Consider the following 144,179-nt stretch of genomic DNA (forward strand, 5'->3'; position numbering starts at 1 on the left):
CGGCTACAGCCTCAGGGAATCTTTGTAAAGGCTTCGTAGTGAATCCCTGGCCATTCACCTCGGGAGTGAATAAGGGTCTTGCAAGCCCGGGCTAGGGAGGGAATCACGGCTTGTGGGTAAAGTGCGCAACCTCTGCAGAGTGTTATGAAACTGATATATCAGTTGTGCTCGCGGTTATGAGCGGCCAAGGGAGCTCCATTGATTAGAGATACTTGATCAGAGATGTATGGTTTACAGGTGGTGATGAGGAGGATGGTTATGATTATGACTATGGTAATGGTAAGTGGTATTCTTTCCGTTTGGAAATGGTACTTTGGGTTAATAACTTGGGTTAACGCTAAAACATGGCTTTCTACTAGTAATAATAACCTGACCAACTAAAAGCAACTGCTTGACTTAACTCCACATCAAGCTAGTTCACTACAGCCAAACGGGACATTTGCTGAGTACGTTGATGTGTACTCACCCTTGCTTTCACAAAACACCAGGTTGCCTTTCGTGCAATCTATGCTCAGGTAAAGAAGAAGGAGAACGATGTCGAGGCGGATCTCCGGGAGTTCTAGGACGTCGATGAGTTCGAGGATTAGGCTAGCGACCTCCCCCAGTCAGCTGCCTGTGGTGGGTTGTTTACGTTGGCTACGTTTCGATTCTGTGTACTTTGATTTATATTATGTAAATGGCTCTAGTCTGTAATATTACTACTTACTCTTTATTGTAATTCGAAGCATTGTGCTATGATGAGTCATTTATGTAATCGCTGTGTACGTGAATTTCTGATCCTGGCACGTACATGGTTCGCATTCGGTTTACCTTATAAAACCGGGTGTGACATAAGTGGTATCAAAGCCGTGCTGACTGTAGGACCGCTATCCTAGAGTAGCATTGGCCGTTTTAAAGACTTATTGATTATTACTCCACTTCATCCTTGATTCTGCTTCAAATTATTAGTCACCTCGACTAATTCTATGTTGTGCTCCTATATGCCCCCTTGCTAAAAGTATTTTATTCTAGTATGGTCTATACTTCTCTCAATCTATTAGATCTGATCTCACTCTTGTGCTTGCGACATCTTTGTAGATGCCCCCTGACCATAGCCTTTAGTCTTTTGGGACTCTTTCCTCTTCCATTATTAATTTGCTACCATTTGACCTCTATTCCATTTTGTTATTGACATGCTCATATCCTTACCTTTTTAATACCCTTATCCCTTGATCTAAAGTACTTACCATTGTATCTCTGTTGCCTATTTAAACAATTTAATTTATGTGTCCATGACCTTCTTGTCTTCTGAGATCCTTTCTTATTCTGTTGTTAAGTCGCTATTTTTTCGGCAAATTACTTTGCCCTTGGTCTTAGTATGCTCGTATCCTTGGAATCTTGCATATCTTATATTCTATGTATGCTTATTTTCATACATCAATGACTGTTCAAGACATTTCTGTTAACATGTCCTTGACCACCCTTGTTTCTTAACGGTCCATGAGCGATCATTTTATGTTGCCCATCCTTGGTGATCTCGTTGTTCCTTTATAACATCTCTCGATAATGAATTCTTACTTCAACCATTCGATTGCACCCTCACCTATCTTACCCTTGATTGTTTTCTCCACTTTGCCACTTCGCGAGTCTTGCCTTAACTCTATCCTTTGTCATTCCTTTTGTTATAATCACCCTCACCTTAGACACCTCTATATCTTATTTGTTGTTTGTCTCAAACCCGCCCTTTAAAATCACCTCTCTTCCGTCTCATTCTGAGAGCTATACTTTACCCATCTTTTCCCTTGGTCGTATCCTCTTCCCCATCGCTTGTGAATCTTCAACTTCATCCTTTGTTGTGCCTCTGTTTAGCATTGCCTTGACCTTTCCCATCTCTCAACCATACCTTGGTGATGACATTATTTCTGTTATCTAAAATCTCCAATCTCCTATCCCAAATTGAGAACGGTGTTTTACTTATCTTATCCTTGGCAATATTCTCTTCTTTACCGCATGTAAGCCTTGACATACCTCCATTCTTCATTGTGCTTATACCACTGGCTCTTCTATGCCTTCATCTTTTCTCCTATACTCTTGTCTGTTATCGCCTTTGGCCCTTGCGATATTTATGTCTTCTACCTAAATGCTTACCTTGAACTTATCCTTTAAAAGCCTCTCCTTTATTTTGAGAAAGTTTGAGAGTTGCGAGTTACCTACCTCTCCCTTGATTTCTTTTCACTTCTTGTCGCCTTACGAGTTTCATATTAATTCCATCTCTTGTTGTGTTTTTATTTTGCTATCACCATTACCTTGTTACCCATCGATCTTGCCTTGATACTTATCTTTATGCCCACTCTTTAAAAAAACCTCCTCTCTTCCACCTCAATTTGAGAGTGCCAATTTACCTATCTGGTCCTTGGACATATCCTCTTCCTTTCCACTTGCAGGTCTTGTCTTAACACCATCCTTTATGGTACTTCTATCCTTTGTTCTTATGCCTATTTACCTCCTCTCCTCCCTCCTTGTTTGTTGATGCCTTTAAAAAAACCTTGTAATATCTATACCCTTACCTTCATCCTTACTTTGAACTTACCCTTAAAAGTCTACTCTTTTCCATCCATGTTCGAGGATAATGCCTCATCTATGTCATCATTGACTGCTCCCCCTTCTTTGACACTTTGCAATTTTTGCCTCAAATACATCCTTTGTTGGGTGTTTGCCCGTTATCACCTTAACCCTTGTCATCCATCGACCTTTACCTTGATGCTTATCGTGTACATGTACTTTAAAGCTTCCTCTCCCATTTCAGTTCAAGAGTGTTGTCTTACCCATCCCGCTCTTGTTCGTTCCCTTTTCCTCTGTCGCGTTGCAAGTCTTAGCTTTTGCTCGATATCACCCCTACCTTCCTAATATCTAGACCTTTCCATGATGCTTATCTTATGCCTACCTTTTGAATTATCATCTTTCCCATATCGATTTGAGAATGGTGTTTTACCTATCCTGACCTTGGTTGTATTCTCTCCCTTGTCGGTTACAATCATTGCTTTAGCTCCATCCTTTATTATGCTCATGCCCCTACCCTCCATGTCTTATTATTTCCCTTGCCTTTTGTTGGCCTTAGAGTAGTTTCCCCTTTGTAAGGAAAGACCACCATCGAGTTAACATTCACGTGTAGCAACGAAATGTTTGTTGTTGTATGCTTGTGCTGTTTGTCTTTGTGTGATGACTGATTTGCTTCTTTGTGATGAGTGTTGATGTGTTGTGGCCCTTGGTCCGCAATGACATCAGTTTACTAGCTGAGTGCCATAGAGTTAGGTAGTTGGATGCTCTCCCTTTTCTCTCTTTAATCCATCTATGCTTACCTTTTCTCGTTATTCTTTCCTCTTGCACCTGTCCTTTTGGCAACCTCCAGCTTCTCCAAATCAGTCAAGATCAGAGTCGGCAACATCTTCATCAAGTGCATATCAACGCTCCTGTTAAGGGGGTTAGCCGCTAACCCCAATGAAGACAATGCGACCAACATCAACCAACAAGATCAGAGTGGCACAACGAAAGCGTGTGTGGGTCCTAACCCACAGGTCCAAGAGATCCTCAAGAATTGCATCGATCGGTCTCAAGTATCTAAAGGTCAAGGCAACCAATCCACAAGTCAAGCCAGCAGAGTCAAAGTTGGGTTAGAAGAAGCTATGAAAGATCGATGAACCAATCTCCTTATCTTGCTAGCCTCTTCTTGAATCTCGAGGGCGAGATTCTGTTAAGAGGGTTAGATTTGTAACACCCTGAATTTAGGGGTATAAAATTTCTTTTCTAATATCCACCAAATTCAGGTTGTTACTCTCTCATTTCTCTGTTTTCCTTATCTTTTCCCAAAAATGGAGAATTATTTTTGTTTTATACCGGGATAATCCTCGTAAAATAAAACCCTAAGAGGGTCCTTGATTGTTGCATAGCATGTCGAGGCATATTTTTGTGTCGAATTATTGTGTTTGGGCATCAATTCAAACTCATTAAATATTTGAATCTTTGATTCAAAAACTATATTTAGATTTGAAGAAGAATAAAAAGGAAGAGAAAGAAATAACAAAACAGGGGAAAACCTCCCTCAGCCCACCAGCAGCGCGGCCCACTCCGCCCCCCTTCGCGGCCCAGCACGCCTCCCCGCAGCCCAGCTCTCGCGTGGCCCACCTAGCCCCCCACCTGCGCTCTCCTGCGCGGCCCAGCCGCAGCCTGCTCGGCCCACTCCCACGCCGCTGCGAGCGTTTGCCCTAGCGCGCTGCTGCGCGTACACCCAGCCGCCTGCGCGCGCTTGCCCAGCCGCCGCTGTGTCGCCGAGCCCACCCGTCATCCCTCCCAAACCGCCCCTCCGCCAACCACGCGCACGTCGCGGACAAGGCATCCCCCTCCACATCTAGCCATTTTGAAGCCCCATATTCTACTCTCTTCTTCCCAGGCTCGTGGACGGTGCCCTCGCTCAACCGCCCACCGACACCGTGTTGCCATCACCTTGGGCCCCGAACCTCGCCGGAACCGCCCTTCGTCGTGACGCTGTCATTGTGAGCTTGCGTCTACCTTTCCCATTTCTTCACCCTCCTTCGTCTTGGCGTTCGTTTGATTCCTATCCGCGACCATACGCTCGAGCACGTTCCCCCAGTTGAGATGGCCAGGTCAGCGAGGGGCCGAGCCCCCCTCCCCTCGCGCCCATCTCCGCCAGAACCCCCCCCCCCCCCCAAAGCATGCTCATCTCGCCCAGCTCCGGCGTCCTGGGGTCGCGTGCCAGCCATGAATGAGGCTCGCCCCATGGTGCGACGCCTCTGCTCCCGTGTGCTCCCCTGCCGGTACAGCCAACGGCCCCCGCCCAGCGTGTGTGCGCATATGCGCGCTCCCCACTGCACTATGCGCAGAAGCCCGCCCACCGCGTCGTTTCCCTCGGCCCTCCCCGCCTCGTTCCCATCGAACTCGTCCTGCCAAAGCATCGTCAACCCCGCCGAGCTTGTTGTCGCGTTGGCCTCGCCATCGTCGAGTCGTCCCTATGCTGAGCCTCGTCGTCGCCGCCCGGAGCTCGCCATCGCCATTGGCTGAGCACTCGTCCTCGCTGTGCGATGTCCCATGGTGAGCATGGAGGCTCGTCTACCCCTCGTGCTAGTGTACCCCTAGACAATGTTGTCTACACCCCCTCCTTTGCATGCACATAGCCTCACCGTTGCGTTCTCGCGCATCGTCTTCTCGCGTTGCGCGCATCGTTTTGCTCATCGCTCGCTTCGCCGCACAACTCCAATTTGCTTCACCTAGTATCGCTCGTGTTAATTAGACCATGCATTTAACGATGATCGTTCACATAACAAAACAGTCGGAACTAAATAATTAAGATTTGTTTAGTTGTCGGTTATTAAAATAGAAATTCAATCGAATTTAATTTATAGTTCTACTTACGCGTGTGTAAGTACCAGTTATCGTGATTATGCCAACTTAAATGTTGTATTCAATTATTTGGTTAATATAAAACGGCACAATTTAGTAGCATTCGGATGTCGTGTCGTTCATCAGCCACGAGTTGTTAGTTATTCAATATATTTTGTGTCATGTACCTATTTTTTAGCTGTTTCAGTTGTCTTAACTTTATAATAATGTCGTCTACGCGTTAGAAACATATTGTGTCATGACGCATGTTTCACTAATGTATTAAAAGATTATGTTTATCTGATTGTAATTTAAATAGCAATTTAATTAGAACTAATTTATAGTGTTAGGTTGTGTTTTTATATACACATTAACATGATTAATCACATACTTAAATATTTTGAATTAATACTGGTTTAGTATAATCACGACATTTGTTAGTGATGCTCGTGTGTCGCACGCGCTGTTTACGAGTTATTCACGCGTGTTGCGCTCATCGTCATCGTGCTGTTCGCATGTGTTGCGCATGCCGTTTTCGCGTGTCGCGCATAATGCCGTGTATCATCCGCGTGCATCGCACACCGTCCGCACGTATTAATTAATCGTTTCATTATAATCGTTCACTTATAATCACTCTGATCAGTTAATTAATTATTAGTTTAATCGTCCATCATTAAAACAGTAATTTAGTCAAAACTAAATTGTAGTTGTTAATTTACATTTAATAAATGTCAATCAATATAATTATGCCGAACTAATGTTCTAACAAGACTTGTTTAGTGTAATCGCGTTATCTGTTAGCGAGTATCGCGCGTTGTCGCGCACATTATTTCGTGTATCAGTCGTGCGCCGTGTGCGCATCATTGTGCTGTTCGTGCCGTAGCGGTGTCGCGCGTGCTGTTCCACACGTGGTGGCGTGCTGATTCGCGCGTCATTCGCGTTGGTCGCGCGCGCTGTTTCGTGTGTTGTCAGCATACTGTGTCGCGCGTATCCGCGCGTCGTTTTCACGCTGTCGTGTTATTTCGTGTATCGTAAGTTCACCTCGCATAGAATCTCTCGTGTTAATTAAATTACTTATTTGACTGACATTCGCTAGCATAGCGGATTAATCGAACTAAATTATAGATATTACTTATAGTTTACAATGTCTAATTAGATATTATGATTAACACTTGTTTAACGTAAACGCGCTAACCCCTCGACCGTAGCTTCGACTATCGTGGTTCTTTTCCTCACGTAACCGTAGAGGCGCTCTCTATTTTATATTGCTCGCTTTTATAACATTTTATCTTGTATGGTGTAATGTTCTTATGCATATGCATATGTTTGTTTGCTTGTTCCTGTTTGTCTTCGCGTCGCGTTGCGATTAGATCGCGGTTCGTTTCTGAGCTTCGAGGAATCGACGGTCAAGCTTCGGCGACCAAATGACCCAGCTCTTCGAGTTCTACAAGGCTGAAGATTCTGAGCATCTGTTTGGTGAAGGCAAGTGTCCTCTGACCCATTATGTCCCATTTACTTTATAATTCACTGTCCCGCATACTATGAACAACCTAAGAAAAGACTAGCTTTCTATTTACCTTGTCCTTGATTACCTTTTGGGTTACTATGATTAGCTTCATGCTATTGCTTTACTTTAATAAATGAACATGATGTGAATACTTATGATACGATGTTGTCTCTATGATTATGATGTTGGACTGGTGATACTTTAGGGGGCTCGAGCGGTTTCTCGAGTGCCTCTCCGTAAGGACCTATTCGTTGGATGATCGCCCGGGAATACAGTGCAACCATGAGGGTAGAATGAGACGCCCTTAGCTGAATAATTAGAGGAACCGAGGTGTAGTTCGCTTCGCCGTCGTGCCGTTAATGGGGCTCGGTGTATGCGGCTCGCTCTGCCAAGGTTGGTTCGCCCCTTGGGGAGGAGTGCGGTGCATTTAGGAAACCTAACGGGCGGCTACAGCCTCAGGGAATCTTTGTAAAGGCTTCGTAGTGAATCCCTGGCCATTCACCTCGGGAGTGAATAAGGGTCTTGCAAGCCCGGGCTAGGGAGGGAATCACGGCTTGTGGGTAAAGTGCGCAACCTCTGCAGAGTGTTATGAAACTGATATATCAGTTGTGCTCGCGGTTATGAGCGGCCAAGGGAGCTCCATTGATTAGAGATACTTGATCAGAGATGTATGGTTTACAGGTGGTGATGAGGAGGATGGTTATGATTATGACTATGGTAATGGTAAGTGGTATTCTTTCCGTTTGGAAATGGTACTTTGGGTTAATAACTTGGGTTAACGCTAAAACATGGCTTTCTACTAGTAATAATAACCTGACCAACTAAAAGCAACTGCTTGACTTAACTCCACATCAAGCTAGTTCACTACAGCCAAACGGGACATTTGCTGAGTACGTTGATGTGTACTCACCCTTGCTTTCACAAAACACCAGGTTGCCTTTCGTGCAATCTATGCTCAGGTAAAGAAGAAGGAGAACGATGTCGAGGCGGATCTCCGGGAGTTCTAGGACGTCGATGAGTTCGAGGATTAGGCTAGCGACCTCCCCCAGTCAGCTGCCTGTGGTGGGTTGTTTACGTTGGCTACGTTTCGATTCTGTGTACTTTGATTTATATTATGTAAATGGCTCTAGTCTGTAATATTACTACTTACTCTTTATTGTAATTCGAAGCATTGTGCTATGATGAGTCATTTATGTAATCGCTGTGTACGTGAATTTCTGATCCTGGCACGTACATGGTTCGCATTCGGTTTACCTTCTAAAACCGGGTGTGACATAAGTGGTATCAAAGCCGTGCTGACTGTAGGACCGCTATCCTAGAGTAGCATTGGCCGTTTTAAAGACTTATTGATTATTACTCCACTTCATCCTTGATTCTGCTTCAAATTATTAGTCACCTCGACTAATTCTATGTTGTGCTCCTATATGCCCCCTTGCTAAAAGTATTTTATTCTAGTATGGTCTATACTTCTCTCAATCTATTAGATCTGATCTCACTCTTGTGCTTGCGACATCTTTGTAGATGCCCCCTGACCATAGCCTTTAGTCTTTTGGGACTCTTTCCTCTTCCATTATTAATTTGCTACCATTTGACCTCTATTCCATTTTGTTATTGACATGCTCATATCCTTACCTTTTTAATACCCTTATCCCTTGATCTAAAGTACTTACCATTGTATCTCTGTTGCCTATTTAAACAATTTAATTTATGTGTCCATGACCTTCTTGTCTTCTGAGATCCTTTCTTATTCTGTTGTTAAGTCGCTATTTTTTCGGCAAATTACTTTGCCCTTGGTCTTAGTATGCTCGTATCCTTGGAATCTTGCATATCTTATATTCTATGTATGCTTATTTTCATACATCAATGACTGTTCAAGACATTTCTGTTAACATGTCCTTGACCACCCTTGTTTCTTAACGGTCCATGAGCGATCATTTTATGTTGCCCATCCTTGGTGATCTCGTTGTTCCTTTATAACATCTCTCGATAATGAATTCTTACTTCAACCATTCGATTGCACCCTCACCTATCTTACCCTTGATTGTTTTCTCCACTTTGCCACTTCGCGAGTCTTGCCTTAACTCTATCCTTTGTCATTCCTTTTGTTATAATCACCCTCACCTTAGACACCTCTATATCTTATTTGTTGTTTGTCTCAAACCCGCCCTTTAAAATCACCTCTCTTCCGTCTCATTCTGAGAGCTATACTTTACCCATCTTTTCCCTTGGTCGTATCCTCTTCCCCATCGCTTGTGAATCTTCAACTTCATCCTTTGTTGTGCCTCTGTTTAGCATTGCCTTGACCTTTCCCATCTCTCAACCATACCTTGGTGATGACATTATTTCTGTTATCTAAAATCTCCAATCTCCTATCCCAAATTGAGAACGGTGTTTTACTTATCTTATCCTTGGCAATATTCTCTTCTTTACCGCATGTAAGCCTTGACATACCTCCATTCTTCATTGTGCTTATACCACTGGCTCTTCTATGCCTTCATCTTTTCTCCTATACTCTTGTCTGTTATCGCCTTTGGCCCTTGCGATATTTATGTCTTCTACCTAAATGCTTACCTTGAACTTATCCTTTAAAAGCCTCTCCTTTATTTTGAGAAAGTTTGAGAGTTGCGAGTTACCTACCTCTCCCTTGATTTCTTTTCACTTCTTGTCGCCTTACGAGTTTCATATTAATTCCATCTCTTGTTGTGTTTTTATTTTGCTATCACCATTACCTTGTTACCCATCGATCTTGCCTTGATACTTATCTTTATGCCCACTCTTTAAAAAAACCTCCTCTCTTCCACCTCAATTTGAGAGTGCCAATTTACCTATCTGGTCCTTGGACATATCCTCTTCCTTTCCACTTGCAGGTCTTGTCTTAACACCATCCTTTATGGTACTTCTATCCTTTGTTCTTATGCCTATTTACCTCCTCTCCTCCCTCCTTGTTTGTTGATGCCTTTAAAAAAACCTTGTAATATCTATACCCTTACCTTCATCCTTACTTTGAACTTACCCTTAAAAGTCTACTCTTTTCCATCCATGTTCGAGGATAATGCCTCATCTATGTCATCATTGACTGCTCCCCCTTCTTTGACACTTTGCAATTTTTGCCTCAAATACATCCTTTGTTGGGTGTTTGCCCGTTATCACCTTAACCCTTGTCATCCATCGACCTTTACCTTGATGCTTATCGTGTACATGTACTTTAAAGCTTCCTCTCCCATTTCAGTTCAAGAGTGTTGTCTTACCCATCCCGCTCTTGTTCGTTCCCTTTTCCTCTGTCGCGTTGCAAGTCTTAGCTTTTGCTCGATATCACCCCTACCTTCCTAATATCTAGACCTTTCCATGATGCTTATCTTATGCCTACCTTTTGAATTATCATCTTTCCCATATCGATTTGAGAATGGTGTTTTACCTATCCTGACCTTGGTTGTATTCTCTCCCTTGTCGGTTACAATCATTGCTTTAGCTCCATCCTTTATTATGCTCATGCCCCTACCCTCCATGTCTTATTATTTCCCTTGCCTTTTGTTGGCCTTAGAGTAGTTTCCCCTTTGTAAGGAAAGACCACCATCGAGTTAACATTCACGTGTAGCAACGAAATGTTTGTTGTTGTATGCTTGTGCTGTTTGTCTTTGTGTGATGACTGATTTGCTTCTTTGTGATGAGTGTTGATGTGTTGTGGCCCTTGGTCCGCAATGACATCAGTTTACTAGCTGAGTGCCATAGAGTTAGGTAGTTGGATGCTCTCCCTTTTCTCTCTTTAATCCATCTATGCTTACCTTTTCTCGTTATTCTTTCCTCTTGCACCTGTCCTTTTGGCAACCTCCAGCTTCTCCAAATCAGTCAAGATCAGAGTCGGCAACATCTTCATCAAGTGCATATCAACGCTCCTGTTAAGGGGGTTAGCCGCTAACCCCAATGAAGACAATGCGACCAACATCAACCAACAAGATCAGAGTGGCACAACGAAAGCGTGTGTGGGTCCTAACCCACAGGTCCAAGAGATCCTCAAGAATTGCATCGATCGGTCTCAAGTATCTAAAGGTCAAGGCAACCAATCCACAAGTCAAGCCAGCAGAGTCAAAGTTGGGTTAGAAGAAGCTATGAAAGATCGATGAACCAATCTCCTTATCTTGCTAGCCTCTTCTTGAATCTCGAGGGCGAGATTCTGTTAAGAGGGTTAGATTTGTAACACCCTGAATTTAGGGGTATAAAATTTCTTTTCTAATATCCACCAAATTCAGGTTGTTACTCTCTCATTTCTCTGTTTTCCTTATCTTTTCCCAAAAATGGAGAATTATTTTTGTTTTATACCGGGATAATCCTCGTAAAATAAAACCCTAAGAGGGTCCTTGATTGTTGCATAGCATGTCGAGGCATATTTTTGTGTCGAATTATTGTGTTTGGGCATCAATTCAAACTCATTAAATATTTGAATCTTTGATTCAAAAACTATATTTAGATTTGAAGAAGAATAAAAAGGAAGAGAAAGAAATAACAAAACAGGGGAAAACCTCCCTCAGCCCACCAGCAGCGCGGCCCACTCCGCCCCCCTTCGCGGCCCAGCACGCCTCCCCGCAGCCCAGCTCTCGCGTGGCCCACCTAGCCCCCCACCTGCGCTCTCCTGCGCGGCCCAGCCGCAGCCTGCTCGGCCCACTCCCGCGCCGCTGCGAGCGTTTGCCCTAGCGCGCTGCTGCGCGTACACCCAGCCGCCTGCGCGCGCTTGCCCAGCCGCCGCTGTGTCGCCGAGCCCACCCGTCATCCCTCCCAAACCGCCCCTCCGCCAACCACGCGCACGTCGCGGACAAGGCATCCCCCTCCACATCTAGCCATTTTGAAGCCCCATATTCTACTCTCTTCTTCCCAGGCTCGTGGACGGTGCCCTCGCTCAACCGCCCACCGACACCGTGTTGCCATCACCTTGGGCCCCGAACCTCGCCGGAACCGCCCTTCGTCGTGACGCTGTCATTGTGAGCTTGCGTCTACCTTTCCCATTTCTTCACCCTCCTTCGTCTTGGCGTTCGTTTGATTCCTATCCGCGACCATACGCTCGAGCACGTTCCCCCAGTTGAGATGGCCAGGTCAGCGAGGGGCCGAGCCCCCCTCCCCTCGCGCCCATCTCCGCCAGAACCCCCCCCCCCCCCCAAAGCATGCTCATCTCGCCCAGCTCCGGTGTCCTGGGGTCGCGTGCCAGCCATGAATGAGGCTCGCCCCATGGTGCGACGCCTCTGCTCCCGTGTGCTCCCCTGCCGGTACAGCCAACGGCCCCCGCCCAGCGTGTGTGCGCATATGCGCGCTCCCCACTGCACTATGCGCAGAAGCCCGCCCACCGCGTCGTTTCCCTCGGCCCTCCCCGCCTCGTTCCCATCGAACTCGTCCTGCCAAAGCATCGTCAACCCCGCCGAGCTTGTTGTCGCGTTGGCCTCGCCATCGTCGAGTCGTCCCTATGCTGAGCCTCGTCGTCGCCGCCCGGAGCTCGCCATCGCCATTGGCTGAGCACTCGTCCTCGCTGTGCGATGTCCCATGGTGAGCATGGAGGCTCGTCTACCCCTCGTGCTAGTGTACCCCTAGACAATGTTGTCTACACCCCCTCCTTTGCATGCACATAGCCTCACCGTTGCGTTCTCGCGCATCGTCTTCTCGCGTTGCGCGCATCGTTTTGCTCATCGCTCGCTTCGCCGCACAACTCCAATTTGCTTCACCTAGTATCGCTCGTGTTAATTAGACCATGCATTTAACGATGATCGTTCACATAACAAAACAGTCGGAACTAAATAATTAAGATTTGTTTAGTTGTCGGTTATTAAAATAGAAATTCAATCGAATTTAATTTATAGTTCTACTTACGCGTGTGTAAGTACCAGTTATCGTGATTATGCCAACTTAAATGTTGTATTCAATTATTTGGTTAATATAAAACGGCACAATTTAGTAGCATTCGGATGTCGTGTCGTTCATCAGCCACGAGTTGTTAGTTATTCAATATATTTTGTGTCATGTACCTATTTTTTAGCTGTTTCAGTTGTCTTAACTTTATAATAATGTCGTCTACGCGTTAGAAACATATTGTGTCATGACGCATGTTTCACTAATGTATTAAAAGATTATGTTTATCTGATTGTAATTTAAATAGCAATTTAATTAGAACTAATTTATAGTGTTAGGTTGTGTTTTTATATACACATTAACATGATTAATCACATACTTAAATATTTTGAATTAATACTGGTTTAGTATAATCACGACATTTGTTAGTGATGCTCGTGTGTCGCACGCGCTGTTTACGAGTTATTCACGCGTGTTGCGCTCGTCGTCATCGTGCTGTTCGCATGTGTTGCGCATGCCGTTTTCGCGTGTCGCGCATAATGCCGTGTATCATCCGCGTGCATCGCACACCGTCCGCACGTATTAATTAATCGTTTCATTATAATCGTTCACTTATAATCACTCTGATCAGTTAATTAATTATTAGTTTAATCGTCCATCATTAAAACAGTAATTTAGTCAAAACTAAATTGTAGTTGTTAATTTACATTTAATAAATGTCAATCAATATAATTATGCCGAACTAATGTTCTAACAAGACTTGTTTAGTGTAATCGCGTTATCTGTTAGCGAGTATCGCGCGTTGTCGCGCACATTATTTCGTGTATCAGTCGTGCGCCGTGTGCGCATCATTGTGCTGTTCGTGCCGTAGCGGTGTCGCGCGTGCTGTTCCACACGTGGTGGCGTGCTGATTCGCGCGTCATTCATGTTGGTCGCGCGCGCTGTTTCGTGTGTTGTCAGCATACTGTGTCGCGCGTATCCGCGCGTCGTTTTCACGCTGTCGTGTTATTTCGTGTATCGTAAGTTCGCCTCGCATAGAATCTCTCGTGTTAATTAAATTACTTATTTGACTGACATTCGTTAGCATAGCGGATTAATCGAACTAAATTATAGATATTACTTATAGTTGACAATGTCTAATTAGATATTATGATTAACACTTGTTTAACGTAAACGCGCTAACCCCTCGACCGTAGCTTCGACTATCGTGGTTCTTTTCCTCGCGTAACCGTAGAGGCGCTCTCTATTTTATATTGCTCGCTTTTATAACATTTTATCTTGTATGGTGTAATGTTCTTATGCATATGTATATGTTTGTTTGCTTGTGCCTGTTTGTCTTCTCGTCGCGTTGCGATTAGATCGCGGTTCGTTTCTGAGCTTCGAGGAATCGACGGTCAAGCTTTGGCGACCAAATGACCCAGCTCTTCGAGTTCTACAAGGATGAAGATTCTGAGCATCTGTTTGGTGAAGACAAGTGTCCTCTGACCCATTATGTCCCATTTACTTTATAATTCACTGTCCCGCATACTATGAACAACCTAAGAAAAGACTAGCTTTCTATTTACCTTGTCCTTGATTACCTTTTGGGTTACTATGGTTAGCTTCATGCTATTGCTTTACTTTAATAAATGAACATGATGTGAATAATTATGATACGATGGTGTCTCTATGATTATGATGTTGGACTGGTGATACTTTAGGGGGCTCGAGCGGTTTCTCGAGTGCCTCTCCGTAAGGACCTGTTCGTTGGATGACCGCCCAAGAAAACAGTGCAACCATGAGGGTAGAATGGGACGTCCTTAGCTGAATAATTAGAGGAACTAGGGTGTAGTTCGCTTCGCCGTCGTGCCGTTAATGGGGCTCGGTGTATGCGGCTCGCTCTGCCAAGGTTGGTTCGCCCCTTGGGGAGGAGTGCGGTGCATTTAGGAAACCTAACGGGCGGCTACAGCCTCAGGGAATCTTTGTAAAGGCTTCGTAGTGAATCCCTGACCATTCACCTCGGGAGTGAATAAGGGTCTTGCAAGCCCGGGCTAGAGAGGAAATCACGGCTTGTGGGTAAAGTGCGAAACCTCTGCAGAGTGTTATAAAACTGATATATCAGTCGTGCTCGCGGTTATGAGCGGCCAAGGGAGCTCCATTGATTAGAGATACTTGATCAGAGATGTATGGTTTACAGGTGGTGATGAGGAGGATGGTTATGATTATGACTATGGTAATGGTAAGTGGTATTCTTTCCGTTTGGAAAGGGTACTCTAGGTTAATAACTTGGGTTAACGCTAAAACATGGCTTTCTACTAGTAATAATAACCTGACCAACTAAAAGCAACTGCTTGACTTAACTTCACATAAAGCTAGTCCACTACAGCCAAACGGGACATTTGCTGAGTACGTTGATGTGTACTCACCCTTGCTTTCACAAAACACCAGGTTGCCTTTGGTGCAATCTATGCTCAGGTAAAGAAGAAGGAGAACGGTGTCGAGGCGGATCTCCGGGAGTTCTAGGACATCGATGAGTTCGAGGATTTGGCTAGCGACCTCCCCTAGTCAGCTGCCTGTGGTGGGTTGTTTACGTTGGCTACGTTTCAATTCTGTGTACTTTGATTTATATTATGTAAATGGCTCTAGTCTGTAATATTACTACTTACTCTTTACTGTAATTCAAAGCATTGTGCTATGATGAGTCATTTATGTAATCGCTGTGTACGTGAATTTCTGATCCTGGCACGTACATGGTTCGCATTCGGTTTACCTTCTAAAACCGGGTGTGACACCCAGTGCCGAAGAAGGATGAAGTTGTGGTTTTCAAGAGCTTCTTCAGAGCGGGGCTGCGATTTCCTCTGAATGAGATGATAGGGGAAGTCCTAAAGAACTTCGAAATGTATCTTCATCAGCTGACTCCTAACGCTATTGTTAGGCTCAGCGTCTTTATCTGGGCTCTTCGAACCCAAGGGATGAGCCCAGATGCCGAAGCTTTCTGCCACGTGCATGAGTTGCACTATAAGACGAAGGTCAGGGCAGATGGTCTTCACGAAAATTTTGGTTGTTATAATTTTGTGTATCAAAAGGATATGAAGGCACCAGTCCTCAGCTACTGCACAAAGTGGCCAACCGGCTGGAAAAATGAATGGTTTTATATGAAGGTTGATGAGAAAAACAGGGAGAAGCTGATGACCATGGTCATGAGTCCTCTGAGCTTGAGCTTCGGAATGACCTGACCCTTATGCAACATGCAACTGGGGTCACCCTGTCAGCTGGCCGAAATGGAATTTAGAGTGGTAGCTTAGCAGACCAGTACGGCTAACAGAACATATCCTACATCAAGTGGCTGGGGAATGCCGAAGAAGAAGGAAGCGGGGAAGAAGCATGAACTCGTTCGACTTGCTTACCGCTTCAAATTTGAAAAACAAATCAAAAAACCGTGCAAAGAATGGTTGGACATGATCGAGACAATGTGCAATGAAATACTTGGAAATTATACCAAAAAGGAAGACCAACTGATGACCACAGCCTTCGACACCCGGTCAAAATGAAGGTTGAACCGGGTGATGGATGCCTTAAAATTTGAATATCATGATTATGAAAGGCTTGATAAAGGTGCCGAAGGTGTAAAAAGAAAAAGAATTGTCAGTATTTTGAGTAGACAAGCTGCCAGAATGGTAAAGGAGGATGAGAAGGCTTCAAAGAAGAGAAAATCCACTCCTGAGCCGAAGGTGGCTGTTTCGAAGAAGAGGAAAGATGAAACTTCGGAGCCGAAGATATCTGAGGCAATAGAGGAGACTCCTTTGACACCTTCCGCTGCTGAAATAGCAGAGATTATAAAGGTAATGACTGAATCTTTACCCATCAAGCTGCTAAGTCCTCTCAGACCGGAACTGACACGACTTTTACAGAAGAAGGATCGACCCTCAGCTGTAAAGGAGAAGACTGAGGGTCATAAAAATGAAGAATTGTTAATGTCATGCAAGCCATCGAGCGAACACCGCCGCTGGCCTCGGAATTTAAAATAACACCTATTGCAAGCGTCGAGGCCATTGTCAAAGCTGATACATCTGCCGAAGCTACAACTGCTGTCGAAGCTGCCAACCTTGAGAGTACACTGTCAAGGATTGATAAAATTGTTTTGGTTATGGCTGCGTAAGAGACAGCTGTGGCTGTAGAGAAGGTCGAGGCCACAGTACCTGACAAAGGGAAAAAGATTGCTGATACCGCTTCAGAAGAAAGGGACTTTGACCTTTGGAACCTGGTAGGTCAAGAATTATCTGAGGCCGAAAAGAAGGAGCTACAGGAATATGGTATATCCTATGGCTACCAACCAGGAGCTATGCTCTTTGGTGGAATTGACGAAGGAGCCTTAGGATGCATTCGTGACCGCACCGGGGCAAAGATAATCGGCACTCTATCAAAGAGTGTTGGTTTCTCGAAGCTTGAAGCTGATATTAGTGGCTACCAACGACAACACATCGTCGGTAGTCTGTTCTATTCTAATTTCAAGGTAAAAATCCTTTTGCTAGGTTTCTTTTATTTTTGTGATGAAGTAAAATTTTCTGATGTCGACTTATTTCTACAGAGTATGCTGCTAAGTAAGGCACTGAGAATGCAACAAGACCTCGAAGACAAGAAAAATGAAATCATAATCGAGGGCTTGGAAAACAAGATAAAAGATTATGAAGCTTCTCTGGAGAAGAAAGACTTCCTACTTCAAGCAACAGAGGGCTCGCTTGCGGAATTCCAAGCTAAAAATGCTAGATTAACCAAGGAGCTTCTCCAAAGTCAAGCAGCCTTGAAAGAAAAATCAAAGGACTTCGAACAAGAGAGGAAAGATTTGCAAGCTAGATATGAAGCCGAAGCTGACAAAAATACAAAGCTGCAGAAATCTTTGAAAGACCTTCGGGATACGTGCTTGAATTTTGGCAGCCGCTGCGTGCAACGATTGAAAGAGGTATTCAGCTCGGTTGGGGCCAACTCTGAAGATATTACCCCTTCGACTAAAGACATACCAAATACCTTCGAACATATTGAAAATGAAGTTGATGCTCTTGATGAAGTGATAGCCGAGCACGGTGACTTCTGTGCCTTGCTAGCTTCTCGTGGCACAGCTGCAGCATTTTTGAAGGCTGGTTGCACGCACGCGAAGACGATAAATAGACCAACCTTCAGTCTGTCTCCAACAGATTTGGTTGATATTCCTAGTGAAGCCCGAAGCATCGAAAACAGATTCATAACTCAGATTTGGGCTAAGGGTGGACGAGAGTTGGCTGGTGATGAAGCCCGAAACTTGCTTAAACCGGTATGGAACTTATACCTGTTGCTTGCCTTGTCTCTTGTAATTACTTTTTACCTTATATCATTTGTTTGTCTGCAGGATGGTGGTGCCGAAGGTTGATAATCTGAAGTACATTCCGAAGGCTGCTAAAGCTTCTCTTTAGGCCTGCCTGTATAGAGCTTAGGAACATTTGTATTATCTTTGTAAAAAACTGTAATCGAGGATTAAACAATACTATGTATATCTGTCCATACCTTGTAATATATTTTTACCTTTTCATCCATGTACAAATTTCTTTGCTGTGGACGAAACTTGTATCTTTTGAGCCGAAGGCGAAAAACACCTTCCCTTCTTTTCGTACACAACGAAGCATGTCGTTGCATAAAATGTATACGTTTGAAACGAAGCTTCTTCGTGTTCATCAAAGCACTGTCGTTGAAGATGGAGTATTTCTGTTCATGCTTCATGTTATGATGATGATGATCCTACGAATGTCTAAATGAATGTTTGTATGAATGCAATGAATGATGTAATGTAATGTGCAAATGAATGTCCCAAACACACACAAAGCCACACCCAGACTCTGCATCCCCTTAGGAACGACTTTGGAGTCTTTAAGCTCTGCATCCCCTTAGGAACGACTTTGGAGCTTCTTCACCTTCTATTTCGGTGGTATTTAAGCTCTACATCCCCTTAGGAACGACTTTGGAGCTTCTTCACCTTCTATTACGGTGGTATTTAAGCTCTGCATCCCCTTAGGAACGACTTTGGAGCTTCTTCACCTTATATGTCGGTGGTATTTGGCTCTGCATTCACTTAGGAACGACTTCTGAGCTTCGGAACTTACGCTGCGCTCCCTTAGGAACGACTTTTTGCAGCTTCGAAACTTACACTGCGCTCCCTTAGGAACGACTTTTTGCAGCTTCGTCATGCTCTGCATCCCCTTAGGGACATCTTTTGACCTTCTCCCTGTTTTCTTTTTGCACTCTATGGTGCAGGCTCTGATTTTACATATTACATTTTTTGGGGGATTATGGCCCTTGTATTGCGTAGGGCTAAATAAGAATGAAAATTACAAGCTATGGCCCCATTAAAAACTTTTCTCCCCTCCTGAAAGGAAAAGGGTGCCATAGAAAAAATGAAAAGGATTACATCAATTACACATAGTACCGTCGAAGCTCATCTGCATTCCAGGATCTAGGTATGTTGTCGTCCATATCCTTTAATCTGTAAGAACTGGGTCTTGACAAAGATACTACAAGAAAAGGACCTTCCCACTTCAATTGTAACTTGCCCACTGTATCTGGGTTGGCCACTCTCCGAAGCACCAAATGTCCTGGCTTGATGTTTTTCAATTGAACTTTCCTATCACGACATCTTATTGTTTCGGCCTGATACTTATTGATGTGTTCGGTGGCCTGAAGTCTGGTCTCTTCTATAGTGTCTTATGTTGTTTGATAATCAGCTTCGCCCTCCGCTGAAGATGTTGTTCTTATTGATCCTGTCTTTGCTTCTTCTGGTGTTATTGCTTCGTCACTGAATAGGAGCTTGAAAGGTGTAAAACATGTTGACCTTGACATAGTTGTGTTGTGGCTCCACACCACTTTAATCAACTCATCTGGCCACTTTCCTCTGGGTTGGTTGAAGATTAACTTCATTATTCCTGTCATTATAATTCCATTTGCTCTTTCTACTAACCCATTTGATTCTGGATGCCTTACTGATGCAAAATGAATTTTTGTACCAATTCGGTCACATAAATCTTTAACGTTTCAGCATCAAATTGAGTTCCATTGTCCACAGTTATTGCCTTCGGCACGCCGAAGCGACAAACAATGTTTTGCCAAAAGAATTTCTGTACTGTGGCCGAAGTTACTGTGGCTAAACGATTTGCTTCGATCCACTTGGAAAAATATTTCACTGCTACAACGATATATTTCGAATTTCCTTGTGCTGGTGGAAGTGGGCCTAACAAATCCAGACCCCACCTTTGCAATGGCCAAGTTGGTTGTATTAACTGGGTTAGAGACGAAGGTTGTTTCTGGTCTTTTGCACATCTTTGACAATTTTCACATTTTTGAACCAGATCTGCTGCATCCGAAGTTTCCTTAGGCCAATAAAATTCTTGTCTGAAAACTGTGACGGAACCTCCCAAGTAATTAGGCCCACCTATAGTTGTCCTTGTCTAACAGACATCATACACCTTGTAGATGTTCCTAAGTCACTTGACAAGTTCGGTATCTTTCCTTACCTTTCCAGGAACGTTTCACCCGTCTTGCAGACATTACAGAACATCGGAGATAAAGAAATGCGGAAGCGATTACATAAACTTACATTTATTAAAAAGTAAGCTCAAGTTGTTTATTACAGACCAGAAACATAAACGAGTGCAGAGTAGTATTATTACATAACTAAATGAGGTAAAAACTCCTCCTGGTAAGTTTTTCACAAAAGTTCTATATGGAGGACCAAGTCCCCCCGTACTTCAGTCTTGTTTCTCCTCCTTAGGAACCACCTTGGTACAGAAGCAACAGAAATCTGCTACTTCCTCACCTAAAAACAACGAAGGGATAAACCCTGAGTATGGAATTACTCAGCAAGTCTTACCCGACTAAAGAAAAGACTCTCAAGGGTATGCTGGTTATAAGGGAGTCAAGGTAAGGCTTTTCAAAATCAAAGACTCTGTTTTGCAGAAATGCTTACTAAAGTGGATCCTTAAAAATCCAATTTTATTTGTCAAGTTAAGTACACTTACCTGCAACTAGAGTTCTTTCTACCCTAGTTCAATCACTGGTCCTGCACTAGACAATTTCTTAACAAAAACCCATCATCTTTAGTGGAATGCTACGTGTAAGTCAGTGGCCAAGTCTCCATAACCGCGGAGGTACGGCGAGCCAAATCGATTATACTCAGCTGAGGATCTCCGATCACACGACATATGTAGCACTTAACCCTTGCATATGTCAACCCGCCACCGGGGTTCTTAAGACCAGATCAGGTTCACGCAAACCGAGAGCACAGATACACCACCGTCCAGCCTCTTGCCACGGAGGGTACACGCTACTCTCGCCACCGCTCCACGCCCATTTCGTGTTATCTTATTCTGGCCTTAGTCTGCCCGAGGCAAGGCTTACCCATGACGAGGCATGTGACCAGTTAAAGGGTCCTCGGTCAGCAGGCCTACATCGAGACGGTCCTTAATCGACTCAGACGGAGACACTACACCGAGACTCTCTTCTCGTGCAAGTCACCCGCCCGGTCTCAGCTTAATCATTTCAACCCAAAAACTTGGTACCTGGCAGAGGTACATCTTTTCCGATGTTGAATCCATCACGGCCGTGATGGATTCACCATCAAGTTTTATTTTTGAAAACAACCCTCCCACTTTGCCAAACATCTTTTGTAAAACAAATCCTTTTGTTTTTCTAGAGCAATACTAAGCATAGTAAAACCTTTTTGTAAAAATAGGGTTCAAGGAAGGTAATCGAGTTCAAGGAAGGTAATGCAAGAATTGTTTTATCAAGCAACTCCTATCACCTAATGCAGCAAGCAAGTGAGAAAGATTTTAAAAACATCAAGGGAGGTGGCAAATGCACCGGGGCTTGCCTTTGTTCATAGGTGAGTCTGGCTCGGATCCACAAATATCAAAGTAGAAGCAGTTTCCTGCCTGAGAATCCGAGGGTGGTGGTGTCCTTTCTTCAGTGACTTCAACTTCTTCTTCGCGTTCTAACATAACCATATATATATACATATATAAGAATGAATGCCATGTAATGCTCATGAGAGTGCGAAGATAATAAAGATTTATTATCTAAGTCTTGAATATAACTTTCCTTCACGGAACTCTGAGAACTTATGGTTTCCGGAGTCTGTAAAGGAGTTCAAAGGGCAGGGGGTTTGGGTTCTAGTTATCAAACATGGTCCAAATCAATTCAAACTCTACCCAAGGCTTCTAAATAATGTTGGGAATCCATATAAAAATTTTGGACATTTTAGGCATTACTATTAATTCTCTAAAATTCCAGAACTATTTCTTTAAGCTATTTTAAATGCCCTAAAATTCGTTATTTAACCTAAAAATCATGAAACTATTTTTATTAAATTCTAGGGAAAATAATAAGCTTAGGAAAATTGGTTTCACAATTTTATGAATTTTCTATAGTTTTCTACATATTTCTAAAGTTTCTCGGAAAAAGAAAATGAAAAAGTTTGAATAGTACTGGGCCAGAAGCAGCCCATACGGCCCAGCCATTCAGAGAAACGGGGCGCGCCCGCGCTCGCGCGCTGGCTACTTTGCACAGGGGCCCTCGCGTTTCTGTCTAACTGCGAACGGGTTCATTCACTATTCTGATGTGTCGCTGACGGTTTACAGAAAGCCCCTTCGGTTTCTATTTCTTCGCACGGGCAAGTCCCCGATGGCGCACGGCTTGGCAGAGCTCCGGTGAGCACCTGCACCGGCCGATTGGGGCAACGACAAGGTTCTCCGAGCGACTGACACGAAATTGGACCTAGCCCGAGCTTTTCCCCTAATCTAATTTCATCAACGACTAATTAATAAGCTCTGGCCACGGCGACCGTGAACCACACGGCAAGACAGTCGTGTTCCCGGCGATGGGTGGTGGCCTAATTCAATTAGGGGGGTCGAAGAGCTTAAGGAGGATCTAAGAATGCTAGAACAAGCAGCAGAGGGACTTGAGCTCACCTAAACCGAGCTGGCCATGGTGAGGTCTTCTTTGCGGTGGCAGAAAGCTGATTTGGGGGAAAACGGCGATTCTCCGGCTAGGGGGGCTAATCGAGGGGGAGAGTGGGTGCTATGGCTTCGGTATGACCTAGCGCAGCTGCCCGAGGGCTCAATTTATAGGAGGCTTCGACGGCGACGCTTAATTTGGTCCAGCAACGCGGCGGCCGGAGATAAGAGAGAACCGTGGCGCAGTGAATTCGTGGCTAACGCCGTGGCAACCTCACCGGCATTGATAAGACAGTGGTAGGGAGTCACGGTGACGCGGTGTAAAGATAGAGCCACGCGGCGCACGGCCGGGAGGCGGCGGTCACCGGCGAGCCTATCGGGTTCCACCACGACGAGCTAGTACGGTGGTCGGATTTGTTTTACCGGCCGGACTTATCCACGGCGACGTGGCACGAGCGTGACCAGTTCAACTCGGGCACAAATCACGGCGACGACGACACGAATCACGGCGGAGGAAGTCATCGACGGCGAGGACAGTCGCGCTGGCGACCTGATCCGTTTGGTTACTGTACCATGGGGAAATGGTATTCAGTCCGTCTGACAGACAAAGTTTGGGCCTCATTTTCTCTCAAATTCACATGATAACTAATCTGAGGCTCTGCAGCAAATTTGTAGAGCTATAAACCAGCAACACTTCGACTATAGGGGTTGAACTCACTTGAGCACTGGATCAAGGTTGAATTCATACTCAAAGTTGACCCTGTTACACTGAAAAGCTGAATTTCAGAATGAAACCGGCCTGACAGTCAAGCTTTGAGCATAATTATCTCCAATATTTTATCAACAACTATGCTCACACTCTTAAGCAAAGTTGTTCTCCTTAGTTTGGTCTACAATTTTGATGTGGTGACCTAGGGCAAACTCTTAATAATTTGGAAGATGTAGAGCTCCAAAGTTGAGCCAATATTACTGAAAATCAGACTTAATCATTTGAGAAAAAGTGTGGCTTTTTGCATATAAGCCCAAAACTTAGGGTTTAGATTGCAAATTCACATATGAGTGACCCAAATGACTTAAGACACTTATTTAACTTGGTTTTTGCACTTAAGTCCAAATGTGCATCAATTTTGCACATAAGCCCCTAGGGTTTGGTTTTAGGGTTTTCCAGGGTTCCAATTAGGGTTTCTGGTATCCCAGGGGTATAAATGTGATTCAACTTTATTTTTGGGGATATTTTATAACTATTTCCCTAAAGCCTTTAGGTTTTCCTCAATTTGGGTTAGGTCTTACCCCTTTAATCTCTATTTAGGGTTAAGTTCCCTATCCAGGGTTCTATTTGCAAAACACTAAAACAATACAACTTGTTTGAAATTTTTGCCTAGTGAATGCACTCTAGGTGTATCAAACATATGCAATGCCAATGCTTATGATGCCATGCTCAAGTTTTAGTTACAGTAACACCAGGGGTGTTACATCCTTCCCCCCATAAAAGAATCTCGTTTTGAGATTAAAAGTCCTAAGGTAAGTAATGGAAAAGGAAACGCAGCATACTTTTATTTCCTTATTTTTGGTACAAGGCAGGGGTGACTTGGGAATTTACTCCTTTATTACAGAGTTATACAGGCTTTACAATTTACAAGAGGCTAAAAAGCCTGGGAAATTCTTATCTAAAAAGTCTTGAGTTTCCCATGTAGCCTCATCCTCAGAATGCTGGTTCCACTGTATCTTATAAAACTTGAGGGTTTTTCTCCGGGTAACCCTGTCCTTTTGATCCAAGACTCGAATAGGGTGCTCAGAGTATGTCAAGTCCGGTTCAAGGACAACATCTGTTACTTCAACGGTTTGATTGGGAACCCGAAGACACTTCTTCAATTGGGACACGTGGAACACACTATGTACAGCAGACAATGTTTCGGGTAACTGGAGTCGGTATGCCACTGGCCCATATCTTTCAAGTATAGGAAATGGACCAATGTACCTGGGTGCAAGCTTTCCTTTTATCCCGAAATGCGATACTCCCTTCATTGGTGAAACCTTCAAGTAGACGTAGTCCCCTTCAAGAAAATACAAGGGCCTTCGCTGTTTGTCTGCATAGCTCTTCTGCCGAGCTTGGGCTTTCTTCAGATTATGAATAATTTTCTGAACCTTTTCCTCGGCCTCCTTCACTATATCAGGCCTAAAGAAATGCCTTTCTCTAGGTTCAGACCAATTTAGCGGAGTACGACATCTTCGTCCATATAAAGCTTCAAAAGGTGCCATCTTGATACTTTCTTGATAGCTATTATTATATGAAAACTCCGCCAAGGGCAAACATTCATCCCATTTTTGTGAGAAGTCCAGAACACATGCTCGCAACATATCTTCGAGTACTTGATTAATCCTCTCAGTCTGTCCACTGGTTTGTGGATGATATGCCAAACTATGGAGCAACTTAGTACCCAAGGATTTGTGAAGTGCTTCCCAAAACTTGGCTACAAATTGAGGTCCACGATCCGACACTATGGTCTTCGGAACACCATGCAGACTAAGAATACGAGCAATGTATAATTGGGCGTAGACAGTAACCGGGGAATCTGTCTTGACCGGCAGAAAATGAGCAATCTTTGTAAGTCGATCAACAATCACCTAGATAGAGTCATACCCTTATGCGGTCCTGGGCAATCCCACAATAAAGTCCATACTTATGTCTTCCCATTTCCATGTTGGGATCGACAGAGATTGTAATGGACCGGCAGCTTTCAAATGTATGGCCTTGACACGTCTGCAGGTGTCACATCTAGCCACATAGCGTGCAATTTCGATCTTCATCTTTGTCCACCAGTAATGTTGCTTCAAGTCTTGGTACATCTTAGTGCTTCCGGGATGAATAGAGTAACGGCTAAGATGTGCTTCATCAAGAATTTGCTGGCGGAGCTCTTCATTCTTTGGCACCACTATGCGGTTATTAAACCATACAATGCCTTGATCATCTTCTTTGAAACATTTGGCTTTTCCAGCCCTTAACTTCTCACGAATGTGTTTCATACCCTCATTTTCCTTTTGGGCATCAATTATCCTTTGCAAGAGGACTGACTCAAGCTTTAGCTGATTCAAAGTTCCTTATTGGACCATTCCCAGGTTTAGCTTCTCCATCTCTTGACATAAAGTGTTGTCAGAGGTCTTCATCGTTAAACAATGGCAAGAAACCTTGCGGCTTAGTGCATCTGCCACAACATTGGCTTTGCCTGGGTGATAATGAATTTCCAGTTCATAGTCCTTAATAAGCTCAAGCCATCGTCTCTGCCTCATATTCAATTCTGACTGGGTGAAGATGTACTTCAAGCTTTTATGATCTGTATAGATATGACAGACATTTCCCAGCAGATAGTGACGCCAAATTTTTAGAGCATGAACCACAACAGCTAGCTCCAGATCATGAGTTGGGTAATGCTCCTCATTTCGGCGCAACTGCCTTGAAGCATATGCAATTGCTCGGCCCTCTTGCATTAATACACAGCCGAGTCCACTGCCAGATGCATCACAATATACATCAAAAGGCTTGGTGATGTCCGGTTGAGCCAATACCGGAGCAGTGGTTAATAATGTCTTCAATTGTTCAAAGGCTTCATCACACTTTGAAGACCAATTGAACTTAACATCATTCTTCAATAAACTTGTGATTGGCTTCACAAGCTTAGAAAAGTCTGGTATGAATCTGCGGTAATATCTAGCCAGTCCAAGGAAACTTCGGACTTGATGAACAGTGGTTGGGGGTTTCCACTCCAAAATGTCCTTGACTTTGTTGGGGTCTACCGCAATCCCTCTGGCAGACAGAACATGTCCCAGAAATTGAATTTCCTCTAGCCAAAACGCGCATTTACTGAACTTGGCATACAACTGATGTTCCCTCAGGCGCGTTAACATGATCCGTAAATGTTGGGTGTGCTCCTCTTCATTCTTGGAATATATCAAAATGTCATCAATGAAGACCACCACAAACTTGTCTAGCTCGGGCATGAACACCGAGTTCATCAAATATGTGAAGTGAGCCGGAGCATTTGTTAACCCGAAAGACATTACCAGATATTCAAACAACCCATACCGCGTAGTGAAGGCGGTCTTTGGTATATCTTCGGGCCGAATACGGATCTGGTGATAGCCCGATCGGAGATCAATCTTTGAAAATACCCTAGCTCCAGTCAATTGATCAAATAGAATGTCAATCCTTGGAAGAGGGTACTTGTTTTTGATGGTGACCTCATTCAGGGGCCGATAATCCACGCACATTCGTAAGGTTTGATCCTTCTTTTTGACGAATATGGCTGGACAACCCCACGGCGATGAGCTTGGCCGGATAAATCCTTTCTCCAAGAGATCTTGTAATTGAATCTTCAATTCTGCCAACTCATTAGGAGGCATCTGGTACGATCTTCTAGATACTGGAGCCGTACCGGGCTTCAACTCTATTACAAACTCTTCCTCCTGCTCAGGTGGCAATCCCGGCAAATCCTCGGGAAAGACATCAGGGAACTCGCATACTACCGGGATATCCTTGATTTCCGGTACCATAACTTCGTAAACTCTGTCAGTAATTTTGTTTGGAATAGGGATGGGCAAAAGAATTTCTTCTTGATTATGACTCAACCTGATGGTTCTTTGATCAGTATTGAGTGTTGCTTTATGCTTGGCCAACCAATTCATACCCAAAATAACATCTATGTCTTGACCTTTCAGGACAATCATACTGGTAGGAAAGTCCCGTCCGGCCAATGATACGGGCACTTGATAGGCCACTTCTCTAGTAAAGATTTGTCCCCCGGGTGAGTGTATTTTAAATCCCTCTTTTGATTCATGGCATGCAATGTGATGTTGCTCCACAAATTTCTTGCTAATGAACGTATGCGAAGCACCAGAATCAAAAAGAATGACTGCAGGATGATTGGCCACGAGGAACATACCCATCATTACCGGCTCTCCGTCCGGTGTAGTGGCCACTTGTGTATAGTATACGCGTTCCGTCTTCTTGAAATTTTTGCCCTTAACATTTCCCTTGCTTTGAGATGAATTCCCTGATCCTTGCTGATTATTTGCCTGATTCTGCTTGGGATAGGGGCAATCTTTGATGAAATGCCCAGACTTGCCACAATTGAAACATCCGGTTGAAGAGCTGGGCAAAGCAGGGAATCGAGTGCCCGGGGCACCCGGCTGACTTGGGGCAGTGGGGGCTTTATTGGGACGAATAATTATCGGCTGCTTGAAAGGGAAGGTTGGTGCACGTGGAGGAGTCTGGTTAGAAGGCCGGAGAATAAACCGTTGCCTTTTTGCCTGGCCCTGATTAGACTTCTCACCACCAAATCCCTTGTTCTTTCCGGAACCTGCATATTTTGCTTCAACAGATAGGGCTGTGCTGACAGCCTTTCCATACGTGAGATCTATGCAGGTGGCCATTTTTCTCTGCAATCGATCATTTAATCCTCTCAGAAAGCAATTTTTCTTTTTCAGATCAGTGTTCACCTGATCAATTGCATATTGTGATAGATGGTTGAACTTATTGAGATACTGGTTAATAGTATCCCTGCCTTGTTTTAGCTTCATGAACTCTTCTTGCTTCATATGCAGAACACCTTCGGGTATATAATGCTCGCGGAAGGCTACTTTGAATTCTTCCCAGGTTACTTGATGATTGGTCGGCTGAACGGCCACAAAATTACCCCACCAAGTGCTGGCAGGTCCGCGTAGTTGTTGCGCTGCGAATAAAGGCTTCTGTGTCTCTGAACAGCGCAGAAGACCAAATTTTTGCTCAATAACCCGTATCCATTCATCTGCTTCCAACGGGTCCTCAGCTTTCACAAATAGTGGTGGACGGGTTTCCGAGAAGTCCAGATAAGAAGTTTCGCGGGGGCCCTGTTGATAGCCCCGCCCACCCGGCTGCTGGAACTGTTGGCCCGCCATTTCTTTCAGAAAGCGGGTATTGTCAGCAGTTGCGTTCACTAAGGCGGCAATCGCCTCAGCCAGTGTGGGAGGAACAGGAGGTGGATTGGGTGTAGATTCCCTCCCCCGGGAGGTAACAGCTCCGTCCTGAGCTCGAGTCTTGGAAGGCATCTGTGGCAACAACATTTGAAAACAATATGATATGCCAAAGAAAAGAGCCATCCCTTTTACATTACCAAAAGTAATGTTACAGACTCAAGACTCTTACGACAGGATACAATACCTAGTATACAATAGCACTACCCATTATACACTAGTACAACCTACAATACACTACTCTACTTCTACTTCTATTACACCATTAGTCCTGCTTCCCGTTGCTTTTGGCGGCCTCGTCATCGGGTGTGGGAGACCATACGTCGACCAGCCTCATGGAAGGAGGGGGCTTAAAAAGGTCTAACTCCCCACCAAGCGCGTGTCCCGCAACATGGGAGGGTCCGGCTTCCGCCTCAACAGGGTGCGCAGGTGCACTAGGGTGTAATTGCGAATACAGTACATGGACTTCCTCATGTAACGTATTGCAATAGACCTGCAGGTCATCGACAGCTGAGCTAAGTTCCTTGATTCGGGCTTGAGCCCTTGCTTCCTTAGCACATGCCAGCAAACGGGACTGGACTGCCCAGTCGAGCACCAAGTCCCGATCAGCAAGCTGATCCCGCAGGTGGCGGATGTCTCTTCTTAGTTCATTTATTCTATCTCCGTCTGCAACCCAAACGTTGGTCCTGTGTTGCAACTCCGCTTGAAGTCGATTTACTCGTGCTTCAAGATCTCCTATTGGATCATTACTCCCGCTGCTACTGTCCTCATGTCGAGGGGCCAGTTGATGTCGGGGCACACCGATTGGTCCAGTTGACTTGCGCGCTGTTTTCCTTGTGCGCGGCGGCATCTTTCTAAGGGGGAAAATTTTATTAGTATAATTCTTAGCATGATGCATGTGTAAGTACAGAATCAACCTTAGTTGATTCAACCTTCTATACATTGCACTCCTCCTATCTGGTCTTTAAGCTAAACTCTTCAGAATACTTAGGTAAGAAGAGAAGAGAGTTTCTAGGTAAGACTTTTTAGAAAATCCTTTTGAAGATGCCTCATAATATCTGCAAAGAAGGGCTATGCTCCAATACCAGCTGTGACAGAACCTCCCAAGTAATTAGGCCCACCTACAGTTGTCCTTGTCTAACAGACATCAGACACCCTGTAGATGTTCCTAAGTCACTTGACAAGTTCGGTATCTTTCCTTACCTTTCCAGGAACGTTTCACCCGTCTTGCAGACATTACAGAACATCGGAGATAAAGAAATGCAGAAACGATTACATAAACTTACATTTATTAAAAAGTAAGCTCAAGTTGTTTATTACAGACCAGAAACATAAACGAGTGCAGAGTAGTATTATTACATAACTAAGGGAGGTAAAAACTCCTCCCGGTAAGTTTTTCACAAAAGTTCTATATGGAGGACCAAGTCCTCCCGTACTTCAGTCTTGTTTCTCCTCCTTAGGAACCACCTTGGTACAGAAGCAACAGAAATCTGCTACTTCCTCACCTAAAAACAACGAAGGGATAAACCTTGAGTATGGAATTACTCAGCAAGTCTTACCCGACTAAAGAAAAGACTCTCAAGGGTATGCTGGTTATAAGGGAGTCAAGGTAAGGCTTTTCAAAATCAAAGACTCTGTTTTGCAGAAATGCTTACTAAAGTGGATCCTTAAAAATCTAATTTTATTTGTCAAGTTAAGTACACTTACCTGCAACTAGAGTTCTTTCTACCCTAGTTCAATCACTGGTCCTGCACTAGCCAATTTCTTAACAAAAACCCATCATCTTTAGTGGAATGCTACGTGTAAGTCAGTGGCCAAGTCTCCATAACCGCGGAGGTACGACGATCCAAATCGATTATACCCAGCTGAGGATCTCCGATCACACGACATATGTAGCACTTAACCCTTGCATATGTCAACCTGCCACTGGGGTTCTTAAGACCAGATCAGGTTCACGCAAACCGAGAGCACAGATACACCACCGTCTAGCATCTTGCCACGGAGGGTACACGCTACTCTCGCCACCGCTCCACGCCCATTTCGTGTTATCTTATTCTGGCCTTAGTCTGCCCGAGGCAAGGCTTACCCATGACGAGGCATGTGACCAGTTAAAGGGTCCTCGGTCAACAGGCCTACATCGAGACGGTCCTTAATCGACTCAGATGGAGACACTACACCGAGACTCTCTTCTCGTGCAAGTCACCCGCCCGGTCTCAGCTTAATCATTTCAACCCAAAAACTTGGTACCTGGCAGAGGTACATCTTTTCCGATGTTGAATCCATCACGGCCGTGATGGATTCACCATCAAGTTTTATTTTTGAAAACAACCCTCCCACTTTGCCAAACATCTTTTGTAAAACAAATCCTTTTGTTTTTCTAGAGCAATACTAAGCATAGTAAAACCTTTTTGTAAAAACAGGGTTCAAGGAAGGTAATTGAGTTCAAGGAAGGTAATGCAAGAATTGTTTTATCAAGCAACTCCTATCACCTAATGCAGCAAGCAAGTGAGAAAGATTTTAAAAACATCAAGGGAGGTGGCAAATGCACCGGGGCTTGCCTTCGTTCACAGGTGAGTCTGGCTCGAATCCACAAATATCAAAGTAGAAGCAGTTTCCTGCCTGAGAATCCGAGGGTGGTGGTGTCCTTTCTTCAGTGACTTCCACTTCTTCGCGTTCTAACATAACCATATATATATACATATATAAGAATGAATGCCATGTAATGCTCATGAGAGTGCGAAGATAATAAAGATTTATTATCTAAGTCTTGAATATAACTTTCCTTCACGGAACTCCGAGAACTTACGGTTTCCGGAGTCTGTAAAGGAGTTCAAAGGGCAGGGGGGTTTGGGTTCTAGTTATCAAACATCGTCCAAATCAATTCAAACTCTACCCAAGGCTTCTAAATAATGTTGGGAATCCATATAAAAATTTTGGACATTTTAGGCATTACTATTAATTCTCTAAAATTCCAGAACTATTTCTTTAAGCTATTTTAAATGCCCTAAAATTCGTAATTTAACCTAAAAATCATGAAACTATTTTTATTAAATTCTAGGGAAAATAATAAGCCTAGGAAAATTGGTTTCACAATTTTATGAATTTTCTGTAGTTTTCTACATATTTCTAAAGTTTCTCTGAAAAAGAAAATGAAAAAGTTTGAATAGTACTGGGCCAGAAGCAGCCCATACGGCCCAGCCATTCAGAGAAACGGGGCGCGCCCGCGCGCTGGCTACTTTGCACAGGGGACCTCGCGTTTCTGTCTAACTGCGAACGGGTTCATTCACTATTCTGATGTGTCGCTGACGGTTTACAGAAAGCCCCTTCGGTTTCTATTTCTTCGCACGGGCAAGTCCCCGATGGCGCACGGCTTGGCAGAGCTCCGGTGAGCACCTGCACCGGCCGATTGGGGCAACGACAAGGTTCTCCGAGCAACTGACACGAAATTGGACCTAGCCCGAGCATTTCCCCTAATCTAATTTCATCAACGACTAATTAATAAGCTCTGACCACGACGACCGTGAACCACACGGCAAGACAGCCGTGTTCCCGGCGATGGGTGGCGGCCTAATTCAATTAGGGGGGTCGAAGAGCTTAAGGAGGATCTAAGAATGCTAGAACAAGCAGCAGAGGGACTTGAGCTCACCTAAACCGAGCTGGCCACGGTGAGGTCTTCTTTGCGGTGGCAGAAAGCTGATTTGGGGGAAAACGGCGATTCTCCGGCTAGGGGGGCTAATCGAGGGGGAGAGTGGGTGCTATGGCTTCGGTATGACCTAGCGCAGCTGCCCGGGGGCTCAATTTATAGGAGGCTTCGACGACGGCGCTTAATTTGGTCGAGCAACGCGGCGGCCGGAGATAAGAGAGAACCGTGGCGCAGTGAATTCGTGGCTAACGCCGTGGCAACCTCACCGGCGTTGATAAGACAGTGGTAGGGAGTCACGGTGACGCGGTGTAAAGATAGAGCCACGCGGCGCACGGCCGGGAGGCGGCGGTCACCGGCGAGCCTATCGGGTTCCACCGCGACGAGCTAGTACGGTGGTCGGATTTGTTTTACCGGCCGGACTTATCCATGGCGACGTGGCACGAGCACGACCAGTTCAACTCGGGCACAAATCACGGTGACGACGGCACGAATCGCAGCGGAGGAAGTCATCGGCGGCGAGGACAGTCGCGCTGGCGACCTGATCCGTTTGGTAACTGTACCATGGGGAAATGGTATTCAGTCCGTCTGACAGACAAAGTTTGGGCCTCATTTTCTCTCAAATTCACATGGTAACTAATCTGAGGCTCTGCAGCAAATTTGTAGAGCTATAAACCAGCAACACTTCGACTATAGGGGTTGAACTCACTTGAGCACTGGATCAAGGTTGAATTCATACTCAAAGTTGACCCTGTTACACTCAAAAGCTGAATTTCAGAATGAAACCGGCCTGACAGTCAAGCTTTGAACATAATTATCTCCAATATTTTATCAACAACTATGCTCACACTCTTAAGCAAAGTTGTTCTCCTTAGTTTGGTCTACAATTTTGATGTGGTTACCTAGGGCAAACTCTTAATAATTTGGAAGATGTAGAGCTCCAAAGTTGAGCCAATATTACTGAAAATCAGACTTAATCATTTGAGAAAAAGTTTGGCTTTTTGCATATAAGCCCAAAACTTAGGGTTTAGATTGCAAATTCACATATGAGTGACCCAAATGACTTAAGACACTTATTTAACTTGGTTTTTGCACTTTAGTCCAAATGTGCATCAATTTTGCACATAAGCCCCTAGGGTTTGGTTTTAGGGTTTTCCAGGGTTCCAATTAGGGTTTCTGGTATCCCAGGGGTATAAATGTGATTCAACTTTATTTTTGGGGATATTTTATAACTATTTCCCTAAAGCCTTTAGGTTTTCCTCAATTTGGGTTAGGTATTACCCCTTTAATCTCTATTTAGGGTTAAGTTCCCTATCCAGGGTTCTATTTGCAAAACACTAAAACAATACAACTTGTTTGAAATTTTTGCCTAGTGAATGCACTCTAGGTGTATCAAACATATGCAATGCCAATGCTTATGATGTCATGCTCAAGTTTTAGTTACAGTAACACCAGGGGTGTTACAAAAACCTTCCCCAGCAAAGGCCTAGACCCAATATGAGATCCACATAAACCTGCATGTATTTCCTTCAGCAGCTCTTGACCTTCGGTTCTGGATAAACACTTGAGTAATGGAGAGCAGACTCCATGTTTATATAACTCCCCTTCTATGATCACATATGGTCTTATTCTTGCTTCCATTCTTTTATTATAAACTTCGTCATCCGAAATACAGTTACCTTGGAGGAAAGATATAATTTCAGTCCTCCAATCTTCACTATGTACAGGTGAAATTGCAAGCACTGCTCTCTCCATAAGTTCGACCGAAGGTGCTTTTATTGTCTCAAAGAATACTTCCGAAGGCAGAGGGAGTCCATGTGCCGCTGATTTAGCTAGCAAATCTGCATGCTCATTTTCCCCTCTTATAATATTTTTTACAGAAAATCCTTCGAAAGAAGCCTCCAATCTTCGGACTGCATCCAAATATTTTTCAAGCTTCGGATCCCTTGCCTTGCTACTTTTGTCTACATGGCCAGAAATAACTTGGGAATCAGTTTTAAGGATTGCCCTTCTTATTCTCATTGCCTTTAACTTCTGAAGCCCTAACAGAAGAGCTTCGTATTCAGCAATATTATTTGTACAACTGAAGTCCAGCTTTACTGCGTAGCATGTCCTGACTTTAGAGGGTGCTGTCGGTGTTTTGGGTCCGACCGCGCACCCGGGGTTGCCCCTCGAGGTGCTTTTTAGAGTAGGATGGTGTTACCGACTGTAGCTCGATGGTTCGTGCTAAACGCACGAGAAACAATGGACAATTTTATACAGGTTCGGGCCGCTTAGAGAGGCGTAACACCCTACTTCCTGGTGTGGATCTTTTATGTGGTGGGTTACAAGGGAGTTCTCTAGTATGAGGGATACTTGAGAGTCGAGTAGACGGCTAATGAGTGAGTTGTTTTTGAGGGGGTGCCCCCTAGGCTTTATATACTCGACCATGGGGCGTTACATGCGGATATGATAACAATGTGCGCCTAAGTAATAGTGAACCGACTGAGCTTGTCTTCCTATAATTCTGCCGACTTATCATCATTCAGTTCCGACGCCTGAGGGCGCAGCGTAGGAGAATCAAATCACTTCTATGGATAATGCTTGAATTCATTGGGCCACCTGGGCTCGAATTGATCCAATCTTGCGTCGATCCACTCTGCCAGACATTCCTCCCCAGGCCCACGAAGGGATGACCTTGCGAATCAATGGGCCCAAGGCCTTTCGCGAGGTCTTCTAGCCTTCTAGTGGAACCGGGGGATATCTGTCCCCCACAAGCCCCCAATCTTTGAGTTGATTTTGAAATAATCGGCCCAAAGATTCTAGGTCCAACTTGCAGTTTTGATTTTTATAATGTGGATGCTTTGACAGTACGCTTGTCAAGTCGTTGCTTCTGAGCTTTGATCGGTCAGCTTATGCTTTAGAGATCAGCACTTCATTTTTGGCAGTTGAAGATTCATTGGGTGCACCGAAGTGTAGCCCCCGAGCTTTGAGTGGATTACTGAAGATAATCCACTCAAAGGTCTTCATTTCCTGCTTTTTAGTAGTCGTTGGTTCATCTTTGTCTTATGCTTTAGAAAATAGCATTTCATCATCAGTTCATGCTTTAGAGATCAGCATTCTGTCCTCTGGGATTAATGATTCATTGGGTGCATCGGAGGTGCACCCAATGGGTGTAGCCCCCGAGCTTTGAGTAGATTACTGAAAATAATCTACTCAAAGGTCTTCTTCTCACGTTTTTAGAAATCAACATTTTATCTTTGTTGGATGCCTTAGAATTCAGCATCATATCATTGGCTTTATGCTTTAGAGATCAGCATATGGTTCTGCCTTTGAGACCAGAAATGCGGTCTACCCATGTCCTGTTAGGTTTGGAATTTATTTGGTCGGCAACAGATTGGATGTCCGATAGATGGCTCTTTGGCTGGTCTTCATTTCGCTTCGTGCTTCAATGCTTCTGTTGATTGGACTTGTACTTCAGCAGCTATTTTTGGCTTTCCTCCGATCTCTATCGATATTTTCCTTCTGTCTTGATACATTCATTGTGTATACTATATGGATGCGACTGCTTGGGAAAATCTATTGAAAATTCCTGGACGTCCCCCCCAATGGTTGTAGCCAAGGGACGGCTTGGTGCGCTGAGCGTTTAGCAAACTGCCTCTGAGTAGTAACTTGACGTGACCGCGGGGTGTAATCATATCTTCAAAGCAGTTGACTTTAGTCCCAATGGGTGTCGTGTTACATGAAACGGCGTCTGCCGCCTGACTTGTTTCCAGGCGATTTGAATTGCATATTGAATATTTGCGACTGTTCAGTGACCGTGGTAGGAGATGAGCGGTTGCCTCCCACCCCTATAAATAGAGCGCTTGCTTCACTGGTGTCTTCACACATTTCCCGGGCATTTGTTGCTTATTCTCCTCTTTTCTCTTCTCTTCTACTCCACCATGGGCAAGAGCAAGAAAGGCGGGAGTTCATCACACCACTCCGGTGACAAGCGGAAGCGCGAGCCGAGTCCCCCCTCCGAGGACTTCGGTGACTCTGAGTACTCGGAGGAGGAGTTCTCCTCCGAGTCCGAGGGGTCGCCAGCCTACGCTTCTCCCCCGGTGTCGTCCAATGATTCGGACGACTCCTAGGGGATCGTCGCTGAGGTGTGGATGTACATCCGGGCCGTCGAGCGCTCCAGACTCGAGGGCTCGGATGAGTCTGAGGTCTCCTTGGATGAGGAGGACTCCTCCGACTTGTTCGAGGAGGGGAGCGGTGGTGACGGTGATGAGGAGGGCGACGGCAAGGGCAACGGCAACGGCGGCAAGGGCGACGCCGACACCGGCAAGGGCGACGGCGGCACCGGCAAGGACGACGACGGCAGTGGCAGGGCCAGCGGCAAAGCGCCGCTGGCTTAAATATTAGTATAGATAAGTAGTAGTAGAAGCAGTATTAGTAATAGTGAAATAATGTAGTAGTAGTTAGTAGTATAGAGTAGTGTTGGGGGCCTTCGGCTTCCGAAGGTCCTCAAAAACATGATTTAACAATGTTTCTGGAGTATAATACATGAACAGGTACCTTCGGACATGGATCAAAACCACGGTGTGAAGAAGTACAAGGAATACGAAGGATGGCGCAGAGCCGAAGCTATGCGCAAGGGAGCTTCGACATAATAGCAGAAAAGGAAACCGACTTAAAGATGAAAAGGCTATTTAGACCTCGATGGATTACTATAAAGTTATTAGCAAATGTAAAGGGCATGGGTGTAATTTTACATGGGCTGCGTCCCATGCCTATAAATAGATGAACAGTGCTCCCGTACTGTTCAGGCTGACTTGGCATTTGCTTTTGCGTCACGCTTGTACTCTTTATCTTCCTTTGAGCCGAAGGTACACTTGTAATAAGTTATTATTTCTATTTATTCATAGTAATAAAATATAAATAATTCAATAATAACAACACATTTAATTGTTCAAACTGTTTACTATACTTCATATGATTTCCTCTTCATTTTTATATGTTATGCTTACGAAGGTATGTTCTTCGTAACCTTCGTCCGAGAGTCGTTATATCCTAAGGGAAATAATGCTCCGCAGGACGAAGGACTTTAACGTTTAACATTTTTTGTGTTGCCTTGCTCTTAAGCCGAAGCATTTGAGAGCAAGTCACCAACATTGGCGTCCACCTCCGGTGAACCCTTTCCGACCACTTTCGGCAAGCATCGACCTTCGTCATGCCGCCAAAGAAAGCTTTAGCAACAGGGGTTGCCGCTCTGCAGCCGTTGGACCCGAACCAGGAGACCCTTTCTCTTTGGGAGGCCCGAAGCCAGAAGAGGAAGGCCACCAGTCCAACGCCTCAGGAGGACGACTTGGACCAAGAAATCAGGAATATGGAGATGCTGCATCAGCAAGTGCAAAGGAAGAAGGAAAAGATGGCTCGGCTAGCTGACCTACAAAGGCAGATAGACGAAGCCTCTGAAGAAGTTCGTCATCTTACTTAAGATGAGCAGAACCGAAGGCCCCAGTACAGAGAGCTTCACCAAGAGGGCTTCGTCAACGAGGATGACTGGTATGAGGATTTTCATCATGGAAATTTTGCTTTTGATGATGCTTCTCCTCTGTCAGCAGAGCTGCAGGCTACACCTTGGCCCCCGTCTTACAAACCACCTCAGCTCCCAATGTATGACGGACACTCAGATCCGAAACAATTTCTGATGAGTTACGAAGCAACCATATCTTCATATGGTGGCAATACTGCAGTCATGGCGAAATCCTTCGTCATGGCAGTCAAAAATGTTGCACAAACCTGATACTCTTCTCTTCGGCCAGGAACAATTACATCATGGCAAAAGCTGAAGGACATGCTCATCACCAGCTTCCAAGGGTTTCAGACGAAGCCGGTCACTGCTCAAGCTTTGTTCCAGTGCACTCAGGATCACGAAGAATACCTTTAGGCGTATGTCCGAAGGTTCTTACGACTGAGGGCACATGCGCCAACGGTGCCCAATGAAATTGTTATTGAGGCCATGATTAAGGGGCTTCGGCCAGGACCTACAGCCCAATACTTCGCTAGGAAACCCCCTCAGACCCTGGAGAAACTGCTTCAGAAGATGGATGAATATATCCGAGCAGATAATGATTTTCGACAAAGAAGGGAGGAAGCTTACAGGTTCTCCGAAATGACCAGAAGCTTCGGAGGGAGAGTCCGCCCTAGGCACGTCAGATCAATTCGCTCTACTCAGAATGACGACAGGGGAAGTCAGCAACAGAGGCCGCAGTATTCCTCCCAGGCTTCGGGGCAGCAACAGAGCTATCTTCGGCCCCCAGCTCCAAGGGGCAGAGGCGCCAGGGGCTTCAGAGGAAGGTTTGAGGATCAGCCTAGGAAAATTTATTGCCTATTCTGCGGTGAGGACAAGGGCCATACTACCAGGATGTGCCATGTCACCATCCAGAAACAGAAAGAGATAGCAGAAGCTGCAGCCCAACAGAGCCAGCCGAAACAGGTTCTGCATACTGCTTCATACCACTCACCGTATATTCCAGAGTATGTGGGTAACCATCCTACAGTTTCTGTTGCTTCGGCAAGCCAACCTCAGGCATCTTGGCAACAACCTCCACCTCCACCACCAATGCAACCCGCTTATCCCCAAGGCCAGCAGCCAGAAGGGAGCCAACACACTCACCAGCAGCGAGACTTCAGGGAGCAGTCCGAAGCTCGCATAGTCAACAGTACTGTGCCAGAATCAAAGCACATCTACTAAGATATATCCTACCTCTGAAACAGTTTTTACATTTGTTATCATTTACCTTTTTCAATGAAGAGCAATCATTAAAAGCTTAGTTCTTTTGTTGTTTTCAATTTCTTGTAATAGCTTTGTCATTATCATAATGTAATATACCTTCCTCATAAATCGACGAAGTTCCAAAAGTTTTGACGAAGCAACAAAAAGTCGTTTTAAGAAACGCATGGCAAGTCTTCGTCGGAGCAACAAAAGTCGTTCTTAAGGGAACGCAGCGTAAGTTTTCTGCTCAAAAGTCATTCCAAAGGGAATGCAGAGCTTACAGCGAAAAATAAACGCCGATACCGCCGAAATAAAAGGCGAAGAAGCTCCTAAGGGAGGCTTACAGCGAAAAATAAACGCTGATACCGCCGAAATAAAAGGCGAAGAAGCTCCTAAGGGAGGCTTACAGCGAAAAGTCAACACTAATACACCGAAAAATAAGCGGTGAAGCCGAAAAATAAACGGCAAAGAGACTGTGTCCTATTGTGGGAACGTATGTGTATCTTCGACACAAATATCATTTTGCATATCATAGCATCATCACATCATTCGCATAACATGACATCATACATCACATTGCATCAATGGCACAAGAAGGGAATACAATGTTAATCTTCGGAAATTGCTTCAAAGAAATTGTGCCAAGGCACAAAACAAAGTTTGAAGATGTACAGTTTCGTCAACTTTAGTATCAGAGGAGATCTATTGCTTACGAAGCATAATATTTTCACGCATATGGATATTCTTCACGAAGCATGAAAAGAAGGGAAGGTGTTTTTCGCCAAAGGCTCAAAAGCGGTATGTATGTAAAGTTTCATGCATCGTAAAGAACTGAATTACATACAGCTTATATATTACTTTCAAAATTATAGAATATTATACACTTTGTTCAGCAAATGTTACATCAATATTCCAAATGTTTTTACAACAATAGCTATTCTTCTTTTAAAACTACTTCCGCATCTTCGTTTAGTAATTGAAAAACAACTTTGTCCATAATAGCTTCGGCCATCTTAGTAATTTCATCTTCCCTTTTTGCTTCGGGGTCGGCCTGTGACCCGAAGGGCTCCGGGGGAGGAGATAATTCGGCTGCGATATAAAACATGAATAAGTTCGAAGTCACAATAATAAAACATAAAGTCAAAAGCAATTAGACAATACCTATCCACCTTTCAAGTTCTGCAGTTTTTTCAACTGCCTTCGCTGCTTCTCTAGCTTCGTGGGTATCTTTTTCACTTTTCCTTATAATTTCGTGAGCCATCTCTCGGCCACTGTTTTCCCAGATGTCGGTAAAAAACTTTCCGCCAATTAAGCTTGCCTCGGTCGAAGGGTTTTTTGTATCTTCAATAGAAAACGCAGCTTTGGCTTGGGCCAAAATCTTCATATGCTCGCATCATGCCTTCTCTAAGGTGGCCGCAATTCCCCTGGCACCTGAGAAGGTGCAGACATCTCCACGGCCACCCAAAACTTCCTCAAAGGCTTCGGCTTCGCCCTTGATCCATTCGATTGGACCTTCGGGATCGCCTACTACGAAGTTGTCCTCATTTGAGTATGCGCCAATATTGGCGAAGCTGGTTTTTATCTTTTGTACACATGCCATAGAATTTTCATAGCATCTTTCTTTTGAAGAACGAAGCTCCACAACTGTTTTTTCCCAGTGATTTTTCCAGTATTCACTGGCGTCTCGGTCAGCTTCGGCAACTCCACATTTTAATTTTTCTTCTGTCAGTTGTCTCCAAAGATCTTCAATTTCGCACTTCTAGGTCTCAGCTTGGGCTTTCAAAGTAGCCTCGTCTTCTTTTATCTTGTTTATCAATGAGTTTAATATTTTGTCTTTTTCAAGACCTTCGTTCCTTAGCTCAATTACTTCGGAACAAAGGTTATTCAAGGCCATGGTATATCCCTCGTCTTCAGCGCTTTTTTGCGCCCTGAGGGCGTTGCTAAGAATAAGGCCCTGCAAAAGAAGTGTGGTATTAAGTATAAGCAAACGAAAAAGTCTTGTTTTTAAGCACAAAAATCTTATTCTCTCACCTTTAAGCTGTTGTACGCTAAGCTGTCGGCCAATTCATCTTTTGATAACACTGAGAGCCCATCTTCTAGCGTCGGGAATCCGAAGCTTCTTCCCATCTCCCGACAGACAGAAATCTCCTTGCTGTCTGGGAGACAATATAAGAAGTCTTCTTCTCCGCTGCCATTGAAAATCAATGCCCCCTTCGGATATTTCAATTTTTGGGCATAGAACTGAGCCTCTTGTTTTTCTTTTTCAGTCAACTTTTTCCCCAAAGCATGTCGTAAAATATAATTGAGAGCTTCAGAAAATGCTTCGGGGGGGGGGGGGGGCAGGGGCAGTTTCTTCAGCCAAAGTTTGGTCTGCTGCTTCTATTTCTTTTTCTATGGTTTCCAAGGATTTCATCTTGGCAGGCTCTGAAGGCCCAGCTTCAGTCTCAGCTTGGTACTTTGTAGCTTCGGCCTCAGAGGCTGTTATCTCAATTTGCACTTTGGGAACTTCGGCAATTTTCTTCGGAGTAGTGCTTGAAGACTTTATTGTCTCCAATACATCCAGAACATTAACCATCCTTTTTCTTTTGGGGGTCATTGCTGGACCTTTTTGGGTTTTTGGTACTTCAACTTTTGCTGAAGGACTTAAAATTTTTGATGTTTTTGTCCCTTCAGCTCTCGGCTCTTCAAATTTTTCAGCCTTCGGCGTTGTAGTCAGCGCTTCAGTTTTTTGCGCAGGTGTAGGTTCTTTGGCTTCAGTAGCCGAAGAGGCCTCACCGACAAACTCGGGCACTATGGCCGGTTCAATAAAGCGCGGTCGGTGAGTAAGGACTTTCACCTTTTTCCTCTTCGGCGCAGGCTCGCTTGGAGCAGCTGAAGCATCATCTTTCCCAGAAGTTGCATCTTTTCTCTTTCGTCCCCGTAGCGGGTAGCGATAGTCAGGGTACATGAACCCAATAGCATCAAAAACTCGGTTGAGCCTTTTCTTCTTCTGGCCTCCGAAGGCCGCAGATAACGCAGTATCCTCTGCCTTCGAGTATGGCCCAAGCAGTTCATCGCTTGTAGCTTCAATGCATTTCAGCCAATCATCATCTGGCTCAACAAACTTACCCTTGTATCTGAAGGTGAATTTCATCCTAATCAACCCACCTTCGTTAGACTTGGTGATAGTCTCCTTTGGCATTTCCCACTTTTCTACAAGTGGCCATACTCTGAAGGCTATGTGCTCCTGGATTAAATCCCTTGTCCCGATGAAAGAGCAAACTACACCGAAGGCTCTCTGACATTCTTTGGCTGCCTCGTCAATATCCACCTTCGGTTTCCGAAGACTGAAGCGCTGCCAGATAGGACGCATGATGATATCTTTAATATCTTCTCGTGACTTCAAATCATTTTTCACATAGAACCATTCCTTCATCCAATCTCCGGGCCATCTCTTCCAAAAAGTTGGCACGGGACAGCTTGACCCAGAGCGAGCACCGAAGCTATAACAACCAAAATTGTTATGATATTGCTCTTTACCCCAGGGTTTCGTCTCATATAATAGCTCATGCAAATTGCAGAAACTTTTTGCATTTGGCTCCAAGCCCTGGCTCCTCATGGCCCATACGAAGATTCCCATTCTTATGATAGCTTCAGGAGTAAGTTGATGAAGGTAGAACTGATATATCTTCAGAACTTCAACCACAAATCTGTTTAAGGGGAACCGAAGCCCAGCTTTAAAAAAGCTTCGGAAGATCACGACTTCATTCTCTTCGGGAGTAGGCACAGTCCTCTCTCCGTCATCTGCCCTCACGGTAGACAGGTCTCGAAAATATCTTCCCCTCATGTTATCAAGATGACTCTGTTTAATACTCGATTTTTTGAAGACTGTGTGACTTGGTCGCCACGGTCGATCTTCGGAGTCTTCACCCCCACTTTCTACATCATAACTGTCACTTTCACCGGTATCTTCAGATAAGCCTTCTAAAATTTCTCTAGTAATCTTCTCTGTATTTGTTCTCGCTATTGATTCAAGAAAGCCCAGATTCTTCTCCTCAGAAAGGCTCAGTTTCATTTCAGCAATAGCTTTCTTTTCCTGAGACATCTCTTCGAAAATGCTGAAAATGTGTTCTTAAGGCCGAAGCTAAAAATTTAAAAAGCTGGACAAGCGTTTTAGGCAAAGAGCTATTTGAGCAGGCAAAGCAGATGGCAAGAAAGCGTACCAAATGAGCTCGCGGTTGGATCATATTTATACGCCCAGGGCGTTGCAAGTGGGAGGGTCCCGCTTGTCATTGATTGTTGCTATTCTAGCAAAGGGAAGGTGTTTTTTCGGACCTTCGGCTTAGGGCCTTCGTCCATATCGCAATCTGAATTTATCATCCTAACAAATTAATATTGCGAGGGGCTACTGTTGGGGGCCTTCGGCTTCCAAAGGTCCTCAAAAACATGATTTAACAATGTTTCTGGAGTATAATACATGAACAGGTACCTTCGGACATGGATCAAAACCACGGTGTGAAGAAGTACAAGGAATACGAAGGATGGCGCAGAGCCGAAGCTATGCGCAAGGGAGCTTCGGCATGATAGCAGAAAAGGAAACCGACTTAAAGATGAAAAGCCTATTTAGACCTCGATGGATTACTATAAAGTTATTAGCAAATGTAAAGGGCATGGGTGTAATTTTACATGGGCTGCGTCCCGTGCCTATAAATAGATGAACAGTGCTCCCGTACTGTTCAGGCTGACTTGGCATTTGCTTTTGCGTCACGCTTGTACTCTTTATCTTCCTTTGAGCCGAAGGTACACTTGTAATAAGTTATTATTTTTATTTATTCATAGTAAAAAAATATAAATAATTCAATAATAACAACACATTTAATTGTTCATACTGTTTACTATACTTCATATGATTTCCTCTTCATTTTTATATGTTATGCTTACGAAGGTATGTTCTTTGTAACCTTTGTCCGAGAGTCGTTATATCCTAAGGGAAATAATGCTCCGAAGGACGAAGGACTTTAACGTTTAACATTTTTTGTGTTGCCTTGCTCTTAAGCCGAAGCATTTGAGAGCAAGTCACCAACAAGTAGTGTAAGTAGTGTGGTAGTGTAGTAATGTAATGTAGCGAAAAAAGGAAGAAAGGTCGGCTCATAATGAGCTGGTCTTTGAGTTTGTGGAAGGGCTTCCCTTATCAATATATTGAAGAAAATCTCAACTTGTTCTGAGTATCTCATCTTTGTTTTTCCGTCGCTCTTTTATAGTTAATCGATAGCTTGTATTCATTCCCAGCGTTGTCGTTGTTTTTAGAGGTAACACCCGAGTAATGACTGGCAACTGCTGGGTCGCATTTGGTTCTGCTAGCATTTACATGGAAAAAACGGCTGAGTTATGCATTACCGGCATTTTTTAGAGATAACTGTCGGGCTGCTCTGGACCATGTGGACGTTTCAGAAGTAATGACCGAGTTATATTGGGCTACGTTGGCGCTTCAGAGGTAACATCCGAGTTAGGCTAGTCCACATCGGCGCTTTAGAAATAGCTACCGAGTTATGCTATGCCACGTCGGCGCTTTAGAGGTAGCTGCCGAGTTACGCTGAGTCACGTTGGCGCTTTAGAGGTAGCTGCCGAGTTATGTTGGGCCACGTTGGTGCTTTAGAGGTAGCTGCCGAGTTACGCTGGGCCACGTCGGCGCTTTAGAGGTAGCTGCCGAGTTATGTGAGGACTTCTTGCTTTTTCCGAGTGATGACTTGGCACTTTTTAGAAATGGTCTCTGACCCGGGAAAACCCCATTTATATCACGTCGCCACACACCTCTGCGTTCTAAGCCCTAACTTCACCTTGCTGCCTCCAAATATTGCTCTGCTTCCCTTTGATTTCGCTTCCCTTCAATCTGCTAACGAGATTGCGATGGCGCCCAAGCGGAAGAACCAAAATTCTGCTGTAGTGGTCATTCCTCCCATCGACCCCAACATCCAGTTGCCTTTCACAGGTAACCACATGTTTGTTATCTCTGAATCGGATCTCCTTCACCTTGTTAATGTTGGAATTCTTCCTCCGAAAGAGCTTTGTTCTTGGTGGATTTGTCGTGGGGTTACTGTCCCAACAGAGGATACCCACGAGTCCGTTGTTTATGTTCACTTTCTTGTCCGCGGCCTTGCTCTTCCTATTTCTCCCTTCTTCCGCGGCCTTCTTGACTTTTACAATCTGAACCTAACTCATCTGAATCCCAATTCCATTCTGCAAATCTCTATCTTTGTTCACCTGTGTGAGGCCTACCTCAGAGTTATTCCCCACTTTGGTTTATGGAAGTATCTGTACCATTGTCGACCTAGGATGGTTGGGGGTCAGCACCAACTCGTGGGTGGTGCAAGTATGGAAATGTGGCGCAGAAGGAAAACGGAATATCTTGATATTCCGCTTAAGGACAAAATTAAGGGGTGGCGTCTTGAATGGTTTATTGTGGAAAACCACGGCAATTCCCTTCCCCGGTCGGGAAGACAGCCGGATGTGCGCACTCCGAGTTGGATTGAATCTCCCACTACCCTGGAAGTAACAGAGGCTAAGGTTCTGCTTGCTGAAGTCAATCTGCTGAAGGAAAGAGGTCTGACTGCCGAAGTTGTGGTCGCTGATTTTGTTTTTAAGAACATCCAGCCCTTGAAGGACAGAGCATACCCGGCTTACTTGTACAGTGGTGTTACCGATTCCACTTAGGTTACCAATAAGGCTTTGTTCGGTTGACACGGGTTAAATCCCCAAGGGTATCCTATCTAGGGAGGGATTGAGTGGATCCCTCCCATGACATTCAATCCCTTTGGAGGTTTAATCCCTCTCCCTCTCTAATCCCTCTCTTGGAAACATGTGTTCGGTTAATGCAGGGATTGCAACCCTATGGTTACTCAAGTTTAAACATAAAACATATTACTATATTCTCTCCAAAAAATAAACATAACAGCCGTACAATTCTCAATACATATGATCAATCTTTGTTCTAATTATACACAGATTGCCAAATAAAAAATCTGAAATCGAAAATGTTCAACATTCAACAAAGATTAGATATGCTAGAACAACACATAATGTGTATCAACCGACATGTGTAACATCAAGTGCTACAAACATCAAGCATAAAGATGCCTCAACTGGCAGGCTGTGACTTTACTTCCTCTTTCTCTGATTGCTTTCTCCTCCCTATAACACCATGAAACGAGTGCATGAATATGCACAATAAACCAAAGTAGATTGCAACAAAAAGTGTATGAGGCAATAATACAATAATAAATGGTCCTATAATATAATGGACATATAGCTATTTTTCAAGTGTACAAGTAGTAGTAGAAAAATGAAAAAAATCATGAGTAGGTTAATGAACAATTTGCTACACTCATTTGTGGATAATCCTGCCAGAGAAATCGTCCTAAATTACTGCAAGCTTTAGTAGTGCAACAATGCCAATATGCTATGCACCCAACACATATTATCAAGAAAACATATTATCTAAATCAATCGAGAGTTTTTTGGGGTGCAGAAGCACATATTAGAAACCCAAGAACATTACATGTTGTATTTTATTGATTTTTTTCATGCCTTATGCACAACAGTACACTGGATTGGTCCTTGATTCGGTTACTTGCTTGGCCACGCTAGGTGGTTGAAGGGACAAGGGATCTGAACAAGTAATCGACTACAAAAATGAGTGTATTTTGGCAACTTGCAGTAAAATGTAAAACTATCATCCTCCCTTAATCTCAACTTGGTTCTCTGACCAAGTTTAGATTACCTTGAAATTTCAGATTGTCATAAAACTATACATTGGACTTAGGGCCAGTTTGGTGCGGCGCGTCCGGCGCCACGGCGTGCCTAAGCCGCAGCGGCCGAATCGGCCGCCACACCTGCGGCGGCAAAACTACGGCGCGACGTGGCGGCTTAGGCCACGCACCAAACAGCCCCTTAGTCTTGCTGGAAGAGCTTGAGTAAAACTATCTGCTAATTAATCTTTCAAAGGAATAATTCAAACTTATAGTTCTTTCTTAGCAACTCTTTCTCAAAGAAACTGAAAATCTATCTCAATATGAAGGGGAGACTTCATGATTTGCCATGATACATACTTGTGTCATTTTAGGATAAATCAATTTAAATCTAGCCTCATGCGAACACATAGATGCACTTATTATTCTCTGAGCTTAGTGCTTTATGTATGGATTAAATTAACAATGACAATATGTTGTTTGGAAAACAACACCAACCTCGCCTTCCAGCAGCTTCAGGTAGCCTCACTTAACCCTGCAGGATTCGAGGGAGTCGTCGAGCCTTCAATTCATCCGGCACTCGCTGGTAACTTCTAGGAGCATCGAATGATTCCGACACCCTCTTCAGTGCTTCTAATAATGCTAACATTTGAGACCCACTACTGGTACTTGCTAGATAATATAGGGTTGATATGATCATGATGCATCACGACATGGTGATTAGAAGAACAAGAAATTTTCTTTACATTGTGGTTGATAAAATATGGGAGAAGAAATAGGCTAGCTTCTTCCTAATTCTTGTAGTATGGAAGCACGCAGGAAAGGAAACTAAATCAAACAGCGGGATAATGGACGCGACATAAGGCTCGACAGAACCCTCAGGGCACAAGAAAAATCGACACACCTAATCATAGAACCAAAGTTCTCATATCTTTACTAAAACTGACTCAAGTATGAGAACCAAAGTTGTCCTTACTTCCAAGGCCAAAAATAGGCTAGCTTCTTCCTAGAAATAACAAAAAATGGACAGTTAACATAGCTGTGAACTGAAAATGGACTCAAAATGGACCGAACATTGGCACAAGTTTCATGTGTGAGTTGTGAAGATCAGTTTTAGGCAACTGCAGCTGCAACTGAAACTGCATATTGGACAGTTTTCTGAGCTGTGAACTGAACCCAAAGGCTTACTTCAGTGAGTGGCATTATTCTTCAGCCAAAGGCTTTAATTCTTTACTACTAAAGTGAAGCTTAGCATTATTTTCTAATGATTTGTAACCACCGACTTGCATTCAAATGGTTGTAACTCTGTAACAACATCTGATGAACTACAAGCATACAGTTCAAGAGTCCTGCCTGAACAAATGAGCATCTAAGATAGCAACGGTAGTATTTCAGTGGTTCAGTGCTGTCAGGGAAAATACGCAATAGCACACAAGAAATAGGTTCAGACAATAGGCAATAGCACACAGGCGATGGACAGATTCACAAAAGAGCATACACACACGATGTGTATACAACGGTTTGTGCATATTTACAAATTCACAGAAAAAGTTAGAACAGTAGGACGTAGACAACGACATTTATAATTAATTCACCCCAAAAATAAACTAGAGCCCGTGCAAACAGGATTTCTGCATCGAACGCCAAGAACTATATTTCCGCATAGAACAGCAGGTCACAAACAGGGACAAGTCAGAAATTAACCGGGATCTGAATGGCAAGTACTAGATTTCCTCATCGAACCAAGAACCCTAGCATCAATATTTGTAGTTCATGGTAGATGGAAAGGAGTTAGAAGAGGAGAGCGTGAGTACCGGCGGGAAAGAATTGCACGGATCCGTGTCATAGCCGCCACCACCTCGTGCGTCCGTGTCACAGCGCTGGCAGCGCTCTTCTTGCGTCTTGGTTTGTTTCCATGACCTGGAGACGAGGGAGGTTTCCCGGTCGGGTTTGGCTGGGAATAGCGGGTGTGGGCCGGGATTGAGGCCCGAGAGGGATGAAACGAACACTCGCTTCGTTGTGGGCCGGGATCTTTTCCAGACCGGGTTGACCAGGGGGAATCGGACCGAAACCCCGCCAGGAACAGCTTAACCGAATAAGGCCTAAGAGAATTCCTGCTAAGGATTTGGTGAGCTGGCTAGACATGATCTTGAGAGGCAAAGTGTCAAATGTTGGTGCTCCTGTTGCCTACTCTGCTTGGAATCTGTCACCTCCTAAGTCCTTTATCAATTTTGTGTCTAATCCTCCTGCTGGTGATAGTAGTCTGGGTCTTAGAGTGCGACCCTCTCCCAAAGATATTGAGGTCTTGGCTGCTTCTCTTTGTGATCTTCCTAATGATGAGAGGCAAGTTCATTTTGAGATGCCAATGAGTCCAGATGATGCAGAAATGAATGCAATGCTTAACATGTTGGCTGGAGAATCATCTAACTCGGGTCCTACTGAAGCAATGGTTGTTGCCGCTATGCCAGAGCCTGATAAAGCAACGGACGCCCAAAAGCCTGATGGTACTCGCCCAAAGCGTCGTCGCCAAGTCAGTCGTCCGGCTGCGCCTGCTGAAGAAAAGAAGAAGAAAAGGAGACGGCTTCGATGATTGTCATGCTTGGACTAGGGTGCTGGCCCTTCTGCTCCTATTACTGAAGAAGTACCGGCATAGGTCTTTACTGGAGTTGATCCCACTAGTGGTGTACCTGCTGAAGTTGACCCCAATGGGTGTGACCGTGCACCGACTGATCCCAATGGTGTGACCCTGCTGAAGCTAAATCCAATGGGTGTAAACCTGTTGCAACTGAGCCCAATGGGTGTGCTCCTGCACCATCTTTTGTCCGCATTTTTGATGAGGACGAAGAAGAAGAAGAAGAAGAAGTTCCATTAATTCGCAAGAATAGCCGACTCTATAGGGGCAGTAGAGGAGATAGTGATATTCCTTCTCCAGCCTTGTCTGCTCTTGTTAGCCTTCAGGATTTATCTATAACAGATTTTGATCAGACCCTTGAGGATGCCATTCCTGAGGGTATGCTGTCAGAGCCAGCTGATGGTGATATGATGGATGTTTGTTCTGACATTCCCGATGTGGGATTAGAGGTATCCCGGGCGGCATCTCGCGCGTCGTCAACCTTGGAGGGCGGTCTTCAGTGTCAAGAGGTTGGTTAAGATTGCCCGACTCATATGGAGGTGACTGAAAATCCTTCAGCCTTAGAGGTGGATATTGCAGAAAATCCAGTCCTCAAGGGTGATGTTGGTGGTTACCCAGCCCCCGAGGGTGTTGCCGGTAGTGTTCCGGCTCAGGTGGGTAACGCAAGCTATAACCCAGCCCCCGAGGGTGTTGCTGGTAGCGATTCGGCTCCGATGGGTGGTGCGAGCTACGACCCAGCCCCCGAGGGTGTCCAAGCGAGTTCTCCTTCCCATACCTCCATGGATGTCCACACCGGGTTGTCTCCACCACATTCTGATGGACTAATAGTGATGCATACTTCTTCAACTTCAAGTGAGGGAGTGGCCTTAGAGGTCGGTGTACTGGATGACAAGATTCTGATATCTGCTGGAGGAGCTGAATCAACCCCCGACGATGCTTTTCAGATTGTCCCAGTTGATCTTCCTTCATCGAGTCATAACACAACTTCTCCTGACTTGGGATTGTCTTCGTTCTTTTCTAATATTCAGGTAAATTAGCTTTTTTCATTCTGTCGTTCCTCCTGGTAAATTACTTTCTTCGTACTCACTTGTTTTTGATAATAGGCTTTGGTTGATGGGATGTCTGCTCAATTGAGATCACATGGCGTTGTTGTTCCAGAAGGAGTTCTGTCTCTGACGCAGTGGAATCCATTGTTGCTTCAAAGACAGATAGCTGATTTGAAAGCGTCAAATGCTGGTTGGTACCTTTGCTTTTTTTTCTTGGCTGATTAATTAATTTGCTTTTTGACTGGGTATCTTTCTTCGGCTGCTTTTTTGTCAGATATTCCCAAGGTCAGATCGACCTGGCCCGGGTTTCTGCTTCTTTAGACGACGCGAATTCCTTGAATTCTACTCTTAATGCTCAGCTTGACTCTAAAAGGGCGGTTAATGAGGTAGGCTTACTTAATTGGGTTCGATGTGCTTTTACTAATTTCTGGATATTTGAGGGTTGATTCTTGTCTGTAGGAGGAGAAACGAACACTTGCAGCTTCCCGCAACAATCTAGATAGGTTATATCGTGACGCCAGTAATTCTCTAACCATCTTGGAGAGGAGCCACCGCTTCACCATGGTCGATCTGGATCATCATCGCCATGAACTGCAAGTATCCTAGGATGAGATCTTGCGGCTCAGGCAGCTGGTGTCAAGCAAGGACTCTGTCATTAAGGATCTGCGTGCCTCCAAGAGATCAGTCGCCCAGGAGCTAGAAGCCGCTCGACTGGCTGCCAAGGTTCTAGAGGACAACTGCGTTGTTTTGAAGACCCAGCGAGACAAGGTTATGGATAAAGTCATTCGCGCGGGACGAATCTTGATGAGGAGGCCTGGTTTAGTTGTTCCTGATGACATTGTGGCGGACGTTAAGGCTGAGCCTGATGCTTCGAGTCGCCCTTCTTCCTCGATAGCTCCTGCAAAAGACATTACCAAGTAGAGATGTTTCGTTGTGTTTAGAAGATACTCAGCTGAAAAACCATAACATTTTGTTTCTGTTGTTAGATTTCAATAGTTGTTATGAATGATCGTAGAAGTAAGTGCAGTGTGCTGGTTTTAGAATCTTTTTCTAATTTATGCTAATTGATCGGTTAGTAAGGCATAGAGATCGCCCTAAGATGAGTAACCGTGAGCACGTTACACTAAGTCGAGTAAGCGTGAGCATGTTGCACCGTCTTAAGTCACTGTCGACTTAAGTCGATTGCTTCGTTAGTAGGGTATAGTGGTCACCCTAAGTCAAGTAAGTGTGAGCATGTTGCACCATCTTAAGTCGCTGCCGACTTAAGCCGATTGCTCCGTTAGTAGGGTATAGTGGTCACCCTAAGTCGAGTAAGTGTGAGCATGTTGCACCGTCTTAAGTCACTGCCGACTTAAGTCGATTGCTCCGTTAGTAGGGTATAGTGGTCACCATAAGTCGAGTAAGCGTGAGCATGTTGCACCGTCTTAAGTCACTGTCGACTTAAGCCGATTGCTCTGTTGGTAGGGTATAGTGGTCACCCTAAGTCGAGTAAGCGTGCTGATTGGTAATAAACACTTCGAGTGCCCTTGAGAACGAAATCTTTTATTGATGAGGTATTTACCGATTATAGAATACAATGCTCCCCCTATAGCTTTTGAAATCTTGCTAAGGGTAAAACTTCCTGAGATGCTCTATATTCCATGAATTCCCTATTTCTGTGACATCCATTTGAGTAAGCCTATATGATTCTGGTCGAGTGACCTCTGCTACTACAAATGGTCCTTCCCATAGTGGTGATAATTTGTGACGTCCTTCCCCCGTTAGAATTCGACGAAGGACCAAGTCTCCCACTACAAAGGATCGATGTCGTATGGCCTTGTCATGATAGCGCCTCAGGGTTTGCTGGTATCTGGCTGACTGAATTACTGTATTCAATCGCTCTTCCTCCAATACGTCAATGTCCTCTAATCTGGTAGCCTCTGCTTCAGCTATGCTTTCGAAGACCAACCTTGGTGCCCCAAACCTGAGATCAGTAGGTAGCACTGCCTCTGAACCATAGACCATGAAGAAAGGAGTATTTTCATGTAGAGCTCGACTAGGTTGAGTTCTTAAGCTCCAAACCACATACGACAACTCTCTGATCCATTTTCCTGTAAACTTTTCATTCTTGTCAAAGACTTTCTTCCTTAGTTCTTCCAGTATCATTCTATTAGCCCTTTCTACCTGACCGTTAGCCCTTGGATGTGATACTGATGCATATTTAATCTGGATGCTTCGTTGTTCGTAGAAATCAAAGAATTCAGAGCTAGTGAAATTGGATCCCAGGTCGGTTATGATGCTATTCGGTATCCCAAACCTGAATATTATATCTTGTATGAACTCCACTACCTTGGCTGAAGTCAGAGAAGCAATGGGTTTGTATTCTATCCATTTGGTGAATTTGTCAATGGCGACCAACACATGAGTGTATCCTCCCTAAGCTTTCTTGAAAGGTCTAATCATGTCCAATCCCCAGCACGCAAATGGCCATGTCATGGGTATGGTCTGCAGTTGCTATGCTGGTAAATGCTGCTGCTTTGATAAGAATTGGCAAGCTTCACACCTCTAGACTAACTCGGCTGCATCACTCTTTGTTGTTGGCCAGTAGAAACTAGACCAAAAGACCTTCCCAACCAAGGTCCTGGATGCTGCATCTATCCCGCACTGTCCGGTGTGGATCTCATCTAACAGTTGTTTTCCAGTAGCCGAAAGAATGCACTTCATGAGGACTCCTGTTGCGCTCCTTCGGTACAGTGCATCCCCAATGAGGGTGTAGTGGGCTGACTGCCTTGCGATGCATTCTGCTGCAGCTTTGTCATCTGGTTCCTCTTCATTCTTTATATATCTGATGATGGGCTCCCTCTAGTCATTAGAGTCTGACTCTGGCTGGCTCAAAACGTTGCACTCTTCTGCTTGATCTGAGGAAATGCTTGGGCGTGGTACCTCTTGGACGAAAACTCCAGGTGGAACCTGGGTCCGACTGGATCCTAGTTTTGACAACGTGTATGGCGCCGCGTTGCGATCTCTTTCCACATGATGAAATTCCAGCCCTTCAAATTTGTCTTCCAATTTTCGGACGGTTGTGCAGTACTTTCCCATAGAGTCATTCGAGCAATCCCATTCTTTATTTATCTGACTTATGACCACCAGTGAATCTCTGTATACCATCAACCTCTTAATGCCTAGTGATATGGCAATGTTGAATCAGTGGATCAAAGCTTCATATTCTGCTACATTATTAGACGCCGAGAATAACAACTGAAGAGCATATTTGAGTTGCTCACCTCTAGGTGCAATGAAGAGGATCCCTGCACCTGCCCCCTGTAGCTTTAGCAAGCCATCGAAATACATCCGCCATACTTCTGCAGTCTCCGAGTTGTCTGGTACTTGTTGCTCGGTCCATTCTGATACGAAGTCAACTAGTGCCTGAGTCTTTATTGCAGTACGAGGTCGAAACTCGATGTCGTGAGCTCCCAGCTCGCAGGCCCACTTGGCTATTCTTCCAATGGCTTCTTTGTTGTGGAGAATATCCCCTATTGGAAACCCGGTGACTACTATGACTTTGTGGTCATCGAAGTAGTGACGGAGCTTGCGTGCAGTTAGAAGTACTGCATACAACAGTTTTTGGACTTGAGGATACTTCTTCTTAGATGGCCCCAGAACTTCGCTGATGAAGTAGACGGGATGTTGTACTGGATATGCGTGTCCCTCCTCTGGTCGCTTGACTACCAACGCGGTGCTCACCATGTGAGTCGTGCAAGAGATGTACAACATCAAATCTTCTGTCGGTTGGTTTGGCGTGGCGGCTTCAGCACTGGCGGCGTGGTCAATAACTTCTTCAGTGCATCAAGAGCTTCCTGAGCTTCTGAGGTCCACTGGAACTTATCCACCTTCTTGAGCAGTTTGTAGAATGGTAAGCCTTTTTCTCCTAACCTTGATATGAACCTGCTTAGAGCTGCCATGCATCCAGTAAATCTTTGCACTTTCTTCTGTGACTGTGGTGCTTCCATCCTCATGATAGCCTCGATCTTTTCCGGGTTAGCTTCAATCCCTTAGTGGCTGACAATGAATCCGAGCAACTTCCCTGCTGGCACTCCAAAGACACATTTTTCTGGATTGAGCTTCCACCGATATCACCTCAGACTATTGAAGACTAGTTACAAATCTTCAATGAAATTTTCTGAGTTTTCTGTCTTGATTACCACATCATCAACATAGGCTTCTACTCGCTTGCCCCAGTGATCGGCTAAGCATGTTTGAATGGCTCTCTGGTAAGTCGCTCCAGCGTTCTTGAGGCCGAACGGCATGGAGGTATAGCAGAAAGCTCCAAATGAGGTAATGAATGTTGTTTTTTCCTCGTCTTCTTTTGCCAAGCTGATTTGATGGTATCCTGAGTAGCAGTCCAAGAATGACAGTATAGAACATCCGGCGGTTGAATCTACCACCTGATCTATTCTAGGAAGTCCGAAGGGATCCTTCGGACAGTGTTTGTTGAGATCTGTATAGTCGACGCACATGCGTCAATCCACTTTATTCTTTTTGAGTACAAGAACAGGATTTGCTAACCACTCAGGATGCAGTACTTCTCTAATGAACCATGCCGCGACTAAGCGAGCTAGCTCGGCACGGATGGCTTCTCTCTTATCGGGCGTGAAACGATGCAACTTTTGTCGGATCGGCCTCGCCTAGGGATAGACCTTCAGTTTGTGCTCGGCCAGTTCTCTCGGGACTCCCGGCATATCCGCAGTTTGCCATGCGAATACGTCCCGGTTATCTTGCAGAAAATGGACGAGCGCGCCTTCCTATTTGTCATCCAAGCTGGAGCTGATGATGGCGGTTTTGCGTTCATCACCGAACCCGAGGTTAATTCTTTTCGTCTCCTCAATCGGTCGCATAGAAGTCACGGCTTGAGCTTCGATTGCAGGTACTGCGAGGTCCTCCTCAGGCTTTGAGTTCGCCTGTGTGGAAGAAGTCGTCGATGGTTTGTGGTGAGGGACGCCTGAATGGCTACTCGGAAGCATTCTGCGGCGCCTTGGAAGTCAGCGCGCACGGTGATGATCCCTTGTGGTCCCGGCATCTTCAATATCATGTATTTATAGTGCGGAATGGCCATGAATTTCGCCAATCCTGGCCTACCAATAATAGTGTTGTATCCGTAGTCGAAGCTTGCCACCTCGAACCTTAGGAACTCGGTTCTGTAGTTTTCCGGAGTTTCGAAGGTGATCGGCATGTAGATGTGTCCGAGTGGGTATTCTCCTTCAGTCGGCACAATGCCGAAGAAAGGAGTGTCTGACTCATGGAGCTCTTTGAGTGCAACTCCCAAGCCTTAGAGTGTCCGGGAGAAGGTGGCGTTGATGCTGCTTCCCCCGTCCACTAGCACCTTCTTTACCCTGCTCTCTCGGATCACCGGATCGACGAGGAGCGGGTATTTGCCCGGGTGATCGAAGTTGAACCAATGATCCGCCCGAGTGAAGGTGATCGGGTGTTCAGACCATCGATACGAGGGCAGGAGGACCGGTGGCCGCCACCAGTATCTGACGGTCGTTCAGCTTCTGCTGCCTCTTGCTTTCTTGTGACCCATGTCCACCGAAGATGACGTTGACTTCTCCGTCGACATGTGGGAATGCTACGCCTCCTCCCCCTTCCTACTATTGAGGTTGTCGAGGTTCTCCGGGTCCTCCTCGTGGTGGGGGAGGTGGTAGAGGTTGGAAGGGTCGGTCGTTCCCGACGGAATGCTTGAAGTCTCTATAGTTTCAGAGGGTGTGGCACATGTCCTTATGGTACGGACACTGGGCATCGAGGATGTCGTCCAATGTACGTTCGCCTCCGCGGGGTGCTCCTCAGGCGCGAGAGGCGGGTGGTCCGTCGGCGTGGACTTCTTTGCGAGGCCTCTTCTCCCAACGCTTGTCGGGTTGTTGGTTCGTGTCGCGTCGTGGTGCCGGCGGTGCAGGCTTTGCTCCTCCAATGAGGTTCTGAGCTCGTTCTTCGGTGGTGATGTAGAGGTCTACTTCCCTGAATAGTTGCTCGGAGGTAGTCGGCGCCTTTTGTAGTATGGCTCGGACGAAGGCCGAGTCATTAGATCCCCGGTAGAAGTCCTCGATCACTGCTGCTTCGCAACCTCGGGGATACGATTTCTCATGGTCTGAAACCTTTTGAGGTATGACCGGAGAGTCTCATCCCCTCGGTGCCTGATGGATTTGAGGTCCCATGGCTGTGCCGGCTTGTCGGAGAGGGATTGAAAGTTGGTGATAAAACACCGACTGAAGTCGCTCCAATCGTCGATGCAGTGTCGGGGCAGGTGTGGTAGCCATTGCAGCGCATCTTGCCCAAGGACGATGGGCAAATATGCAGTCATCACATCTCCAGTTGCCCCAGCAGCCCGGGCAGCAGTGGTGTAGACAGCCAACCAACCTCCTGGGTCCTGCTTGGGCTCGTACTTGTCGACGTTGGAGACCTTGAAGTTAGGGGGCCACTGAATGGCTCTAAGACGTGGAGTAAGCGCTGATACTCCACACGTATCCTCCTGTCAACGATTGTGGTGTCGGTCCTGGGGAGAGGAGTTGTCGATGTGCTGCCTCGACCATCCTCGGGTCATGCCGCCAGTTGAAGCTGTTGCCGACTCAACCCTGGTGGCCTGACTTTGTGCTGGGATGTCATGATCCTGATCATACTCTTCTCGACACCGAATCTCGTTCTCATGTCGTCATTCGCACGAAGCATTGATGGAGCTCCGTGCGTCCCACCGACTATTGATGGCGTGTCGTAGATCGCTTGGAGGATGAGCGAGAGGCAGAAGGTGGTTGGCTGCCCGAGTAAGCAGTCGCCGATAGCCCTCGGCGTCTAGAGTCCGGGGGAGGCCATCGGCTATCCGAGCTAACACTCCACCGACCTCGCTCGGTGTGTTCATGGCTCGGGCGAAGTCGAGGTTCAGATTTCTTCCGAAGAGAGGATTCTCTCGACACTGTCTCGCCTACTGCTCGGCTTGCTCTTGAGCTTACCGACGATCACGTCGGCGGGAATTCCTTCTTTCCTTGAAGGCTCGTTCATCTAGAGTTTCTCCCACCTCCAAGATCTCATCTCGCGACACAGGCTACGCCGGATCTCGTTCTCTGGCTTCATGATGTCGCCGGGTGTTACAGTGTCGGTTCCTTCGTCGATGAGCTTCCCGCTGAGGAGGTTCTTCCCCAGGCACAGTTGGTTCGTCGTCGGAGATGGGGGACGATTCCACTCTTCCCCCCAATAAAGAGGACGTCGGGGTAGAACGGAGTTGTCGTGACGACAAGCTTCTTTCTGTTCTCTTTTGAGGGTGGAGGTACTAGAAGGGCAGCTTGATGGGTCCTTGTTTCTTTTTTCCTCGTAATCTGTGTCCACTCTTCTGTGGATGAGGTGGACAACGGGGTTGTTCGGGTGAATGAATATCCCGCTCCTGGCTTGCAGGTGGCAGTCTTTGCTCGGAGCGCTGGAGGTTGCGCTATTTCCTGCTTCGCTCCGGCTTTCCCGGAGGTTATCGAGGAAGGTTTTCTCTCCGGCAGATCCGCTATGCGATGTAGATTTCCTTCTTCATCTGCCATGGATGAAATGGTTCCAAAGCAGAACACGGATCCAGGGCGGAGAGCAATCTTGTGCTGGAAAGTGACGGCCATTGAGCTAGCTTGGATCAGTGACACACCCCCTACCTGGCGTGCCAGCTGTCAGTGTTTTGGGTCCGACCGTGCACCCGGAGTTGCCCCTCGGGGTTCTTTTAGGAGTAGGACGGTGTTACCGACTGTAGCTCGATGGTTTGTGCTAAACGCACGAGAAACAGTGGACAATTTTATACAGGTTCGGGCCGCTTAGAGAGGTGTAACACCCTTCTTCCTGGTGTGGATCTTTTATGTGGTGGGTTACAGGGGAGTTCTCTAGTATGAGGGATACTTGAGAGTCGAGTAGACGGCTAATGAGTGAGTTGTTTTTGAGGGGGTGCCCCCTAGGCCTTATATACTCGACCGTGGGGCGTTACATGCGGATATGATAACAACGTGCGCCTAAGTAATAGTGAACTGACTGAGCTTATCTTCCTATAATTCTACTGACTTATCATCATTCAGTTCCGACGCCTGAGGGCGCAGCGCGGGAGAATCAGATCACTTCTGTGGATAATGCTTGAATTCATTGGGTCACCTGGGCTCGAATTGATCCAATCTTGCGTCGATCCACTCTGCCAGACATTCCTCCCTGGGCCCACGAAGGGATGACCTTGCAAAACAATGGGCCCAAGGCCTTTCGCGAGGTCTTCTAGCCTTCTAGTGGACCCAGGGGATATCTGTCCCCCACAGGCACTACTAGAATAGCAGCCGCTCCAGCGCCGAAGGTTCCCCAAGAACCATCACAGAATACTGTCCAGGCTTCGGCATCTTTTGTTGCTTCTTCTCCTTGAGCCCCTGGCATCCAATCATCAATGAAATCCGCTAGCGCCTGAGATTGAATTGAGGATCTGTGTACATAATCAATGGTGAATTCATTGAGTTCCTCAACCCATTTTCCAATTCTTCCTGTAGCTTCTTTGTTTCTCATTATGTCTTTCAGAGGTTGTGATGAAGGGACTATTATATGATAGGCTTGAAAGTAATGCCGAAGCTTTCTGGAGGCCATTAACACATCATACAACACCTTCTCCAATTATGTGTAATTTTTCTTTGATAAACTGAGTACTTCGGAGACAAAGTATACTGGTGCTTGTCTTTTTACTTGGTCGTCTTGCTTCTCCTGTACTAGTGCCGCACTGACTGCAGAATGGGAGGCAGCCACATACAGGAGTAATGGAGTTCCTGATGAAGGTGGAGTTAGAGTTGTCAAGTCTATCAAGTATTGATTTAACTCTTCGAAAGCCTTCTGTTGAGCCGGACCCCATTGAAAAACTTCGGCTGACTTTAGTATTTCAAAGAATGGTAGATTTCTCTCTGCTGATCTTGATATAAATATGTTCAGCGATGCCAGCCTTCCTGCCAATCGTTGAGCCTCTTTCTTTGAGTTTGGCGGCTCCATCTGAAGGATAGCTTCAATCTTACTTGGGTTAGCTTCGATACCTTTTGTTGATACCAGATAGCCAAGAAACTTGCCCTTCTTTACTCCAAAAACACACTTTTCTAGATTTAACTTGAGACCAGCTTGCCTGAAATTGGCAAACGTTTCTTGCAAATCGGCGATGTGATTTTCTTGTTTTGTGCTTTTTACTATGATGTCATCAACATAAGTTAACACATTCCTGCCTATTTGAGAGTGAAGGACCTTGGCTGTCATTTTGCCGAAGCTTCCTCCAGCATTCTTGAGCCCCTCAGGCATCCGAAGATAACAATAAGTACCACTGGGAGTTATGAAGCTTGTCTTTGGCTCATCCTCTTTCTTCATCCAAAGTTGGTGATAGCCCAAGTAGCAGTCCAATAAGCTCATGAGTTCCGAAGAAGTTGCTGCATCTACAAGGGAGTCTATTCTTGGTAAAGGGAACTCATCTTTCGGACATGCCTTGTTAAGATCTGTGAAATCAATACACATTCTCCATTTCCCATTAGCCTTCTTCACCATGACAGTGTTAGCTAGCCATTCTGGATATGTTACTTCTCTGATGACACCAGCACTGAGAAGTCTCTTTACTTCATTCCGAGCACCTTCGGCTTTATCCTCAGACATTTTCCGAAGTCTTTGCTTTCTTGGCCTGAAAGATGGATCCACATTGGGTGAATGCCCAATGACATCTCTGTTAATGCCACAGAGATCATTAGCTGTCCAAGCGAAGACATCTTTGTTGTTGAACAAAAATCTTAGCAGAGTCTTTTCTTGTTCCCTAGATAACTGAGATCCCAGTTATACCCTTTGGTCTTCTATATCTTCACACAGGAGCATAGGCTTCGGCTGATCTACCGAAGCAACCTTCTCTCTTTTGTGCTTATATTGTTGACAAGCTTCGGCTCCATCTATGTTATGGATCGTCTTGGAATCCGTCCAACTCCCTTCAGCCCTCCTGGCAGCTTCTTGACTCCCATGAACAGCAATGGGCCCTTGTTCCGAATGTATCTTCATGCATAAGTATGCTGGATGAAGTATTGCTTCGAAGGCATTAAGCGTCCCTCGACCGATGATTGCGTTGCATGGGTACTCCATGTCAACAATGTCAAAGACAGCTTGCTCAGCTCTTGTGTTGTGAATGTAACCGAAGGTAACTGACATTGTTATTTTGCCAAGTGCCACAATCTGTCTTCCTTCGAAGCCACAAAGAGGGTGCGTTGCATCATGAATCTTTTCTTCTGGTTCTTGCATCTGTCTGAAAGACTGAAAGCCTTTGCAAAGATGATATCCGCTGCACTGCCTGTGTCAACTAGAACATTGTGGACCAGAAATCCCTTGATGACACAAGATATAACCATGGCATCATTATGAGGATAGTCTTTAAGCTGAAGGTCCTCCTGGGAGAAGGTGATTGGGATGTGAGACCACTTGGATCTGATGAAGGGTCCTTGCACCCCAACATGCTGCACTCTTCTCTGTGCTTCCTTTTTCTGCTTCTTGTTAGCTGGCTTTGAGCTTGAACCGCCTATGATTGGGAGCACCAGCTTCGTAACCGAAGGTGCTACAACTTGGTTGTTGTACGAAGCCATTGTCACAACAGTGGAAGTGAGTTCACCGGAGGTGGGCGCCAATGTTGGTCACTTGTTCTCAAATGCTATGAGTTAAGAACAAGGAAACACAAATGTTAATGGTTAAAGACCTTCATCCTTCAAAGCATTATCTCCCTTAGGATATAATGGTCTTCATACGAAGGTCGTGAAGGACATGCCTTCATCATTTTAATATGTAAAAATATAAACAAGGACAAATGAAACATAGAATGAACATGAATAACTATATTAAATCATTAGATTATTCATATTGACATTATATGATCATGAACAAATATTAATGATATTAAATTACATTTGTACCTTCGGCTTGACAGAAGGTAAAAGTCCGAGAATGACGTGCGAGCGATTACAAGCCAGCGTGAACAGTACGAGGGTACTGTTCATCTATTTATAGGCACGGGAAACAGCTCGGACAAAATTACAATCATACCCTTAATAACTAATCATGACTATGACATAAACTATTAGGGACTATGCAGTCTTTTCCTCTTTAAGTCGGTGCCACTCTTTGTCTCAAGCGTGTCATCATGTCGAAGCTCTTTTAGTTGTAGCTTCGGCATACATCTTCAAGTCTCACTTGCTTGCATGTCATCTTGCCGAAGGTGTTTTTGCTTAGGGGACCCTCGGCGGAGAAGAAGGCCCCCAATAGTGAACCAGATTCTTGAAGACATGTTGAGAGCCTACTCAATTATGGTAAAAATTGGGATAAATGTCTCTCCTTAGCAAAGTTCTCATAAAACAACAGCTTTCAAGCTAGTCTAAAAATGGCACCCTTCGAGGCCTTGTACGGAAGGAGGTGTTGAACACCCCTAAACTAGTCACAAGCAGGTGAAGGATAAATCTTTGGACCTGATTTAGTACTTGAAGCCTCTGCAGTTTGAAGTCAGGATAATCAGAAAGAATCTAGATGCTACTCAAGCCAGGCAAAAAGAGCTATCATGACAAAATAAGGAAACCTCTGCAGTTTGAAGTAGGAGATCATGTATATCTAAAGGTCTCACCCACTAAAGGAGTATAGAGATTCGAGGTTAAGGTAAATTATCCCCTCGCTATACTGGACCCTATGAGATCACCGAGGCATGTGGACCAGTGGCTTATAAGTTGAAACACCACCATGCACGTCTGCAATACATGACGTGTTCCATGTTTCTCAACTGAAGAAGTGTGTTTGGGTACCAACAAAAATCTTGAATGAGCTCGAAGTAGAAATAGAACCCGACCTGTCCTAACAAGAATACCCTGTCAAGATTCTAGATTGCAAGGAAAGATCCACTCGCAAGAAGGTAATCAGGATGCATTAAATCCAATGGAGCAACCACACGGAGGAAGAAGCCACATGGGAGACTAAGGACTATCTGAGCAAGAACTACCCCGATTTCCTACCTAAAAGTGTTGGTACGTAACCATACCCTAGCCCCCTGTCCTATGATTCCAAATATAGAAAAGATACTCTTATTAAAATAAGCAACAAATTGTGAAATTAGGTGTTGTAGGGCTTCCTTCTGAAGTTGCAAAGAGGGTGACATTCGAAGAGCCAGTTTTATCAAAATCCCTAAGTAGGTATAACACTCTGATCAAGTAGCAGTTACGTGTCTCCTCACCCCTGAGGACCCCAACTCAAATCTCGGGACGAGATTCTTTTAAGGGGGGAGGGATGTAACACCCCATGTGTTACTAGGGTTCCTGCTTAGCACCTTCACCAACCTTGTTATCACATGTAGGTAAAATTAAGCTAGTAATGCCATACTTAGGAATCAAGGACCTAAGTAAATGCCAAGTTATCATAAGACATTACCTTTATTACCTCACGGTCATCAAGGAAAGGAAGTGACCAAACCCCAAAATGCTCCTACCTTAAGCAAGAGAAATCAAATAGGAAAACTAATTGAACCATGCTGTTATGATTGGACCATCAAAATAAAAAGGGTAGCACACCAAATTAACTACAAAAATTAGTAAGCAAATTACCACAGAAAGGTTGGTTAAAATTCCCCAAACAAGCTACAAAGTGGGACAAGCAAATGAAATCATAGAATACCTCTAATCTGAAAATCAGCCTCTGATCGGACATCTCCATGTTAATTAAGATTCAGGCCATAAAACTAATGGCTCCAATTCACAAAGTCGTACCTAATTAGCTTCCCTAACATATACCAGAAGCTGACATTGGAACTCGGAGTGTGACAACACCAAACCATGGGTTTTACCTTGGTAATGGTCTGCTAGACAGATCACACTTGAGTATACCATATCTTCTCTGCCAGTGAGTAAAACCCGACTACTCTCATACAACATATCTAACTTAGGGTATAAGAAACAAATCGTAGATGAAGATTTTGCTAAGATCAGGCTCGAACAAGCGACAATACGCAAGGGAGGAGGCCAAACGAACATGTGCCAGGTGTTCGATGTCGGTTGGCAGCAGCCAAATAGGCTATGTCTGTCTGCTCGCGTGCCAACCCGTGCCCAAGTTCATGCTCTACGCCATGGCTAGGGAACCGCAGTGTCGCCCGTGCCCATGCCTATAAGTAGCGCCTCGCCCTTGGCCTCTCCCTCCCTGGCCACTAGCAAACCATTCCTCGTCGGAATTCACCGCAGCCAAGCACACCACCGCCTGCATTGCCACCCGAGCGCCAACCACCGTGGTCCGACAGGTGCAGCCACCCTACAACCGAGCAAACGCCACCAAAAGCTTCCCTGAGTCGTAGTGAAGCTCCTCAGCCAAGCCATTCACCCTCTACTCCCCTCCAGCAACGTGCCACCGCTCGTCGGACTTTACTCGAGCGCCAACAAACGTGGCCAGCACTAACCCGTGCACTATCACCCGATTCCTTGCACCAGTAGCCCCCTCGACTTAGTGTGAAGCTTCCCTGTCGGTGGAATTGAACTCTACCACCGTCGTTGGTTAGGATTTGGAGCCGTCGCTCATCACCTCAGCCTGCACATGGGGACCAAGCAGCTTCGACCACCATCGACCATAATTCGACTGTCGACGTGTTCGCCGAAGCCTCCCCGACCTCACCGACCACCTCGTCGGAGCCCTACCATCGCCGGTAAGCCTTGCTGTGATTTTCTTTCCATCTGTCACTGTTTCGGTGACCTTAAGGACGGTGGGTTAGATTAATCAAATTCTAGGGGGTGTTTCATAAGGTCAGTGACTCAGTTGAATAGCACTGAAGGTCTATGTGTGAAAGAAGAGAGAAGAAATAACCAGGGATCTGAATGCAAACCGGTTTTCCTTGTTTTCCCTTAAAACTAAATCTTTTTTAATCCAGCAGATAGCTTCAAAAATTCATCACTTGTAATTTAAGCATCCAATTTTGGTCAAACAAATTTTGTTGGACTTTGACTGAATTGGACTGTAGAATGAAAATAGAAAAAACCCCTAGTCCAGTATAGTTTCTAGAATATATTATTTAATTTAGGTTTTGGATAAATAAGTTGTAATAATGATAAAAATAATAGGACATTTGCACTACGGCTAAGAAAACAATGATAAAAGGGGGATTTTTTGGTATTTGATCAAAACAAGTGTTTAAAACTGGTTTGAATTGCAAAATCCAAGTGTGTTGTGTCTTAGGAGTTAGAAAAATGGATTTGATTGCACTAACAAAAACAAGTGGTGGCTAAGTGATCCAAAGATGTCAAATCATTTTAATACTCTTTTAGGTTGAGTTTGAACTTCGAGTTGCTTATTTGAGTTGCTTTAGGTGTGTTGGCATAAAAGTCAAAAAAGGGGGAGATTGAAAGGGAAATGTGCCATAGGGTCATTTCTACCTGTTTTGGTGATTAAGTGTCAAACATACCATCTAGAACTAACTTGGTTGATATGAGTATGAGCACAGGTTCAATGAAGGCAATTTGAAGGCTCTAAGTCCAAATGAGATGGAATGGGGGCTAGAAAGTGCAACTATGTGACACCTCAGGTGTTAGCAAAGGAGGTTAATTTAACCCACACTCATTAACCTATTATCACATATGGATTACTTAAAGCAAAGGTCACCAAAGTCAAGGGTCAAAGGCATAATTGAGTGCTAAACATTCTAGAAGGTTTAGTTTAGCCAACCCATAATGATCAAATGAGGAGAGGTGACCAAACTCAAAACCCTAACTTCACCCTTTAAAGAAGCCTAGAAGCACACATATAAAGTGGTTAAGAATGCTAACTAAATCACTTGATCACAAAAATGGACCCTTAACAAAAGTTTATCTAATTAAGTGCCTAACATGAGTTAATAAGTGTTAAACCCCAAAATGACATAGAAATAGTCTAAACCATGTCATATGTGTGGGAAAGGGGAGAAAAATTTAGGATTTCCATAACTCAAGAAATCAGCCCTATCACAACATCCTACATGTTCACCAAGCTATAAACCCAAAGACATTAGCTCTAAATATGAAATGTGTCTAATTGCCCTAGGAGCATCCTGGTTAAGTTTCAGATCGATATGCCACCGTTTGACATGCCAAGACACAGTTTTTCCATCAGGATGGAGCAGATGGACAGACCCACTTTGGCACTCAAACAACTTCAAATCCTGACCATAGCTGCACTTGGGACTTGCACAGAGTTGATAGAACATAACATGGTGAAGAGACCTTACACAAGGACTTTGGCCGAGATAACCATGTTTGGGCCGACTAATGAACGTTTGAACACAGGCAGAAGCAACGCCCACATGTTCGCACGGTGACCCTGGTAGCTCAGTGAAGCTTCACAACCCATTCCATGGACTTGTACTCCGCTACCACGGCGTGCCACCGCTCGTCGGAGTATGCACCTCCAGGGGAGAATGTGGCCAGCCCACTTTAGACCATCGTCGGCCAATTCCTCCTACCCATAGCACCACCGTGACCTAGTGAAGCTCCCCAGCTACTCAATTGAAGCTCTACCATCGCCAATGAGCCAAATCGCTCACCGTTGTTGAGCTCTGTCGCATGTGCACATGATCTGAGCGACTTCGACTACCTCTGGTCATGACCCGACCATCGACGTGACCCTTGCGACATCCCCGACCACGTTGACCACTCTCCAAGAACCCTACCACCGTCAGTAAGCCGCATCGCCCTAAACATGCCGCCAGTCAATGTTCTAAGAAGAGGAGGACCGCGGGTTAGAAAGGAGAAAAGAACATGGGTTATGCACAAAGTAATAACCTCAAATGAATAATACTGCAAGGGTATATTTGAAAGGGAAAATGGGTTTTCAACCAAGGGTCTCCGTGCAAGATGGTTTTCCTTTTCCATTTATATTAAATACTTTATTTAAAATCTGTAGAGGACTTTGGAAATGCATAACTAAATAAATATGAGTCCAAAACTAGTGGAACAAATTTTGCAAAACTCTGGATAAATCAAACTTTAAACCAAAAGTAGAAAACCACATAGTCTCTATGCTTTTTATACGACTTTTTATTTAAAATCGTAATCTGTCCATTTCAAGAAAATAAAGTTAAAAATAGAGATGTTGTTGAACTAGGCCTGGAAAGTTTTGAGAAGAAGTAATGCATGATTTGTCATTGTATGAAACTTTATAGCACCCTGGTCTAAGTCATTAGTAGAGTTTATTCCAACTAAATCTAAATAAGGAATTAGTTAATGTGGCAGAACTATCCAGACTATTCCACCTTAAGTGCCCAAGTCCTGCCTTAGAGGCAGCGACACACTTAAATCGGAATAAATTGTCAGTACGTCTAATCTAGTCTGATAAAACCACTTAACAAGGATCGAATACTACTTGCTCACTCGAAGGTGAGACACAGAAAATTCAATAAAACATAATACCACAGATTAAGAAGGTACCTAAAAGTTATTACACCACCGAAGTTTAAAAAGAAGTAACCATTATTTTTGTTGCAACAGAAAATAAACTAATGACAATACTGAGTAACAAGGTGAAGCTTGGCCAAGTCACTCCTCCTGGTCCTCTCCTGCTGAGGCAGCATCCCACTCGACCGTCCAACCCGGTGGCAGGGTGGATGGCCAAGTCACACCATCAACCATTTCTTGTAAAAGACCTGTAAAATTATGCCACAAGCAAGGTTGTGTATACTAATACTCATCTAGACTTACCTGGTGCGAGGAGTCTACTCATCTATCTCTAGACCATGTAGCTGTTTGGCTGGGGGTTTGGGTTGCCAAAAGCACTAGTTGAGTCTAAAACAAATTTTAGCTTTTTCATATTCTATATTATTCCTTAGGCTAGGTTAGCATCCCTCTAAGCATACATGGTAACAAGAATTTAGTGCAAGCAACAGTTTATATCATGAAACCTCATTATGCTTCTTACTCAACGCAGTACAGTGGGTCAAGCAGTCTCATTGGCTGCAAGAAGCAGACGATTCGAATCGAGTTTTGACCTTGCAAGGTAAACCTAAACACACGACATGTAGGGGCACTCCATCCCCACACATATCAATTGTCCCCTTTGATTCTCCGTTAATAGAATAGGTCCCACATCCCTTGGCATACAATGCTCCACTGACCCCGGCTACCGACGTGCAATGACAGCACTTGTACACACCATACCCAGAATGGGAACCCAAAAGTTCAGAGCAAGTGGGGGGTATGTCTGCGGGCAGGTTCAACCAGGTACTAGGCTTACCGATTACCATATTTCTTGACATGAGCTTAGTACGTTCAAACGCTTGACACAAGTATACTGTCACAACCGATTTTGGGGGCAAAACCGAATGCATAGCATATGTGTGCCAGGATCCATTTTCCACACATATGTTGACGTCACATGTGTAATATATCAAAAGACAATGCAATAAAGGCGTAAAGAGAGTATAATAACTTTATTACATCATCCAGACATAAATGTCTTAAATAGTTTAATCATCAAAGTACAATGGATGGGTGATCTTCCACATGAAGATGACTGGCGCATCGTTACATTTAGTACTCGTCAACATCATCTGCAAAGTCTTCTTCATCACCCTCTGATCAAAATATTAGCAAGGGGTGAACTCACTTATGGTCAGGGTTCAACAAGTGGGGGAATAATGCAAGATTAACAAGGTAGGCTATGGATAAGCGGTAAGCATTTTAGTTGGTCAATATTTTATTAACAACGCATGACTTACTAATTGTAAGTGTATCCCAAAATTCCCAATTAAACATAAGTACAAGATTATATATCAAAAACACTTAAGTGAAACCACTTAAGCAAACTATTTATCAATCATCGGATCACAATTTATTTTCCATCTTTAAGTTCAATTATCATGTGAGGGTCCAGGTTGCTCTTAACCGTGAACATGACTGACATATCAGTTTTACACTCTGCAGAGGTGGTACAACTTTACCCACAAGCCATGTATCCCATCTAGCCTAGGTTGTATGGACCCGTAAACACTACCAAGGTGAATGGCTAGGGATCCATTATGAGGCTTTCACAAAATATCCTTAGTACAAAGCCACCCACTAAGGTTTCACGTCAATATTGATGGCCCTCTGGGCGAGGTAACTTAGCCAATACTACCACACCATGTTAACATGAGCTGCCGCCAAACCACTGCCGCCCCCTCTTGCCCATATTTGTCACACCCGGTTTTGGAAGGCAAACTAATGAGGTGTTTGGTTTGATGAATCACTCTATCCAAAATGAAGTGGTGCATCATGTGTCCATTCCTCAAATTTGGTGGGATGACTCCATTCCACATATTAGTACTAAACAACTAAATATGAGGAATGAGGTGGTGATGGATTAACTCACTCCATTCCACAAACCAAACAAAAAAGTGAGGAGTGAGAAGATGATAGGTTATATCATTCCTCAAACCAAATGCTCCATAAATGTGAACCATGTACGTGCCAGGATCAGAAAACTCACGTACACAACGATTACATAATTGGACATCATCACACATTGCTCAAAGTAAATAGCGGAAAGGTACTTTATTACATAAAGATGTCAAAGATATCCATAGAGTCATTACTTAACATATTAATTAACATTATCAAAGTGCTGACTGGGGGTTTGCCACTAACATAACTAGAACTCGTCGTAGTCCTGGAACTCCTCAAAGTCCTCCAAGTTGCCTACATCTCCTCCTGAGCACTGAATACAGTGGGCACAACATGGGGTGGGGTGGTTTTTAAAGCAAGGGTGAGTACACATCAACGTACTCAGCAAATGTCTCATTTGGCAAAAGTGGACTAGCTGTATGTGGAGTTAAGGTTAAGTAGTTGCTTTTAGTTGGTCAAATATTTATCATTAATAGTATAGCCAAGTTTTAGTAATAAACCTAGTTATTACCCAAAAGTACTCCCTATAAGAGGAAATACCAGAGACCAGAATTATAACCATCAATATTAATCATCATCATAATAGTATCCAAACTTCTTCTGATCAAAGAGGATCCCAAGGCTGCTCTTAACCGTGAGCACGACTGATATACCAGTTTCTAACACTCTACAGAGGTTGCACACTTTACCCACGAGTCGTGATCCCTTTCCAGCCTAGGTTGTACACACTCGATCTTCACTACCGAGGTGAATGGCCAGGGATACACTACGTAGCCTTTACAAAGACTCTCGTGGTGCATAGTGTTAGAAATATGCCCTAGAGATAATCATAGAGATGAGCATATTTCTTTGTATCCATGATATATATATTGCTAAATTGAATATCCATGAAAGGCACCTTATATTGATTAGCAATTATGTGAATTGTTTGTGAGATTCTTTACTTGTATGGTTATTCTAAATGATGTCCCTGGTCAGAGTCGATGACTAGCACATATATTAGTTGATGACTACATTTCACAAGTCATGGACATGGAGATGTCGAACTAATAATGTGGGCGTACGTATGACATGAGGCTGGACAACCCAATGTGAGATATTGTAATATAGTTCTCTTTTTGCAACATGTATATTGTGTCCTTAGACTTGAGATTGTCACATGTTCTCAAGATGTGGATTGACCTACTTAGGGACTATCAAACGCTACTCCGTAACTGGGTAGTTATAAAGGTAGTTTTGGGTTTGTCAGGAAGCATGTTGTGAGGCATGGTCAGTCAAGATGGAATTTGTCTCTCTCTTCTTGAGAGAGATATCTCTGGGCCCCTCGAGTGATTGGATCAAGAAATGCATGGTCGTGCTAGGGTTAAGAGTTAACCATTGAAAGAATTCCAATTCACATTATCGAGAAAGAGAGGCCAGCTTAGAGCTAGACCAAATATCATGAGACAAAGGGAACAACATATACGTAATGTTGCAATGGTTCATCTGATATGATCTTTACGTGCGCATAGGAGTTGACATGTTTTGCTAGAGGTCGCTGTCAATTATTGGGCCAAGTAAGAGTACTCAGGCCATGTCTATTTGTACGTGAACCTATAGGGTTACACACTTAAGGGGAAGGAAGCCTAACTCGGATTAGAACCGAAATTAGACTAGGCTTTAGGGTTACTAATGGGCCTCGGAGTCAGAAGCCCACCATAACGCCTATATAATGAGGGTCGGGGGCGCGGTTAGGCTAACCCTAATTCACCACCAACAAACGAGCAGTCGCTCGCCTCTCGCCCTCGTGAAGCCGCTGTTACGAACCTAGCAGTTCGATACGCGGCGCTTCCTCCTTGTACGTGTGGATACCTCGGAGGTGCTACATCTGGAGCACTAGGACGAACCACGCGAGGACGTGAAGGACGCCGGCAACTGCACGACACTACTCGACGTGTTCGTCTACATCAAGACGTCTTCCGCTGCCCTGCGCATCTAGTGGTAATTCCATGACCTATAACCGCACTAGTTCTTGGTTTTATGGGGTCGAAAATTTTGTTTTTCGCTAGCGTAGCCTCCCCATAATCCTACACATAGCTTCTCGTTAGGTTTCGCCAGTCGTACAAACATAGTACACCTCCCTAAGGTGGCTGACTAACAAAATCAAATCGAATAAACCACGACACCCACCCTTAGAAGAGCGAGCACTATGCCTCAGCCCCCATTGATGGCCCTCCGGCAAAACCAACTACACCCTGGTTCATCTAATTATTAAGCTAAGGGCATCCCATTCTACCCTCATGGTTGCACTGTTATCCCGGGTGGTCACTCAACGAATAGGTCCTTATGGAGAGGTACTCAGGAAATAGCCTGAGTCCCCTAAAGTATCACAATATCATCATCGGGATAACATCATCGTATCATAAAGATTCACATCATGTTCATTGATTAAGGTAAAGCAATAGCATAAAGCTAACCATAATAACCCAAAGGTAAACAAGGATAAGGTAAATACAGACTAGTCAATCCTTAGGTTTCAAATAAAGTAATGTGTGATGGTGAATTATAAAGTAAGTAGGACATAATAGGTCAGAGGAAACTTACCTTCACCAGGTTGCTGCTCAAGAAGATGTTCGGCAACACACTCAGGAACCACGAGCTGCTCATTGTCTAAATAAAGCGATCATGCATTCAATACATTTGGATAAAGACAAATGAACAATACATCAAACATGTACAAACAAGTGAACACATATTAAAAGAATAGTATAAACTCAAGAGGTAACCTGGGTTCTAGGGTGAACTAGCACACTTAGAAATTTGTGATTCTCTAAGTATTATCTATCTCCATAGATTACATAATTTAATTCCACTTATTTTAATGAGACACAAAAATTATACCAGGGATAGATTCATACATTACATATTATTAATCTCACAAAGTTAAACATCTAATTATCATTGGGGTTTTCCTTTTATTTTTCCTATTTAATAAATAAACCATTACCTAAACTAATCTATAGTCTAGCCATAAAATTAGAATGTACATACAGTGAATTATCATAAATTTAACAGATAGAGAATAATTCCATGAACATTTTGCAATTTGAATCACTCAATTTGGAGTTAATATGCAAAAGATATGAAATAAACAAGTTTTGGAATTTAAAACCCTAAATTAGGTCTAATTCTGTGATTAAATAAAAGCATGGGGTTCTATATGCAAGAATACAGGGGCCTGCATGAAAACCAGGGACGACAGGTTCATTTCTAAAAGTCGTAGGTCTCTTTAACAAAACTACCACGTGAAGGGGTATCGGGTTCTATCAGCCATCAAATCTCATATCAACGTCCGAGAAAAGATCCCACGGTCGAATCCACGGGCGTGGGCGCACGCGCGCGGCTGACAAGTGGGTTAGGGCGGTCGGCGACTGGGGATGGGAGGTGGGCTGACCAGTTGTAAAGCCCAAAATTTGTATAAGGGAAAATAATAAAATAAATAAATTCATGTATTTTCATGAAAGTGTTTTTGGAATTATTTAATTTCCTTTTCTTTGTGCATACTCACTTAAGGGAAGTAAAGTAGTCAAATAGCAAATAAATAAATATAGAAATATGCATCTCATGCTGAGGTTCTTGTAATAGTGCATTTGTGTTTAAATTCGCGAGACAAGTTTAAGTTTTAAAAAAATAGAATTTGAAAATGAAGGAGGGAAAGAATATACACTATAAAGAAAATAAAAATATTATAAATAAATAATAGGCATTATCTTCATATTAGGATTTTTATTGGATATATTTGGAAAGCTAAAGTGCAAACATGATTTAAAATTTGAATTGAAGTTTCAAATTTGGAAGAGAAATAAAAAAGAAAAGAAAAAGAAAAGAAATTCGGCAAGGTAGTCCTTGGGTTGATTTTCCCTCCCCACGACCCAGTTATCCTTTCCCACCGCCCGGCCCAGATCGCACTCCCGCGTAGCCCACTACTTCTCTCCCTTTTTCCTTTTTCATTTCTCCAAAGCCGCTGCCATGTGGGCCTCCTGTGTCAGCTCTATCCTCTTCGTTTCCTCAGAACCATCCGTCGGGATCGCTGGGTTGTTGTGGTACGTTTGGGATATAAAACATGAACTCCATGGCCACCTTGCCCATCCCATGGCAGGATGCCCGGTGCCCCGTTCCCATCGGCACTCGACGCCCCTGCCCTTCGAGCTCGAGTTATCCTCTGCTCGGTTCTCCTATCGCATTGACCATGGTGGCCACCGTATTTGCTCCCATCCGGATATCACGCCCTCTGCTCCTTCACCAATGTCGCGGCGGGATCCATCACCGGAGCCATGCTTGGACTCGCCTCCGGCCTCACGTCCGCGCCGACAAACTCACCTATAGATCTGGCCATGGCCCCTGCAGTGCCTTGACCGCGGGCTCCTTCTTCCCCGCCCCACACCGACTCGTTTCCCATCATCTGTGTGGTCATCGAGTTCCGTCCAGCCACGTCCGCCCAGTTGTTTCAAGCTGGGCATGCGCATCGGAAGCTCCATGGCTGGATCGGATTTCTCCGGTGAGGTTGCCGCCATGGGTGCTAGGCTCTACCTCGCTCAATGGTCAGAGATGGAAGAAGGTATGTGCACCGTCCGATTTGGATTGAGTGGAGGAGATTAGATTAGTGGGGTGATGTGGTGTGGACCATTGGATCGTGGATCGGGTGGACAGGATGGGGAAACCATAATAAAATCAGTTTGTTATTTACTGTTCATGACAAGATCATTATGTTAATTGGAACATGGAGAACCACCCGAGAAAACAGTGCTACCACAAGGGTGGTATGGGACGCCCTTGGCTGAATAATTAGGAAAGCTAGTGGAGAACTACCTTACTCGAAAGGGGCAAGGGCAGTAGGGGAGTGGTCAGTGTGGGGAGGCCCTTGGTTGATTTTGCTGCGATGGCAGTCAGGCGAGGGGTCCCTGCATTGGAGTTTCCTAGAAACTGTAGCGGGTTTTCTGAAGCTAGTGGAACTTTGTAAAGGCCTTGTAGTGTTACCCTGCCTTGCTTCCTCGGTAGAGGTGTATGGGAAGTCGCGATCCCTTGGCAAATGGGTAACATGACTTCTGGGTAAAGATGCACAACCTCTGCAGAGTGTAAAACTAGTATACTAGTCATGCTCATGGTCATGAGCACCTCGGACACTCACATGAGTAATTTATGGAACTAAATTCAATTTCTCATATGCATTGCATCGCATGTGTTGTTATAAAATTTTGATCTATTACTTATTTGGGTTGGTATATACTTACACTTAGCAACTGCTAATAAAATTTTGACCAACTTTAAAAGCAATGCTCAGCTTTAACCATCATCTTTGGTAAGCCTTACACTTCACATGAGCTCCCAACTTTGGCGAGGTCATGCACATTATTCCCCAAAACTTGTTGAGCGATGAACGTATGTGAGCTCACTCTTGCTATCTCACCCCCCCTCCCACAGGTCAAGAACAGGTAACGCAGGATGAGGCGCATGAAGGATGATGTGATGACTTTGTTAGAGGTCTGGGCCGTCGTCTCCCAGTCAACTTTGGGGTTGATGGATCGTTGTCTCAATATGATGTAATTATTTATTTATTTTATACATAACTCCTATTATATAGTAAAGATGTGACATTCGTTTCTGTACCATGAATCATCATATGTGTGAGACTTGGTCCCAGCACACTTGATGATTATTTCGCGCCCGGGTTTTGGACCCCTAAAACCCGGGTGTGACAGAAGTGGTATCAGAGGGATGCTGACTGTAGGACGAAACTTTGATAGAACTGGACAACCATTATCTACTTACCTTTGCTACTCTGGTCCTTTCTAAACTTTCCTTAATCTTCCCTTATCCACTGTTGCTTTATTCTGATTACTCTTACCTTTTCACTTCTAAAGACAAAAGTGGATTTCACACTTTGAAATCCTATACCTAAAGAGACCTTTAGGAATAGGAGACCTACTCTTAGGAACCAAGACAAAACTATTTTTTATAAGTATCTATATGCTTGAATGCTTGTTCTTATGATATTAGTCTGATTTGGATCTTTGATTGAGTGCGATGAGTTGTGGAGTAATGTCCACAGTTGCATCTACATATACATAAAGGCATAAAAAATCATAAGATAACTAGACCAACTAAGAATATTCCCCATTAAAATATATCTAGCTTCATAAGATCCATATTATCTTAAAAATACCGTCTTACCTTAATAGATTCATCTTATCTTCAAAAGATTTTATCTTATCCAAATAGACCTAACTGACCTCAAAAGATTCTACCTTATCCTTATGGATTCATCTTGCCCTAATAAGCATATTTATCCCACACTAGTGTAACAACCATGATCTAATCCAAAGTAATTAGATATTATATAGTCTAACCTAGTTATACCGATCTAATCTAGATTCCATCTAATCTAATATGATCCAATCTAAAGTGAGTTACTTAACGGATTAGTTAATACTAGTGAAATAGATTAGGCCTTACTCCGATAAAAATGTTGTGAGCTAATTTGGTGTCCAAGACTAACTTGATCATATACAACTACCTGACCTTGTGCAACTACCTTAACCGTCAGATGGGTGCATAACCCCTCTATTTTAACCTGACAGAGATTCTGACGTACCTACACCATATAATCCATACTATCTCAAAAGATTCTAACATACCCTAATAATATTTATTCTATCCTAATAGATCTATCTAACCTAAACTAAATTACTCTAGTCATATCCAATCCTATCTAATCTATTCAAACCTAATGTGAGTCACTCAAATATGATTAGCTAATGCTGAGGAAATACATTGGACCGTGCCCCTATAAACAAGTTTGAGATCTTAGATCAACTCGACCCAACCCAACAACTTGACCTACAAAACAGGTTACATAACTAATCCTATCTAGCATATAGCTACCTACTAAACCCTCTATCCATCTGTTACCTACAGATCTATCTTAACCTCTTGTCCTAAACCCGGAAGGAGACACCAAAGCTCAAGAAGGAAGAGATCAATTTCATTAAAGAAGAATAGGAATCAAGATCCACAATCTTAGAGGGAGTCTTTCCTTACCCTACCCTTCTTGCCCAAACCTATCTATGCTTTAAAGGCATCTTCTATCCTACATAATAAAGTGGACATACATATATACACCCATGTTTTCCTAATCACCTACCAATTTGTGTCGTAGACTTGAACAAAAAAATCTTTTGATACTAAAACCACTTAGAAACTGAAACATAGATTACAAATCAATCCTTCTGTATCCCTTTTCTTAACTAATCTCGAGGACGAGATTTATGTTAAGGGGGTAGGATTTGTAAAGCCCAAAATTTGTATAAAAGAAAAATAATAAAATAAGTAAATACATGTATTTTCATGAAAGTGTTTTTGGAATTATTTAATTTCCTTTTCTTTATGCAGACTCACTTAAGGGAAGTAAAGTAGTCAAATAGAAAATAAATAAATATAGAAATATGCATCTCATGCTAAGGTTCTTGTAATTGTGCATTTGTGTTTAAAAATTCGCGAGACAAGTTTAAGTTTTAAAAAAATATAATTTGAAAATGAAGGAGGGAAAGAATATACACTATAAAGAAAATAAAAATATTATAAATAAATAATAGGCATTATCTTCATATTAGGATTTTTATTGGATATATTTGGAAAGCTGAAGTGCAAACATGATTTAAAATTTGAATTGAAGTTTTAAATTTGGAAAATAAATAAAAAATAAAATAAAAAGAAAAGAAATTGGGCAAGGTAGTCCTTGGGCTGATTTTCCCTCCCCACGGCCCCGTAACCCCGTTATCCTTTCCCACCGCCCGGCCCAGATCGCACTCCCGCGCAGCCCACTACTCCTCTCCCTTTTCCTTTTTCATTTCTCCAGAGCCGCTGCCATGTGGGCCTCCTGTGTCAGCTCTATCCTCTTCATTTCCTCAAAACCAGCCGTCGGGATCGCTGGGTTGTTGTGGTCCGCCTGGGATATAAAACATGAACTCCATGGCCGCCTTGCCCATCCCATGGTCGGATGCCCGGCGCCCCGTTCCCATCGGCACTCGACGCCCCTGCCCTTCGATCTTGAGTTATCCTCTACTCGGTTCTCCTATCGCACCGACCATGATGGCCGCCAGATTTGCTCCCATCCGGATATCGTGCCATCTGCTCCTTCACCGATTCCATGGCGGGATCCATCAACGGAGCCATGCTTGGACTCGCCTTGGGCCTCAGGTCTGTGCCGACGAACTCACCTGTAGGACTGGCCATGGCCCCTGCAGTGCCTTGACCGCGAGCTCCTTCTTCCCTGCCCCACACCGACTCGTTTCCCATCAACTGTGTGGTCATTGAGTTCCGTCTAGCCGCGTCCGTCCAGTCGTTTCAAGCTGGGTATGTGCACCGGAAGCTTCGTGGCCGGATCGGATTTCTCCGGTGAGGTTGTCGCCGCAGGTACTAGGCTCTACCTCGCTCAACGGTCGGAGATGGAAGAAGGTACGCACACCGTCCGATTTGGATTGAGTGGAGGAGATTAGATTAGTGGGGTGGTGTGGTGTGGACCGTTGGATCGTGGATCGAGCGGACGGGATGGGAAAACCATAATAAAATCGTGGCCATCTGATTCGAATCTGGCGCTCGAGACTCAAATTCGGTCATATTAAATCTGATTCGTTGATGGGGGATCTGATGGTTGGTAGAGCGTAGCCGTTCGTATTAACGTAAATCTAATCGTAGCCACTGTTAGGAAATCGGAAGGCTCGGGGCGATCTCGACTGTTTTAAATCTGGTCCGTTGTTTTCTGATCGCGTGGCTCCTATTGGTTGATACCCCTTCGTTGTGGCGTATTAACATATGAGCCCTTGGGCTATTTATATATCAACCCGCCATCCTTTCCTTCGTTGAGGATATAACAAATAGGTCCATTTATTTATGAAATGAACCCCGAGGACTTAAGAAATTATACCCGCAGTACATAGGGTAATTAGATTAAGGCTGTCTCCAGCAGCGTCCCCTAAATTTCGTCCCCTAAAGGAATATTCTCTGTCCTTTACAGAACACTCTAAAAGATTCTGTCCTCTATATATTCTCAGTCTCCAGCACCGTCCCCTAAATTTGGTCCCATAAAGCTACAGTGTTAACAGATTCCCTTTTTCCATTTCTTTTTCAGTTTTCTTTGTTTTCTTCCCAATTCACGCTACACAAATGATGCGTCAAAAAGTGTATTTATTAATTTTTAAATTAATAAATTCGAATTGTCAATATTAATTACCATTGCATGTTTTGTTGTGTGTAAGTGTTGTCGATAAAGCGCCGTATAGTATTTTATCCATACGAAAATATGTTTTCAAATTGACAAGCTTCCACCGTAAGCCACAACTCTTCTTCGAGAAGCCATGGACTTGCTTCCCCTGCACGGCAACCGGATGGCTTGTCTCCGAAGCGTACTTCCTTTATAAATACCGAGTGAGCCTTGCATACTTCACTCAACCTTGGCTTTACAAACTCCACAACAATGAACCCCTACTTAGAATCGAATTTTCTTGTTAGGTTGATGGAAGAAATGGAAGAGGAAGAAGAAGAGTTGGAGTTGGCGAGGCACATGCTCAATAGGAGGCGGCGTGCACGTAACGAGCGTCGTCATGGTGGTTCCATTCCCAGGGCGTGTTAGGATTCATCGTGATCACATGAGCGGTGATGCAAGAATCCGAGCGGACTACTTTGGAGCGCAACCGGTGTACACGGATGCTCAATTTCGTAGGAGGTATTTCAAATTCCCATATTCATTTTGCCATGTACATAACTTCATGACCCCTATTATGACACATTAATTTTATGGTAGGTTCCGTATGCGTCGCCATGTGTTTGAGCGCCTTGTTGATGTTGTGCAACAAGTGGATCCATACTTTATTCAGCGTCCAAACTGTGCGGGTGAGATTGGTCTTTCTGCTCTACAGAAAGTTGTTGCTACTGTTCGAATCCTTGCCTACGGTATTCCGGCTGATGCCGTCGACGAATACGTACGCATTCGTGAATCCACGGCTCATGAGGCATTGAAACACTTTTGCACGGCCGTCCAAACCGCGTTTGCTCCGTACTATCTCCGTGCACCCAATGCAGAAGATATCGCACGCCTTCTCCAAGTTAGTGAGTCACGTGGGTTTCCTGGTATGTTTGGTAGTGTTGATTGCATGCATTGGGAGTGGCGTAACTGCCCAAGTTCATGGAAGGGCATGTTTACAGGGCGCGGTAAACATCCTACCATGATCTTGGAAGCTATTGCGTCGTATGACCTATGGATATGGCATGCATATTTTGGACTGCCAGGTAGCTGCAACGACATAAACGTTCCCCATCGTTCAAACCTTTTCCAAAGGCATCTGAGCGGTGACACACCTCCTGTTTCATTCACTGTGAATGGTCACACGTACAATATGGGATATTACCTAGCAGACGGGATTTACCCTGACTGGCCCTGCATTTGTAAAGACAATCTGTAATCCGTACGACGTTAGAACGCAACACTTTGCAACAATTCAAGAGTCTGCTCGAAAAGATATTGAACGAGCTTTCGGTGTACTCCAGAAGCGATGGGGTGTGGTCCGTGGCCCTGCTTATGGTTGGAGTCCTGAACACATTGGGGACATCATGAAAACTTGCATAATATTGCACAACATGATAGTAGAAGACGAAGGTCCATTGGCTTTGAACACAACCTTTGAAAACATCGGAGTGCTGGCTGACACAAGTCAAGGTTCAATGGAAGAGCGCAACGAGTTCGTCAATCAAAGGTACAACCAACTCAAAGACCGCAACAAATATACTCAGCTTCAGGTTGATCTTATACACCATCACTGGGCGCGACATGGATCCGGAGTTGCATAGGAAGCAATGAAACAAGTTGTGTCATGTATGTTCTTGTCTCATGTTTGTTAGTTTACCTTGTTCTAGTGTCGAACTGTCTGTTGTCTATAGTGTCTGTCATAGTGTCTCATGTAACTGCTCCTTCAATTCAATAACATGAAGTACTACTGTCATGCAAGCACATGTGTGTACAAATGGTAAAAAAAGTACAGCATTCTCACAGTTATTCAAACCAAATAGTTCAAATCATATAGTAAAAACATTCTAGTACAAACCATCACAAATAGTTCAAACAAGTACTAAAACATTCTGGTACAAACCAGATTTGGGTCTGATGACAACAACCTCACACAAAGAAGTCCGAGTACGCCTCATTCAGAAATGATAAACAAACAAATTCATTAACTGACCATCACTGGGTAGATGAAGTTGACCCAGTAACCCTAGCCAATATCTTTGGTGCTTGGCTTCATAGTACTTGCGGAGAAGAGGTTACATTTGCTCAGATCCATGCTTAAGATCATGATCTCCTCTTCCTTGTCCTCCTTTAGTTTCTGCCTTTCCAGCCTTAATTTCTCTAGGTTCAACTTCTTCTTTTCTAGGAGCAGTTTTTGCCTCTCATTTTTGTTCATTGAATCCAACTTCTTTTCCTTAGTTGTAACAGCTGTTTTGTACACTGAAAGGCGCTCCAAAGAAAGATCTCCCATGCGTGTCATGAACTCAGAATCTGATGAAGATGTGTCCACTGATTTAGTCCTCTTGGCCTTTTCCTTCGAAGAATCTCGACCCAGTGGCCTCTTCGATGTGAAGCTAGATGGTACAGATTCTTCTGCATCCACATCGACAGTGTTAGAATGGGTGGGATTAGCGTTGCCATGCTGATTTTGTTGCCCCATGTGTTTGTCCATCCATTTTGGTTGGTCCTTAAGTATGGCCCAACAATGTAAAAAGTGGAAAGGCTTCTTCTCAATAGCTGCAAACCTAGAGGCTGCCAGTGATGTCTGCGAGAAAACAAATGGTTACAGCAGGAACATACTTGTAAATACCTACAATACTTATGTGAAAATGTTACATTAAAGATGTACCTTGTCTGCGTCAGTGAGTCCACTAGGATTCTGTCGGAGGACTGTCATCATGTAACCAGCAAAAGTGGAACACTATGTTTTGATAGTATCCCATCTACTCATCAAAGATTTTGTGGACCTTTCGGGCAATGTTCCTCGTCTTGAGTTGTATGCTTCAGTAATTCGACTCCAAAATCCTTGACGTTTCTGCCCTGTGTTAATAATGGGATCGCAACTGACAGCAAGCCAAGCATGGCATACCCTAGTGTCCTCATCAGCAGTGAAGTTTGCTAGCATTGTTCTTTGAGTTGGCTTTTTAGGAACAGCTAGTGTTCTTGAGCCCTCGGCTTGCCCATCAACTGGAAATTCAGAATGTTGAGTTCCCATAGGCAGCTCGTCAATCTGGCTAAGGAAGCTTCCATATTGAGACATCACCTGGTTCCAATCACTCCCCATTCTATGCAATAGAGGCAGATGAAACATGATATAAATGAACAGAACTGAACATGTAACATGATATAAATTAACGCAAACATACTCCAACATAACTGAATAATAATTGTACTAGCTGAAATGGTTTCAGTTTACATAGACCAGAACATTAAAATCCCACAAAAGCATGATCATACCAACCCTGACACCTTTCCTAGTTTTCGTCATACAGACGTGGTTACCGTACATGCTACAATACTTCTACTGAAGTTAAACCTAGACACTAGTAGGGATATGTGTTGTCGGTTGAGTAGTCACGACCATCGTCGTAGCCCACAAGTTCTTCATAGTTAATTGGTGACTCTTCGTCTATCAGTAGCTCGTCTTCTGAACCATCTTCTATCAGAAGCTCCTCTACTGCTTCCTCTTGTCGTTGATTTTCGTTTACTTGAAAGTTAGCCATATTTTCTACCTCCCACTGAGTTTGCACTGCTACATCTTCAAGATCCTTGGCGAGGTCGTCAATCTCAACTAGTGCTCGGTTCAATTCATCTACCAAAGGTGAGTTGAAAGGCTGGAAGGCTGATTTGACGACATCAACAATGTCACAACTACGCTTTTGAACAACTCTGAGCAGAGTAGCCAGTGCTTTACGGAGCTTTTCGTTCTCCGATTCCATGGCTACATCAAACAACAGAAATGAATATGGGATTCAAAACTAGTGCATATAAGGGATTCGAAAATATGGCTACACAGTTGAAATGAACCCTACAACCATGAATGTACATTCCAACTCGCAGTACAATAAAAACAACAGAAATCAGGGACAACACAGTCTGGCCACATCCAATCTCTATGTAATTTTCTGCAAACAATTCTCTTAAATGTGAACCTGTTTTGAATTTGAAGTTACTGACCATGTTGATATAAAAAAGCCTCATGATCTGGGAGACCCGACAAAACTACAAGGGATTCATGGATGAATTTCATGTTGATTAATTTGAATGCTCCGGATCTGGGAGAAAAAACTCCCAAAACCCTAAATGCCTTGCCCCAAATGAGGTATAAATTAATGAATCCGGACACAACAATAAGGGATTCATGGATGAAATTCAAGTTGATGAATTTGAATGCTCCGGATCTGGGAGAAAACACCCTGCAAAACCTAAATGCCTTGCCCCAAATACAGAGAATACAAATTACGGTAATGAATCAGTAGTATACGCAATGGATTTGTGTAGATCGTACCTCGGTCTTCACGGATCTGGTTCGGTGGAGCGAATGGAAGACGAAGACGACGACGGCGACGAGCTTCGCTTCCTTTTGCCAGCAACCTTGGACGAAGTTGGCGGACAACGAAGCCGTTTGCCGATGGCGACTCTCCGGCGACGAGCAGGGGGAACCTCGCTTGGAACTTCGATTGCGGTGGGTCGAGCCTCGTCGGTTGCAAGTGCTGCGAGCTCTACGCCGCCAGACCCGCCACCGCATGCCCGCTTCTCGCCCACCTGCCTCGATGCCGGCGGCGAAGCACGCCGGATCGAGGGCTCGGCCCCGGTAGATGCAGTCGCCAGTGCGGGGTAGGAGGAGGCGGAAGTTTCCTCGCGGTGGCTGGTGGAGGAGTAGCGCGGATAGCGCACTCTCGGAGGCCTCCACATTTAGGGTGTCTGGCACATCCTCTATAATTTAGAGGACGCTTTAGAGTTCCTTGTTGGAGGCGTAGGAGACCTGACCGTCCCCTACATTTACCGGACAGGACCCTTTACAGGACCTTGTTGGAGGCAGCCTAATATGGAAAATGAGTTTAAGTATAAAATTAATCCTAAAACCTTAGATAATTCATAGTTTGATCGTTTCAACTCGGATTTGACCCGTTCAAATTGCGTTAGTCTCGTAATAAAATTGTCTACGCAGTAGCAACGTTATTTGTATTGTGTCACATACTTGTATAATTAAATATTTGTTTACCCTTTTAGTTGTAGATTTATTTTAATAACCAGGGTTGACATGTTTACAATTATAATTTTACTATAATATGATTTCTAAGCAAGTTATAATCTTTATTAAAGTTTACTTAACTATTTGGAGTATATTTTCTCATATGATGTATATTAACCAATTTATAATATAGTTTAATATTTAAATCACATTTATGTTCCATAAATCATAACTCCTTAACCGTAACTCCGAATTTAGTGGTTCTCGAACCTACGATCTCGTAGCAACGCGTAGATTATTATTATGCAGTTTGTTCTTATATTTGGTGTGATGTTAATTTTGCCTATACCATGTTTGTTTATATTGCTATGAATAGCGCGAGGTTATGAGTCATCTAAAGAGCAAGTTGGTACCTAGAATCCAAGTCCCAGGCAAGTTGTGCCCTTGATCACTTCTTTTTACCCAATCATGTTCTTATTAATCATAATGATCTGTATAGATAAATTTTGATGGGACCCAATAGGTTACCCTAGTTTGACTATCTTTATACCTTGTTTTACCACTGAATTTTTGGGTAGTACCTGCTATTGCTTTATGTGGTTTTGGGTATGGAGATATACATTATTCATGATCACACTTTTATTATCAGTTTGTTATTTACCGTTCATGATAAGATCATTATGTTAATTGGAACATGGAGAACCACCCGGGAAAACAGTGCTACCACAAGGGTGGTATGGGACGCCCTTGGCTGACTAATTAGGAAAGCTAGTGGAGGACTACCTTACCCGAAAGGGTCAAGGGCAGTAGGGGAGTGGTCGGTGTGGGGAGGCCCTTGGGTTGATTTTGTTGTGATGGCGGTCAGGCGAGGGCTCCCTGCATTGGAGCTTCCTAGAAACTGTAGCGGGTTTTCTGAAGCTAGTGGAACTTTGTAAAGGCCTCGTAGTGTTACCCGGCCTCGCTTCCTCGGTAGAGGTGTATGAGAAGACGCGATCCCTTGGCAGATGGGTAACATGACTTGTGAGTAAAGATGTGCAACCTCTGCAGAGTGTAAAACTAGTATACTAGTCGTGCTCATGGCATGAGCTGCTCGGACACTCACATGAGTAATTTATGGAACTAAATTCAATTTGTCATATGCATTGCATCGCAGGTGTTGTTATCAATTTTTGATCTATTACTTATTTGAGTTGGTATATACTTACACTTAGAAACTGCTAATAAAATTTTGACCAACTTTAAAAGCAATGCTCAGCTTTAACCATCCTCTTTGGTAAGCCTTACACTTCACATGAGCTCCCAACTTTGGCGAGGTCATGCACATTATTCCCCACAACTTGTTGAGCGATGAACGTATGTGAGCTCACTCTTGCTGTCTCACCCCCCCCCACAGTTCAAGAACAGGTACCGCAGGATGAGGCGCATGAAGGATGTTGTGATGTGTTCTCGAGAGGTCTAGGTCGTCGTCTCCTAGTCAACTTTGGAGTTGCTAGATCGTTGTCTCCATATGATGTAATTATTTATTAATTTTGTACATAGCTCCTATTATATAGTAAAGATGTGACATTCGTTTATGTACCATGAATCATCATATGTGTGAGACTTGGTCCCAGCACACTTGGTGATTATTTCGCGTCCGGGTTTTGGACCCCTAAAACCCGGGTGTGACACCAGTCGGGCCTAGCGCCAGGGGGCGCAGGCGACCGACAGATGGGGCCCAGGGGCAGGGCGCGTGCCTGAAACAGTATCCGGAGATCTGGACCGCGCGATCGAGATCAGGCGGTTGAGATCAAATGCCAGGGGTTGACGGCTACGAGTGGCGCTGCTCCTGTCCACGGCGGTGAAGTCGCTGGAGCTGGGGCGAGTGCAAGCTACAGGGGCTCCGAGGTCACCGGAGTTGGCCAGGACCGGCGAGAAGGGCCCGACGAACTCGCTGGTGGGGTTCTAGCCACGAGACCGAGACCAGGGGCGAGAGAACGGCAGAGGGAAAGCTCCGCGCGGGTCGGGGTAACTACGGCGAGGAATCCTGGAAACGAGGAGGGGGAATCGGGTGTGTTAAGGCTCGGACTAGCTCTGACGAGGGAAGGGGAATGCTATGGACCAACCCAGTGGCTTGGGACGGGATCAATTTGGCCAGACACCGTGTGGGGCACAGCAAACTGGCGTGTATGAACACCGGCGAGGCCAAATTGGCTAAGATGTAACATCCCAAAATTTCAACCCAAGGTTTGGAACCCTAATCTCCCCCCTTATTTTATCTCCCCCTAAACTCCACCCTTTAGGTCATCTCATCATATGCATACACTTTGATTGTTAGAGCACCTCACATAGATTATTTTTAACACCTAAGATTATTTAGCTAATTGTTGATTCAAAATAAAAGGAAATGAAAAGAAATAAAAATAGAAAATGGAAATGAGTAATAGAAAACAGAAAAAGGAAAAAACATTCCCCCCTCGGCTGGGCCATTCCCGGCCCAAGCCGCGCCAGCGCCCGCTTCCCCCCCCCCCCCCCCCCCTCTCCTCCCGCGGCCCAAGCAGCCCAGCAACGCCCGCGCCTGCGCCGCGTCTGACAGCCCAGGCCCGCTCATTAGATCCCTCATCCCGCCCATGCCTTCACCGGCGCGTTCACCGCCGACCACCGCCCGCCCCGTCTCCTTGCCATTAACGCGCGCACCGGCCTCAGCTACCTCCCCGGTCACTGTGCCCGAGCCGTCCCCTCACCCCTGCCTGCCCGATCCATCCCGTCGTCGTTTGCGCCATCACCGCCATCATGGCGAGCTCGTCGGCGTTGTCATCCCTCCTCCCTTCCCCCCCTCCTGGGCGCCTATAAAAGGGACCGCCCGAGCTCCGCCTTCTCCACACCAGCCTCAGCCACCTCCCCCTCTCCTTCCCGAGCCCGATTGAGCTAGCGTCGTCGCGTCCTCCCTTCACTCTGGTGAGCTCCGTCCTCTCCTCTCTAGTAGCGTTCGGTCGATTTGCACTAGCTCTTAAGGTCAGCCACTCCGTCATGAGCCTAACGCACACAAACTCGTCACCTATTGCGCCCGGTGGCCTCGCTGGAAACCTCACCGCCGCGAGCGCCCGCCACCCGCCGTGGACCGGCCACCCCAAGCCTCCACCGGTCAAATTGACCCCACCCCCGTGATCCCCTACCCCCGCCCGTGCCTCGCCACCGCTCCCCCGTCATAGAACCGGACCCATGGCGGAGAACCGCCGTGGGATTTCACCGGCGGCCGAGCCCGGCCGGCTCCCTCTGCCCCCGTCACCGTTCAAACGCCGTCAGCCCCCCCCCCTCTCCCTGGCATGTGGGCCCGCGCCACGGCGCCGTCCCCCGTCGTCTCCCCCGCTGGTGGGCCGCTTGCCCACGCGGTCGTGCGCGCGCTCGCGCCCGGCTGAGCCAAAAACACCCCCCCGGCCCAGCTAGCTAGAAACTCCTTCTCTTTTTATTTTCCCATTTCTTTTCCCCATTTTCATATATATATTTATATGCTGGTATTTTATGCACCAAAATAGTTTAAATAAATTATAGGGCACAAAAATAATAAGGTATAAGAATTGGCACACCCCACTAAGTCACCATGATTGATGTATTGTTCTTATTTGTGCTTGTTAGCGGAAGGGGGATCCGATCCTCTGGAATTTGTAGCTCCGGAAGAAGGGCCGGAACCCGACCCCTCCGAGATAAATCTTTTGTGCCAAGAAAGATTCGACGAAGGCAAGTCATTCCTTCCCTTGATGCATAATTTACCTATTCTCTCTACCACTACCTAAGCCGGGACTAAGGGATGGAATCTATTTGCATGGTGAGCAAGTGATAGCCCGCATTAACTAACACCTTTTGATCACAAGATATGGGATGGGAAAAAGGGGCAGTGGTTGTAACCAACGTTGTTTTCAAAAAGTGTGTGATGAAGGGTATTCACCCTCATCACCTGGTGAGTGGGATGATCAGGGACTCCCTGGTTTAGGGGAGGGCCTAAGGTGATGGCTCAGCTGGTTTAGGCGTGAGCAGAAGGATTGTCCTCTCATATAAGGACCGGTTTGTCATCCTTCACTACATGTACTCATGATAAGTACAGCCACTGGAATGGATGAGTCTGGTGTGGTATGACAATTAGTGTTTTCACAACATCCGTGAACAGGGAAATATGTGTGCGTGAGTGTGTCTCTGGAAAAGAAAATGGTGCCACGGGAGCGGGAAGCTCAGTGGTGGTTAAGCAACGTGTTATTTCTATTTCTTCGGGAAAACCCTAAACATTATTGCCTTCCTCTAAGAAAAAGAAGAGTGACTTCAACTCCACCATATGAAGCATGTAGGATATAGGTCTCTTTCTCTTTACGGGAGCCGGGTGGGCTTGCAGAATACCTAGTGTATTCACCCAGATTTATTTATGTTTTTTAGCAGCTGAAGACTTCTTTTCTGCTATGCTTTATTGAGGGGGTTGTGTCTTCACCTAGTTCTGCCTGTGGCTTGGGCCATTTTATCTTCTACTGCGCTTTATATTTCGGGCTCTCTCGAGCTTGTACCCCGGTATTGTAATAACATTTATTCAAACTCTGTACTATTTGAAGTAAGGAATGTGGTTACTAGCCTCCTAGGACTAGTAATTGTATCACATTTGAGTCCCATAGGATCGGGACGCTTCAGGTGGTATCAGAGCCCATAGGACTGGTCGTAGACCGCAACCCTGACCTTAAAAGTTGCCTTAACAAGAAAACGCCTCTTACCCCTAAGAAAAACCTTCTCTCCTTTCCTCGATATTAACAGACCCTTCTTTTCTCCTACCAGATGGAAGGCTCTTGGGTCATTAGGACATCCTACTGCTCAGAGGAGGAAGGATTTCCTCACCTTACGGAGTTGCGCGCTACACATGGGGATCCGCAAGAAGCCCGAATATGTCTGGAAGGAATACCGCGAAAATGGAGTGGAAAAATGCTCTATGGCGGTCTACCTGGGAGAAAGCCAAAGTTACCCAAACCACCCTCCCTTCCAAGTCACCTTCATCGGGCACCGCTTTCCAGACACTTGCCAAAGTGTTGCCCGAAAAGCCCTTAAACAGCTATGCCAAAACTACAGCAGAGAGATCTTTGAAACCCCCCTTCGTTACTTCCCACCTAGCAACAAAAATACCCCCACCTGGAGGAAAAGACTTCAGGCCCTATCAGGGAGAGACCCTACCGAGGATGACCCCACCATCGTCTACATGGCTGGATACCTCCACACCCTCGATAACCACTATGATGACCTTTTCTCCCACTGCACCCACCTAAACTCCTGAGTGGAAAGTTTAGAGCAGCAGGTCAAGGAACTTAAGAAGGAGAAGGCATCCCTCCAAGAGTGCCTCGATATAGCAGAAGGCGAGGAGGCCAACACCTGTGAAGCCTACCGAACCCTGAAGATGGATTATGATAAGAAGCTGAGGAAGCTCGCCCCCACGAAGAAAATCCAAAAGAAGACCAGGAACCAAGGAGCTAGGTTGAGCGGAAGAAGAAAGCCCCTCCAGCACCACCACCCGCCAGGATAGAGAGGGTGTGTTTGGTTTGGCTTTTGGCTTTGGCTTTTGCCCCCTAAAAGCCAAAAGCCAACCAAAGGGCTGGATCCAGGAAGCAGCTTTTTCTAAAAGCCGACTTTCTCGTAGTGCAAAACTGAAAGCACCCCTGGACCTGCTTTTAGTGGCTTTTGGATGGAACTGTGAAAACATATATCGAAGAAATTTTAACGACTTTTAGTGGTTTCCACCAAACGATTTTTAGCTTTTTAACAGCACACAGCCTACAGCAGCTTTTTCCACAGCTCACAGCCCACAGCAACTTTTTCCACAGCCACAGCCCAACCAAACAGACCCAGAATTTGTCCGACGTCGAGGATATGTTCCTAGCTAGCCTTGATGACCTTCTCAAGGAATTTGGGGACACTTTAGAAAAAGAGTTCGGAAGTACCTCAGAGAACGCTCGCGTGTAGTACGACTTATAGTAGTTGTATGCTTGTAATGTATTGGTGTAATGAATAAAATAACTTGGTTGAAAAAAAATTTGGCATGTGCATGATAGTGACTCTCTCCCCTGGCAGATGTCTTCGGATAAAACCACGCCTACCGCCTCCGGGATTGGAGCAGGGTTTCCCCTAAGAGCTGAAGGAGAAGCCGGTAGAGAAGGAAGTGAGACCCACCTCCCCGCACCTCCAGAACTACCCTTAGATTTAGCCCAAGTTCTAGCCAACCAAACCCGACTCATCGAGGTCCTCACTAGAAGTCTGGAAAATCAACGCCCGAATGGTGGAAGACCACAAGACAGGATGGGAGATTTCCTGAGGCTCAAGCCTCCCACATTTGCCAGATCTAGCAATCCCCTCGATGTTGACGATTGGCTGCGCACGATTAAAAGGAAGCTGGAAGCCATCGGATGCCCAGAAAATCAGCGTGTTCAACTGGCTGCTCATCAACTTTCTGGAATGGCCTTAGCCTGGTGGGATACCTTCAATGTTGCCATCAGAGATGCTACCTGGGAAGAGTTTGAAACTGCTTTTCGAGAGCACCATGTGCCCCAAGGGATCATTTAGCTCAAGGAATATGAATTCCGGGAACTAACTCAAGACGGAAGATCTGTCAGTGAGTACGTGCACAAATTCATAGAGTTGGCCCGCTACGCGTCGGATGACGTCAGCACCGAAGTCAAGAAGATGGTCCGCTTTTTGAAGGGGCTCAGACCAGAACTCAAGACCATCCTAGCCAGCCAAGACTTCCTCAGTTTCTCGCACCTCTCCAACAAAGCCATGCAAGTGGAAAGGGCAAAGGAAGAAGAAAAAGGCCATCTCAAGAGGAAATTCCAAGTCCTTCGAGCCCAACAGCAAGACCGGCACCAGAAAACTCGATCCTTTGGATTTCCACCCAAGGGACCAAGCTTCATTAGACCAGCTGGACCCACTCCGTCACGGTTCAGTCAGTAGAGTCAGAGCTCCTTTCATGCCCCCTCAGTTGCAAGCAACCAACCACCAGCGAATGTGTGTTGGCACTGCGGAGATCCCAGTCACTTCAAGAACAACTGTCCCCAGCTGAAGCCATCAGGACCTGCTTACTCCAACTCGGTGAACGGCCCCAAGAATACCTCAGCACCCTCCTCCATCAGCCAGCAGAACAAGACCCAGTATCAAGGAAGGGCACGAGTAAATCACGTCGATGCTCAGGAGGCTCAGCAAGCTCCATGAGTAGTGCTCGGTGAATTCCTTGTTGAATTTACTCCCGCTACTGTACTTTTCGATTCAGGAGCATCCCATTCTTTTATAGCCACTAGTTTTGTGGAAAAGCATGGCATCCCTCTACCCCTCTAGAGATTCCCTTGGTCACCCGAACCCCAGGGTCAGACCTTCTATGCCAGCTCAAATGCTCCCAAGTCAGAATTCTTTTAAGTGGGGTAGTGTTCTTGGCAGACTTAACCGTCTTGCCATCCCAAAGGATTTATGTGATCTTAGGAATGGATTGGTTGACCAAGCACAAAGGTATCATAAGTTGCGCAAACAAGACAATCCTTCTCTCAGACCACCAAGGAAAGTCAGTCTCTTGTCAGGCTCAACCACCCGCCAATGATCCAATGATGTTTAATGTAGTAACAGAAAGCATATCAGTGGTAGAAGAATTCATGGATGTGTTCCTGGAAGAGTTGCCAGGAATGCCACCAGAAAGAGAAGTGGAATTCTACATCGATCTGATTCCTGGAACGGCTCCCATCGCAAAGAGACCATACCACATGGCTCCTACCGAGTTAGCAGAGTTGAAGCTCCAAATCACAGATCTTCAACAAAAAGGGTACATTCGTCCCAACTCATCCCCTTGGGGAGCACCAGTCCTTTTCGTCTCTAAGAAGGATGGAAGTATGAGGATGTGTATCGATTACCGATCTTTAAATGAAGTCACCATCAAGAACAAGTATCCACTCCCTCGGATCGACGATCTCTTCGATCAGCTTCAAGGGGCCAAATACTTCTCCAAGATAGACCTAAGGTCTGGTTATCACCAGCTGAGAATCAAGGAAACAGATATTCAGAAGACTGCAATTGACACCCGGTATGGACAATATGAATTCACAGTGATGCCTTTCGGACTGACAAACGCACCCGCCTTTTTCATGAACCTCATGAATAAGGTGTTTATGGAAGAGCTGGATAAGTTTGTCGTAGTCTTCATTGACAACATTCTTATCTACTCCAAGAACCGCGAAGACCATAAGTGTCACCTCCAAACCGTCCTCAGAAAACTCAGGGCACACCAACTTTATGCTAAACTCAGTAAATGCGAATTCTGGTTAGAAAAGATAGCCTTCCTTGGGCATATCTTGACTGCAGAAGGAATAGAAGTAGACCCTTCCAAGGTAGAAGCAGTATCAAAATGGAGGCAGCCATCCAACGTCAGTGAAGTTCGAAGCTTTCTGGGAATGGCAGGATATTACCGCCGCTTTATCAAGGGATTCTCCAGCATAGCAAGACCTATGACCGAACTCCTCAAGAAAGACCATAAGTTTGTGTGGACCCCGAAGTGTGAAGAAAGTTTCCAGATCATAAAGGAGAAGCTCACGACCGCTCCCGTTTTGACACTACCGGATATACACCAGGATTTCATCGTCTTCTGTGATGCCTCAAGGCAACGCTTAGGGTGTGTGCTGATGCAAAACAAGAAAGTCATTGCTTATGCATCGCGCCTACTCAAGCCGCATGAGCAGAATTATCCCACCCATGATTTGGAATTGGCATCCATAGTGCATGCCCTGAAGATATGGAGGCACTACCTAATTGGGAACAAATGCCACATCTTCACCGATCACAAGAGTCTGAAGTATATCTTCACTCAGCCAGATCTCAACCTCTGTCAGAGAAGATGGCTGGAACTGATCAAAGATTATGACCTCGAGACTCATTATCACCCCGGAAAGGCCAACGTGGTAGCAGACGCCCTCAGCCGAAAACCTTTTGGGATAAAGGAAACCAACTTTTTAGAAGATTGGAAGAAGGAATCAGCTCAACTGAATGCATGTTTGGGAAACAACAGCAGCCTCGAAGTCAAACCATTGCTAGATGATCTCATATGCAAAGCTCAACGCCTGGACTCAGAGACAGCAAGACTTGTGGAAAAAGCTCGCAAAGAACAACTTCCGGACCTCAGGACAGATGAACAAGGAGCCTTTTTGTCGGGGACCATAATTAGGGGTACCCTCAAGACGCCTAATTCTCAGCTGGTAACCCCCATCAGCATAAAGCTGCAAAGGCCTGATGGGTACGATTAAGTCAGGGATCAGTCCACACGAGTGACTCGATCACGCTTCACCCGAGCCTAGCCTCGGCCAAGGGCAGCCGACCTCGAGAGACTTCCGTCTCGCCCGAGGCCCCCCTTTTTACGGCGGACACATCACCGGCTCGCCCGAGGCCTTGGCTTCGCTCAGAAGCAACCCTGACTAAATCGCCACACCGACTGACCAAGTTGCAGGAGCATTTAACGCAAAGGTGGCCTGACACCTTTATCCTGACACGCGCCCCCGGCAGAGCCGAAGTGACCGCCGTCACTCCACCGCTCCACTGACCAGTCTGACAGAAGGACAACGCCGCCTGCGCCACTCCGACTGCGGTGCCACTCGACAGAGTGAGTCTGACAGACAGACAGGCCTTGCCAAAGGCGCCACGGCGAACTCCGCTCCGCCCGACCCCAGGGCTCGGACTCGGGCTAAGACCCGGAAGACGGCGAACTCCGCTCCGCCCGACCCCAGGGCTCGGACTCGGGCTAAGACCCGGAAGACGGCGAACTCCGCTCCGCCCGACCCTAGGGCTCGGACTCGGGCTAAGACCCGGAAGACGGTGAACTCCGCTCCGCCCGACCCCAGGGCTCGGACTCAGGCTAAGACCCGGAAGACGGCGAACTCCGCTCCGCCCGACCCCAGGGCTCGGACTCGGGCTAAGACCCGGAAGACGGTGAACTCCGCTCCGCCCGACCCCAGGGCTCGGACTCGGGCTAAGACCCGGAAGACGGTGAACTCCGCTCCGCCTGACCCTAGGGCTCGGACTCGGGCTAAGACCCGGAAGACGACGAAACTCCGCCTCGCCCGACCCCAGGGCTCGGACTCCGCCCTGGCCTCGGCCGAACGACCTCCGCCTCGCCCGACCCCATGGCTCGGACTCGGCCTCGGCAACAGAAGACAGGCTCAACCTCAGCTTCGGAGGAGCCCCCATGTCACCCTGCCTAGGGCACAGACCCGCCACGTCAACAGGAAGCGCCATCATCGTCCTACCCCGAATCGACTCGGGTCACGGAGAACAAGACCGGCGTCCCATCCGGCCAGCTCCGCCGGATGGGCAATGATGGCGCTCCACAAGCTCTGTGACGACGGCGGCCCCCAGCTCTCTTACGGAAGCAGGGCGACGTCAGCAAGGACTCGACCGCTCCAACAGCTGTCCCTCCGCCAGGCTCCGTCGCACCTCCGACAGCCACGACATCACGCCAGCAAGGTGCCAAGACCTCTCCGGCTGCCACATGGGCATGTACCTAGGGCGCTAGCTCTCTCTCCGCTAGACACGTAGCACTCTGCTACACCCCCCATTGTACACCTGGATCCTCTCCTTACGACTATAAAAGGGAGGACCAGGGCCTTCTTAGAGAAGGTTGGCCGCGCGGGACCGAGGACGGGACAGGCGCTCTCTTGGGGCCGCTCGCTTCCCTCACCCGCGTGGACGCTTGTAACCCCCCTACTGCAAGCGCACCCGACCTGGGCGCGGGACGAACACGAAGGCCGCGGGACTTCCACCTCTCTCACGCTCGGCTCCGGCCACCTCGCCTCTCCCCCCTTCGCGCTCGCCCACGCGCTCGACCCATCTGGGCTGGGGCACGCAGCACACTCACTCGTCGGCTTTGGGACCCCCCTGTCTCGAAACGCCGACAATTGGCGCGCCAGGTAGGGGCCTGCTGCGTGCTGACGAACAGCTCCCCGTCAAGCTCCAGATGGGCAGTCTCCAGCAACCTCTCCGGCCCGGGACGGTGCTTCGTTTCGGGACTCTTGAGTTCATGTCCTTCGACGGCAGCTACGACATGATACTTCTTCCACCGCCGCGCGACAACGACAATGGCGGCCGACAACCCGCCCGCCGGCGGCGGAATCGACGACATCTTCCCCGCGTGGTGGAAGAGCAACATTCGAGCTCGCTCCGTTCTCTCCCCCGCCAACGGAGGAGGAGGCGGGGCCATCAAGGCCAAGCGGGAGGCCGCGCTTCGTTGGTCGTCGAGCGAATCGACGCCCCCGACGCCCCGACGGAAGGCACGCCGGACGTCGACCTCGCGTTCAAGACGAAGGCAAGCGCCGTCCCCCCGCGACACGCTGACCCCGAGCAAGAAGACGACGCCGGCGCGCTCGCGGAAAGCCTGCAGGACGTCGCCCTCGTACCTGAGATGACGGTGCAACCAGTCCCCGATGTGACTACGTCGCTCCTCGTCGACCAAAAGGTACCGACTAACTCCCATCTTGCGTCATTTCGACTCGGCCTCAACCCGCCAAACGACCTCGCTTTGGCGGGCGCTCTCATTGAGGCGAGTGCAACCCCACTGGGGTTTCGTATGCGGTCGCCTTGGGACCGGCTGACAGACGTCTCGACCTACGGGCCCTCTGGGTCCGAGAAAGATGACGATCCCAGCATCTGTTGGGATTTCTCCGGACTTGGCAACCCCAGTGCCGTGCAGGACTTCATGACCGCATGCGACTACTGCCTCTCCGACTGTTCCGACGGAAGCCGCAGCCTTGGCAACGAGAGCTGCGGCCCAAGCCGCGAATGTTTCCACATCGAGCTAGGGGATCCCTCCAAAGGCAACCATCTCGGCATGCCGGAGGACGGTGATCTTCCTAGGCCGGTGCCTCGCGCCGACATCCCACGGGAGCTAGCTGTGGTCCCCGCTCCGGTGGGGGGTTACGACCCACAACTCGAGCAAGTCCGCGAGGCGCAGGCCAGGCTCAACGAGGGAACAGGAGCGCTTGAGCCGATCCGTCGGGACGTCGGGCAGGTATGGGCGGGCCAACCCCTGGCCGGAGAAATACGTCACCTGCCCCAAGGTCTCCAGCACCGCGTCGCCAACGATGTCAGGGTCAGGCCGCCGCCCGCATCCAGCGGGGTTGGTCAGAACCTGGCAGCCGCAGCGATGCTCCTCCGCGCGATGCCGGAGCCATCAACCACCGAGGGTCGGCGAATCCAGGGAGAGCTCAAGAATCTCCTGGAAGGCGCTGCGGCCCGACGGGCCGAGAGCACTGCCTCCCGAAGGCAAGGATATCCCTCGGAACCTCATGCCGCGACTTCCCGATTCATGCGGGAAGCCTCGGTCTACACCGGGCGCACGCGCAACACCGCGCCTGCGGCCCCGGGCCACCTCGGCAATGAGCACCGTCGACGCGACCGTCGGGCCCACCTCGACGAAAGGGTGCGCCGAGGCTACCACCCCAGGCGTGGGGGGCGCTACGACAACGGGGAGGATCGGAGTCCCTCGCCCGAACCACCCGGTCCGCAGGCCTTCAGTCGGGCCATCCGACGGGCGCCATTCCCGACCCGGTTCCGGCCCCCGACTACTATCACGAAGTACTCGGGGGAAACGAGACCGGAACTGTGGCTCGCGGACTACCGCCTCGCCTGCCAACTGGGTGGGACGGACGACGACAACCTCATCATCCGTAACCTCCCCCTGTTCCTCTCCGACACTGCTCGTGCCTGGTTGGAGCACCTGCCTCCGGGGCAGATCTCCAACTGGGACGACTTGGTCCAAGCCTTCGCTGGCAATTTCCAGGGCACATACGTGCGCCCCGAGAATTCCTGGGACCTTCGAAGCTGCCGGCAACAGCCGGGGGAGTCGCTCCGGGACTACATCCGGCGATTCTCGAAGCAGCGCACCGAGCTGCCCAACATCACCGACTCGGATGTCATCGGCGCGTTCCTCGCCGGCACCACTTGCCGCGACCTGGTGAGCAAGCTGGGTCGCAAGACCCCCACCAGGGCGAGCGAACTGATGGACATCGCCACCAAGTTCGCCTCTGGCCAGGAGGCGGTCGAGGCTATCTTCCGAAAGGACAAGCAGCCCCAGGGCCGCCCATCGGAAGAGGCTCCCGAGGCGTCTGCTCCGCGCGGCGCCAAGAAGAAGGGCAAGAAGAAGTCGCAATCGAAACGCGACGCTGCTGACGCGGACCTTGTCGCCGCCGCCGAGCACAAGAACCCTCGGAAGCCCCCCGGAGGTGCAAACCTCTTCGACAAGATGCTCAAGGAGCCGTGCCCCTACCATCAGGGGCCCGTCAAGCACACCCTCGAGGAGTGCGTTATGCTTCGGCGTCACTTCCACAGGGCCGGGCCACCCGCCGAGGGTGGCAGGGCCCGCGACGACGATAAGAACGAAGATCACCAAGCAGGAGAGTTCCCCGAGGTCCGCGACTGCTTCATGATCTATGGAGGGCATGCGGCGAACGCCTCGGCTCGGCATCGCAAGCAAGAGCGCCGGGAGGTCTGCTCGGTGAAGGTGGCGGCGCCAGTCTACCTAGACTGGTCCGACAAGCCCATCACCTTCGACCAGGCCGACCACCCCGACCATGTGCCGAGCCCGGGGAAATACCCGCTCGTCGTCGACCCCGTTGTCGGCAATGTCAGGCTCACCAAGGTCCTGATGGATGGGGGCAGCTGCCTCAACATCATCTACGCCGAGACCCTCAAGCTCCTGTGCATCGATCTGTCCTCCGTCCGAGCAGGCGCTGCGCCCTTCCACGGGATCATCCCTGGGAAGCGCGTCCAGCCCCTCGGGCGACTCGACCTCCCCGTCTGCTTCGGGACGCCCTCCAACTTCCGAAGGGAGACCCTGACGTTCGAGGTGGTCGGGTTCCGAGGAACCTACCACGCCGTACTAGGGAGGCCATGCTACGCGAAGTTCATGGCCGTCCCCAACTACACCTACCTGAAGCTCAAGATGTCGGGCCCCAACGGGGTCATCACCGTCGGCCCCACGTACAAACACGCGTTCGAATGCGACGTGGAGTGCGTGGAGTACGCCGAGGCCCTCGCCGAGTCCGAGGCCCTCATCGCCGACCTGGAGAACCTCTCCAAGGAGGTGCCAGACGTGAAGCGCCATGCCGGCAACTTCGAGCCAGCAGAGACGGTTAAGGCCGTCCCTCTTGACCCCAGTGGCGACACCACCAAGCAGATCCGGATCGGTTCCGGGCTCGACCCCAAATAGGAAGCAGTGCTCGTCGACTTTCTCCGCGCAAACGCCGACGTCTTTGCGTGGAGTCCCTCGGACATGCCCGGCATACCGAGGGATGTCGCCGAGCACTCGCTGGATATTCGGGCCGGAGCCCGACCCGTCAGGCAGCCTCTGCGCCGATTCGACGAGGAGAAGCGCAGAGTGATTGGCGAAGAGATCCACAAGCTAATGGCAGCAGGGTTCATCAAAGAGGTATTCCATCCCGAGTGGCTTGCCAACCCTGTGCTTGTGAGGAAGAAAGGGGGGAAATGGCGGATGTGTGTAGACTACACTGGTCTCAACAAAGCATGTCCGAAGGTTCCCTACCCTCTGCCTCGCATCGATCAAATCGTGGATTCCACCGCTGGGTGCGAAACCCTGTCCTTCCTCGATGCCTACTCAGGGTATCACCAGATCCGGATGAAAGAGTCCGACCAGCTCGCGACTTCTTTCATCACGCCGTTCGGCATGTACTGCTATGTCACCATGCCGTTCGGTTTGAGGAACGCGGGCGCGACGTACCAGCGGTGCATGAACCATGTGTTCGGCGAACACATCGGTCGCACAGTCGAGGCCTACGTCGATGACATCGTAGTCAAGACAAGGAAGGCTTCCGACCTCCTCTCCGACCTTGAAGTGACATTCCGATGTCTCAAGGCGAAAGGAGTCAGGCTCAATCCTGAGAAGTGTGTCTTCGGGGTGCCCCGAGGCATGCTCCTAGGGTTCATCGTCTCCGAGCAAGGCATTGAAGCCAACCCGGAGAAGATCGTGGCCATCACCAGCATGGGACCCATCAAGGACTTAAAAGGTGTACAGAGGGTCATGGGATGCCTCGCGGCCCTGAGCCGCTTCATCTCACGCCTCGGCGAAAGAGGTCTGCCTCTGTACCGCCTCTTAAGGAAGGCCGAGTGTTTCGCTTGGACCCCTGAGGCCGAGGAAGCCCTCGGGAACCTGAAGGCGCTCCTTACAAAGGTGCCTGTCTTGGTGCCCCCGGCGGATGGAGAAGCCCTCTTGGTCTACGTCGCCGCGACCACTCAGGTGGTTAGCGCCGCGATTGTGGTCGAGAGGCAAGAGGAAGGGCATGCATTGCCCGTTCAGAGGCCGGTCTACTTCGTCAGCGAAGTGCTGTCCGAGACCAAGATCCGCTACCCACAAGTTCAAAAGCTGCTGTATGCTGTGATCCTGACAAGGCGGAAGCTGCGACACTACTTCGAGTCTCATCCGGTAACTGTGGTGTCATCCTTCCCCCTGGGGGAGATCATCCAGTGCCGAGAGGCCTCGGGCAGGATCGCAAAGTGGGCGGTGGAAATCATGGGCGAAACGATCTCGTTCGCCCCTTGGAAGGCCATCAAGTCACAGGTGTTGGCGGACTTCGTGGCCGAATGGGTTGACACCCAGTTGCCGACGGCTCCGATCCAACCGGAGCTCTGGACCATGTTTTTCGACGGGTCGCTGATGAAGACAAGAGCCGGCGCGGGCCTGCTCTTCATCTCGCCCCTTGGAAAGCACCTGCGCTACGTGCCGCGCCTCCATTTCCCGGCGTCCAACAATGTGGCCGAGTACGAAGCTCTGGTCAACGGGTTGCGGATCGCCATCGAGCTAGGGGTCAGACGCCTCGACGCCCGCGGTGATTCGCAGCTCGTCATCGACCAAGTCATGAAGAACTCCCACTGCCGCGACCCGAAGATGGAGGCCTACTGCGACGAGGTTCGGCGCTTGGAAGACAAGTTCTTCGGGCTCGAGCTCAACCACATCGCTCGGCGCTACAACGAAACCGCAGACGAGCTGGCTAAAATAGCCTCGGGGCGAACGACGGTCCCCCCGGACGTCTTCTCCCGGGATCTGCATCAACCCTCTGTCAAGATCGACGACGCGCCCGAGCCCGAGGTACCCTCGACTCAGCCCGAGGCACCCTCGGCACAGCCCGAGGTACCCTCAGCCCCCGAGGGCGAGGCACTGGACGTCGAGGAAGAGCAGAGCGGGGCCACGCCTGATCGAGATTGGCAGGCCCCGTACCTGCAATATCTCCGTCGAGGAGAGCTACCCCCCGACCAAGTCGAGGCTCGGCGGGTAGCGCGACGCGCCAAGTCGTTCGTCCTGCTGGGCGATGAAGAGGAGCTCTACCATCGCAGCCCCTCGGGCATCCTCCAGCGATGCATCTCCATCGCCGAAGGTCAGGAACTGCTGCAAGAAATACACTTGGGGGCTTGCGGCCACCACGCAGCGCCTCGAGCCCTTGTCGGGAATGCTTTCCGGCAAGGCTTCTACTGGCCAACGGCGGAGGATGACGCCACTAGAATTGTCCGCACCTACGGAGGGTGCCAATTCTATGCGAAGCAGACCCACCTGCCCGCTCAGGCTCTGCAGACAATACCCATCACCTGGCCCTTCGCTGTATGGGGTCTGGACCTCGTCGGTCCCTTGCAGAAGGCGCCCGGGGGCTACACGCACCTGCTGGTCGCCATCGACAAATTCTCCAAGTGGATCGAGGTCCGACCTCTAAACAGCATCAGGTCCGAGCAGGCGGTGGCGTTCTTCACCAACATCATCCATCGCTTCGGGGTCCCGAACTCCATCATCACCGACAACGGCACCCAGTTCACCGGCAAAAAATTCTTGGATTTTTGCGAGGATCACCATATCCGGGTGGACTGGGCCGCCGCGGCTCATCCCATGTCGAACGGGCAAGTAGAGCGTGCCAACGGCATGATTCTACAAGGGCTCAAGCCTCGGATCTACAACGACCTCAACAAGTTCGGCAAGCGGTGGATGAAGGAACTCCCCTCGGTGGTCTGGAGCCTAAGGACGACGCCGAGTCGTGCCACGGGTTTCACGCCGTTTTTCCTGGTCTACGGGGCTGAAGCTATCTTGCCCACTGACCTGGAATACGGCTCCCCGAGGACGAGGGCCTACACCGATCAAAGCAACCAAGCTAGCCGAGAAGAATCGCTGGACCAGCTGGAGGAGGCTCGGGACAGGGCCTTACTACACTCGGCGCGGTACCAGCAGTCCCTGCGACGCTACCACGCCCGAGGGGTCCGGTCCAGAGACCTCCAGGTGGGCGATCTGGTGCTTCGGCTGCGGCAAGACGCCCGAGGGAGGCACAAGCTCACGCCCCCCTGGGAAGGGCCATTCGTCATCGCCAAAGTTCTGAAGCCCGGAACATACAAGCTGGCCAACAATCAAGGCGAGATCTACGGCAACGCCTGGAACATCAAACAGCTACGTCGCTTCTACCCTTAAGATGTTTCCAAGTTGTTCATATACCTCGCACCTACGCAAAGTTTAGTCGTCAAGGAAGGGTCGGCCTAGCCTCGGCAAAGCCCGACCCTCCCTCGGGGGCTAAAAGGGGGAGACCCCCTCTGCGTCGAATTTTTCCTCGAAAAAGGATCTCTTTTTAGCAGGATTACTTTCGTGCTTCTTGACTACTTCGGAAAGCGGATCCTGGAAACGACGGAGTACACGTAAGCAGCCAAGGCTGACCGAGCCGAGGGACTCCTACGCCTCCGGGATACGGATACCTCACTCATCACCTTCTGCGATAAGTAACTCGCGCTCGGATAAAGCGACTCCGTGGACCGAACAAGTCTTCACGTTCGGAAGCTCTCCTGCCGAAGTAGTCCTTCAAGCTTTCTCGACTAAGTCGGGGACAGGGCCTCATGGACGGGTGAAAGTACGCGTAAGCGGCAAGGCCGACCGAGCCGAGGGATTCCCACGCCTCTGGGATACGGATACCTCACTCGTCCCTTCCGCGAGAAGCAACTCTCGCTCACACAAACATCCCTGTTACCGACAGAGTCCAGATGCTCGAAACAAGAGGAAAAAAGACGCAGCTTCGCAAGCACGGCGAGGGTGTGTTTTCTGGCCTCGGTCGCCGCAGAAGGCACACGCTACAAGACGATCTGATCCTGCTGGCTCGGGTCTTCACGCTGAAGGGAGCCGTAGCACCCTCGGCATCGACGACGTCTTCAGCAAAGTCCGACCCAGCCTCGGACGGCGACGCGGTCCAGGGACCCCTCCGGGAATCCGGCCCGAGCAGGCGGCTCGGCCGGTTACCCCTGGGGCCTCGGCCAACCGGCTTCCAAGGGCGCCAGCCCGACCCGAGGCCTCGGCGGATCGACTTTGGCGTCGGCTCCGCTGACGGACAACATGGCTAGGCTCCGGCCAACCAGGTTCCCATTCTCGAGCTAACTCCGCCTCTGTTCATACTGATATCGCTACCCCTGGCCTCGGCTCATCGAAGGGCGGCCGAGGGGTCTCTTTAACTAAGCTAGAGGAGCCCCAGACAACAAGGCCGAACGGGCCGAGGGATTCCTACGCCTCCGGGATACGGATACCTCACTCGTCACCTTGACACGGGGCGACTCATGCTTGGTAAAGCGGTTCAGATAATCAACAGGCGAGACTTAGTGCTCGAAAATGAGGAAAAAACACGGCTCCGTGCCGAAATTACATACATGTTCAGGCCCCGACAGCCACAATGAACAAACTCACCGGCATTCGAGATGCCATTACGAACGGAACTCCGGTTCCCCCTCCGCAGGTACGAACAACCCCACTCCGAGGGGGAAGGCCTGTGGAGCAACGGAAGGTCGACGAACGGCGTGCCGTCACCTGCTCCAGCAGCGGCGACGACGACGACTTCTGCTCTGGGGGGTCGAACAGCGGCAGCACTGACCCTAGGGCGGATGCTGCTGCCAGGAGGCCCCCGCCCACGACAAAACTCGTGAGGCAAGGACGGACAGAAGGTCGTAGAGTTGGAGGTCAGTCCGTGGCCGGCCCTGGCTATCGCACCGGCGGAAGAACCTCTTCCAGCTGCCGTGGCGGACGCCGGCGCCGCGAGCGGCTCCGAAGCCACTCGCGTCTGAAGACCGGACACGCTGCAGCTGCCAGCGCCACGGACAACAACCGCTCCTCCCCCCCATCACTGAGTGAAGGAGCGGGCCGCCGCCCACGCGGGGGCCGACCTCAACTCGGCGCACTCCCCTCCCCAGCCCTGGTGATGAAAATCCTTGAGACTGAGGGAGGGGCAGAGGCCGCAGCCCGGCACACTTTCCCCCACCATCAAGCCGGAGGTCACCATCTCGGGTGACCGCCGGTGGAGGGGAGCAGCCGGGCTGCATGATGAAAATCCTTGAAGCCAACGATGGCTGAGAGGTACCAACTCCCATGGAGTTGCGTTCCTCCAACGAGGAGGCAGAAAGGCAGCGGATACCCCCCATCCGGGGGCTTGGAAGATGGAAAGACACGACGCATAAGGGAGGAAGAAGACATGGTTGCCTTCTGAAAGGAGTCTCCCTCCTTTTAAAGGCAACTCTCCCTACGTGCGCCCCCAGACGCCACGGGCTGAGTCTTCTCCAACGCGCTCCAAGGCCCTCCCCTGCGACTCGGGGGCTGGGTCCCGCATGTCATGCAAACCGGCTCAGGGCAGAAGAAGCCAAACCGCCGCGCGTGGTGCGCACGACCGCCCAGCGGTTACGAGTGACCCCCCACTTTTGCCCAGACCAACGGGCGGAAGGGGCGGGCAGCCATGCAGGCGGCATGCAACCGCGCCAGGTGGACGCGCTTCTCCGACTTCTGACACGCCAGCTTGGAAGCCCAGGCCCACGCGTCAAGCAACCGGCGCGCCAGTTGCTGCATGCAAGCGACCGCACCGCCACTTGTGCCACCGTCGCGCCCCTTCGGGTGCGGAGCCTATGCCGCAACTCGAGGCGACCCGGCGCGCGACCCAGCAGCGCCAGCCTGGCGCGTTGGTCAAAGCGACCGAAAGTGGGCCGGCAGTAATGGCGGTGGCAGGCGGGCGGGCGCAGCAGACACGTCGTCAGCCAGGCTCGCGTCTCATCCTGGGACAGCAAGAGAGCCTCCTCCCACGGCGTGAAGACGGTGCACCCGTGACCCGTTCCTCGAACGGATCGCGCACGCGCAACGGCCGCCCCGCCAACCACTCGCCCCGTCGCACTAACTCCGCGGCGGGACACGCGGCGCCTCTGGCGGGAGAAGCGCGCGACGCTTCGCCTTCGCCGTAATAACCGCGTCAAAAAGAGGTACGCCACGTCGTTCGATTTCGTTTCCTTTTCCTTTTTCCTCTTTCTCTATCTCTTGCAACAGGGACCGGGAAAGGGGGATACCCCGAAAAGGATCCTTCTCTGCGAAGGAACCGGGCTCCGAGCCCCCCCCTACTGATCAGGGGTTCGAAGACTGGCCCTCCGAAGGGTTCAACAGTCGCCTCAGATCGCGTGGGCCCGACACCCACTACTGGTCAAGGGTTCGAAGGCGAGCCCCCCGAAGGGTTCCATGGCCGCCTCAGGCTACTCGGGCTCCGCGCCCATTACTGATCAGGGGTTCGAAGGCTGGCCCCTGAAGGGTTCACAGTCGCCTCAGACACCGAGCGAGGGATGACCAGGGGTACGTTCGATACATAACCGAGGCTCGGGCTGCGCTCCCGAGGTACCCTAGGACATTTCTGAGACCAGCGGGAACGATCTTGTAATGGAATCCCATCGGAGGGAGGCATCGAGCCCTCGGACCCCGTCGCCAGGAGACCGGGTCCGGCAAATCACCCGCAGGTACTTTTGGGCGTGCCTCTGGGCCCCTAGCCGACCCCCAACGAACGGGGCACGGACGTCCACTCGGATTACCCGCTTGCAGCTCACCGGAGACACCATGTTCGGTGCCCATCGAGGGTAACATGGCGCACTCCCCCCTCCTCCTTGCGGAAAGGCGACGTAGGGGCGTATGTAAAAAGTCGAGTCTGTCCCTGATCGTCCTCTCGCCCTGTGCAGAGGCTCGGGGGCTGCTCTCGCAAAAACCGGCTCCGGCCAAACCGTTGACAGCGTCAACATACCAGCCCGAGAGCTTGGGCCCCGACCGTGCACCCGGGCTACGGCCAGTTCGCATGAGGGAACGACCAGACCAGCCGAAGCATTACGCAAGGTATTAAGACCTCGAAGGAGTGTAACCACTCCTCCGAGGCCTCGGGGGCTACACCCGGCGGGTGCGCTCGCGCGCACCCACCGGAACAAAATGCAACCGAGAAAGGCTGGTCCCCTTGCAAAAAAGTGCGACGAAAGCCTCCAAGCGAGTGCTAACACTCCCTTCGAGGCTCGGGGGCTACTGTCGGGGACCATAATTAGGGTTACCCTCAAGACGCCTAATTCTCAGCTGGTAACCCCCATCAGCATAAAGCTGCAAAGGCCTGATGGGTACGATTAAGTCAGGGATCAGTCCACACGAGTGACTTGATCACGCTTCACCCGAGCCTAGCCTCGGCCAAGGGCAGCCGACCTCGAGAGACTTCCGTCTCGCCCGAGGCCCCCCTTTTTACGGCGGACACATCACCGGCTCGCCCGAGGCCTTGGCTTCGCTCAGAAGCAACCCTGACTAAATCGCCACACCGACTGACCAAGTTGCAGGAGCATTTAACGCAAAGGTGGCCTGACACCTTTATCCTGACACGCGCCCCCGGCAGAGCCGAAGTGACCGCCGTCACTCCACCGCTCCACTGACCAGTCTGACAGAAGGACAACGCCGCCTGCGCCACTCCGACTGCGGTGCCACTCGACAGAGTGAGTCTGACTGACAGACAGGCCTTGCCAAAGGCGCCACGGCAAACTCCGCTCCGCCCGACCCCAGGGCTCGGACTCGGGCTAAGACCCGGAAGACGGCGAACTCCGCTCCGCCCGACCCCAGGGCTCGGACTCGGGCTAAGACCCGGAAGACGGCGAACTCCGCTCCGCCCGACCCCAGGGCTCGGACTCGGGCTAAGACCCGGAAGACGGCGAACTTCGCTCCGCCCGACCCCAGGGCTCGGACTCGGGCTAAGACCCGGAAGACGGCGAACTCCGCTCCGCCCGACCCCAGGGCTCGGACTCGGGCTAAGACCTGGAAGACGGCGAACTCCGCTCCGCCCGACCCCAGGGCTCGGACTCGGGCTAAGACCCGGAAGACGGCGAACTCCGCTCCGCCCGACCCCAGGGCTCGGACTCGGGCTAAGACCCAGAAGACGACGAAACTCCGCCTCGCCCGACCCCAGGGCTCGGACTCCGCCCTGGCCTCGGCCGAACGACCTCCGCCTCGCCCGACCCCATGGCTCGGACTCGGCCTCGGCAAGAGAAGACAGGCTCAACCTCGGCTTCGGAGGAGCCCCCACGTCACCCTGCCTACGGCACAGACCCGCCACGTCAACAGGAAGCGCCATCATCGTCCTACCCCGAATCGACTCGGGTCACGGAGAACAAGACCGGCGTCCCATCCGGCCAGCTCCGCCGGATGGGCAATGATGGCGCTCCACAAGCTCTGTGACGACGGCGGCCCCCAGCTCTCTTACGGAAGCAGGGCGACGTCAGCAAGGACTCGACCGCTCCAACAGCTGTCCCTCCGCCAGGCTCCGTCGCACCTCCGACAGCCACGACATCACGCCAGCAAGGTGCCAAGACCTCTCCGGCTGCCACATGGGCATGTACCTAGGGCGCTAGCTCTCTCTCCGCTAGACACGTAGCACTCTGCTACACCCCCCATTGTACACCTGGATCCTCTCCTTACGACTATAAAAGGGAGGACCAGGGCCTTCTTAGAGAAGGTTGGCCGCGCGGGACCGAGGACGGGACAGGCGCTCTCTTGGGGCCGCTCGCTTCCCTCACCCGCATGGACGCTTGTAACCCCCCTACTGCAAGCGCACCCGACCTGGGCGCAGGACGAACACGAAGGCCGCGGGACTTCCACCTCTCTCACGCTCGGCTCCGGCCACCTCGCCTCTCCCCCCTTCGCGCTCGCCCACGCGCTCGACCCATCTGGGCTGGGGCACGCAGCACACTCACTCGTCGGCTTTGGGACCCCCCTGTCTCGAAATGCCGACACTTTTGGTTCAAGAATCGTCTGTGTGTGCTAAAAGGGGAGGCACGAGAAGTCCTGCTCGAGGAAGCTCACAACTCAGCCTACTCCATCCACCCAGGAACTACCAAGATGTACCTAGACCTCAAAACCAGATACTGATGGAGAGGGATGAAGAAAGAGATAGCACAGCATGTGGCCCAGTGTGACACCTACCAACGAACGAAGGCCGAGCACCAGAAGCCTGCAGGCCTATTGCAACCCCTCCCAGTGCCTGAATGGAAGTGGGAAGAAATAGGCATGGATTTTGTAACCAGACTACCCCGGACACAAAAAGGGAATGACTCTATCTGGGTAATAATAGACCGCCTTACCAAGGTAGCCCATTTCATCCCAGTGGAAACTACCTTTGGAGGAGCCACCCTTGCCTGAATTTATTTCAAAGAGATAGTCAGACTCCATGGCATTCCAAGAAAGATAGTGTCAGACAGAGGAACCCAGTTCACCTCCAAATTTTGGACAAGCCTTCAGAAAGCTATGGGCACCAAGCTAGACTTCAGCACCGCCTATCACCCTCAGACAGATGGGCAGACAGAAAGGGTCAACAAGGTCCTCGAAGATTTATTAAGAGCCTGTGTGTTAACATTTGATAGAAGCTGGGAATCCAGTTTGCCTTATGTGGAGTTCTCGTATAACAACAGCCATCAGGCCAGCATCAAGATGTCACCGTTCGAAGCATTGTATGGACGAAAATGCTAGACCCCTCTCATGTGGTCCAACGTAGGGGAAAAGGCACTAGAAGGACCTGCCTTTGTTAAAGAGGCTGAGGAGAAAGTTGCCCTGATCCGCAGAAGATTACTTGAAGCTCAGAGTCGGTAGAAGAGTTATGTGAACAACAGGCGGAGAGAACTCAGATTTGAGGAAGGAGACTTCGTCTACCTCAAGGTCTCCCCGATGCGTGGTGTCAGAAGATTCCAAGTGAAAGGGAAGCTAGCACCGCGATTCGTCGGCCCCTATCCCATCATTGGCAGAGTGGGACCCGCAGCGTACCGTCTTGAATTACCAGAATCCATGTCTGATATCCACAATGTGTTTCGTGTGTCCCAGCTCTACAAATGCCTACAAGCACCAGAAAGTCACATCGAAGAAGAGGCAATACAGATTCAGAAAGATCTTCAGTACCGTGAGAAGCCAATAAAGATTCTTGACTCAGCAGTCCGGAAGACCCGCAACTCAGAAGTGAAACTCTGTAAAGTTCAGTGGAGCAGAGAAGGAGAAAAGGAAGCTACTTGGGAGAGTGAGGACTCCTTGAGGAGGGAATACCCTTATCTTTTCTCAAATCCATTCTAAATCTCGAGGGTGAGATTCCTTTAAGTGGGGTAGGTTTGTAACATCCCAAAATTTCAACCCAAGGTTTGGAACCCTAATCTCCCCCCCTTATTTTATCTCCCCCTAAACTCCACCCTTTAGGTCATCTCATCATATGCATACACTTTGATTGTTAGAGCACCTCACATAGATTATTTTTAACACCTAAGATTATTTAGCTAATTGTTGATTCAAAAGAAAAGGAAATGAAAAGAAATAAAAATAGAAAATGGAAATGAGAAATAGAAAACAGAAAAAGGAAAAAACATTCCCCCCTCGGCTGGGCCGTTCCCGGCCCAAGCCGCGCCAGCGCCCGCTCCCCCCCCTCTCCTCCCGCGGCCCAAGCAGCCCAGCAATGCCCGCGCCCGCGCAACGCCTGACAGCCTGGCCCCACCTGTCAGCTGCTCCTCCCCTCTCCCTCTCGCGCCGCTCTCCCGCTGACAGCCCAGGCCCGCTCGTCAGATCCCTCGTCTCGCCCATGCCTTCTCTGGCGCGTTCGCCGCCGACCACCGCCTGCCCTGTCTCCTCGCCATTAACGCGCGCACCAGCCTCGGCTACCTCCCCGCTCACTGTGCCCGAGCCGTCCCCTCACCCCCGCCTGCCCGAGCCATCCCATCGCCGTTTGCGCCATCACCGCCATCATGGCGAGCTCGTCAACGTTGCCATCCCTCCTCCCTTCCCCCCTCTCGGGCGCCTATAAAAGGGACCGCCCGAGCTCCGCCTTCTCCACACCAGCCTCAGCCACCTCCCCCTCTCCTTCCCGAGCCTGATTGAGCTAGCGCCGTCGCGTCCTCCCTTCACTCCGGTGAGCTCTGTCCTCTCCTCTCTAGTAGCGTTCGGTCGATTTGCACTAGCTCTTAAGGTCAGCCACTCTATCACAATCCTAACGCAGACAAACTCGTCACCTATTGCGCCTGGTGGCCTCACCGGAGACCTCACCGCCGCGAGTGCCTGCCACCCGCCGTGGACCAGCCACCCCAAGCCTCCACCGGTCAAATTGACCCCACCCCCATGATCCCCACCCCAAGCCGTCTCCCCCGTTGGTGGGCCGCCTGCCCACGCGGTCGCGCGCGCGCTCGCGCCCGGCTGGGCCAAAAACACCCCCCGGCCCAGCTAGCTAGAAACTCCTTCTCTTTTTCTTTTCCCATTTCTTTTCCCAATTTTCATATATATATTTATATGCTGATATTTTATGCACCAAAAATAGTTTAAATAAATTATAGGGCACAAAAATAATAAGGTATAAGAATTGGCACACCCCACTAAGTCACCATGATTGATGTATTGTTCTTATCTGTGCTTGTTAGCGAAAGGGGGATCCGATCCTCCGGAATTTGTAGCTCCGGAAGAAGGGCAGGAACCCGACCCCTCCGAGATAAATATTTTGTGCCAAGAAAGCTTCGACGAAGGCAAGTCCATCCTTCCCTTGATGCATAATTTACCTATTCTCTCTACCACTACCTAAGCCGGGACTAAGGGATGGAATCTATTTGCATGGTGAGCAAGAGATAGCCCGCATTAACTAACACCTTTTGATCACAAGATATGGGATGGGAAAAAGGGGCAGTGGTTGTAACCAACGTTGTTTTCAAAAAGTGTGCGATGAAGGGTATTCACCCTCATCACCTGGTGAGTGGGATGATCAGGGACTCCCTGGTTTAGGGGAGGGCCTAAGGTGATGGCTCAGCTAGTTTACGCGTGAGCAGAAGGATTGTCCTCTCATATAAGGATCAGTTTGTCATCCTTCACTACCTGTACTCATGATAAGTACAACCACTCGAGACTGTGTGGGCAGTCACTCAATCTGAACTCGTACGGTCAAACCCCAGGGTTATGAAGGCTGGGGAGCACCGGGAATATAAGGAGGGGGAATGTTTTGTCCGGTTTGGACTTGGCGGTGGCCTGACTCCTTCCGGTATAACCGTTAAGGTTAGGATGTGCAAGGAAGGAAAGAGATTTGGATTCAGATCTCATTGGCCATGAGATCGCAGAGCCGGACTAGTGGGTAAAGTGTACCCCTCTGCGCAGAGTTCAAACCTATTCGAATAGTCTGTGTCCACTGGAATGGACGAGTCTGGTGTGGTATGACAATTAGTGTTTTCACAACATCCGTGAACAGGGAAATATGTGTGTGTGAGTGTGTCTCTGGAAAAGAAAATGGTGCCACGGGAGCGGGAAGCTCAGTGGTGGTTAAGCAACGTGTTATTTCTATTTCTTCGGGAAAACCCTAAACATTACTGCCTTCCTCTAAGAAAAAGAAGAGTGACTTCAACTCCACCATATGAAGCATGTAGGATATAGGTCTCTTTCTCTTTACGGGAGTCGGGTGGGCTTACGGAATACCTAGTGTATTCACCCAGATTTATTTATGTTTTTCAGCAGCTAAAGACTTCTTTCCTGCTATGCTTGATTGAGGGGGTTGTGTCTTCACCCAGTTCTGCCTGTGGCTTGGGTTAGTTTATCTTCTATTGCGCTTTATATTTTGGGCTCTCTCAAGCTTGTACCCCGGTATTGTAATAACATTTATTCAAACTATGTACTATTTGAAGTAAGGAATGTGGTTACTAGCCTCCTGGGACTAGTAATTGTATCACATTTGAGTCCCAAAGGATCGGGACGCTTCATAAGACCAGGCATGAATAAGGAAAACCAAGCACGGGAACAAGTTCCTCACCTCGGGACGGAGCTCGGGGTGGCTTGGCGTAGCTTCCGTTGGGCTGGACGGAGGGCGCGGGTCTCCGGCGAGCGCGAGCGGCGTGGGTAGAGCGCGAGAGAGAGTGAGCTTGCGTGAAATGAGGTAGGGGAGAGAGAGCGGGTGCGAGCAGTTGTCAAAAGGGAGCTAGGGCGTGTGGGGCAGGCGATGTGGCCGGGGTTCTTGGCGTGTGTGCGCGCTGGTCCACGGCGGTTTGCGGCGAAGGCGGAGCTGACAGGGAGGCCCCACGACACAGTGAGAGGGGACAGGCGCGCGAAGGGAACTACTCATTGTGCGGACGGGCCGGGCCTATGGGGCAGAGAAAGAGCGCGGGCGAAGGCAACCGGCGCCGACAAACCGGCCCCACCGGGCAGAGGGAGGGGGAGAGAGCGCGAGGGCGAGGGAACTGGCGCTGACATGTGGAGCCGACCTGTCAGGCGGTGTGGGTGCGCACGCGGCCCCGCTGGGCTGGACTGGGCTAAGTTGGGCCGAAATCGGTTTTCCCCTTTTCGTCGAATTTCGAATTGCTTTTTTTATTTTCTCTGGTGAACTCCATTCAAATTCAAACACAAATTCAAATTCAAATAATTCAAGCATGTGCATCAAATCAAAGAATAATTTAGGTTCAGCATGGTGCAACATTTCATGACTCACATAGGTTTTGACAAAAATCAATAATTAATTCCTCACCTAATTAACTTAGCTCTAATTAAAAGGAAGAGAGAGGAAGTCTAGAGAGAGACAAAGCGTAACACCTGAATTTGGTAGGAATTTAGAGAAGAAAATTTTTTACTCCAAAATTTAGGGTGTTACAATCTTTCAGGTAGGGTTGTTAAGCACTAAGTCTATAGAGCTAATTAACAAAGCCAGAGCCATTATAGCACTCGTGGTTGCACTGTTATCCTGGATGGTCTCTCCATGTTCCATTTAATACTAAATGATTTTGTTTAACCATCGGGTTAACATCATAATACAAATTTCATTTCCGGAACAATAGTATCATTAAAGAGTGACATCATAATTACCAAGTTGAGCAGTAGCACAAATTGCTAAGCATAGTATTTATCCCAGGGTAATCAAGGACCTATTTAGGCAAATCCCATCAAATTATGCAAATATCTGAAAAGTAAACATTATTATATGCATTACTTGGGTACAAACAGAAATGCAGAGGGAGAATCCACTTGTCTTGCTCAAACGTGTCATGTGGGTCGTTTTCGAACGTGTTTGGTTCGTCTACCACACAGTCAGCTTCTAATATCGATTCGCATATCGTACATACAAAAGAAAACATATACCATTACATGGGTAACATATATCATTACATGAACAATCATATACCACACAACCTATACTTATAAATAGTGCCTAATTCATAATTATTTTATTAATCTACTAAAAATCTCTATTTTGGATTGTCACTAGTGAAACTTATATGGACATGCGACTACAAAAGTATTTTACCTAACATAGCTTAGATGTAATGACTTAACCAATTCTACAGAAATAACTTACCGACTAATTATTCTCATTGACTAATGATATTCTTTTAGTTTTATCTTTTAGTTTTATAAATCACATAACATTAATATTCTAAGAACTAATGTAAAGTACTAATTTTGGACTTTAGTAACATAATCATGGCTATTTGACATAAATAGATATTCTACTAATTCTTAGTAAATAATTGATATGCGTATGAACACATGTACCATGACTAGCAAAAAATTAAATTTTAACCTGACCAACAAGATGTGGCCTAGTACCTCTTTCAATTTCTTATATCAGTAAAACTATACTTAAACAACTACTAATACAATATTGTTTTATGCGCTAAAATGAGAAGTTAATCGCAAACGTTTCTAGTATTAAATCACAAAGTTAATGAATTGTGACATTATTTATTTTCGAAATATAAAAACAATATCCATATCCAAAATATTGTTGCAGGGGCTTATTCACAATTAAACGTATACACCAGGGAATAGCAAGAAATAAATAGGGATATCTTTTTAATGGTTTCTGAACTGGAAAATGTCTGAACTAAATTTACACAAATCCAGGGACTAGAACGCAAAGTGGTCATCTTCTACCTTGGGCTAGTCTTTGCGTGCAGGGGAGGGGCTCGGCGAGTAGGAGCGGGGCGGACGCGACCGTGAGGGCTTGGGCGCGGTCGGGGTACTGTGCGGGCGCGGTCGACGGTGGACGGTCCGGGCAGGGCACGGGCACGGCCGGGCGAACTGTCCGGTAGGGCATGCCTCGCCCGAACAGGATCACGGCGGCGAACGGTGAGAGAGAGGATGAGGGAAAGAGGGCAAGCTTGGGTGAAGGGAGGAGCAGGGGCTCGACTGTCCAATTTATAGAAGGATAGGGGAAAGGGAAGAGGCACCCATGGAGAGGGAAGGTCGGTCGCGGCTCAATGAAAGCCAATAATGGCGGTAGGTTTCATTAGGGGAGAATGAATGGGGGAGGGAGAGGAAGAGCCGGCAGCGGCGGTTTCAGGCGCGGTTAGGCGAGGGGTTGGACGCGCGGACGGTCTGGCCTGACGCAGGCACAGGCGGCTTGGCCGGGCGTGGATGCGATGCGGGCACGCGCTAGCGTGGGGTCGGGCATGGGAACGACCAGAGGAAGAAGGTGCTGGAGGTGGGGCTTACGTGGTGGTGAGAGAGGGAGGGCGGTTGGGCCGATTGGCTAGGGTTTGGTTGTTTTGTTTTTTCTTTTTCTTGTATCCATATTTTCCAAAAATATAAATAAATATATTTTTAAATGTTTCTAAAAATTCATAATAATTATACCCAAAATATTACCATTAAAAAAATTATTTTGGACCAAAGTTCTCATATTAATTAATTTGGGTTTTCTTATACCAGAAATTCTACAAAAACAACCATCATTCAATTATGAGCAAGCCCTAAACCCTAAACCTTAAGATATATGAAGTCTCCAACTTCAAAGATTAATTCTCTTCTATTGTCAGCATAGCTTTTCTGCCTTGACTGTGATGTTTTCATATTCTCTCTGACAATCTATACTTGCTTTTCTGCTTCTTGGAGAATTTCTGGACCAAATACTTGACTTCTCCCATTTGATTCCAATATAACGGTCTTCTGCATTTTCGTCCATAGAGTACTTCAAACGGTGTCATCTTTAGACTTGCTTGGTAGCTATGTTATACGAGAATTCCGCATAGGGCAAACTTTTATCCCAGCTTTTACCATGCTTTAAAGCACAAGCTCTTAACATATCTTCTAACACTTGATTTGTTCTCTCTGTTTGTCCATCTGTTTGCGGATGGTAAGCTGAGCTGAAATTTAACTTGGTATCCATGGACTCATGTAATCTTTTCCAAAAGCGCGAGGTAAATTGGGTTCCTCGATCTGATACGATCTTCTTTGGTACTCCATGCAGACAGACAATCCTTCACATGTATAGTTCTACTAACTGGGCTCCCGAGTAAGTTGTCTTCACAGGTATAAAGTGTGCAACTTTAGTCAACCTGTCAACAATAACCCATATGGAATCATAGTCATCACGAGTACGGGGTAATCCAACTATGAAATCCATACCAATTTCTTCCCATTTCCATTCTCGTACCTTAAGAGGTTGTAGCAAACCTGCTGGTCTTTGATGTTCCGCCTTAACTCGTTGACACACATCGCAAAGTTGAGTAGCAACATCTCTTTTTAAACCGTACCACCAATACTTTTCCTTAAGATCACGGTACATCTTAGTACTTCTAGGGTGAATAGAATAAGCCGAATTGTGAGTTTCTCTTAAAATAAGTTGGCGTAGGCGATCGATTTTTGGTACACATATTCTCTTTTTAAACCATGCTATGCCTTGTTCATCTTCCATGAAATCTGAGGTCTTTCCCAAATTAATATGTGCTTTAATTTCCTTGATTTTCTCATCGGATTCATGTCCTTTACGAATCTCTTGTTCCAAAGTAGATTCAACTTCCATGACTATTGCTTCCGTATTATTAAGCATATCAAGGTTAAGTTGTTCCATTTCCCAACAAAATTCTTGTGCATCAAATAGGTAGTAACATTGTTCACTTGACCTTTACGACTCAAAGCATCTACCACTACATTTGCTTTTCCTGGGTGATATTGTATATCTGAGAGAACCTAGAGGGGGGTGAATAGGTGATCCTGTAAAATTCAACAACTAATAGCCACAAAACTTGGTTAAGTGTTAGTATGGCTAAGTAGCGAGCTCTTGTGAACACAAGTATCACAGAAAAACAATCACAAAAGACACGCGAGTTTATCCCGTGGTTCGGCAAGTATAACACTCGCCTACCTCCACGTTGTGGCGTCCCAATGGACGAGGGTTGCACTCAACCCCTTTCAAGTGATCCAATGATCAACTTGAATACCACGACTTTTCTTTGCTTATCACTTTTCCCGTTCGCAAGGAATCTCCACAAGTTGGAGTCTCTCGCCCTTACAATAAAGATCACGGTGAAAGCACAAGAGTAAGGATGGGAAGCAACACACACAAATCCGCAGCAATACACACGCACACAAGCCAAGACTTGAGCTCAAAATGAAGCACAACTAGTTCACTACAAGAACGGAGCTCAAATCACTAACACGGACGATCAAGTGTGCGGAGACGGAGTGTGGAAGACTTAGAATGCTCAAAGTATGCTTGGGTGACTCCTCCATGCGCCTAGGGGTCCCTTTTATAGCCCCAAGGCAGCTAGGAGCCGTTGGAGGCATTCTTGGAAGGCTAATCTTGCCTTCTGTCGGGTGGCGCACCGGACACTTTCCGGTGTGCCACCGGACAGCCATTGTTCATGTCCGGTGCGCGATTTCCTTCCATTCCTGGCGCAGCCAACCGTTGCAACTTCGGATTGGTTGGTGCACCGGACAGTCCGGTGCCCCCAGCCGACCGTTGGCGCGGGCCACGCGTCGCCCGCGGATTGCGCGGCCGACCGTTGCGCTGGCGACCGTTGGCTCACCGGACAGTCCAGTGAATTATAGTCGTACGCCGCCAAAGTTTCCCGAGAGTGGCCAGTTCGCCGGAGACCAGCCTGGCGCACCAGACACTGTCCGGTGCACCACCGGACAGTTCGGTGTGCCAGACTGTGCTGAGACTTGGCTGCACACAGGCACTCTCTTCCAATCTTTTTCTTTTCCTGTTTCTAGCACTTAGGTAACTTCATTAGTACCCAAAACAAATGAACTAAGTCTAGAAACATACCTTCTTGTTGATTTCACTTCATTTATCATATGGCATATAATAACCCACTTAATTTGTGTTGGACACTTAATCACCAAAATATACTAGAAATGGTCCAAGGGCACATTTCCCTTTCAATATCCAAATCATAATCTTTGATTAACTCAAGCCATCTTCGTTGTCTCAGGTTGAGTTCTTTCTGCGTGAAGATGTATTTCAAGCTTTTGTGATCTGTGAAGATTTTGCAGTTATTTCCAATCACGTAGTGTCTCCAAATCTTCAAAGCGTGCACTACGGCGGCTAATTCCAAATCATGTGTAGGATAATTCTTTTCATGCTTTCTCATCTATCTTGAGGCATAAGCTATTACTTCTCCTTCTTGCATTAATAAACATCCAAGTCCTAGATGCGATGCATCACAATACACGTCAAATCCTTTGTGAATATCAGGCATTATCCAAACTGGTGCATTGGTTACCCTTTCCTTTAACTCATCAAAACATTTTTAACATGCTTCATCCCATTCAAACTCTTTTCCTTTCTCCAGCAGTGAAGTAAGAGGTTTCACTATTTTGGAGAAGCCTTCGATAAATCTTCTATAGTATCATGCTAATCCAAGAAAACTCCTGATCTTGGACACATATGTTGGTTGCTTCCAATTTAATATTTCACTTATTTTACTAGGGTCTACCTTGATTCCTCCATCTGTGATAATATGACCTAGGAAAGCGACTTCCTTCAGCCAAAAATCACACTTTCAAAATTTTGCATACAACTGGTTGTCATGAAGCTTCTGCAAAACTAGTCTCAGATGATCTTCATGTGTTTCTTCATTCTGAGAGTATACAAGTATGTCGTCGATGAACACAACAACAAATTGGTCAAGATATTCCATGAATACTTTGTTCATCAAGTTCATAAAGTAAGCCGGTGCCTTGGTTAATCCAAATGACATAACCAAAAACTCATATAGTCCATATCTTGTAGTAAAGGTTGTCTTAGGTATGTCTTCAGTTCGAACCTTCAACTGATGATACCCTGATCTTAGATCTATTTTTGAGAATACCTTAGCTCCTCTCATCTGATCAAACAAATCTTAAATCTGAGGTAACGAGTATTTGCTCTTAATTTTTACTTCATTCAAGTTCCTGTAATCGGCACACATTCTTCTCGAACCATCTTTCTTGTTCACAAATGGAACTGGGGCTCCCCAGGGAGACGAACTTGGGCGAATAAAACCTTTTTCTAGTAATTCTTCTATTTGTTTCTTTAGTTCAATTAAATATTTGACATTCATTCTGTAAGCTCTTTTTGAAATCGGTGTTGTTTCGAGTAATAACTCAATAGAAAACTTTATATCACGATCAGGTGGCATACCTGGTAATTCCTCTGGAAATACGTCTAGGTATTCACACACTATTCTGATGCTTTCCAAAGATTTCTCCTCCAAATGGTTTACCATGGCTTCTACTTCTGCTGGCATACTAACATCGACTTCAATTCTCTCTCCTTGCGGACTTGTTAATGTAACCATCCTCTTAGCACAAGATATTACTCCATCGTACTTGGTTAAGTAGTCTATTCTAAGTATCACAGCGATTCCACTCTATTACAAGATTATCAGCTCTACTAGAAAGCTTATTCCTTTAATCTCAAGCTTAGTCTGAGGGCATGAGTGAGTGGTCTAAGTTCATTCCTGGTGATCTAATTAATAGTTTCCTCTTCAAAGGATAGTTTGATATATTATGCTTTTCCACAAATGACTTTGTTACGAAAGAGTGAAATGCTCCAGAATCAAATAAAACGGATGCAGGTATGGAGTTAATAAGAAACACACCATACACCACGTCGGCATCTTCAGGAACTATTTATGTTGTTACGTGATTAACTCTTCCCTTACTCTGGTTCTACAGAGTCTTGTTCTGTGCAGTTCCACGAGCAGGTGTATTCTGATCAGCTCTTTGGTTGTTGTTCCTCTAGGGTGTCTGTGGGTTGCGCTTAGGGCAATTGTTGGTGTAATGACCAAGTTCACCACATTTAAAACATCCACTGGGTTGGACTGGAGTAGTTGTATTGTTATTCATAGCCGGTGTGCTCACGGCGTTTCCTTGACGATTTTGTTGGTAACCACTAGACCTTTGACCGGTCTGAGAATTGTTTCTCTGTTGGTTCTGGTATTGGTTGTTTCTTTGTCCTAGTTGTCGAGAGCGTTGCACTTGATAGTTATTACTTCCACTCTGATTTCTAGAGCGAAACTGAGAACCTTGAGAGTTGTTTTGTTGGGTGTTTCTGCTAGACTGTCCTTGGAATTTCCTCTTATGATTAGACAATTCCCTTCTCTTGCTTTTTAGGACAATTGCCTTGTTGAGTAGAGTCTGGAAATTGGGAAAGTGCAAGGGAAATGTGCACTTGGGCCATTTCTATAAATGTTTTGGTGATTCGATGCTCAACACATATTGTTTTTGTACTAAGTGTCAAAGAGATGCAAATGGAACTACAAGGTATGATTCTAGCCTTAGTAAATTGTTTTTGGTACTAACATTATTCTACTAAGTATTAGGACCCTTGTCAAAATGAGAGAAATTGGATTGGAGAAGTTTAGCTAAGTCCAGCCACACTTGCACCAGCTTGAGGTGCACCAGACTGTCCGGTGTGCACCGGACAGTGTCCGGTGCCCAGGCGGGCACCCCGGCGAATAGGACGCTCTCGGAAAAAACTCAACGCATCGTGGCTATATTTCATCGGACTGTCTGGTGTGCACCGGATTGTCCTATGAGCCAGTCGCGCCAACCAACGGTCGGCTGTGCGATCAGTGGGCGACACGTGGACTTCACCAACGGTCGGAAGGTCACACCGGACTATCCGGTGTGCCACGAGGGTCGTGGCTGCAACGGTCGGCTTCGCCAAAAAAGGAAGGAAATTGTGCACTGTTCACTGTCCGATGCGCCCATGGATAGAAGGCAACTAAAGCTTTCTAAATGGAGTTCCAACGACTCCTACCAGCCTTGGGGCTATAAAAGGGACCCCTAGGTGCATGGAGCAGTACACCAAGCATCCATTGAACATCCTAAGATGCCGAGACTCTGCATTCACGCATCTGGTTCACTATGATAGAGATTAGAGCACTTTTCTGAGTTGTAACTCCGTTGTGCTAGTTTTGTGTGCTCGTTCTTGTCTTGTGTGTGTGTTGTTGCTGCAACTATCGCTCTTGTGTGTGTTGCTATTCCCACCTTACTCTTGTGTTCATTTGATATCATTTGTGTAAGGTGTGATAGACTCCAAAGTGTGGAGATTCCTCACAATGGGATATTGTTGAGATAAAGAGAACTGTGGTATTCAAATGATCGTTGGATAACTTGAAAGGGGTTGAGTGCAACCCTCGTCCTTTGGGACGCCACAACATGGAGTAGGCAAGTATTCTACTTGACCGAACCACGGGATAAAAATCATTGTGTCACTTGTCTTTATTCTTATGTGATTCTCTCTATCTCCATTCACTTCACTTGCATAATTGCTCTAAGTTTAATACTCATCTTGTGGAGAGCAATTAAGTGAAGAAGTTTACTCTATTTGCACTTCTCTCTTGAACTTGGACTTAGCTTTCATTAATCTAATATTAGTCCAAGTTTGTGTTGTTAAGTTGTTTTTTACAGGATCACCTATTCACCCCCCTTCTAGGTGCTCTCAATAGGTATCGGAGTCGTTCTCTTCATCAAGGGACTAACCGCTTGAAGAGATGGATCCTAAGGGAAAGGGGATTGTGATCAATGACAAAGAAAAGGAGAAGGAGACCCTCTATGTTGATGAGCCAAAAGGTGACAAACCCACCGACTCAGGCTCAAACAACAAGAGGAAGGATGGGAAGAAGAAGAGGTGCATCAAGAAGATCATCTACTACGACAGCGACGCCTCCTCCTCTAAACTAAGGGACGACGACGACTCATCCACGAAAAAGAAAACAGTTAATCAGAATTATTCTTTCGATTATTCTCACATGACATACAATTAAAATGTTCATTTATTATCCATTCCACTTGGTAAACTCCCCCCACTTCGATGGAGATGATTACTCGTTTTGGAGCCATAAAATCCACAGTCATTTATTCTCTCTCCATCCTAGCATTTGGGAAATAGTTGAGAATGGAATACATTTTGATAGTAGCGATAATCCCATATTTCTTAATGAACAAATTCATAAGAATGTCCAGGCTACTACTGTGTTGTTAGCATCTCTATGCAGGGATACGTACAACAAAGTTAGCGGCTTGGACAATGTCAAGCAAATATGGGATACCCTCAAAATTTCTCACGAGGGTAATGACGCCACCATGAACACAAAGATGGAACTGGTGGAAGGTGAACTGGGAAGGTTCGCCATGAAAAGGGGATATGAGCCAACTAAAACCTACAGCAAGCTCAAGACCCTGGTGAACAGGATCTGAAGCAACGGGAACACAAGATGGACGGGTCATGACGTCATTCGACTCATGCTAAGGTCATTTACAGTTATTTATCCTCATCTTGTAAACCTCATTCGTGAAAATCTAAGGTACACCAAAATGATGCCCGAGAAAATTCTCAGAAAATTTGTGAGTGGACGCATGATGGTAAAAGAAACAAGGTATGTGGATGATATTACAAATGGACCACTGCCTATTTATTAGCTGCAGACCATTGCTCCCAAAGCAACAACCAGTAAGGAGGGGCTACCTAACAAGGTAGCACAAGTGGAGGCTACCGAGCTGAATGAGGACAAAATGGCACTTGTAATCAAGTGTTTCAAGACCGCCTTGAAGGGACGCAAGGAGTACCCAAACAAGAACAAGTCAAAGGGAAAGTGCTCCTACTTCAAATGCGGTAAGTCCGGTCATTTTATTGCACAATATCCCGATAATGGAAATGACCAGGGACAATAAAAGAAATGGAAGAAGGAGAAAAACAAGATAAGGAGCGACAATGGATCTGAGTTCAAGAACCTTCAAGTGAAAGAATATCTTGAGGAGGAAGGCATCAAGCATGAGTTCTACGCTCCCTATACACCACAAAAAATGGTGCAGTAGAGAGAAAGAACAGGACGCTAATCGACATGGTGAGGACAATGCTTGGAGTGTACAAGATGCCTGAGCGGTTTTGGTCAGAAGCTGTAAATACAACTTGTCATGCCATAAACCGACTCTATCTTCATCGCCTCCTCAAGAAGAAATCTTATGAACTCCTAACTGGTAACAAACCCAATGTTTCATACTTTCGTGTATTTGGGAGCAAATGCTACATCTTGGTAAAGAAAGGTAGACATTCGAAATTTGCTCCCAAAGCAGTAGAAGGGTTTTTACTAGGTTATGATTCAAATATAAAGGCATATAGAGTCTTCAACAAATCATCAGGTTTAGTTGAAGTCTCTAGCGACATTGTATTTGATGAGACTAATGGCTCTCCAAGAGAGCAAGTTGATCATGATGATGTAGATGAGGATGAGGTTCCAATGGCCACAATGCGAATAATGGAGATAGGTGATGTGCGACCACAGGAACAACAAGATCAAGATCAACCATCTTTCTCAACACTGGTGCATCCCCCAACTCAAGATGAGGAACACGTACTCAAGATGAAGGCATGGATCAAGGGGGAGCACATGAAGAATAGGATAAGGAAGAAGAAGCACCACAAGCACCTCCAACTCAAGTCTGGGCGACTATTCAAAGAAACCATCTAGTGGATCAAATTCTGGGTGTCATCAGCAAGGGAGTAACTACTCGCTCACATTTAGCTAACTTTTGTGAGCATTATTCATTTGTTTCTTTTATTGAGCCTTTCAGGGTAGAGAAGCCTTGCAGGATCCGGACTGGGTATTGGCCATGCAGGAAGAGCTCAATAACTTCAAGAGAAATGAAGTATGGAGCCTGGTGCCACATCCGAAACAAAACATTGTGAGAACCAAGTGGGTGTTCCGCAACAAGCAAGATGAGCACGGGGCGATGACAAGAAACAAGGCTCAACTTGTGGCAAAAGGTTATGCCCAAGTCGCAGGTTTGGATTTTGAGGAGACTTTTGCTCCTGTAGCTAGGCTCAAATCAATACGCATACTATTGGCCTATGTTGCTCACCACTTATTTAAGTTGTTTCATATGGACGTGAAGAGTGCCTTCCTCAATGGACCAATCAAGGAGGAAGTATACGTGGAACAACCCCCTGGCTTCGAGGATGACATGTATCCCGACCACGTCTATAGGCTCTCTAAGGCACTTTATGGACTTAAACAAGCCCCAAGAGCATGGTATGAATGCCTTAGAGATTTTCTTATTTCTAACGCTTTCAAGGTTGGGAAAGTTGATCCTACTCTCTTTACTAAGACTTGTAATGGTGATTTGTTTGTCTGCCAAATATATGTCGATGACATAATATTTGGTTCTACTAATCAAAAGTCTTGTGAGGAGTTTAGCAGGGTAATGATGCAGAAATTCGAGATGTCTATGATGGGCGAGTTGAACTACTTCCTTGGATTCCAAGTGAAGCAACTCAAGGAAGGAACCTTCATCTCTAAAACAAAATACACTCAATACTTACTCAAGAGGTTTGTGATGAAGGATGCAAAGCCCGCTAAGACGTCGATGGGAACGGACAGACACTTGGACCTCAACAAAGGAGGTAAGTCCGTTGATCAAAAGGCATACCGTTATATGATAGGTTCTTTACTTTATCAAAAGTGAATTCTTAGATATTTAGTTTCTACGTCTTGCTTCGGGATCTGGTATCCAAAGGGGTCTACCTTTGACTTAATCGGATATTCAGATTCTGACTATGCCAGGTGCAAGGTTGATAGGAAGAGCACATCAGGGACTTGTCAGTTTCTGGAAAGGTCTCTGGTGTCCTAGAGCTCTAAGAAACAAACATTTGTTGCCCTATCCACCGCTGAGATCGAGTATGTTGTCGCAGGACAGTGTTGCGTGCAACTGCTTTGGATGAGGCAACCTCTCCGAGACTTTAGCTACAATCTGTGCAAAGTCCCACTCCTATGTGATAACGAGAGTGCAATCCGCTTGGCGGATAATCCTGTTGAACACAGCCGCACTAAGCACATAGACATCTGGCATCACTTTTTGAGAGACCACCAGCAAAGGGGAGATATCGATATTTATCATATTAGCACCGAGAACCAGCTAGCCGTTTTCTTCACCAAGCCTTTAGATGAGAAAAGGTTTTGCATGCTGCGTAGTGAGCTAAATGTCTTAGATTCGCGGAACTTGGATTGATCTATAACATACATGTGTTTTATGCCTTTGATCGTGTTAGTTTAAGCATTAATGTCTTTACTTGCTTATTTTTGGTGCTCAAGTTGTACAAGTCATCCCTGGACCTGACAAGTCCCTATGCACATGATGCACATATTTTGGGGGAGGATGTACTACAACTTGATCCTTTGAGGCTAACGTGTTTGCTTGAGTACTTTTGATATAGTCTCAAAGTTGAATTAAAAGGGAAAAGGTGAACTTGGACAAAGAAAGGGCTTCCACTGCATTTCGGTATCAATGTATCTTGTCCCTAGTTCTTATTTGTGTTTTCTCATTGCCTTTGATCTTATTTGATATTTTTGTGAGGCAATGGGGTTAACGGGCCAAATAGTTCTCCTGTTTTGGTGCTTAATGCCAAAGGGGGAGAAATTAAGGCCAAAGCAACTGGATCATCCAACCACTTGTGAATTTCAAAATTTTAGTCTTAGAATTATTGGTGTTTGATCAAAACCCTCTTATTGCAAAAATAGTTCTCTTATGGGGGAGAAATCTGATTATGGGAAAAGGGGGAGTTTTTGGTAGTTGATCAAAACTATTCTTGAAAGATCTTTGGATTTGCCAAAACAAATGTTTTTACATAGAGATAGGAAAAAGAATTTGTTTTGTAAAAATAAACCAAGTGGTGGAAAAAGTGATCCAAATATGCCAAATCCTATGTGAGATGAATTGGTCTTCAAATTGCACTCTTTAGCTTATCTTTGAAAATATTGTTGCATTTTAAGTTGCCAGTCCACTGTAGACCATCGCCGACCAATTCCTCCTACCCATAGCACTACCGTGACCTAGTGAAGCTCCACAACTACTCAATTGAAGCTCTACCACCACTGACGAGCTGAATCGCTCACCGTCGTTGAGCTTCGTCGCTTGCGCGCGTGGTCCGAGCGACTCCGACCACCTCCGACTGTTACCTAACCATCGACGTGACCCTCACGACGTCCCTGACCTCACCGACCACTCGCCAAGAACCCTACTGCCGCTAGTAAGACGCGAGTTAGGAAGGAGAAAAGAACAGGGGTTTATGCGCAAAGTAATAGACTCAAATGAATAGTGCGCCATGGGCATATTTGAAACAGGAAATTGGGTTTTCAGCTAGGAGTCTCGACGCAAGATGGTTTTTCTTTTGCATTTAGATTAAATACTTTATTTAAAATTTGTAGAGAGCTTTGGAAATGCATAAATAAATTAAAATAATTCCAAAAATAGTGGAACCAATTTTGCCATACTCTGGATAATCAAATTTTTAACCAAAAATAGAAAACCACATAGTCTCTAGGCTTTTTCTATGACTCTTTATTTAAAACCAAAATCTGCCCATTTCAATAAAATAAAGGGAAAATATAGATATTATTGAACTAGGCCTGAAATTTTTTGAGAAGAAGTAATACATGATTTTTCAATGTTTGAAATTTTATAGCACCCTAGTCTAAGTCATTAGTAGAGTTTAATCCAACTAAATCTAAATAAGACCTTAGTTAAATAAAAGCAAAATAATTGGTAAATAAGTGTATCCAGGGAGCTTACTATTTTTCCTAGACTAATTAGATGATGTAGACCCTAGGAAAAATATAAACCACCCTAGTACAGGAAAAAGTGAATATAAACTTTTTATTTTTGCAAAACAAGGATAACTTTAGAAAACCTAGAAAATCATCCTTACTGAGTTAAAACCCCAACCCCTGGGATGATTGCTCTTGTGCTAAGAGGAATCTAGAAAAAAATGGCAAACCTGTTGTTGGACACTTTCCAAAGGGCAAGTTAGTTATAGGTGCTCTTTTTGGCCAATAACTTTAGAAAATCATAGATGAAAGACAACTAAGATCTACCTTATGAAACTTTGGGAAAGTCTATAATATCTCACCTAGTTGATGGTAAAATACCAAATAGGACAGTAGCCACTTTTACATAGGTGATGTAGTGTTAAGTGTCCCCTCTGCACTAGGATTTATCATTTTTGTGCAGGGCAGACCTTAACTACTTTTGACCCCAAATTCATAGGGAAACCTTTATAAACTAGTAGAAAGCTACTGTAATTTTTGTAGGAGATTTAGAATTTTCTAGATCATAGTTGTAGTTCAATTCACAGTACAAATTTTAATTAAAAGAGAAGGAGAGATTAAGAGTCACCTAAAGGTTAAGGAACGAACACATGCCAACCTACCTAGACCTAAGTTAAATCTTTTTAAGTTAATTAGTTGAGTCTTAATCCACCTCACCAAATCAAACCTTAAGCTAAAATCTCTACAAGTGCCAACTCCTATGAGAACCTACCCTAATAGTGCAAGCACCTACATAATGCTAAGTAACTTAATCTTTACTAAACACTGCATCATCATTAAGTATTCTAGCGTATCATAATACATATATGATGCATTGCATTTGATAGATTGCAACCTTGCTGACGGAGAATATGTCCTGGTTCCGGAGCGAGAGGGTGATCTATGAGGAGAACAAGAACCTGCTCCCGAGCCTGTTACCGAGGACATCCCGACAGCACCTACACCTGAAGGCAAGCCCAAGTGCTATGCATAACCGTTATATATGTTATTTTATTGCAATTCTATTTGTAGGATTGTATTGTGCACTTAAGTGTAGGAGTTGTTTGAAACCATATATGCATGAACTCAAGTTCCTTTTTGAGATTAACTAGTATGCTAGGTCGAGTAACTACTATGCTAAATAGGGATCTCAGTAGAAGTCGAGTGATTTTTCTAGCACTCCTGCGAGGTGAGGAATTGGTTGTATTCATTTTTATAATGGGTTTATGATTGTCTATGGGATGGATCCCTGGGGGATGCTCTATCCAGGGAATTGAATTGGAATAAAGATTAATGTGCGGATACTATGTCAAGCGTTTGAAAGTACTAAACACATATAAAGAAATATGGTAAATCGGCAAGCCTAATACTTGATTGAACCTGCCCGCAGACATTTTACCCACTTGCTTGAGAATTTGGTCTCCCATTTTGGATATGGTGGGTACAAGATGTAGTCACTGCACAGCTAGGTTTGGGGCAGTGGGGCTCTATATGTTAAGGGAGCGGTTGATGTGTGTGGGGATGGAGTGCCCCTAGATGTCGTGTGTTTAGGTTTACATTGCAAGGTTAAAACTCGATTTGAATTGTCTGCTTCTCGCAGCTAATGAGACTGCTTGATCCATTGTACTGCATTGAGTAATAAGCGGAATTGAGGTTATCTTCAAAAGATGTTGTTTGACTTAATGATTGATACCATGTGTGGATAGTTAGGTGCTCATCTAGTCTAAGAAATATTCTAGAACCTGAAAAGCTAAAATTTTACATAGACTCAGCTAGTGCTTCTGGCAAACCAAACCCCTCACCCAAATAACTTCATGGTCTAGAGGTAGAGGAGTAGACTCCTCACACCAGGTAAGTCTAGCTGAATATTAGTATACTAAGCCTTGCTTGTGGAACCAAAATTTCCAGGTACCTTGCAAGAAATGGTTAATGTTGTGACTTGGCCTTCCACCCTACCATCGGGTTGGACGGTTGAGTGGGATGCTGCCTCTGCAGGAGAGGACCAGGAGGAGTAGTTGGGTAGGCTTCACCATACTCCCAGTTACCTTCGTTTGTTTAATTCTGCTACAAGAAAAACAATGGTTTACTACTTTTAAACTCCAATGATGTAATAACTATCAGTACTCTTAAGTTGTGCTATTGTGCACTATTGTATTTCTTTGTGCCTCACCTTCGAGTGAGCAAGTGGTATTCGATCTAGTGTAATTGGTTTTATCGAACTAGATCCGACAAACTGACAGTTTATTCCGATTTAAGTGTGCCATCGCCTCTAAGGCAGGACCTGGGCACTTAAGCTAGAATAATCTAGGTGGTTCCGCCATTGCTAGTATCAGAGAGATTACCATTTCAAAGAAGTCAGTAAGTCATAAATACCAACCTTTTCAAAAATAAAATTTGCTAGAAACCAAGTGTTGGTTAGATGATCAGGACGATAGGAATAGACCTGGTATGTCAATCCTTAGAAAATAGGTGGGTAGCTAGGTGACTATTTAAGCATGTCGCACATGCTACTACTATTAATAGGCGAGATGCTTTAATATCACTCCTATGCTTGATGAGAGGATGCCTAGGACGAGCATGCATACATCATAATGTTAAAATACTATTATTAAAAATCTTGCTTAAAGAAATTGTTGCCTTAACCCATTAAAACTTATTTAAACCATGGTTAGGTAAGTAAGGTACATAACTAAAAGAAGTCTTAATTGAAACAGGAAAAGTTAATCCTGAGGTTCTGTTGGGGGGCCTTCGTCTTCCGAAGGTCCTCAAAAACATGATTTAACAATGTTTCTGGAGTATAATACATGAACAGGTACCTTCGGACTCGGATCAGAACCGCAGTGTGAGAAGCACAAAGAATACGAAGGTTGACGCAGAGCCGAAGCTATGCGCGAGGGAGCTTCGGCATGATAGCAGAAAAGGGAACCGACTTAAAAGGGAAAAGGCTATTTAGACCTCAATGGATCACTATAGAGTCATTAGCAAATGTAAAGGGCATGGGTGTAATTTTATATGGGCTGCGTCCCGTGCCTATAAATAGATGAACAGTGCTCCTGTACTTGGTATTTGCTTTTGCGTCACGCTTGTACCCTTACCTTCTTTCAAGCCGAAGGTACATTTGTAACTTGATATCATTTCTATTTTTCCATGATAATAAAATAGAAATGAGCTGATAACGATACATAATTGTTAATGTTATGTTTTACATTTCATATGATTCTCTTTTCATTACCATATGCTGCAATCATGAAGGTATGTCCTTCATGACCTTCGTCTGAAGATCATTATATCCTAAGGGAAATAATGTTTTGAAGGATGAAGGGCATTAACATTTAACATTTTTTGTGTTGCCTTGTTCTTAACTCATAGCATTTGAGAACAAGTCCCCAACATTGACGCCCACCTCCGGTGAATCCTTTTCGACCACCTTCGGCAAGCACTGACCTTCGTCATGCCTCCGAAGAAAGCTTCAGCGACAGGGGCTGCCGCTGGACCCAAACTAGGAGACCCTTTCTCTTTGAGAGGCCCAAAGCCAGAAGAGGAAGGCCACTAGTCCAACACCCCAGGAGGACGAGTTGGACCAAGAAATCAGAAACATGGAGATGCTTCATCAACAAGTACAAAGGAAGAAGGAGAAGATGGCTCGACTAGCCGACCTTCAAAGGCAAATTGACGAAGCCACTGAAGAAGTATGCCATCTTGCTCAAAATGAACAAGAACGAAGGCCCCAACACAGGGAGCTTCATCAAGAAGGCTTGTTCGACGATGATGGATGGTATGATGATTTTAATCATGGTACCTTTACTTTTGACGATGCTTCTCCCTTGGCAGCAGAACTGCAGGCTATCCCATGGCCCCCATCATATAAGCCACCTCAGCTTCCAATGCATGATGGGCATTTAGATCCGAAGCAGTTTTTGATGAGTTATGAAGCAACCATATCTTCATATGGAGGCAACGCAGCTGTCATGGCCAAGTCCTTCGTCATGGCAGTTAAGAATGTGGCCCAGATGTGGTATTCTTCTCTTCGGCCAGGAACTATTACCTCATGGCAGAAGCTCAAGGATATGCTGGTGACAAGTTTCCAGGGCTTTCAGATGAAGCCAGTCACAGCTCAGGCTCTTTTTCAATGCACGCAAGATCATGAAGAGTATCTCCAAGCATATGTCCGAAGGTTCTTGCGCCTGAGAGCACAAGCGCCTACAGTGCCCAATGAAATTGTCATTGAGGCCATGATTAAGGGGCTTCGTTCAGGACCTACTGCCCAGTATTTTGCTAGGAAGCCTCCACAGACTTTGGAGAAGTTGCTTCAAAAGATGGATGAATACATCCGGGCCGACAATGACTTTCGCCAAAGAAGGGAGGAAGCCTACAGGTTCTCTGAGATGACCAGGGGCTTCGGAGGAAGAATCCACCCAAGGCATGTCAGGTCAATCCATTCCACTTAGAGTGATGACAGAGGAAGTCAACAACAGAGGCCACAATATTCCTCGCAAGCTTTGGGGCAGCAACAAAGCTCTTTTCGCCCGCCAGCTCCAAGAGGCAGAAGCGCCAGGGGCTTCGGAGGAAGGTTTGGGGATCAGCCTAGAAAAATTTATTGCCTATTCTATGGTGAGGACAAGGGCCATACTACAAGGATGTGCCATGTCACCATTCAGAAATAGAAGGAAATAGCAGAAGTCGTAGCTCAACAGAACCAGCCGAAGTAGGTCATGCACACTGCTTCGTATCACTCGTCATACATACCAGAGTATGTGGGTAACCATCCTGCAGCTTCTGTTGCTTCGGCTAGCCAGCCACAGGCATCTTGACAACAGCCTCCACCACCGCCACCACTACAACATGTATATTCACGAAGCCAGCAGCCAGAAGGGAGCCAACAGACTCATCAGCAGCGAGACTTCAGAGAGGAGTCCGAAGCTCGCACAGTCAACAGTACTGTGCCAGAATCGAAGCATATCTACTAAGAGATATCCTACACCTGAAACAGTTTTTACATTCGTTATCATTTTCTTTTTTAATAAGGAACAATCATTGAAATCCTAGTTCTTTTGTCGTTTTCAATTTCCTGTAATAGCTTCATTCTTGCCATAGTATAATATATCTTCTCCACGGACTTTGCAGTAAGTTCAAAAAAGTCGCCGAAGCTACAAAAAGTCATTCTAAGGAACGCAGCGTAAGTTTCACCGAAGCTACAAAAAGTCTGAAAGTCGCCTAGAGGGGGGTGAATAGGGCGAATCTGAAATTTATAAACTTAAGCACAACTACAAGTCGGGTTAGCGTTAGAAATATAAACGAGTCCGAGAGAGAGGGTGAAAAACAAATCGCGGGCAAATAAAGAGTGAGACACGATGATTTGTTTTACCGAGGTTCGGTTCTTTCAAACCTACTCCCCGTTGAGGTGGTCACGAAGACCGGGTCTCTTTCAACCCTTTTCCTCTCTCAAACGGTCACTTAGACCGAGTGAGCTTCTCTTCTCAATCAAACGGAACACAAAGTTCCCGCAAGGACCACCACACAATTGGTGTCTCTTGCCTCGGTTACAATTGAGTTGATCACAAGAAGAATGAGAAAGAAAAGAAGCGATCCAAGCGCAAGAGCTCAAATGAACACAAATGTCACTCTCTCTAGTCACTATTTGATTTGGAGTGATTCCGGACTTGGGAGAGGATTTGATCTCTTTGGAGTGTCTAAAATTGAATGCTATAGCTCTTGTAATGTGTTGAAGGTTGGAAACTTGGATGCCATTGAATGTGGGGTGGTTGGGGTATTTATAGCCCCAACCACCAAAATATGGCCATTGGAAGACTACTGTCGCATGGCGCACCGGACACTGTCCGGTGCGCCAGCCACGTCAGCCAGCCGTTGGGGTTCGACCGTTGGAGCTCTGACAGGTGGGGCCTCTGGGCTGTCCGGTGGTGCACTGGACAGGTCCTGTAGACTGTCCGGTGCGCCAACTGCGCGTCCTCTGTCCTCTACGCGCGCAGGCGCGCATTTAATGTGTTGCAGTCGACCGTTGCGCGCGAAGTAGTCGTTGCTCCGCTAGCACACCGGACAGTCCGGTGTGGCATCGGACAGTCCGGTGAATTATAGCGGAGCGCCCTCTGATTTTCCCGAAGGTAGCGAGTTCAGCTTCGAGTGCCCTGGTGCACCGGACAGTCCGGTGTGCCAGACCAGGGTGCCTTTGGGTTGTCTTTTGCTCTCTTGTTTGAACCCTTTCTTGGTCTTTTTATTGGCTTATTGTGAACCTTTGGCACCTGTAGAACTTATAGACTAGAGCAAACTAGTTAGTCCAATTATTTGTGTTGGGCAATTCAACCACCAAAATCAATTAGGAAAAAGGTCTAAGCCTAATTCTCTTTCAATCTCCCCCTTTTTGGTGATTGATGCCAACACAAACCAAAGCAAATATAGAAGTGCATAATTGAACTAGTTTACATAATTGTAAGTGCAAAGGTTGCTTGGAATGAAACCAATATGTTCTTATAAGATACACATGGATTGTTTCTTTATATTCTTAACATTTTGGACCACGCTTGCACCACTTGTTTTGTTTTTGCAAATTCTTTTGTAAATTCTTTTCAAAGTTCTTTTGCAAGTAGTCAAAGGTAAATGAATAAGATTTAGAGAAGCATTTTCAAGATTTGAAATTTTCTCCCCCTGTTTCAAATGCTTTTCCTTTGACTAAACAAAACTCCCCCTTAATAAAATCCTCCTCTTAGTTGTCAAGAGGGTTTTGGATATTAGTTTTTGAAGAGGGTGACCCAATTTGAAATTCTATCAAAAATAAGATACCATTTGAAAAATTCATCATTTTAAAAACCTTTTCTTAACTCAAATTTTTGAAAATTGGTGGTGGTGCGGTCCGTTTGCTTTGGGCTAATACTTTCTCCCCCTTTGGCATGAATCGCCAAAAACGGATACTTGAGTGAAATATAAGCACTTTGTAACTACTTTCTCCCCTTTGGCAAAAAAACATGAGTGAAGACTATACCAAAGACGGAGAGTTGCTCGGAGCGACGGCGAAGGATGAGTAATTTTGATGGAGTTGAGTGGAAGCCTTTGTCTTCGCCGAAGACTCCAAATCCCTTTCAATCTATGACTTGGTTTGAAATTCACTTGAAAACTCATTAGTCATAGCACATAAAAGAGACATGATCAAAGGTATATTAATGTGCTATGTATGCAAGACATCAAAAGAAATTCCTAGAATCAAGAATATTTAGCTCATGCCTAAGTTTGTTAAAAGTTTGTTCATCTAATGGCTTGGTAAAGATATCGGCTAATTGTTCTTTGGTGTTAATATATGCAATCTCGATATCCCCCTTTTGTTGGTGATCCCTTAGTGTCGGGGACCATAATTAGGGGTACCCTCAAGGCTCCTAATTCTCAGCTGGTAACCCCCATCAGCATAAAGCTGCTAAGGCCTGATGGGTGCGATTAAGTCAGGGATCAGTCCGTTCGAGCGACTCGATCACGCCTCGCCCGAGCCTAGCCTCGGACAAGGGCAGCCGACCCCGGAGGATTTCCGTCTCGCCCGAGGCCCCCCTCCGACGGCAAACGTATTTCCGGCTTGCCCGAGGCCCTGCCTTCGCTAAGAAGCAACCCTGACTAAATCGTCGCACCGACCGACCAAATCGCAGGAGCATTTAATGCAAAGGTGGCCTGACACCCTTATCCTGGCATGCGCTCCCCGGCAGAGCCGAAGTGACCGCCGTCACTTCGCCGCTCCACTGACCGGCCTGACAGAAGGACAGCGCCGCCTGCGCCTCGCCGACTACAGTGCCACTTGACAGAGTGAGGCTGACAGGCAGTCAGGTCCTGCAGAAGGCACCACAGGAAACTCCGCTCCACCCGACCCAGGGCTCGGACTCGGGCTAAGTCCCGGAAGACGGCGAACTCCGCTCCGCCCGACCCAGGGCTCGGACTCGGGCTAAGTCCCAGAAGACGGCGAACTCCGCTCCGCCCGACCCAGGGCTCGGACTCGGGCTAAGTCCCGGAAGACGGCGAACTCCGCTCCGCCCGACCCAGGGCTCGGACTCGGGCTAAGTCCCGGAAGACGGCGAACTCCGCTCCGCCCGACCCCAGGGCTCGGACTCCGCCCTGGCCTCAGACGACGACCTCCGCCTCGCCCGACCAGGGGCTCGGACTCGGCCTCGACCACGGAAGACAGACTCGACCTCAGCTTCGGAGGAGCTTCCACCTCGCCCAACCTAGGGCGCAGACCAGCCACGTCAACGGGAGGCGCCATCATCACCCTACCCCGAGCTGACTCGGGCCGCAGGAAACAAGACCGGCGTCCCATCTGGCTAGCTCCGCCGGATAGGCAATGATGGCGTCCCGCATGCTCTGTGACGACGGCGGCTCTCAGCCCCCTTACGGAAGCAAGAGGACGTCAGCAAGGACCCAACCGCTCCGACAGCTGTCCCTCCGCCAGGCTCCATCGCTCCTCCGACGGCCACGACATCACACCAGCTGGGTGCCAAAATCTCTCCGGCTGCCACGACGGCATGTACTTAGGGCGCTAGCTCTCCCCCGCTAGACACGTAGCACTCTGCTACACTCCCATTGTATGCATGGATCCTCTCCTTACGCCTATAAAAGGAAGGACCAGGGCCCTCTTAGAGAGGGTTGGCCGCGCGGGGACGAGGACGAGACAGGCGCTCTCTTGGGGCCGCTCGCTTCCCTCTCCCGCGTGGACGCTTGTAACCCCCTACTGCAAGCGCACCCGACCTGGGCGTGGGACGAACACGAAGGCCGCGGGATTCCCACCTCTCTCATGCCGGTCTCCGGCCGCCTCGCTCCTCCCCCCTTCGCGCTCGCCCTCGCGCTCGACCCATCTGGGCTGGGGCACGCGGCGACACTCACTCGTCGGCCCAAGAGACCCCCCGGTCTCGGAACGCCGACAGTTGGCGCGCCAGGGAGGGGCCTGCTGCGTGTTGACGAACAGCTTCCCATCAAGCTCCAGATGGGCAGTCTCCAGCAACCTCTCCAGCCCGGGACGGTGCTCCGTTTCGGGAGTCTTGAGTTCATGTCCTTCGACGGCAGCTACGACATGATGCTCCTTCCACCGCCGTGCGACAACGACAATGGCGGCCGACAGCCCGCCCGCCGGCGGCGGAATCGACGACGTCTTCCCCGCGTGGTGGGAGAACAACATTCGAGCCCACCCCGTCCTCTCCCCCGTCGACGGAGGAGGAGGCGGGGCAACCAAGGCTAAGCAGGAGGCAGCGCCTCGTCGGCTGTCGAGCGAGTCGACAGCGCCGGCACCCCAACGAGGGGCGCACCGGACATCGACCTCGCGTTTGAGACGAAGACGAGCACCGTCTCCCCGTGACACGCCGATCCCGAGCAAGCGGACGACGCCAGTGCGCTCGTGGAGAGCTTGCTGGACGTCACCCTCGTACCTGAGACGACGACGCAGTCAGTCCCTGACGTGACTTCATCGCCGCTCGTCGACCAAAAGGTACCGACCGATTCCCATCCTACGTCATTTGGATTCAGCCTCAACCCGCCTAGCGATCTCGCTTTGGCGGACGCTCTCGTAGGGGCGAGTCCAAACCCTCTGGGGTTTCGCATGCGGTCTCCTTGGGACCGGCTGACGGACGTCTCGACCTACGGGCCCTCTGGGTCCGAGGAAGACGACGAGCCCAGCATCTGTTGGGATTTCTCTGGACTTGGAAACCCCAGTGCCATGCGGGACTTTATGACCGCATGTGACTGCTGCCTCTCCGGCCGTTCCGACGGTAGCCGCAGCCTCGACGACGAGGACTGTGGCCCAAGCCGCGAATGTTACCACGTCGATCTAGGGGGTCCCTCCGAAGGCAATCTTCTCGGCATGCCGGAGGATGGTGATCCCCCTAGGCCGGTGCCCCGCGTTGACATGCCACGGGAGCTAGCTGTGGTCCCTGTTCCGGCGGGGGGTCACGGCACACAGCTCGAGCAAATCTGCGGGGTGCAGGCCAGGCTCGACGAGGGAGCAGGAGCGCTTGAGCCGATCCGCCGGGACGTTGGGCAGGCATGGGCGAACCAACCCCCGGCCGGAGAAATACGTCATCTGCCCCAGGGTCTCCAGCATCGCGTCGCCGACGGCGTCAGGGTCAGGCCACCACCCGCGTCTAGTGGGGTCGGCCAGAACCTGGCTGCAGCAGCGATGCTCCTCCGCGCGATGCCGGAGCCATCCACCACCAAGGGTCGGCGAATCCAGGGGGAGCTCAAGAATCTCCTGGAAGGCGTCGCGGTCCGACGGGCCGAGAGCTCTGCCTCCCGAAGGCAGGGATACCCCTCGGAACCCCATGTCGCGACTTCCCGATTCATGCGGGAAGCCTCGGTCTACACCGGGCGCACGCGCAACACCGCGCCTGCGGCCCCGGGCCGCCTCGGCAACGAGCACCATCATCGCGACCGTCGGGCCCACCTCGACGAGAGGGTGCGCCGAGGCTACCACCCCAGGCGTGGGGGACGCTACGACAGCGGGGAGGATCGGAGTCCCTCTCCCGAGCCACCCGGTCCGCAGGCCTTCAGCCGGGCCATCCGACGGGCACCGTTCCCGACCCGGTTCCGACCCCCGACTACTATCGCAAAGTACTCGGGGGAGACGAGACCGGAACTGTGGCTCGCGGACTACCGTCTGGCCTGCCAACTGGGTGGAACGGACGACGACAACCTCATCATCCGCAACCTCCCCCCGTTCCTCTCCGACACCGCTCGCGCCTGGTTGGAGCACCTGCCTCCGGGGCAGATCTCCAACTGGGACGACCTAGTCCAAGCTTTCGCCAGCAATTTCCAGGGCACGTACGTGCGCCCCGGGAATTCCTGGGACCTCCGAAGCTGCCGGCAGCAGCCGGGAGAGTCCCTCCGGGACTACATCCGGCGATTCTCGAAGCAGTGCACCGAGCTGCCCAACATCACCGACTCGGATGTCATCGGCGCGTTCCTCGCCGGCACCACCTGCCGCGACCTGGTGAGCAAGTTGGGTCGCAAGACCCCCACCAGGGCGAGCAAGCTGATGGACATCGCCACCAAGTTCGCCTCTGGCCAGGAGGCGGTCGAGGCAATCTTCCGAAAGGACAAGCAGCCCCAGGGCCGCCCATCGGAAGATGCTCCCGAGGCGTCTACCCAGCGCGGCGCCAAGAAGAAAGGCAGGAAGAAGTCGCAAGCGAAACGCGACGCCGCCGATGCGGACCTTGTCGCTGCTGCCGAGTACAAGAACCCTCGGAAGCCCCCCGGAGGTGCCAACCTCTTCGACAAGATGCTCAAGGAGCCGTGCCCCTATCATCAGGGGCCCGTCAAGCACACCCTTGAGGAGTGCGTCATGCTTTGGCGCCACTTCCATAGGGCCGGGCCACCCGCGGAGGGTGGCAGGGCCCGCGACGACGACAAGAAGGAAGATCACCAAGCGGGAGAGTTCCCCGAGGTCCACGACTGCTTCATGATCTACGGTGGGCATGCGGCGAATCCCTCGGCTCGGCATCGCAAGCAAGAGCGCCGGGGGGTCTGCTCGGTGAAGGTGGCGGCGCCATTCTACCTAGACTGGTCCGACAAGCCCATCACCTTCGACCAAGCCGACCACCCCGACCACGTGCCGAGCCCGGGGAAATACCCGCTCGTCGTCGACCCCGTCATCGGCGACGTCAGGCTCACCAAGGTCCTTATGGACGGAGGCAGCAGCCTCAACATCATTTACGCCGAGACCCTCGGGCTCCTGCGTGTTGATCTGTCCTCCGTCCGAGCAGGCGCTGCGCCCTTCCATGGGATTATTCCCGGGAAGCGCGTCCAGCCCCTCGGACGACTCGACCTTCCCGTCTGCTTCGGAACGCCCTCCAACTTCCGAAGGGAGACTCTGACGTTCGAGGTGGTCGGGTTCCGAGGAACCTACCACGCGGTACTGGGAAGGCCATGCTACGCGAAGTTCATGGCCGTCCCCAATTACACCTACCTGAAGCTCAAGATGCCGGGCCCCAACGGGGTCATCACCGTCGGCCCCACGTACAAGCACGCGTTCGAATGCGACGTGGAGTGCGTGGAGTACGCCGAGGCCCTCGCCGAATCCGAGGCCCTCATCGCCGACCTGGAAAGCCTCTCTAAGGAGGTGCCAGACGTGAAGCGCCACGCCGGCAACTTCGAGCCAGCGGAGACGGTTAAGGCCGTCCCCCTCGACCCCAGTGGCGACACATCCAAGCAGATCCGGGTCGGCTCTGGGCTCGACCCCAAATAGGAAGCAGTGCTCGTCGACTTTCTCCGCGCAAACGCCGACGTCTTCGCGGGGAGTCCCTCAGACATGCCCGGCATACCGAGGGATGTCGCCGAGCACTCGCTGGACATTCGAGCCGGAGCCCGACTCGTCAAGCAGCCTCTGCGCCGATTCGACGAGGAGAAGCGCAGAGCGATAGGCGAGGAGATCCACAGGCTGGCCGGCGGCCAAGGCGAGGTCTACGGCAACGCTTGGAACATCCGACAGCTACGACGCTTCTACCCTCAAGATGTTTTCAAGCCGTTCGTATACCTCGCTCCCACACAAGCCTCAGTCGTCAAGGAAGGGTCAGCCTCGCCTCGGCAGAGCCCGACCCTCCCTCGGGGGCTAAAAAGGGGGGAACCCCTCTGCGTCAAGATTGGGCGCACCTCTCCGCATCCAAAATTTTCGGTCAAAAAGGCTTTTGCGTTCTCCCGGCTGCGTCGGAAGCAGGGCCCTAAGGAGCGAACGTGGGTGCATGAAAGTGGCAAGGTCGACTGAGCCGAGGAATTCCTATGCCTCCGGGTTAGGAACACCTCACTCATCACCCGCCACGAAAAATGACCCCTACTCGGGAAGCCACCCTGTTATTGACAGGCAAAGCCGGACACGCAAAATAAAAGGAAGAGGAGTACAACTTCATGCAACGAAAACAAAGTGTTCAGGCCTCAGCGGCCGTAGAAAGACACACGCGCATCCAACAGAAACTGTTCCAACGGAGTTAGGCGTCGCCTTGGGAAGGAGCCGCGCCTTCAGCTCCGTCCCCGCCTTCGGTAAAGTCCATCTCGGCTTCCGGCGACGGCGCAGGGGGAAGGATCTCCGCCTCAAAGGTGGTCGCCAGCACTGCGCTCGGACCCGCGGCGACCGCGTCGAGCCGCTGGACTTCTGCCAGGGCAGCTTCGTCTTCGTCAAGAAGACAATACCCCTCACTAACCCGCTCCAGGTCCACAACGTAGTGGGAAGCGAGCACGGCGAAGGCCCGCCTAACGCCGTGGTGTAGCGCCTCGCGGAGTCTGTCGCGCACGTGATCACCCAAGGCTTGAAGGCGACTTCGAGGGGAGCTTCCTGAGGGGACGTCGTCGGAGCCAACGATCCGATAAACGTCCGAGACGGCTTTGGACACGACCGCGTTGTCGGCCTCCCTCTGCTCGGCCGCCCCGGCAAGCGCCTCGGCAAGCGCCTTGGTGGACTCATCAAGGGCAGACTTGAGCTCTGCGAACAGCCAGAAGAAAGATCTCAAACACAAGCAGAGGAAACAAACAGGAACGAGAACCAAGGATGGCCAAGGCGTACCTCTGGCTCGGGCACGCTGCTCTGAGATCGCGACCTGGGCTACGGCTAGGTCGGCTGCAAGGGTTTCGGCCCGGCTTTCGGCCTCGGCAGCCCGGCCCCGAGATCGGTCCCGCTCCTCAACGACCCGGTCGAACTCCGACCGCTGCCGTTGCGCTTCTGCGCACGCCGCGGTCGCCTCCGCGCGCGCCGCTGCCACCTCGGCTCTCAGGTCAGTGCAGAGCAACTTGAGAGCACCTAGAGGGGGGGGGGTGAATAGGTGATCCTGTAAAAACTTCAAACTTAAGCCACAAAAACTTGTTAAGTGTTAGCACGATTATTGCCAAGTGGCTAAGGTGAAGTCTCAACAATCCCAACAAAACACAGTACCACAAGAGAGTCAAGCACAAAGTGACACAGTGGTTTTATCCCGTGGTTCGGCCAAGACCAACGCTTGCCTACTCCACGTTGTGGCGTCCCAACGGACGAGGGTTGCAATCAACCCCTCTCAAGCGGTCCAAAGACCCACTTGAATACCACGGTGTTTTGTTTTCCTTTCACTATCCCGTTTGCAAGGAATCTCCACAAATTGGAGTCTCTTGCCCTTACAAGTATATGATCACAAATGAAACACAGAGTAAGGGAGGGAAGCAACACACACAAATCCACAGCAAAAGCGCACACACACGGCCAAGAATCGAGCTCACAAGACTATCTCAGAGTTCTCACTTAGAACGGAGCTCGAATCACTTAGAAACACAAACGAATGCGCAGAGACTTAGTGTGGATGATCAAGAATGCTCAAAGGTTGCTTGTGTGTTTCCTCCATGCGCCTAGGGGCTCCTTTTATAGCCCCAAGGCAGCTAGGAGCCGTTGAGAGCAAATCCGGAAGGCCATCCTTGCCTTCTGTCGTCGGGGGCACCGGACAGTCCGGTGCACACCGGACACTGTCCGGTGCCCGATTTGTTTCCTTAAACGGCGAAGACGACCGTTGCAGACCGTTGGCAGATCTGGCGCTGTTGGCGCACCGGACATGTCCGGTGCACACCGGACAGTCCGGTGCCGTCTTCCGACCGTTGGCTCGGCCACGTGCCCCGCGCGGATTGCGCGGCCGACCGTTGGCCCTGGCCGACCGTTGGCTCACCGGACAGTCCGGTGCACACCGGACAGTCCGGTGAATTTTAGCCGTACGCCGCCGGCCAATTTTCCCGAGAGCGGCCAGTTCGAGTCGCGCCAGCCTGGCGCACCGGACACTGTCCGGTGCACACCGGACAGTCCGGTGCTCCAGACCGAGCTGGGTCTTGGCAGCACACAGCCAAGTCCCTTCTCCTTTTCTCTATTCTTCTTCTTTCTGTTTCTAACACTTAGACAAATATATTAGTACTTAAAACCAATGTACTAAGGCTTAGAAACATACCTTTACTTCATGATTTTCACCTTGTTCATCCATGTACATAAATTCCCAATTAAGCACATGTGTTGGCACTTAATCACCAAAATACATAGAAATGGCCCAAGGGCACATTTCCCTTTCAATCTCCCCCTTTTTGGTGATTTATGCCAACACAACATAAAGCAACTAGAACAAGTGCAAACTCACTTCAAATAAAATAAATTTAAGTTTTATTCAATTTTGGCATATATGGATCATCCTTTGCCACCACTTGGTTTGTTTTTGCAAATCAAACTCAAATCTCTATCTCTAAGTCAAACACACATGTTGAAGTATAAAGAGAGTCATTCCAAAAGAGATTGATCAAAGATTTCAAAAACTCCCCCTATTTCCCATAATCAACACTTCTCCCCACAAGAAGCCAACTTTTGACAATAGAGACAATAAGAGACAATAAAAGCTTTTGACAAAACAAAAACTCTATTCTACTATTTTCAAAATCTCTCAAGTGGTAGCTGATCCATTTATCACTTTGGCCTTTATTTTCTCCCCCTTTGGCATCAAGCACCAAAACGGGATCAATCTTGGCCCGTTAACCCCATTGCCTCACCAAAGTCTTCAATTAAGAGCAAATGGCAATAAGATTTCATGAGATGAACTTGGAATTAGTTACCCTCTCATCGGAGTGCAGTGGAAGTCTTTCATGGTCCAAGTCCACCTTTTCCCTTTCAATCCTCCTTCGAGACTAAATTATCAAACTCAAGCACATGGTTAGTCTCAAAGGGTCAAGTTGTAACACATCTCCCCCTACACATGTGCATCACTTTGCAACGGACTTGTGAGGTCCAGGGAGTGTTTGTACAACTTGAGCACCATAATAAGCAACATAATGCAAAAAGGAACATGATCAAAAGCATAACTACATGTATGCTACAATTCAATCCAGGTTCCGCGAATCTAAGACATTTAGCTCACTACGCAACCTGCAAAAGGTCTTCTCATCTAGAGGCTTAGTGAAGATATCGGCTAGCTGGTTCTCGGTGCTAACATGAAACACTTCGATATCTCCCTTTTGCTGGTGGTCTCTCAAAAAGTGATGCCGGATGTCTATGTGCTTTGTGCGGCTGTGTTCAACAGGATTTTCCGCCATGCGGATAGCACTCTCATTATCACATAGGAGTGGGACTTTGCTCAGATTGTAGCCAAAGTCCCTGAGGGTTTGCCTCATCCAAAGTAGTTGCGTGCAACACTGTCCTGCGGCAACATACTCGGCCTCAGCGGTGGATAGGGCAACGGAAGTTTGTTTCTTAGAGTTCCATGACACCAGGGACCTTCCTAAGAATTGGCACGTCCCCGATGTACTCTTCCTATCGACCTTACATCCAGCATAGTCGGAGTCTGAGTATCCAACTAAGTCAAAGGTAGACCCCTTTGGATACCAGAGCCCGAAGCAAGGCGTAGCAACCAAATATCTAAGAATTCGCTTTACCGCCACTAAGTGACACTCCTTAGGATCGGATTGAAATCTAGCACACATGCATACGCTAAGCATAATATCCGGTCTACTAGCACATAAGTAAAGCAAAGAACCTATCATTGACCGGTATGCTTTTTGATCAACGGACTTACCTCCTTTGTTGAGGTCGGAGTGTCCGTCGGTCCCCATCGGAGTCTTTGCGGGCTTGGCGTCCTTCATCCCAAACCGCTTTAGCAGATCTTGCGTGTACTTCGTTTGGGAGATGAAGGTGCCGTCCTTGAGTTGCTTCACTTGGAACCCAAGGAAGTAGTTCAACTCGCCCATCATCGACATCTCGAATTTCTGCGTCATCACCCTGCTAAACTCTTCACAAGACTTTTGGTTAGTAGAACCAAATATTATGTCATCGACATAAATTTGGCACACAAACAAATCACCATTACAAGTCTTAGTAAAAAGAGTTGGATCGGCTTTCCCAACCTTGAAAGCATTAGCAATTAAGAAATCTCTAAGGCATTCATACCATGCTCTTGGGGCTTGCTTAAGTCCATAGAGCGCCTTAGAGAGCTTACACACATGGTCGGGGTACCGTTCATCCTCGAAGCCAGGGGGTTGCTCCACGTACACCTCCTCCTTGATTGGCCCGTTGAGGAAAGCGCTCTTCACATCCATTTGAAACAACCTGAAAGAATGGTGAGCGGCATATGCTAGCAAGATTCGAATTGACTCTAGCCTAGCCACAGGAGCAAAGGTCTCCTCGAAATCCAAACCTGCGACTTGGGCATAACCTTTTGCCACAAGTCGAGCCTTGTTCCTCGTCACCACCCCGTGCTCGTCCTGTTTGTTGCGGAACACCCACTTGGTTCCCACAACATTTTGCTTCGGACGAGGCACCAGTGTCCAAACTTCATTGCGCTTGAAGTTGTTTAACTCCTCTTGCATGGCCAACACCCAGTCCGGATCTAGCAAGGCCTCTTCTACCCTGAAGGGCTCAATAGAAGAGACAAAGGAGTAATGCTCACAAAAATTAACTAATCGAGATCGAGTAGTTACTCCCTTGCTAATGTCACCCAGAATTTGGTCGACGGGATGATCCCTTTGAATCATCGCTCGAACTTGAGTTGGAGGTGCCGGTTGCGCTTCTTCCTCCATCACTTGATTATCTTGTGCTCCCCCTTGATCAAGCGCCTCCACTTGAGGTACCTGTTCGTCATCTTTGGTTGGGGGATGCACCATAGTTGAGGAAGAAGGTTGATCTCGTTCATCTTGTTCCTGTGGCCGTACTTCTCCAATCGCCATGGTCCGTATAGCGGCCGTCGGAACATCTTCTTCATCTACATCATCACAATCAACAACTTGCTCTCTTGGAGAGCCATTAGTCTCATCAAATACAACGTCGCTAGAGACTTCAACCAAACCCGATGATTTGTTGAAGACTCTATACGCCTTTGTATTTGAGTCATAACCTAACAAAAACCCTTCTACAGCTTTGGGAGCAAACTTAGAATTTCTACCCTTCTTCACTAGAATGTAGCATTTACTCCCAAATACACGAAAGTACGATACATTGGGTTTGTTACCGGTTAGAAGCTCATACGACGTCTTCTTGAGGAGGCGATGAAGGTAGACCCTGTTGATGGCATGGCAAGCAGTGTTCACGGCTTCCGTCCAAAAGCACTCGGGGGTCTTGAATTCTCCTAGCATCGTCCTCGCCATGTCAATGAGCGTCCTGTTCTTCCTCTCTACCACACCATTTTGCTGTGGTGTGTAGGGAGCGGAGAACTCGTGCTTGATCCCTTCTTCTTCAAGGAACTCCTCCACTTGAAGGTTCTTGAATTCGGACCCGTTGTCGCTCCTTATCTTTTTCACTTTGAGCTCAAACTCATTTTGAGCCCTCCTGAGGAAGCGCTTGAGGGTCCCTTGGGTTTCAGACTTATCCTGCAAAAAGAACACCCAAGTGAAGCGGGAAAAGTCATCAACAATAACTAGACCATACTTACTTCCCCCTATGCTTAGATAGGCGACGGGTCCGAAGAGATCCATATGCAGCAGCTCCAGGGGTCTTGAAGTGGTCATCACATTCTTGCTGTGATGCGCTCCTCCCACCTGTTTCCCTGCTTGACAAGCTGCACAAGGTCTATCTTTTTCGAAATGAACATTGGTTAGACCTATCACATGTTCTCCCTTTAGAAGCTTGTGGAGGTTCTTCATCCCCACATGTGCTAAGCGGCGATGCCACAGCCAGCCCATGCAAGTCTTAGCCATTAAGCATGCATCTAGACCGGCCTCTTCTTTTGCAAAATCAACTAAATAAAGTTTGCCGTCTAATACACCCTTAAAAGCTAGTGAACCATCACTTCTTCTAAAGACAGACACATCTACATTTGTAAATAAACAATTATATCCCATTTGACATAATTGACTGACAGATAGCAAATTATATCCAAGACTCTCCACTAAGAATACATTTGATATAGAATGCTCATTAGAAATTGCAATTTTACCTAGCCCTTTTACCTTGCCTTGATTCCCATCACCGAATATAATTGAATCTTGGAAATCCTTATTTTTGACGTAGGAGGTGAACATCTTCTTCTCCCCCGTCATATGGTTTGTGCATCCGCTGTCAATAATCCAGCTTGAACCCCCGGATGCATAAACCTGCAAGGCAAATTTAGGCTTGGGTCTTAGGTACCCAACTCATGTTGGGTCCTGCAAGGTTAGCACAAATGTCCTTAGGGACCCAAATGCAAGTCCTGTCTCCCTTGCATTTTGCCCCTAACTTCCTAGCAACTATTTTCCTATCCTTTCTACAAATAGCAAAGGAAGTGTTTAAAGCACAATAAATTATAGAAGGTTCATTCACTACTTTCCTAGGAGCATGAATAACATTCTTTCTAGGCACATGAGCAATATTTCTCCTAGGCATATCCCTATCATGCTTATAAGAAGAACTAGAGGCAAACATGGCATGAGAATCATAAACATGTGAATCAAAATCATTATAAGCATTTCTAGCATTTCTCCTATCATAATACATAAAAGCATGGTTCTTTTTAGCATTACTAGCCATAGGGGCCTTCCCTTTCTCCTTGACGAAGATGGGAGCCTTATGGCTTGTTAAGTTCTTGGCCTCTCTCTTGAAGCCAAGACCATCCTTAATTGAGGGGTGTCTACCAACCGTATAGGCATCCCTTGCAAATTTTATTTTATCAACTTCATTCTTGCTAGTCTTAAGTTGGGCATTAAGACTAGCCACTTCCTTATTTAATTTGGAAATTAAAACTAGATGTTCACTACAGGCATCAACATCGAAATCCTTACACTTAGTGCAAATCTTAACATGTTCTACACAAGAATTAGATTTATTTGCTACTTCTAACTTAGCATTTAAATCATTGTTAACACCTTGTAAAGTAGAAATGGTTTCATGACAAGTAGATAGTTCATAAGAAAGCATTTCATTTCTTTTTACTTCTAAAGCATATGATTTTTGTGCCTCTACAAATTTATCATGTTCATCATACAATAAATCCTCCTGCTTTT

The 144,179-nt window shown here is 47.2% G+C and overlaps 1 protein-coding gene across 1 annotated transcript; it reads left to right on the forward strand.

Moving 5' to 3' along the window:
- The first annotated feature begins 78,315 nt into the window (after window positions 1-78,315).
- On the forward strand, window positions 78,316-79,873 carry LOC118472007 (uncharacterized). The gene is made up of 2 exons (XM_035959017.1): window positions 78,316-78,595; window positions 78,674-79,873. The coding sequence occupies exons 1-2, from the start codon at window positions 78,474-78,476 to the stop codon at window positions 79,329-79,331; spliced, it is 780 nt and encodes a 259-aa protein (XP_035814910.1). The 5' UTR covers window positions 78,316-78,473; the 3' UTR covers window positions 79,332-79,873.
- Window positions 79,874-144,179: the final 64,306 nt, after the last annotated feature.

Source organism: Zea mays, chromosome 5, assembly GCF_902167145.1.
Source record: "Zea mays cultivar B73 chromosome 5, Zm-B73-REFERENCE-NAM-5.0, whole genome shotgun sequence".
Lineage (NCBI taxonomy): Eukaryota > Viridiplantae > Streptophyta > Magnoliopsida > Poales > Poaceae > Zea > Zea mays.

What these genes read in the sequence shown, in the direction of transcription:
- LOC118472007 (XM_035959017.1), top strand. Translation starts at nt 78,474, where the DNA reads ATGGTGGTTCCATTCCCAGGGCGTGTTAGGATTCATCGTGATCACATG. An exon ending in GATGCTCAATTTCGTAGGAG is followed by an intron (nt 78,596 to 78,673) that starts GTATTTCAAATT and finishes ATTTTATGGTAG; the next exon opens with GTTCCGTATGCGTCGCCATG.